Source organism: Panthera leo, chromosome D4 (genome assembly GCF_018350215.1).
Source record: "Panthera leo isolate Ple1 chromosome D4, P.leo_Ple1_pat1.1, whole genome shotgun sequence".
Taxonomy (NCBI): domain Eukaryota; kingdom Metazoa; phylum Chordata; class Mammalia; order Carnivora; family Felidae; genus Panthera; species Panthera leo.
The window spans coordinates 13,413,664-13,557,842 of NC_056691.1; the positions used below are offsets into that span (position 1 = coordinate 13,413,664).

Below are 144,179 nucleotides of genomic sequence, written 5' to 3' on the forward strand. Positions count from 1 at the left end.
CTAGGTACAGGTGAGATTGGCTGCAGCAGGGTTATCGTTATCTGATCATTTCTCTTTTCCACTGGGTAGGAAACCACTCCAAGCAAATTCCTGGTGAATCCCCCTTAACAAGCTGCCTCAGGGACTGAAATGACCAGCACAATGGTTCTCAAACCTGTGTATCATAATCACCTGAAGGGCTTATTAAAACACAAGCTGCTGGACCCCACACCAGTGGGTCTGGAGTAAGCCTGAGAATTTGTATTTTTCATAGTTTTCCACATGACTCTCATGATACTGGTCCAGAGACTACACTTGAGAACCACTAACAACAATAAGTAGCCCAAGTGTCAATTCAAAAACAAAACAGAGGCTCCAGCGTGACTCGATTGGTTAAGCGTCCGACTTCGGCTCAGGTCATGATCTCACAGTTTGTGAGTTTAAGCCCCGTGTTGGGTTCTCTGCTGACAGCTCAGAGCCTGGAGCCGGCTTCAGATTCTGTGTCTCCCTCTCTCTCTGTCCCTCCCTCTGCTCACACTCTGTCTCTCTAAAAAATAAATAAACATTAAAAAAAACCCCACACACAACTATATTTGTAGTCTAGAAAATATTTTTGGTAAGAACTTCCAAATTCCAAAATTTCCAAATCAAATTAGTCATCATGGAAACAGAACTTTCTTACACCTCTTATGGTTTTGGGTTAGGGTAATCACACATCCCCTTGCTCAGAACATTCCTGATCCACACCTACTGCCCCAGCGTTTGTGTGTCAACAGCCCCTCCTTTCACTCTGGTCAGTGTCCAGGTCTGAATAAGTTATATGATTGTTCTGGGTAGGCCTGTTTACATTTTTTTTATTTTACAATTTTTTTAAGTTTCTTAAAAAATTTTTTTAAATGTTTATTTATTTTTGAGAGTGAGACAGAGCATGAGCAGGGGAGGGGCAGAGGAGGCAAGGTGTGGGGGAGGGGGCACAGAATCCAAGCTCTAGGCTCTGAGTTGTCAGCACAGACTGTGAGATTATGACCTGAGCCGAAGTCAGACACTTAACTGAGCCACCCAGGTTCCCCTAAGTTTATTTATTCATTTTGAGAGAAAAGAGCATGAGCAGGGTGGGGCCAAGAGAGAGGGGAGAGAGAGAATCCCAAGCAGGCTCTGTGCTGTCAGTGCAGGGCCCCTTGTGGGGCTCAAACTCACAAATTGTGAGATCACGATCTGAGCAGAAATCAAGAGTGGAACGCTTAAACGATGGAACCACTCAGGTTGCTTCTAGGTCTTTTTACATTTTTGACTTTGACTTATGATGGTTTAAGGGCCTCAAAGATCTTAATCCCACCAAGGTTGCAGTGCTGTTGGGAGAAAGACCTGTGTTCTTGCTAGCCTCAGGACCCCTGTTGGTTTTCATGGGGGATAGGGAGTAGGGATGGAGGAGGGGGGCATGTTGAACATGGGCTCCTCCCCGTAACTGGCCAGCACCCTGCAAGAGCTAGGAATCAGCCTTGCTCACTGATACATGCAATACGAAGTCAAGCACAAAAAAAAGCTTCTGGGGTGCTGATGTATAATGCAGAAAAACAAAGACTGTCAGAAAAATGAAGATCTCAATATGCACCCTGTCCCCAACAATGGGAATAGAACCAGAATTAATCTTCCAGCTGAATGGCCACTGCCATTTTATTCTCCCAGCCGGCTCTCAAGTCTTATATGAGGCAAACGCATGCTTTTTGCCAATCTTACTAATGTTCTTTCCTGAGGTCCATGTTGTTGAATTGGAGGCTCTGATGACAAAAGAGGGTAAGTCTGCAGGGGCATGTTATCTCCACCTGAGGAGAAGCCCCACAGGGGCCACCCTCTTTCCAAATGAGAGGGAAGGATTCCTTGATATAAATTACGGTGTGGGTGTCCTGGCCCAGGGATGAGAATAAAGCTTTGCCTTTCCACCCCCTTTTAATAGCATCTAATTACTTCCAGGCTTCTAGACAGTTTCACAACACAATGATTAAGGTAGTGGGAAAAGCACTTTTCAGCTAGGCTGTCATCTACCTATTTTTTTTTCTTTAAAAAAAAATTATGATTGAAGCTTAGTTGACATGCGTTATATTAGTTTCAGGTGCATGACAGTGATTTGACAATTCTGTACATTACTTGATGCTCAGCACGAATAGCTACTTCTTGATAACTGCGGGAATCCTTACTTGAAGCCATTTATCTGAGTTGAAGGCTGCCCCTAAAGATACATACAGCTGGCTACAGCTTTAGTGTAATGGCAATTCTCTAGAGTGAGAGAGATGTGCACCTAACTGGCAGAGCCTCTCAACATTCCAGATTGTTAGCTAACTCCACTCCAAGCTTGTCCTGTATCATCCAGAACATGCAGTTTTGCTGTAACTGGTTTCAGGTCAATAGACGTTTAGGAAAGGCAGATGGGGACAGTATGGTGGGGAGACCAACTGGATGCATAAATGAAAATGGGCAAAAGACACGTGTCACCCCCACATTAAAAGAAACCGCAGAGTCTACTGGTATTTACTAGGTAGTTGCTTTATATAAACACTGTGCTTACGGTAAATGCAGCTAAGTTGACAGTTTTTGCCTTGTGGGAGTTTTAATTTTATCATGGATGACCTAAATTCAACCAACACTCTTCACAACTGCCGACACCCTGTACCCACACACACACGCCCATAGACTGCTCAGGCTGCCATAGCCAGATACAATACCCTGGGTGTGGTCAACAAGAGTTTATTTTCTCCCAGTTCTGAAGGACCACTAGTCCAAGATCAAGGTTCAAGCAGGGTTCTGATTCTAGTGAGGGCTCTTTTCCTGACTTGCATATAGCCACTTTCTTGCAGGTCTTCATGTGGTGGCAGAGACCGAGGGTTGGGGGTTTGGAGCGTGGGTGGGAGCTCTCTCTTTCCTCTTCCCATAAGGCCACAGTACTTTCGAATTAGGGCCCCACCCTAATTTAACCTTCATGACCTCATTTAACCTTCATTGCATCCTGGAGACCTTATCTCCAAATACAGTCACACTGGGGGGTTTGGGCTTCAACATACAAAGTGGCGGGGGCACAATTTAGTCCACAGCATACACAGGGCACACTAAGGCAGGAGCTAATGCAGTGCTGAGACCACTGATGATTAAATATTTACAGTGAGGAGAACCTTCTTGAAGCAGGCCTGCCGTGTGCTCTGGGAGCATTCTGACAGTCTGCTGCAAGGAGAGGTCAGTGTGAGCTCTTTTCATTTAGCCAGGAAAGGCTTTCTAGACAAATGGGGATTTCTGGTGATATCTGGAGGGCAGAAAGATAGATTTAAGTGATAACAGAGAGGATAATAAGACCAGCGGGAGCGGGAGCATGAGAGAGATCCTACTTAGAAGAAAGAAAGATACACGGAGGGGTAGTTTGTGAGAGTTTTCCTATTTTCCCTTTGCTTTTTTAAAGTGGCTTTAAAGTGGTCTGCCTTTGTGTTCCTACCGTAGGAAGCTCATCATTGTGGGCTGTGTGTAGGTGTTCATTTTTCTTTTACTCCCTCTGCACACTTCTGTAGGCTGCTCCCTGGGGTTCTAAGGCATCTGCCTGGTTTTCTTACATTGTTCCCATCTCTATCCGAGCTGCCTGATTTACTCATCCCTCTTTACTCACTTATCTACCTCCATCTCCTTTGCTTCCCACCCCCAATTAATTTGTGTAGTATCCTGACCCCTGCCAACACATACCCTCCTCAACTGCCTTATCTTGACCTTCTCTCGAAAAAAGCAGGCACAGGTGACTAGAAATCAAGCCAAACCGTTTGAAATGTGGGAACCCCACCTTTGGGTGCTTTCTGCAGTCTCTGCCTGGATTATATCCCCCTTTCCCGTCACTGCTTAAGTTTGAGAACCTAGGAAGCACACAGGAGATTCATTTAAGAAATCTCACACACACAAAAAGATGAATACCTGAGGTGATGGATGTGCTAATGAACTAGATGTTGGGGGGGACACTTTCACAATATATACCTCTATCAAATCACCATGATGTGCAGTTTAAATAGCTTATAATTTTATTTGCCAATCATACTTCTATAAAGCTGAAATTATTTTAAAAAAGCACATACACACACAAAACCTAAAGGAATTTCAATGCACACACGTACACAAGAATGACTCTTTTCTTGGGTGATTGGGAAGTTCAAGGGTCATGTCAAAGCAGTTGCTTCCAAATTCACACGAGCTTTGGTGAGCTGAGACTCTCTGTTAGGTCTCTCCTTTCCCACCCCCACAGATCTGCTCACTACTGCTGAGAAAGATTACAGTGTGATTTGGTGCAGAGCTTCCAAAGTCTTGATTTTAGGGCCCTAGGGTATCAAAAGAGTACTGCTCCCTCCTCTGCAGCTTTACAGCACAGAATGGCTTGAAAATGGGAGAGTAAAAGCACCATTAGAGCTCTCTCTTTGATTTAGGCCACGGGCTTCAGAAAGTTTCCTAATAAATTATGAATATGACGTCTGGGAGTACACGATTAGCCCATCAGCAAGGTTGTTTTTGTTGCTTTGCTTGGAAAGAAGATAGAAGATGTGCCATGTTGGGGAGGTGGGGGTGTCTGGCAAGGTCTAAGAAGGCAAAGCTGAAAGGGAGACACGTGGCAGGACAACTGGGAAGTTCCGGAAGCTCACTGCTGCTGACATCACAATTTTGCCTGAGAAGGTCCTGCCTGGCTTCTGGTCCTGGCACCATCAGTTCCTAGCAGAGGGACTTCCAGCAAGTCACCGAGGCTCCATAAACCTTAGCTTCCCTGACCGTCATATGGAGATAATAATGGTATCTAAATTATATAGTGGTTGTGAGGGTGAAATGAGATACTGTAGGCAAACACTGGGCACAGTGTCTGTGGCTCGTTGTAAACACTCAATACTAATAATTATTATTATGTAAGAATGACATCTTTTCTCCCATTTCAGTTTGAAGCTCATGGGTGTAAGACACATGTAATAGAAATTTCAAAAAAGTAATAGAAAACCAGGGAAGCATCCTAAGCTAGAAATATTATCTTTGGGGCACATGGGTGGCTCAGTCGGTTGAGTACCAACTTCAGCTCAGGTTATGATCTCACAGTTTGTGAGTTCAAGCCTGCATCGGGCTCTGGGCTGACAGCTCAGAGCCTGGAGCCTACTTCGGATTCTGTGTCTCCCTCTCTCTCTGCCCCTCCCCTACTTGTGCTGTCTTTCTCTCTCAAAAATAAACAAACCTTAAAAAAAGAAAATAATTATCTTTGTATTATCCCCAAATTGGACTCCATTCAATAAAGCACTAAGAGTGTTCTTAGGAGATTTATAAAATGATCCAAAGAGGACATATGCTAAGGTGCCTTGATACACTGGTGTGACTCAGTCAAAACTTGCAAAGTTTCTCCTCCTTTCTGAAACCTTGGAGGACTGGGGCTATTTCACCATCTACTTCTCACCAAACTTCAGTTCTGCATCATATCTACTCTTAAAACTAATGTCACCTCATCCTTCATGAATATTCTCTTTTCTCTCAGCCCAGGTTGGCATCTCTCTATTGACTTCACTTCTCCAAGTCAGTTATGCTGTACAACCTCACATTCTTAGGTCAATTTACTGATGTAACAATACGTTCAAGATTTAAAACTCAAATGAGTGTTCAACTATGCCTGGAAGTCTTTCTGTCATTTGCCAGGTAAACTGCATATCCTACTTTCTACAGTGATTATTTGAAACATTTCCCATTTCACTTCATATTATGCAGAAGATCAAAGCTTTCCAAAGGAACCCTTGTGAAAACGACAAATCCACTGACCTAGACAACAATCCTCATCTTCTCTCTTATTAAATGAGTTGTTCCTTCTATCATTTAAGCTGCTGCTCTCTCTCCTCCAGTCTCCTCAGGACCATGGCATGGTTATTCATTTTCCTCTACCATTTAATCAACCAACCTCTTTCAAGTGGATCCTTCCTGTCAACATTCAAGTATGTGCAAACTTGGGGTGTCTGGGTGGCTCAGTCGGCTAAGCGTCTGACTTCAGCTCAGGTCATAATCTCATGGCTCGTGAGTTTGAGCCCCTCAATGGGCTCTGTGCTGACAGCTCAGAGTCTGGAGTCTGCTACAGATTCTGTGTCTCCCTCTCTCTCTCTCTCAAAAATAAACATTAAAAATGTTTAAATATGTGCAAACTTAAGATACCTTCAAGTAACCACTTCTGATCCTTACATTCTACTCCAGCTCCCAGTATATTTTTATGTTCTCTAAACTTTCTCAACTTTCAGTTCTCCCTTCTCTCTCTTCCTACTCCACCTCCATGAGTCTGGAATCCTGGCCATCACATGTCCACATTGCTGAATCACTCAGCTCTCAGCATTACATGGTGTCAATCACTTCCTTCTAAAACCTCTCTTCCCTTCATGCCCCCGGTCCCACTTACCCTAGTTTCTCTCTTAGCCCCACGATCTCTTCACAGTCTTTTCCAGGCTAATAGTGCTTTTTCCAGCCACTAGATGTAGGATTTCTGCCAGGATCAGTTCTAATATTTCATATCTTCTCACTTTGTACATTTTTGCAAAGCAACTTTACCCACTTTCCACAGTTTAGACCCTTTAGACCAGTATATCTAAGAACTGACTTGACACGTGGGCTTCAAGTCTTCTAAGACATCAACCACACCCTATCCAAGATCTACTTTCTGTCAATACAGAATTTTCCCTCTCATTGAAAGACATATCTGTGGAAATAAAAAAAAAAAAAAAAAAAAAAAAGATCACCCAAATAAGAGCAAGTAAAGACTATAGTTGACTCTTGAACAATGCAGGATTTAGGGGCACCAAACTACCAAGCAGATGAAAATCTGTATATAACTTTTGGCTCTCCCAAAACTTGACTACTAATAGTCCACCATTGACCGGAAGCCTTTACCAATAACATAAATGGTTGGCTAACACATATTTTGTATATACACTATATACTTTATTTTCATAATAAACTACGCTAGAAGAAAGAAAATGTTAAGAAGATCTTAAGAAAGAGAAAATGCATTTACAGGATTGTAGTTTATTTATTGAAAAAAATTCACATATAAGTTTATCTGTGCAGTTCAAGTCAGCATTGTTCAAGGGTCAACTGTTTTTATTCAGGGTACAGGAGTCAGCCGCTATCACTGGTATTTGGCAGAGGCTCAAAAGCAGGCTGACAAGTGGGAATGTTTCATAGTGCAGAAGTAAAAAAAAAAAAAAAAAAAAAAAAAAAAAGCTTCAGTTATGTCCTGATTAGAGGCTGTTGGCATGGGGAAATGTAGGCAAGTTAACTAGACATGGGCATCCCATGTGATTGGTTAGCCTTCTCCAGTTGGTGCTAAACTGGAAATGGGGCCAAAAACTTGGCAGGATGTCAGTTATTAATCAAGCCTGGACTCTTTGGGACCAATTGCTACAGGGATTATTGTTTGGTTTCCTAAACAGTTTCCAAGAGATAGTAGTTTGATTTCCTGGACAGGTAACTATATAAATACATTAGCCTCTTGGGCTGGTTGCTGCAGATTATGGGTCAGAATTCTACTGTATATATAGTCTTCCCATTGCCCATTTGTATATACAGTCTCTCAACTCCATCAGTCCATCTGTGTAAACCAGAAGATAAGGAGGCAAAACAGCATGATGATATGAAATGAGTTCTAGAATGACACTGTTTACTTCCTAGGTCCACCACACATTAGCTGTGTACACTGGATAAGTTACTTTATTTTAATTTTATTTACCCTAAAAATTAGGAGAATGAGAGACTTATCTGAGTCTGACACAGTTACTGCCCACCCAACAGCTACGGCCCACATGTTTCTAAAAGTGTTAACAGCATTATCTAGCAGCTATGTGCTTGGTCCAAGGATAACCAGGAATGGCACATTACAAGTAACAGAGCCTAAAATGAGAATTTGACTGAAGGAAGAAAAGAGATGGGGGCTGTGGAGAAGTCTACTATTCTTAGGTTCGAAGTTAATAAGCTTTCAGTGTCAAAATGTTTGGATTGGTTATTGTCTTATTACTTTGGAATGAAGACAATTTTATTCACAAAGCTGATATTAATATAAGGAAAATTCAGCCTATTCTTAGGTGTTAGCTACAGCCTTGCAGAATTCAGTAGAGTCATTTAAGAGTGAAGTTTGTGAGAGAAGCTCTTTCTGTCAATAGGTTGCAATTTAAATCAACTAAGACTTCTATAATTTGAAGCCTTGTAGTGCTGGAATAACTTAATTCTCACCTTGAATTAGTGTAAATCCACAGAGAGAGGCAGGAAATACACTGTTGAGAAAATAATGCCCCCCACACACCCTAGCTGCATCTTCCAAATATCTCCTTTTAATTATTCTCTGTTTGACAAAGAAGAAAAGAATGATGACTAAGACAAGCTCAAGATACTATTTCATATTATAACTGGAGCCATTAAAACAACAGCTACTGGGAGTAGCAGAGGACACAGGCCAGTGACTAGAAGACAGATATTCTCAAGGATTATGCACGAGGAGATTGTTGGCTTTTATTTTACAATATGGAGCAAGACTTGGGGTAAGGGGGAATGGAAGACTAGTGAGTTTTGTTTCTGAAGTACCAGACTGCTAAATTTATCTTGCTGAAAATAATCTGTAACAAACTCTATGGTGTTTGAAGGAGCTCTACAACTCAAAACTACAATAAATAGAGGACTAAAACTGCGTGGCTCAAAACGACATTCTTCCAGTACATGTACAAATGCCATTCTAAAAGACAACAGATAAGAAAGATCTTAGGGTAGAACCAGGAAGACCAGACTGACTGACTGACCTCTATCAAAGTGGAGAGTCCTCAATGTTCCTGTGAAACAAGATACGTTATATGCTATTTTTCACTGTGTGTGTCACTTCTCATTTTTCCCTTCTTCTGAAAACATAGTTTAAATTGTAGTCGTCTGTTTACTTCTTTGACACAGTGATCTGGTACAAATGGGGTTGAACAACTTGTCTTATATACTTAATGTTCCTGAACTTTACTGAGTAATCATTTCCAGAACTGATTCAGGGGAATACCTTCTCACCAGTGACCCAAGCAGGATAAATAACTAGTTAATATTTTAATTCTTCCTAGGAGAGGAGGCAAGTCTGATAGCAGATAATTCAACAATCATTCCCATTCTGTTTTACCCTCCTCCCCTTACTGTGTCTTCTTTGATTAACTATTATGTCCATATATAAACTGATCATGTGGTCACTGCAAGTTTGGTCTCATTTCAGCACCAAGGTAAATCTTGACTAGTCTGAGCCTATCTTGGTAATTCCATTTCCTTGGCAGTGATTGTTTTGGTAATGAGTATGTGCTATAATTCTGGCTAATAAGATAGAGTAATAAATATGCTGAGAGGTTTCTAGAAATATTTTTCTTGCCTTTAACAAAAAAGTAATAGAAGGGAACTTAGTCATCTTAAGAAATATTTGTGAAAAATCTACAGCTAACATCATACTTACTGGTGAGAAATTAAAACCCTTCCCACTAACAGCAAGAAAAAGGCAAAATTTCCCTTCTCACCACTCCTTTCCAACATTATACTTAACTAAGGCAAAAAAAAAAAAAAAAAAGAAAAAGGAAATAAGAGATATATAAATTGGGGAGGGGGAGCGGGAATAAAACTGCCTTTGTAGATAACATAATCATGTGATTATAGCAAGGTTACAGGATACAAGATTAATATACCAAAGTGAATTAATGCCCAATATACCAGCAATGAAAGAGTGAAATTAAAAATTTAAAAGGTCATTTATTTTAGCACCCAAAAAAGGAAATGCCTAGGTATAAATCAAAGAAAATATGTACAGTATCTACATCAAGAAAGCTATATGACACAAAAACAGACACTCAGATCACTGGAACAGAATAGAGAACCCAGAAATGGACCCACAGGTGTATGTCCAATGAATCTTTGACAAAACAGGAAAGAATATCCAATGGAATAAAGACAGTCTCTTCAGCAAGTGGTGCTGGGAAAACTGGACAGTGACACAGGGCGCCTGGGTGGCATAGTTGGTTAGCGTCCGACTTCAGCTCAGGTCATGATCTCGTGGTTTGTGAGTTTGAGCCCTGCATCGGGCTCTGTCCTGACAGCTCAGAGCCTGAAACCTGCTTTGGATTCTGTGTCTCTCCTTCTCTCTGCCCCTCCCATGCTCATGCTCTGTTTCTCTGTGTTTCAATAGTAAATAAACATTTTTTAAAAATTAAAAAAAACTGGACAGTGACATGCAGAAGAATGAACCTGGACCGCTTTCTTACACCATACACAAAAATAAACTCAAAATGGACGAAAGACCTAAATGTAAGACAGGGAGCCATCAAAATCCTCGAGGAGAAAGCAGGCAAAAACCTCTGATCTTGGCCACAGCAACTTCTTACTCAACATGTCTCCAGAGACAAGGGAAACAAAAGCAAAAATGCACTACTGGGACCTCATCAAAATAAAAAGCTTCTTTCTGCACAGCAAAGGAAACAATCAGAAAAACTAAAAGGCAACTGAAGGAATGGTAGAAGATACTTGCAAATGATATATCAGATAAAGGGTTAGTATCCAAAATCTATAAAGAACTTATCAAATGCAAAACCCAAAAAAACAAATAATCCAGTGAGGAAATGGCAAAAGACATGAATAGACACTTCTCCAAAGAAGACATCCAGATGGCCAACTGACACATGAAAAAATGCTCAACATCACTCATCATCAGAGAAATACAAATCAAAGCCGCAATAAGATACCACCTTACACCTGTCAGAATGGCTAACATTAACAACTCAGGCAACAACAGATGTTGGCGAGGATAAGGAGAAAGAGGATCTCTTTTGCACTGCTGGTGGGAATGCAAGCTGGTGCAGCCACTCTGGAAAACAGTATGGAGGTTTCTCAAAAAATTAAAAATAGAACTACGACCCAACAATTGCACTACTAGGTATTTTTCCAAGGGATACAGGTGTGCTGTTTCAAAGGGGCACATGCACCCCAATGTTTAAAGCAGCACTATCAACAATAGCTGAAGTATGGGAAGAGCCCAAATGCCCATCGAGGGATGAATGGATAAAGAAGATGTAGTATATATATACAATGGAGTATTACTTGGCAATCAAAAAGAATGAAATCTTGCCATTTGCAACTGTGTGGATGGAACTGGAGGGTATTATGCTAAGCAAAATTAGTCAGAGAAAGACAAATATCATATGACTTCACTCATATGAGGACTTTAAGACACAGAACAGATGAACATAAGGGAAGGGAAACAAAAAAAAATAAAAACAGGGAGGGGGACAAAACAGAAAAGGCTCACAAATATGGAGCACAAACAGAGTGTTACTGGAGGGGGTGTGGAGGGGGTGGGCTAAATGGGTAAGGGGCACTAAGGAATCTACTCCTGAAATCATTGTTGCACTATATGCTAACTAACTTGGATGTAAATTTAAAAAATAAAATTAAAAAAATTAAAAATAGAAATCTAAGTTTTTAAAGACAAAAATAAAATATATTTTATTTTATATAAAATATATATAAAATATATATAAAGACTAAATAAAATATATTGTTCTTGTTAACAACAACAACAAAAAGAACGCTATAAAACTCTAATGAAAGAAATCAACGACAAACTAAATACCCATTTTGCCTATTTCCCCATGCCTCCTCCCTCTGGCAACCATCAGTTTGTTCTCTGTATTAACAGGTCTGATATCTGCTGCTTGTTTGTTCAGTCATTTATTTGGTATTTTAGGTTCCACAAAAAGTGAAATCATGTAGTAATTGTCTTTCTTGGGCTGACTTATTTTACTTAGCATAATATATTCTAGTTCCATCCATGATGTTGCGTTTAATAAGATTTGACCTTTTTATGGTTGCATAATTATCCTATTGTATGGATATGTGTGTGTGTATCCACACTGCATCTTCTTTATCCATTTGTTTATAGACCCTTAGGTTGTTCTTATATCTTGATAATTGTAAATAATGCTGCAAGAAACATAAGAGTGCATTTTCTTTCATAATTAGTGAGAGAAGGGGACTGAAAGATACCAGTTTCTAATTATAGGATAAAGAAGTCACAGGAATAAAAAGCACTGCATAGAAAATATAGTCAATGATATTGTAATAGAGCTGTGTGGTGAAATATGGTCGCTACACTTGGGATGAGCATAGCATCACCTACAGACTCTTCAAATCACTATGTTGTACACCTGGAACTAATATAACATTGTGGGTCAACTATGCTCAAATAAAAATATTTAAGGGAAAAAGGACAAACTAAATAAATAGATACTCATGAGATCAAGAGTTAGTATTGTCAAGTGGTCAGTTTTTCTCAACTTGATTTATACATTCAGTGTAATCCCAATAAAAAATCCACACAAGTTTTTGTGGATATTGACAAACTGATATTAAAGTTTACATGGAGAGGCAAAAACCCAGAATAGCCAACACAGTGTTGAGGGAGAAGGACAAAGCAGACAGACTGACACTGCTGGACTCCAAGACTAACTATAAAGAGAAAGTAATCAAGACAGTGTGTCACTGGTGAAAGAACAGATAAATAGTTCAATAAACAGAATAGAGAACTCAGAATAGACCGACATAAACATAGTCAAGTGATCTTGGACAAAAGAGCAAAGATAATATAATGGGGCAAAGATAATGTCTTCAACAAATGGTGCTAGAACAACTGAATACCCAGTAAGAAATCTAGACACAGACCGTACACGAATCACAAAAATGAAAGTGGCTCAAAGATCTAAGTGGAAACTGCAAAACCATAAAAAGCCTAGAAGAGAACATAGGAGAAATCTTAGATGATCTTGGGTTTGGTGATGGCTTTGTACATACAACACCAAAAGCACAATCTGTGAAAGAAATAGTTGATAAAGTAGACTCAATTAAATGAAAGACAATGTCAAGAGAATGAGAAGACAAGTTATCGAATGGGAGAAAATATTTGCAGGAAACACATCTGATAAAGATCTGTTATCCAAGACTTCCGAGGAAGAAGGCAGAGTAGGAGGACCCTAAGCTCACCTCATCGCATGGATACAACCAGATAACACTCACATCAGTGTAAGTAACCCAGAGAATGACTCCGAGACTGGCAGAACAGACTCCCCACAGCTGACTGTAGAGAAGAGGACACATCGAAGAAGAATAGCAAAGGCGGAAACATAGTCGTGAGCTAAATGGATCTTCGGAACTGTCAGTGAGGCAGGATGCTGTGGGTGCTGAGGGCAAGGACAAACAGAGCTTCACACCAGGCACCCCAGGACCAGGGAACCCACACAGAGAAAATGAATCCCTATAACATTTCGCTTTGAAAACCAGAGGGGCCTAACTCTGAGTTCTTACAATCAGTGGGGCTTAATACCTGGAACTTTACAACCAGTGAACTGGGTTCTGGGACAGTTGGAGGGCAAAAGGAAACTAAGTCCTCACCCTTGAAGAGACAGCACAACAAAGAGGCTGCTGAGATACAGCATACAAGTCCAGTGTGAAAAATGCCTGGGGTGTATAGGAAGATGTATTCAACCAATCTCAGAGCACGTGCTGGAGGGGCAGAGATCTTTGTGAGACTTCTCCGGGAACAAAGGAGCTGATGTCCACCATTTCCCTCCCCAGTTCCCCAGCCTGGACACGCAGACAGGTGCAGGAATCAGTGCAGCACAAGGCTTGCCACCTATCTTGCTAATAACAGTGCACCCCGCCCCCGTGAGCTTCTGTGGATCCACCCCTCCAACTTGCCTGGTCTGGTGGGGATTTTCCCAGGGGGCTGCAGGTCCCTTCCCACAGGGGACCAGCAAAGACCTTGTTAGCACCATGTGCTCCACTCCCTCAATCTCCTGCAGACCTGGTCCATCCAATACACCTTTGGCTGGAGCCCATCTAAAGTGGTGCCACGAGCCTGGCCATGTGCAAAAAGCCCTGACAGGGACCAGCGCCACTCCAAAGTGATTCCTGCCCCAGAGTCCAACTGTAGCCCTGCCCACCAGTGAAAGCTTCTCAGGGGACAACACAGGAAAAGTACCCTGCAGTTCAGTGCTATTGCATCGTGGGCAAATGCCTGGATTGACTCAACTGGAGAGATCATCCAAACAGAAAATCAACAAGGAAACAGTGGCTTTGAGTGACACATTGGACCAGACGGATCTAACAGACATTCAGAACATTCCATCCTAAAACAGCAGAATACACGTTCTTTTCAAGTACACATGGAACATTCTCCAGAATAGATCACTTGTTAGGTGACAAAAGCAGTTTCAACAAATTCTAAAGGATCGAAGACATACCATGTATCTTTTCTGACTACAAAGCTATGAAATTAGAAATAGACCACAAGATAAAATCTGGAAACAACACAAATAAGTGGGGGTTAAATAACATGCTACCAAACAATGAATGGGTCAACCAAGAAATCCAAGAGGAAATCAAATCAAAGAGGAAATTTAAAAATGCATGGACACAAATGAAAATGAAAACACAGTGGTACAAAATCTTCAGGATGCAGCAAAAGCTGTTCTAAGATAGAAATTTATGGCAATACATTGCTATACCTACCTCAAGAAGCAAGCAATGTACTGCTTGCCTACCTAAGAAGAAAAATCTCAAACCACCTAACCTCACACCTAAAGGAGCTAGAAAAAGAACAAATCCAGTAGAAGGAAGGATAAAATAAAGATTAGAGCAGAAATTTTAAAAATAATAACAATAGAATAGACCAATGAAACTAGGAGCTGGTTCTTTGAAAAGATCAATAAAATTGATAAATATTTAGCCAGATTCGTTAAGAAAAGTAGGACTCAAAATCATAAATGAAAGAAGAGAAATAACAACACCACAGAAATACAGAGTATTGTAACAAATTATACGCCAAAAAACTGGACAACCTAGAAGAAATGGATAAATTCCTAGAAACATAAAGCTCCCAAAGCTGAATGAGGAAAAAACAGAAAATTTGAACAGACCCATTACCAGCAAAGAAATTACATCAATAATAAAAATCTCCCAAAAAAACAAAAGTCCAGGACCAGACAGCTTCACGGGTGAATTCCACCAAACATTTATTTTTTTTAGAGTTTTATTTATTTATTTTGAAAGAGACAGAGACGGTGTGAGTGGGAGAGGGAGAGAGAGAGAGGGAGACATAGAATCCCAAGCAGGCTCTGCAATGTTAGCACAGAGCCTGACATGGGACTCGAACTCGCAAAAATTGTGAGATCATGACCTGAGCTGAAACCAAGAGTCAGACTGCTTAACCCACTAAGCCACCCAGGTGCCCCTTGACCAAACATTTAAAGAAGAGTTAATACCTATTCTTCTCAAACTATACCAAAAAACAAAAGAGGAAGGAAACTTTCCAAATTGCTTCTATGAGGCCAGCATTATCTTGGTACCAAAACCAGATAATGACTCTACAAAAAAGAGAACTACAGGCCAATATCTCTGATGAACATAGATGCAAAAATCCTCAACAAAATAATAGCAAACCAAATCCAACAATACATTAAAAACAATATTTCACCACAACCAAGCGGGATTTATTCTTGGGATGCAAGAGTAGTTCAATATTTGCAAATCACTGTGATATGTCACATGGTTAAGAGAAAGGATTAAAAATAATATGGTTATTTCAATACATATAGAAAAGGTATTTGACAAAGTACAACAATAGTTCATTAAAAAAAGCTCTCAACAAAGTAGGTTTAGAGGGAACATACCTCAACATAACAATGGCCATACATGAAAACCCACAGTTAAAATCATATTCAATGGGGAAAAACTGAAAGTTTTCCCCTTAGGACAAGGAAAAAGACAAGGATACCCACCCTCACCACTTTTATTCAACAAAGTACGAGAAGTCCTAGCTGCAGCCATCAGACAAGAAGAAATAAAAGGCATCCAAATTGATAAGGAAGAAGTAAAACTTTCACTATCTGCAGATGACATGATACTGTATAGAGAAAACCCTAACGAGTCCACCAAAAAACCTACTTAAAACTGATAGAAGAATTCAGTCCAGTCGCAGGATAAAAATCAATATACAGAAATCTGTACCATTTCTCTACCAACCCAAGTGTCCGTCAATAGATGAATGGATAAAGAAGATGTGATATATGTACACAGAATATCACTCAGCCACAAAAAAAGAATGAAGTCTTTCCATCTGGAACAACATTAATGGATCCGGAGGACATAATGCTAAGTGAAGGAAGTCAGAGAAAGACCAATACCATATGGTTTCACCCATATGAAGAATTTAAGAAACAAAACAGATGAACAAAGGAAAAAATAGACAAGCCAAAAAATGGATTCTTAAGTATAGAGATGGTTACCAGAAGGCAGGTGGGGAGGCGTGGGTGAAATAAGTGAAAGGGGTTAAGAATATGTTTATCATGATGAGCACTGAGTAACGTATAGAATTGCTGAATCACTCTATCATAAGTCTGAACTAATATAACACTGTATGTTAACTCTACTAGAATTTAAAAAAAATTTAAAAAGTATCATCCAAAATATACAAAGAATTCTTAAAACTCAAGAAGAAAATAGCACAATTAAAAAATAGGTCAAAGACCTTAATAGACGCCTCACCGAAGATAATACACAGATTGCGCATAAGCATATGAAAAGATAGGTCATCAAGGAAATGCAAATCAAGTCAATAATGAAATACCGCAACACATCTCTAAGAATGGTCAAAAATCAGAAAAAGGAAAACAGCAAATGCTGGTAAGGATGTGAGACAACACTCACTCTCATTCATTACTGGTCAGAATGCAAAGTATTCTGCAAGACAATTTGGCAGGATTCTACAAAATTAACACACTCTACCATGCCATCCAGCAATCATGCTCCTTGGTACCTACCCAAAGGAGGTGAAAACTTATGTTCGTACACAAACCTGCACACAAATGTTCATAGCAACTTTATTCACCACCGTCAAAATTTGGATGCAACTAAACTGTCCCGTAGTAGGTGAATAAACTGTGGTATATTCACATAATGGAATGTTATTCGGGGCTAGAAAGAAATGAGCTATCAAGCCATGAAAGACATAGAGAATCCTAAATACATGTTGAAGCTAATCTGAAAAGACTACATATTGTATCATTCTAACCATATGACATTTTGGAAAAGGCAAAACTACAGAGACAATAAAAATATCAGCCGGTGTCAGGAACTGCGGGGTGCTGTTGAATAGGTGGAGCACAGAGGACTTTTAGGGCAGTAAAACTATTCTGTATGATAATACAGACCTCGTGTAATCATGATGTGTCCATGTAAGTTCATCAACTGCAGTGAGTGCATCTCTCTGGTAGAAGATGTTGACACTGGGGGAGGCTATGCACGAGTATGGGCAGCAGGGATATGGGAAATCTCTGTACCTTCTTCTCAATTCTGCTGCGAACCTGAAATTGTTCTAGAAATTATAAGGTTTAAAAAAAATACAGTTGAGCAAGTAGGAAGATATCCAACATTCTTTGAAAGAAAGACTCAATATCAAAGAGAGGCCAATGCTCCGAAGTTAGTTCACATACATGACACAATTCCAATGAAAACACCATTCAGTCTTTTTCTGGGGGCAGATAACTCAGCTACAAAGCTTATGTGGAAACATTAGCAAGCACAAATTTCCAGGAGAACTTAAAAAAATCAATGTTGGGGAAGGGGCGGGGACAGCTAACATATTAAAATATCACATAAACTTCTACAATTAAAATAGTATGTATTGATATATGAAGAGAGAGACAAACATAGAGAGCAGAAACAAAAATCCAGAAATAGATCCAGTACAGGTGAAAATTTAGAATAGGATAAACAACAACTCCAATCAGTGATTTGAGAGGGGAAATGATGAAGTTACCAAGTTGAGACAACAGAGTAACATAGGGAAACACAAGACTAATTCCACAGGAGGGCAGAGATCCGATAATAAAAAATGAACTCACACAGTGCTTTCATTAATTAATTATGAGAAAAAATTGATAAGTTTGGGTATATAAAAATAAAAACCTTTACTGGACAAAAAGCATCAGTGGTAAAATGAAATGCCAAGTGGCAAAAATGGAAAAGTATTTGTAAATTAAATCATAAAGAGCAGTAACCTGTAGTGTATAAAGGCCTTCTCCAAATTAAGAAAAGACTAACAAATCAATTGAAAAATGAGCAATGATATGACCAGACAGCTCACCGAATCAATGGCTGTCATCATATGAAAAGACATTCCATCATGCTTCTATAATAAGGTAAATGCGAAATTAAATATAACGTGATTCCACTTATCACCCCTCAGGTTGTCAAAAACCCAAAGTCTGACAATTACCATCACTGGCCAGGCTATCACCAAGGAAATATTTATATGTTGCTTGTGGGAAGGCAGAGCGAAATAACATATCACCATGGAGGAAATTTGGGTTATCCCTGATGAAACTACAATGCATTTACCCTTTAACAAAACAGTTCTTCTGGGAATCTATTTTGAAGATACATTGGAAAAAATATGAAATGACATACGAACAGCTTCCACGATATAACACTCTTCATAACACCAAAAGGCTGGATATATCCAAGCATCTATCAATACAGGATTCGTTGCATAAATTAATGTACAGCCACAAATGGAGTGCTATGCTTCTATAAAAAGAAGCGAGGATGACCTTTTGTAGGAGTGATCTTCAGGGTATATTATTAAATGATAAAAATAAATGGGTAGAACAAGGTGTACTTTATGCTCCCTTTATAAGGGGGGGATGCATTTACATATCTGCTTCTATTTTCATAAAGAAACAATGTAAGGATAACCCCCAAACTAAAACAGAGGCTTACTCAAGAGGAAGGAAGGTAATACTTGGGCACAGAGATGGCAAGTTTTTCCTTCTGGACTTAGCTGTCTGTGCAGTAATGATGGGGGGGCCGCTGTAGCCAGCCTGCAACCAGGATAGGAGCTACGCCAAGAATGGTCACAGTATGCACTGAAGATGACAGAGTGCACACAGAATGACCCTGGGTCCCCCATGATGTTAGAGCCGATGAATTAGTTCATTAAAATCAGCCTACTTGCTGACTTTTATTCTGCTACATAACATGTGAGGTTATCTTTTCTGTGACTTGAAGCCAAAGCATACTGATGTGTTAGTATACTAGTTGTTGTTTCAAACAAGATAATTCATGAAAAAGTTCTTTACCAGCACATCTCACATGGTGAATGTTTAATAAATATCAGCTAATATAGTCATCCACTTCCCTATTTTCCAACCCTATCACCGGATTCTTCTCATCAACGTCATCACTTTCTCAGTATCACTGACATCTTTTTTTCCTCCATCCTTGCTGCTATCAGTTCTGTAACATCTCTTCTGCAATCCTCGTTGCTTATCTGATCACACAGTGAACCTGTCGTTCTATGCCTACCCAGCTAAAAACTCTTAATGTCTTTATTCTTGGGATCAAGATAAAAGCTTTAGCAGGGCCTACAGCAGTCCTCCACAGCCTGTCCTCCGCTTAGCTCTTCAGCCACATTGTCTATTAGATTTTCCCTTGATCTCTGTATTCCAATTATACTTATTTCAGTTCCTGAAATGAACGTTGCTCCTTCCCACCACAAGGCTTTTGCATGTGCTGTCCCCACTATCTAGAATGCATCTCAATTATCTTTATTTTGCTGAATTTGTTCCTACTCAAACTTCAGGTAAAATATATCTTTAGGGAAGCCTTCCAAAATCCCCTGTCCAAATCAAGTACTTTCAAAGAAAGTTTCTTTCTTTTTATTTATTATACATTATTAGCATGATCTCAACAAGATAGAGATATCTATTCTTCCATATAAACACGGCAGATTATTCCTTCTTCCTCACTGAACATTCAAAAGGAATGGGGCTGGAAATTTAGCACATTATTTTCTCAAAGATTTCTTGACTACTCAAGAAATAAACATTTTAGGGGCACCTGAGTGGTTCATTGGTTGCACATTTGACTTGATTGTGGCTCAGGTCCTAATCCTAGGGTCGTGAGATCGAGCCCAGGGTTGGGTTCTGCACTGAGCATGGAACCTGCTTAAGATTCTCAATCTCTCTCCCTCTCTGTCCCCTCCCTAGCTTGTGCTCCCTAAAGTTAAAAAAAAAAAAAAAAAGAAAGAGACATATTTTAGCTCCTGGAGCATGTATCACAGAGCAGCATAGGGAATGTGGGCTTTAGAGTTAGACCTTCATCTGGAACTCTGCTGCTGCTTAGCTACGTGACCCTGGGGAGTTCTGAGCCTCAGCAGTTTTCTCTATTCGATGAGGACAATGCACGTTGTAAGGATTTGCCATTATTTGTGTAGCAGGCTACCAGAGTACCTATAGTAGGTGCTATTATGAGAATTCCTCCTCTCCTCTATATTATTACACCCTTCCTTTATTTTTAAAGCCTATTTCCAGGCCACTCCTCAGAAATTTTCCCAAAGTAGCTCCATCCATGGTTCCACCCAGGGCTTTAGGTCTGAACTCATGAGTCCCCCTCACAGGATTCCTGTAACTGCTCCTTCAAGGTACAGTAATGCTCTGAGGCCCTCAGGTGCCTAATAAAACGAGTTATGTTGTAATTTGATCTCTCAAAATCACCTTACGTTGTGCTCAAAATGTCCTTCATTTGGAAATTCTCTTTTGGAACTAGAAAGAAACTTCAGAAAGTCGCCTTTTAAAAACCGTTCTCGGGGTACCTGGGTGGCTCAGTCAGTTAAGTGGCCAACTTTGGCTCAGGTCATGATCTTGTGGTTCATGGGTTTGAGCCCCGTGTCAGGCTCTGTGCTGACAGCTCAGAGCCTGGAGCCTGCTTCAGATTCTGTGTCTCGCTCTCTCTCTGCCCCTCCCCCACTTGTGCTCTGTCTCTGTCTCTCTCAAAAATAAACAAACATTTAAAAAATTTAAAAAAAAACCGATTAACTCCCCCTTAAACACAAACTAAAGCTCCTGTGCATATCACACATAATCTGTTTTGGCAGGCATAACAGTATCAATATACCGCTGCATTTGATGGGTCAGTTTTCTTGCCTGCTCCTCCTTATAAGCTTGACTCAGACACCTGGTATTGGACCTGGATTCCAAAACGATGAATGAAGGTAAGTCATTTCTCCTCATTTGTAAAAGAAAGAATGCTGCTTAGAGATGCAAGATCCCGCGTGAACAGGGAATTTGCTCATTGCCTATCTCAGCTTTTAGAGGGGGCTGGCATTTCCTGCCTCCTGGAAAAGGCAAGAAGCTGATTCCCTGGAGCCTCTAGGAAGAAGCAGCACTGCTGACACCTTGATTTTAGCCACTAATGGCTCCTTTTAAACTTCCAACTCCCAGAACTGTAAGATGATACACTGCCTTGTTTTACACCACTTAATGTGTGTGCACCTGTCACAGTGACAATAGGAAACTAATATTATCCATGGTCTCATTCACCCCGCCAATTATGTGGTCATGTGGAGCTTCTGAATACACTTTAAGATGCGGATGTTAATAATACCCAGCAGATGGCATGGAGCGCCACAGGAAAGATGGGGAAAAAAGAAAAAGTACAGGGAAATGAGATCACAAAGAACGTCTAATTATGGCATTATTATCTATAGGAGTTAACGAGGGGGAGCGTTAGTGGGACCAACACCAGACATTGCCTAGATGGCAAATGTCAAGGGTAACCCAGACACCCAGGGCTAATTTAAAGAGACTTCTGCTGCAAGGTGTCTGGGAAAGAATTTTTTCTTAAAGAGAGATGGAAAGGCCCTTTCCTTCCTTCTATTCCTGTTTGGTGTGCTTGATGTGAGGACACGCCACATGAAACTGCTGCAGCCATTTTGGGACCATGAAGAAGAGGCCAAGAGAATTCAAGAGAGGGCAACCCAGTGTTCTTACAGCAGTAAGCCTCTGAATCAGTCCTGGGGATGCACATTTCCAAGCTTCATTTTATATAGGCAATGGAATATCTATATTAACTGTCAGTCAGAAATTCGTTCTATCACTTATAACTAAAACATGACTTTAAAAACATAAAATTTGGCTTCTTAATCCATCTAAAGTACTTGTTAGTCATCTGAGCTCAAAAGTCAAGTGTTTTCTGAGAACTGACTTTGCTCTGCTATTGGGGGGCAAAAAAATGATCCAGATATGATCCACGGACTCAAGAAATTATCATCTATCAAGGGAAGAGAAACATATTCTATTTGTAGAAATTCTACCAGCAGAATACATTAAATCTTTTTTTTTAAAAAAGAAGGAATTCAAAGAACCAAGAGTTTAGAGAGAGAATCAGCCACCAAACAGGTATACTGAATACCCAGGCATACCACAGAAAGGATGGAGGGAGAAATTTAAACCAACAATAAAGCAGCCAAAAAAAAAAATTCAGTCGGCTTTTTATCACACACCAACAATTCTAAATAATGTCAGTGATCAAACATCCCTCCTAGAATTGAGTCAACTTTCTACAAAATTCTTTAGTTGCCATTGGATTTTAGTAATATACACTCTTACTTGAAATTATTACATTTTTATTGTTTATACTCTAACAAACATGTAGACTTGATTATACATTCATCTCAAGACCAAGTTTTTTATGATTCAGAATCCTTTGCTTTGAGATTTCTTCCTCTTGAATTATCTAAGTCAAATCAGATAATGTTCACTTGAGGTCAACACTATTGTCCCATTTCAGAAACCTAGAATCCTAGGGTGACTGGCTTCTGGAAGTTAAATCTGTAAGTTAGTTAGCCAGCTTTGGAAACAGCAATATTTTTCTTCCAATATACCGTTCTGTCTGTTTAGCATTTATGATTTCCCCAAATCAAACAGAATATACAGGCAGGTATGCAAAAATAGATGTTTAATCTAGTGGTCTCTCTTCAGATAGCTGGTTCTAGAAAAAAAGACTAATACCTCAGAAGAGCACATGTCCCATTTACCCCCCAAGGAGAATCATTTAGCCAATGGTGGATCAGTATCTTCCAACAGAGCTTTCCGGATGGAAATTTTCTGTATCCCTGCTGTATCTTTCCAATATGGTAGTCTCCAGCTACATGTGGCTCTTGGGCATTTAAACTATAACCAGTGTGACTGAGAAACTAGATTTTCTATTTACTTTTAATTAATTTACATTTAAATTTGATTAAAGATTACAGAATAGATCATAGGTCTCATTTGTCTCAGAGGTGAGTGGGTAAAAACAGATGTAGTTTATATGTATACAACAGAGTATTATTCAGGATAAATGGATAAAAAAGATATTATACATATATACATGCATACACACACACACACATACACACACACACACATACACACGAGTATTATTCAACCATAAAAATAAGGAAATCCTACCATTTGTGACAACATGGATGAACCTAGAGGGCATTCTGCTAAGTGAAATAAGTCAGAGAAAGACAAATACTGTATGATCTCACTTGTATATGGAATCTAAAATACAGAACAAAATCAAATTCATGGGTACAGAGAACAGATTGGTCGTTGCCAGAAGTAAGGGATGAAGGAGTGGGGGGAGGCTGGAATGAGTGAAATCAGTGAAGGTGAAAAACATTTTTAATTACAAAAAATAGTAAAACGCAAGGGTTTGCAATCTTTGTTGATGCAAGCCTAGCAAAAATTCCCAGTTTCCTTATCAACAGAGCTGAAAATACTATTTTGGCTTCCATGAGAGCAGTTTCTGAGAGATGTTATTTAAAATAATGGTAGGAACACATGTGGACACTTGCTTTTTATTTTTAAATCTTCAGCTCATTTCTTCTTCCTTCGTATGCCTTTTTTCATACTTTTTCAAATTTAGTTGTATTCAGCTCAAACGTTACCATCTCTGTAATCCTCCCCCCCTCCCCAGTTAGGGATAGAAATACAGCTCAAAGAGCTTTTTTAAAAAGTGGGACTGTATTATACGTTCATTAAGTTAAGTGAAATCATATGGACTCACAAAATCAACACAACAACAAGGATGGTGCAAGAACAGCAACAAACAAGAACTGGTATGTATTATTTAAATACAAAATATCCCCTAAACTTAAGTCAAATACCTGAACTCGTGCTTAACTGTAGTATCATCTGTTCTAGCCCTTTATCTAGTTTTCAAAGATAATTTTCACTTCATGTAATTTTTGCTTTTTTTGCTGAATTTTGAGCACAGGCTCTGAGTAAGATGTGACTTTGATGTACTCTATTTGATGTAGACAGGAGTGGAAATACACTCCACATTTGGAAAATTCTGCTCATTCTTCCATTTCTTGTGTCCTTTTCTTTCTAAGGTCTCTAAATTCTCCAATATTTCATAAGTGTGATTTCTGGTGTGAAATTACTTTATTTCCATAGAGATTATGTCCTAATGGCTAATTCTGGTGTTTGTTGACACTTGAAAGCCAAAGAGAAGTACGTATGGTACATTAACTGTCACTAACAAGTCAGAATATGTATCACACATATATGGTTATGTGTGGGTAAAAACACACACATAAATTACCATTTGGCAACAATGAAAACTCTTTAAAAGTAGAAGTGATGAAAAGATCAAAGAGGTTCTTACTGCTATTATTATCATTCTGAGGATATAATCATACATACACAGTATGAGTTGTTATTAATCTAGTAATCTATCAGCTGGAACTTTCATTTAAGTGATCTCTGTGCACCAACAGAACAACAAAGATTATCCATTGGATTGTGAAAAGCCTTTGAAGTGCTAAAAAAATTTTAACACTATATTAAAATATTCATGTATTTTAAATTACACTAAATTTTTCTTTCATGATCAGTAATGTCCTGCATGTCATATAAATAAGTAAAAACTAAAAATACTCCAACTATGAGTGTTGGCTCCCAAATGCCAGACCGGGGATAAGAGCATTCACTGACAAATTTGTTATCATTCCATAGAGAAGTTAGAAAAATAAAGACATAAATGACTGTCCTTTATTCTGTAATAATGTCCTTTGAGATTTTTTTGATTTTAAAATATCTGTTCTTAATGTAGCCAAGTTTATATTAGCCATGAGATTCTTTCGAGTCTAGACTTAGAGAATCAGAATGTCTTGGAGGAGGGCCTAGAAATTACCATGTTTAACAAGTTCCATTGATCAGATACATCTAATGTTTGAGAACCACCAGTATGGAGTCAAGTGTGCAGAATTTGAATCCAGACACTCAAAAGTTTGAAATCTTGCCTTGTCATTTTCTGAGTGACCAAAGATGTTTTACTTAAAGTCTCTCGGCCTCCATCATCATAACTACTAATTGGCAGGGCCGTTAGGAGGGGAGAAAATGGTAATCAACATGAAGTTTCCAACAGCACCTGGCCTAGACTAGAAACTCAAGGACACTAGTTCTCTTCCATACCCTGTAGATGCTGGATAAGTATGTACCATGCTGTATCTTGCATATGTATATTCTGATAAACAGAACCATAACATGGTCCCCCCAAATTTCTGACTGCTGATTACTGAATTAAACACAAATCAGGTACTGCTGTGGAGGAATTTTGCTTATGTAATTAAAGTCCCAAATCTGTTGATGTTTAGATAAGATTATTCTGTGGGCCTGACCTAATCACATAAGCCCTTTGCTTTTTTATTTTAGTTTGTTATGTTTTTTTGTTTTTTGTTTGTTTTGTTTTTGAGAGAAAGGGCTTTATTCTGCTACAAGTTGTAGGCTTTTTATGACTGGAAAGTATCCTAAGTTTAGTTCTTGACTTTCATAGTGTAAGTTGATCAGAACTTATATTCTGTTATATAATCATGTTTTGGCTTCTACCTGGTGATTTGCATGCTTTCTACCAAGTAATTAAGGTGTAAACATTTCTTTTGGGTTAACTTATTTTGAAGGTTTTAATGCATTCCAGCTTCTTCCCCTAGGAGATGACACCTGGTGACATTTCCTGGACCTTCCTGTTTTTGAGTTTACTTTCTTCTTCCTTCTTCCTTCTTCCTTCTTCCTTCTTCCTTCTTCCTTCTTTCCTCCTCCTCCTCCTCCTCCTTCTTCTTCTTCAGCATAGTTGACACACAATGTTAATTTGAGATGTACGAGTTAGTGATTTCATAAGTTCATACATTATCCTATGTTCACTGCAAGAGTAGCTACCAGCTGTCCCGTTACATCACTATTACAATATCATTGACTGTATTCTTAATGCTCTTTTTAAAAAAAAAATTTTAATGTTTATTTTTGAGAGAGAGAGACACAGAGTGTGAGCAGGGGAGGGGCAGAGAGAGAGAGAGAGAGAGAGGGAGACACAGAATCTGAAGCAGGCTCTATGCTCTGAGCTGTCAGCACAGAGCCCAACCTGGGGCTCAAACCCATGAACTGTGAGATCATGACCTGAACTGAAGTCAGATGCTTAACTGAGCCACCCGGGTGCCCCTTAATGCTCTGCTTTTTATTCCCATGACCTACTCATTCCATAACTGGAGGCCTGTATTTCCCTCTCCCCTTTACTCATTTTACCCATCCCTATTACCTTCCCACTGGTGACCATTAGTTTGTTCTCTGTATTTATAGTTCTCACTCTGCTTTTTCATTCATTTTTTTTTTACATTTCTTGTATGAGTGGAGTCATATACTACTTGTCTTTCTCAGTCCAACTTAGCACAATCTCACCTGTTTTAATGACTGCATGATATCACATTGTGTGTGTGTGTGTGTGTGTGTGTGTGTGTGTACCACATCTTCATTATTTGTCTACTGATGGACACTTAAGTTGCATCTGTGTCTTGACTGGAATAATGTAAATAATGCTGCAATAAACAGGTGCATGTATCTTTTTGATTGTTTTTGTTTTCCCTGGGTAAATACCCAATAGTAGAGTTACTGGATCATATACTATTCTATTTTTTATTTTTTATTTTTTGAGGGATCTCCACTCTCTAAAAGTGGTCATGACAATCTACATTCCCATCAACAGGGTGCGAGGGTTCCTTTCTCTCCCCATCTTCACCAACCCTTGTTATCTCTCGTCTTTGATTCTAGCCATTCTAATAAGTGTGAGGTGATATCTAACAGTGGTTTTGATTTCTATTTTCCTGACGACTAGTGGTATTAAACATCTTGTTATGTGTCTATTGGCCATCTGTACATCTTCTTTGGAAAAATGTCTATTCAGGTCCTTTGCCCATTTTTTAATCAGATTGTGTGTCTTCTTGGTGTTGAGTTGTATAAGTTGCTAAAATGTCCATATTACCCAAAGCCATCTAGACTCAATACAACTCCTATCAAAATACTAATAGCATTTTCACAAAACAAGAATGAATAATACTAAGATTTGTATGGAATCACAGAAGACCCTGAATAGCCAAAGCAGTCTTAAGAAAGAAGGAATAAGCTGGAGAAATCAAAATACTAAATTTCAAGATATACTACACAAAGCTGCAATAATCAGAACAGTAGGGTACTGGCAGAGAAACAGAATTGAGACCCCAGAAATAAACCCATGATTACACGGTCAACTAATCTATGACAAAGTAGGCAAGGATATATAATGATAAGCAGTCTCTTCAATAAATGGTGCTGGGAACACTGGACAGCTACACGCAGAAGAATGCAACTGGGCCACTTGCTTACACCATACACAAAAACAAGCCCAAATGGATTAAAGACCTGAGTGTGAGATCTGAAACCATAAAAACCCTAGAAGAGAATACAGGTAGTAATTTCTCTGACTTTGGCCATAGCAACATTTTTCTAGCTATGTCTCCTGAGGCAAGGGAAACAAAAGCAAAAATAAACTACAGGGATTGCAGGAAAATCAAAAGCTTCTACACAACAAAGGAAACCATCAACAAAACAACAAGACAACCTACTGAATGGGGGAAGCTATTTGCCAATGATATATGTGATAAGGGGTTATTATCCAAAATATATAAAGAACGTATGCAGCTCACAAGAGCCCTTCAAAAGCAGAGAAGTCAGAGAGACACACTCAGGCAGGCCTGGAAGAAAGTCAACATCCATGTTATGAAATGCCACAGGGCCACGTGGCGAGGACCTGGGACTAGCCTTTAGTTGCTCACATCAGTCCCCAAACTGACAGCCCACAGGGGGACCTCAGTCCTACAACTACAAGGAAATGAATGTGCCACAACTGAAGGAGCTTAGAGGAGATCTTTCCCTAGTTGAGTGTCCAGACAAGGATGCAGCTGGCTGACATCTTGATTTCAACTTTGCCATACCCTAAGCGGAGAACTCAGTCATGCCGTGTCAGAATTCTGACCTCCACAACTGTGAGATGAGAAATGAGTGCTGTCCTGAGTCCCCAGCTTTGTGATAGTTTGTCACAGGACAATAGAAGAACATATATATACTGTAATTGTGCTGTATGATTACATTTTTAAAATGTAACATTATGTGAAAACAATTTCTTCCTCTTGCCTTTTCGGCCACACACCTGTGCTTGTGTCTATAATATAAATATGAAGTGACAGCTCTTATCTTCCGAGGGACAAACGGAAGGAAAAACAACCTATCTACTATTTTGACATATCACCGAGGACTACATAAATGCACATCTCTTTCACTCCATCTCCTTTAGTTTGTTGTAAATGCCCTACAGTGAAATAACCTTCCATCCTGCTCACAGGCTTAGCTAAGAGTCTAGAAACAACTAACACAGCTAAGAGTCTAGAAACAACAGCAACTGAACTTTTAACTCGGACAAACAGCAATCCCCAAAGGTATACAACTGTGAAGAGTTTTCTCCCTTATTACTGTTGTTGACTTTTTCTTTTCTTAGTCCTTCCATATGGTTCGGGGCGGGGGGGGGAAGAGGCTGACACTTTCTGCCCTTCTGACCTGGACCAAGATCAAGCCTTTCTTTGAAAGTCTGGAGTCTTCAATAAGAACAGTAAGCTTTATATGTTGTTCAAACTAAATCCCAATTGGTTTGAATTGTTTGAACGAGGAACTCAGACAAGTAGCTGCATCTTCTAATGTGTTTCAAATAAAAATAAATAGTCTCTAGTCTCCCTGAAGTCTGATCTCACAGAAGCATCATGATCTCTTTCCCCTTTGTACAACCTACAGCAACTATATGTAGGAATTTCCACTGGTGTAGGAGGCATATGTGCATTTCACACATAGATAACAGCACCTACCATTTACTGGGCAATTATATTCCAGATCCTGTTGTGGGCACTTTAGGTGTATTAACTCAACTGTGATAACATCTCTCTGAGAAAGGTGCCAAAGGTTCTAATCATGCTTCTTGTACAATGAGGAAACTACAGAGTATTTAGATAACTTCCCCCAAATCACATGGCTAATAAGTGGAGGAGTAGGGGATCCAGAAATTCTGGCTCTCCAGGTGTGTACTGAACACCTATTTCTGAGACGAGAGGTATTATTCTTCTCAGACAACAAATCTCCGGCATGCAAAATTCAGCATTCAGCAGAAGACACAGGACCTTCACGTCAAAGCAGGTTTTCTCTGCATGGAGAAGCAGAATGCATAGGCTTGAGACAGGGAAACACCTAAAACAACAGGGATTGAGTCCAAACCCCTCCCTCTCCTTCACCACTGCTACTGGCAATAAAAATAAAGAATAAGAAAGCCTACTTTAAGCCTTCTGCCTAGAGCCTAGAAAATTCAATAAGGCACCATAAAACAGACAGGACAATTTAAGAGTTTATAGCAAGATAGAAGCTTTCAGTTCAAGTTATGAGATAAATAGGTCTTGAAAGGTGACTCCCTGGATCCCTGTTCCTTTATAAGATGTTCTTGGGTCCAAAACACTCTGTGCTTGAAATGTGTGTGTTGCAACGAAGGAAGGCACAATACACTCCTTTCAGTCCTGAGCCATTTGTTACTGCCGATGATGTCAGGATGTTCGACTGTGTGTGTGTGTGTTTCATGTGTATGTACGTATTTAAAAACAAAACAAAGCGATGAGATGTACAAAAAGCATTTCTTTTCTGGGAAGAACAGATTTTGGAACTACTCAGTTTTCTTCCCACCATGTTCCACATGAGCTCGGAAAACAGAACTAGCCCAACTCTCCAGTGTCTCTCCAGCAGCACTGTGTCTCTGTAGCTTGTCTACCTCCAAGTTCTGTAAATTAAATTATACCTTAAATAAGGTAAGGGGGTGACTATTTGTAGGAGACCTGTGATGAATCATTTATTATATAAATAAATGCCCTTTAAATGTCCTAATTCAGAAAAAAAATAAATGTTCTAATTCGGAAGTATGTGCCACATTGGTTTTAAAGGCACGTGCTCAGCTCATGCTTCCTCATCTTTCATAGGAGCCCTGCAGATGTTCTAACTGCGTTCTCTGTGTCCAGCCACACAGCACCCACTCTTAGTCCTTCCTACCTCACGTTCATCTCCTATATCACCTCAAGCAGGGGCTCTTAATCTGGATAGAAATCAGTGGTTCATCAACTTGGATAAAAAAAAAATCTGCATTTTCAGTGACATCTACCTGAAATTTAACATTTCTTTCTGTCAGGATTGGAGACAACAGGGGTGCCTGGCTGGTTCAGTCGGTTAAGCCTCTGACTCTTGATTTTAGGTCAGATCATGATCTCACAGTCAGTGGGATGAGCCCTGTTGGGCTCTATGCTGACACTGAGGAGCCTACTTGGGATTCTCTGTCTCTGTCTCTCTGCCCCTCTCCTGCTCGCTCGCTCTCTCAGTAAATAAATAAACTTATAAAAAAAAAAAAAGAAGAAGAAGAGTGAAGACAACAAACCTTAGTATTATTTGTAGTAGCAGTGACTTGGGCACCAAACAAAATCAGAGACAGTTTCCTATCTCATTACGGCTTTGGTAAATATCCCCAAATATTGTGTATACTCACCACCACTCACAGCTATCATAGTTACTAGACTTGTTGTTAGATCTTGTTATTTAATGCATTCACTAAAGAAGCATATATGTTGCTGTATCACAAACTTAGTTTTTCTGTATTTGGATCACTGTATCTTAATGTATTGGTCCCCTTCGAAATTCTATTTTTTTGTTTGTTTGTTTGTTTGTTTTTTAAATCCTCAGACAGGATCTCTTGGTTTTCCTAGACTGCTAAATGGGAGTCCCTGGTACACACACACACAAAATTAAGAACCTCTGTTCTGGATCTTTCTTTTTTAATGTTTATTCATTTTTGAGAGAGAAAGTGGGAGGGAGGGAGGGAGGGAGGGAGGGAGGGACAGCACAAGTGCCCACACACCAGCAAGTGGGAGAGGGGCAGAGAAAGAGGGAGACAGAGGATCCCGAGCAGGTTCTGTGCTGTCAGTGCGGAGCCCAACACAGGGCTTGATCCCACAAATTGTGAGGTCATGACCTGAGCCAAAATCAAGAGTCAGACACTCAACCGAGTGAGCCACCCAGGTGCTCCCGGATCTTTCTAAGATAAAGTTTTCCTAAGTTGTACCCTTAACTTCCTTATTGGTACCAAGTCATCTTCCTAATAGTGTTCAAATCCTTCATGGTTCACATATGGCCTTTCACGATCTCTGTCTCCTTCCACTGCCTTGCCACCGGTGTGCTGATGCTTGTGCTCTGCATTTCATCTGTTCCAAATTGTTTCAGGCTTCCCCATGCAATGAACCATCACAACTCTCTCTTGTCTCTGGATACAGTTCACTCTGATAAAAATGTCTCTGACTACTAGTGAACTCCTACTCATCCTGTAAGACCCAGCTCAAGGTCACCTCCTTGAGATACTCTGTCTGACATAAGGACTCTTCATCCCTTCCAGACTCACTGTGGTCACTTGGTCCTTTGCTGCACCCCTGCACATGCTATCTGCATTATAGCACCTAACACAGGGCATCATGGTTGTGTATGTATAGGTCTCATTAAGGGGTTGTGAGTGTGGGAGCTCTGGAACCATCTGTTCTACAATGGTGCCCAGCACATTGTGCATGAGCTTGACTGCTGCCCACAAACGCTGCATGAAAAAGTCAATCTTGACTTGGCCCTAACAGTGGTTCTATGGTCAGCCTAGGACTCTCAGTGGAGGCAGAAGTGAGACTAGCTAATTGTCTTGCTGATAGCTTCTTTGTGATGGAGAGCTATTAAGTTCCAAACGTTAGTGCTGAATTATCCCAGCCCCTCTGGGTGGATTAATTTATATCTTCAGAATTCTCCTAAGGAAACTTCTCCTATAGTAAAAAGAGCCACGAGTCAACAGCCTAACTCTTTGTGATATCTCCAAGGGGTGTCTCCTCCTAAAAAAGTTAGATTCCTTTTTATACACATCATTTGTTCATCTGCTCATTCACTTCCTCAGCAAATATTTCCAAGAGTCTATGACCTGCCAGGCACTGTCTGGGGGATTCAGCAGAACTCTCTGTGAATGATGGAAACACATATTTGCATCATCCAATCGTCCAATATGGTAACCACTAGCTGCATGTGGAAAGAGCCATATGTTGACAGCGGGCACCATACTGTTGCTGTGTGTGGTAGAAATAAGTGAACAAAAGTGTGAATAGATGACTAACAACCAGATAAACAAGAAATCCCCCAGATATTGAGAAGTGCCACATGCAAAGAATTAAGTAGGCCAATGCAGAGTCACTGAGGTGTCAGAAAAAAGTTTCTTTGAGGAGGTGACATTTCAGCTTATAGTTGAATATCAAGAAAGATCCTATTATGGGAAGAAATGGACAAAGGAAATTCTAGGCAGAGGGAACAAACAGTTACAAACCTGGAGGAGATATGTGCTTAGATTGTTTGAAGGAAACAAAGGACAATGTACCTGAAGTAGGACGTGAAGTCAGAGGATGGCTGAAGACACTTTGCAAGGGTCTGTAAACCAGAATGAGGAGTTCAGATTTGTTCTCTGGGTGCAATCAGAAGTCATTGGAGGGGTTTAAATAAGGGGAGGGCATGATATTACCTATATTTCATAAAGCTCATGGTGATGGCTCTATGAAGAATGGATTACAGAATGGAAGTCCATTCAGAATGATCATTACAGTAGTCCAGGTGTAAGGTGGTAGCAATTTTCTCTTAGGGTCATGGTTTTGGAGGTAGCGAGGAGCGAATAGAATCGGTATATATTGTACAGGGAAAGTCAACAAAATTTTCTGGACTGAGAAAGAGAGGAGAGTCAAGAACAATTCTCAGATTTAGAGCTTCAGCAAGTGGATGGCTCATACCACTTACTGGGATATGATTGGAGAAGGAGCAAATTGGGGGTGAAAAATCAAGAGTTCAGCTTTGAATAGCCCCAGTGTAATACCTGTGAGACATCCAAGTGGACATGTGAGGACTGGGAATGTGGATTTGGGATTTAACAACCCTTGGAGATGGTTTTTGAAGCTGAGGGGCTAGATGAGATTGCCTTCGGGACAGACACAGGTGGAAAAGAGAAAGCACTCCAGGAGGGTTGAGCATGACCGGCACGGGCATGTGGTGGTTATTCCCTTCAGATTAGGGTCACTCTCTCCTTGGGGCAAAACGGGCCAGTTCCAAGGGCCCAGCCATCAGTGACCCAAAGTGTAAAACACAGAGATGTAGTCTGATTTTTGCTGAACAAATGGGTACAGCCAGGGAGAGAGGCAACCAACTGTTACTAGCTGCCACTATGTTCACTCAAAAGCTTTGGAAGATTAGGAACAGCATCTTTATTTCACAGAGAATGTAACTGGGATACAAATAAATAGTCATAGAGACCTGAGTTAAAATCCTGACTCTATTCTTTTCTGGCTGCATAACCTTAGACAAGATATTTAACGTCTCCCCAACTTAATAAAACAAAGCTGCAGAGAGAACTGAGTAAAATAATGCATAAGATCCCAATGCCTACCACCTAATAAATGAGTTAGCTATGGATATAAATACTTCGACCACGGGTAGTAATCCTGGTTAGCACGCAATAGACCTAAGAAATTTACCCAGGTGTATGCAACCCAAAAGCTTGCGATCTTCCTATGGCTCTATGACCATGCTAGAAAACTACTTGATTTTGGCTTTATGCTTTCTTTCTCTTGTTTATTTCTCTAATGCTCCCTAAAAAGAATTTTTTAATTTAACTCATTTATTTTTTTTAATTAAAGTGTTCTTTCCTGAAGCTGATTTTGCCCTTTGTTCTAAGCCAGGCAAGTATTCAACTTTACATGTCCCTCTCAAATAGAAGTCCAGGCCGGTTCTTTCCCCTCAGCCCTTTCCCCCTCCCAGCCCACCTTACTTCTCAGGGGAACATCACCAGCTTACTCAGCACCCAGGGCTTGCCAGCAAAGCAGAGAGACTGCTCTTTTCCCAGCCTGCAGTTAAACGCTTGGATTAGCTACATTCCTGCTGACTCTGCTTTCACTGTGCATTCTATTTAATAAACCTCCAGCCACACCGGATATAAGAAACAAAGGTATGACAGACTATTTATTTACCCCTGCTGATCAACTGGAAACATGTATCTGGTATGGTCATCTCCCCACCTCCCTTCCCTGTTTTCTGCAGAGTATGTTCTCCATTTCACTTAGTTCTTTCACATGTGATATCCTGGATCCACACAGACACTCCTAATGAACCACCACTGCCAAAGCACATGTAGGGGACCCTCAGCAGAACTTGGAGCACACATGTTTCGTCCATACCTGCTCCCTCTTCTGTGTGTCTCTGTGTGTGCAATCTCATTAGCATTTTCCTGCCTTACACTTGGCTGAAAAGTTGTCTATAAGTCTTTACAGTGTAACACATGGATGCTGGCCAGTTTTTCACCAGTCAGCATTTTCTAAGGTTAGAGATTCTAATTAACTCACTTTGAACTAACCTCATCAGGGTTGTGGATTAATTCAAAAATGCATTTAAATCAGTTCAAGCAAATTTTCTCTAGATCAAGGCGGATGAGAAGTAGAGATGGATCACTTAATTTTAACTCTTACCTTTTCTAATGTGTACATGTTAGATGATTACTTTTTTTTTTTAAATTCTCAAAAACTTAATCTCTAAATCCAACACACTGGATCTATTTTTCTTTTTATCTCCCTTTCACGTTGGCATTTACCATTCCTGCACATCAAGTCTTTGTATCCATTAGGAAAGACATCTGGTAGGGCTCTTTGACATTTTTCTGTCATTACATTATGGCAAAATTTGCCAAAGAGAGAGATGTGTTGCTTGCCTAGCCATTCATAATGCCCCAACAAGAGCCATTTGTTTTCATTAACTATGTCAGAGGTTCCTAGCATCTTTCCAGATGTGTGGGCAAGGTGACAATTCAACTCAGCATTCCAGGATCTTACAAATTAATTGCTCAAAATAAATCGCTGCAAAACCTAGCTGCTGTCAGCTCCCATACATACCAATTCACACACATGCTTAGATTTCTGGACTTATTTACTTACTGTCTTGTCTTGGTGTCTAAACTTTCTTTCTATTTGCCACTATTTCAGACAACTTCAGGAAGAAACTTTAATCTTGTCGCTCCTTCCTCTGTAATTCCCTGGATCCATTAGCTCGATGGGTCTCTTTACTGCAACTGAGAATGCTTTTTTTTTTTTTTTTTAAACTGGCTAGGTTTTGTTTACCTCGGTGCACTGAGAATGGCTTAAGGGCAATGGCTATCTCATTCACTTTTATAATCAAAGAATCTGTTGACACATACAGTGAAGGCACTATACTGTTGGAATAACAAAATGTCTTTCTTAATCATTTCAGATAAATAACCAATGATATTCTCTCCTCAAAAAACACTGATCACATATCCATAGAAACAAAATTCTGCCTATCATTTTAAGTAGTTAAGGACTTTGATCTACAGACATGAACTCACCTTGCTAAGTCTATCTATAGGGTGAAGTCTTAGGTGGTAAAATACATGGGTCCAAAATAGTTGGAGTTCATGGGGAATCTGATTTAAAAAAAAAAAAAAGGTTCTCTTCTTGTTTCCTGTTCTATAATGATACCAAAAGAACTCGGGCCACCGATGTCTATCACAAATTCTGAGTCAAGCCAAGGGAAAAAGATACCCAAGAAAATTTGTTATGCTGGCTTATCAAAGACTGAGCAAACCAGGACGGTAAACACAGGGTTCCACCATACATTCACATCCCATGGCCATGGCCCTCGGACTACACCCAGTGCAGACACTGAGTCACTGGCTGGGTCACAGTATCAAATCACACTAATTTCTCACTTTTAGTTCAGCTCACTGCGTCATTTCTAACATAATGGATGCTCCCCGGTTTAACATTAGCAGTGGCTACAAGCCGTCTTTGATTGGGTTTGGTACCTATCTGATTAAATTTCCTTCAGTTTTAACACTGATCACCTAGGATTTCAAAGTAGCTAAAACTGCTAATTAAATTTATTCTGATGCAGTTTGGCACATATGACCAGGTAGATATGGAAAATATTTTTGGGGGTCTCAGGGGTTTTTGGTAGGCCTTGCCATTCTTTTTCACAAATGAGAGCAAACTTCTAATCGGTCATGAATATCCCTTTACTAGGGGTTTATGAGTCCTGTTGTGTTTTGTGTTTCCTCCTCTGGGTAGTATTTGTGCTTCTTCTGCCCTAATTCTTTTTAATGCTCTATTGAGTATGGTTTGATGTTTTCATCTAATAAGGGCTAGATGGACCACAGAATTTCCAACAACAGATCTCAAAACTGTTTTATAGCTTCAGTAACGTATTTCTTCTTTTCTTCTGGCCCCTGTCTCTGTCACTTTTTTATATCCATCCATCTCAAAGGAAATCCTTGCCTTTGGTTTTCTTTGACCTTTTCAAAATCTGATTTTCCCACATTCTTTCCTGAACTATCATTTCCAGTATTTTGGCAATCTAGTAAATGAGGGTAGAGGAGTTCCCAAATCTTTTCACTTTACCCTTGAGAAGATCTCATCATGGGGTAACTGGGTGGCTCAGTCAGTTAAGCGTCCGACTCCTGATTTCTGCTCAAGTCATGATCTCACAGTTCGTGGGTTCAAGCCCCACACTAAGGTCAGCACTGACAGTGCAGAGTCAGCTGGGGATCCTCTCTCTCCCTCTCTCTCTCTCCCCTTCCCCTGCACTTCCTCTTTCTCAAATTAAATATTAAACAAAAATGATTCTATCACTGTTGTCTAGTTCCAGACTTCATAACTCTGTAGTACAGCACTCTGTAGTTAATTTGAAAGGCTTCCATGTTCAAGATTCCTGGGTATCAATGTTAATAAAAATCTTCTATAGATTTCTACCAGAAGGCTCACTTTTGTCTTGCATTTCTTGGATGAACTTATGGTGTCCTTCCTGACCTGCTTGTGTGTCGACTTTCTCTAAAGTGATAGTAATTTACAAAATCTCGACCCTTCTTTAATAACCACTAAATAGCACCCAGCAGGATCTCTCAAGCCTCGCAACAGAATATCCCACATCCCACTGCACGCAGCCCACACAGTAACAAGAAATACCTTGTCCATATGCCTTCAAGCCTGTTCCTATTGTTCTTGAGTTATGGCTGTTGCTGAAAAATTCCATTTTAAATTTTTTCTCTATTTATATATTCCATATATTATGTTTCAATTGTATTTCTTAGTTTTAAGTCTTATCCTGATGTAACCTCTGTTACTGAATTTTATTTGTATACAACTATCACAATTTTTTAGTTGTTTTCTAGTATAATATTCTTTCACTCTTTCCTTCTCTAACTCCTTCTCTCTCCCCTCTGTTGCCATTATTGCTATGAGAGGAATGCGTTATTTACTCTTAGAACTCAGAGGACAACCCTGTGAAACACACAGTTTCACTAGTGTGGTTTAGAAGACCCAGAACTGCATTCCCATCTGTTTTTAAAATAATGGTTTTGTGCTTCCTCTTAAAATTTTACTTTCTACCTTTTCCTCCCCTCTTCCCCTGTAATGCTACACAGTGCATTTACCATTTTCATACTTTTCACAATTTTTTTGTTGCATACTTGCCATTTTTAAGACACTGTGGTGGAGGGTAGACAAATTTGCAAAATTTTTTCTAGCAAAATCCCCTATTTCTGCCTTATTGACAGTCACTATCTCCTGTAAGCTCGTTGGTCCCTTCCAATGTCACCTCAAGTGGTTTTCCATTTTTCAATTCCAGTTGCCTTTCAGAGAAGGGAGCCTGCTGGAATGAAAGCACTTGGCAAAGATGAGACCCAATATCTGCCCATCTCCCACAGGGCCTCGCCAGAAAGAATTATGAAGGTGCTAACCTAGTAATATGCTACCTATCACACCTGAAAAAGATTGTATATGTGCTTTCAATTGAATTGATTTTCCCAGCTGTGTGAATGGGGGTCATCTTTGGACGTCCACACGCTCTTGTGGGGACTCATTCAGGCAGTAGCTCATGCCAGGATTCAGCATCACACTTAAAATTTACCAGAACAGGGCACAGTAGTTCCTTGATCTGACAGTGACCAGAAATAATAAGAACTGATGATACTACTTTGGATGAATCCAGAAGAAAGAAAATACAGAAACCTTGACTTCCTTTTCAAAGGTAGAAGGTAAAGAGTTCAGTAGGTAACACGAGGGGAAGTGAGCAACTGAAAACTCCAGGACAATTATTCCTCCATAAAGATGCTTCTTGAGAATGCTTGGCTACCACATGTAGTATCATGAATTCGGCATATTTTAATTGCCCGTTATTTTTGGCAAGGTGGCATTTTAAGTTTTTGTTCCTAATTGCAGAACGGACAAACAGCATTTAATTCCTGTTGATCCGGGATTATTTTTATTCTCCAGCATGTCCCAATGTCACACTAGAAAAAGGTACAATGCTTTCTGGGCACTCCTCCTACAGATTGTCTAAAATATCCACACGGGGTAACATTCCTATTGCTTTCAGGAGCATCTGAAACAAGCCATAGGGATATTCAGCAGGAGTCACTTGGGGGGAAATGTGTGCTTTTTCTCTGTCTTCAGCATTCAGGCCGTTTTTCAACTTAAAGCCCTATGCAAAGGGAGGGGCCATGCCCAGCCTTTAGTTTCATATATTGCGACAGCATGGTGTTTTTCTGATCTCACTTATCCTGAGAGAGCTGTCAGGGATGGCCCCTGCAGAGACAGCTGACCTAAATTATGACTTCTTTCAGGGAAGGGAAACCCCTTTAGGACAAACAGGAAGCGATCTTTCAGCATAATGTATTCCCATTGGGAGCAAGTAAACAGTTTACTGTTCAGTTCAAAGCAGTGAATTCAAGACACATAAGTTAGTTTTGGCTCAATGTGACCCTAAAATCAAGTCAAATGGAATGAGTTTACAATTCAGAGCCTTAAATTCTGTTTGGCTGAACACTGGGGTTGAAATGTTGAATCCCATCTCAACTTAGTTATTATTTTTTTCTTTAGCCATTTCCAAAATACTGCTAAATTCTGGAAATAAAATAAAGAAAAGTGCTGAATTGGTTTTCAGATCCATGAGCAGACTTTCTTGGTATATAAAAAAAAATTGTCCCCTGAGGTGTAAAGTGGAAAATAAATTTTAAGCATATACATACAACTGAAAGACATTTTTCTCAATCTAACTGTAATCCTGAGAAATTCAGATTTGGCTTTATAATTTATTTGACTTTTCTCTGCCAGTTATTAGTGAGACTTATCTAGTTTTATTAACTTTAGAGTTAATTAAACACAGTTTGCTGATTAAGTGGCACAATCATCTGCCTTCATAAAGGAAAAGGATCTTGCCCTTTAATTCATTAACCAAGACTCCTCATGTAGTTACGAAGAGGTTGACAATAAAAATGTGCATCTGTTATTTAGTCTATAGGGGTAACACATCCTGAAAAGTCAACTGGGCTGTTTTTCCCATTTTTTCCCCTAGTATGCATACAATGAAAATCTTCACAGATTCAGAATAAATTACAGTTACTCTCATCTTCCAATCTGTCAGTCCTGTTACTCCTGTAGAAGAAAGTGATTTTGGTCCTCTAAGTTTTGTCTCTACAAACATAATGCCAGCGAGATAACTAAACATCTTATTAGAAGCATCTAAACAAATTACATGCAGGATACAAAATGATAGCTAGGTCTACTAAATGTCCTCAATTCTACCTAATGGCTTTCCATTCTGATCAAAAATTGGGTAGAATATATTTAAGCAGTGGCCAGTGGTTGGGTTGTTCAGTAAAATCTGATTAGGGCTTTGGAACGCAAAAGTCTGTTCCAAGTCACTTGAGTCCTAGGAACCAGGAGTCCAGGTTGTGGTCTGAGAATGTCTGGGTGCCCCCCAGAGTAAGCCTAATGTAGGGGTTCTGTCTATAACCAACGAAAGAGTCACTATGCCATCTGCTTCAGTTTACAAATCCTAGGATAAGAAATACAGAGATTGAGAAAAAGGCATCATTCACCCCCAGGTTTTTCTATTTTTGTTCTTTCTATTAAGGTCATTTTAAGCTTCACTATATCTCACCAAACTTAAGACTTCTGTTATCTTATACATCTACACACAGATGTTACAATATACCTACTGATCCAAATTCATTCTCAACAAGCATGTTGAGTTACTTCTATATGTCTTGGTACCATACAATGTCCATTAAGGAAAAGGAGGGGAAAAAAAAAAAGGCAGGCACAATAGAGGCATTGTAAAAAAATATACAAAACAGTCTTTTTTCTCTTATAAAAACATCAAGTCCCTAACCCTGAAAGATTAGTCTTTTTGATGTCGAATCCAAAGGGAAAAAAAAATCATTCTAATTGAAGGGGGAAGGCACTCTTGATCCACATGTGTCCAGGCAGCTATTTTGATTTCTAACCCAAGAGGGAGTATGAGACACATGACATCTCTTGTGCAGTGATAGCAACTGGAAACCTAATCACTTCTGTTTTGCTTTTGCTGCTCAGTTGGCAGTGGGATACGTGAAAGACATGGGGGCTGCCCAGGATGGTTTTGCATAACCATCAGGAACAAAGGAAATACCTTTGGGATGGCACAGGGGCCACAGATCAGGTATCAGGTCTTGGGTACCCCTTGTGGTTGCGAGGGCGATACAGATGGCAGAACTGAGCCAAGGTTGGTGGGGACGGGGTGAGGGATGAAAAAAAATTGCAACCTTAATGAGTTACAAAATAAATAAAAGGCATGGCTTTAATTTAAATCTTTTATTCTGGACATTCCCTTTATCCCTCACATTTTTATCTGAATAATTTCAAATCTGCTTTTGAGTTGAAATAGTACAATGAGCACTCATATGGCTTTATCTAGCTCTATCTACATACATCCTTTAGAACTCTTTAAATGTACATTGCAGATATCATGACAACTCATCCCTAAATACTTCAGCACGTACCTTGTTCAGCATAAACAAGAACATTCTCCTATACAACCACAATACCAATAACATAACTTAACACTGAAAAGTATGACTTGTATACAGTCTGTACTTGAGTTTTCCAAAAATGTCTTTAATAAGTGTTGTTATTGGATCCAGGAATCAATAAAAAATTACTTACTGAATTTGGTTGCAAGTCTTTCTGGTATCTTTTAATCTAGAACAGGTCCACTGCCCTGTATATTTCTCTTTTTCTGGTCATTCATTACACTTTTTTTTTATAACAGTCTTTTTTTAAAGTTTATTTATTTATTTTTGTGAATAGAGAGAGATAGAGAGAGTGCAAGCACAAACTGGGGAGGGGCAGAGACAGAAGGAGACACAGAATCTGAAGCAGGCTCCAGGCTCTGAGCTGTCAGCACAGAGCTGGATATGGGGCTTGAACTAAAGGACAGCAAGATCATGATCTGAGCCATAGTCGGATGTTTAACGAGCCACCCAGGCAACTCTACACTGACATTTTTTAAGAGTCCTGAGGTGAGATATCTCGTGCAATTTTGCACCATCTGTTTTGTGTGATGTAGCTTCAAGACTAGATTCAATGTAAACATGATGAATCCTTTATATCTTGCTTTGTTGTTGTTGTTATTATTGTTTTCCACTTGATGATATACCCTGGAAATCACTCTGTCACAGTTCAAGGACATTTTCCTCATTCTGTGCATCTTTATGTTTATAGAACTTTGCTGTGCAAAGGTTACTCAAACATTCACCTATGGATGGACATTTGTGTTCCAGTATTTCAATATCACAAGAAAGTGGTATTGAACAAACAAATTTGTGTATAGGTGGGTTTGTTTTTGGGTTTTTTTGGGGGGGTGTTTTTTTTTTTTTTTATTAAGGTGTAATTCCAGGGTAAATTACTAGAAATTAAATTGCCGGGTCAAAGAGTAAATGAATACTTATGTCTTGTAGATACTAATAAACTTCCCTCCACAGGTGTGGCACTATCTTGCATCACCACCAGCAATGCAGTATCTTTTTTTCTATATACTCAATAGAGTGTGTTGTCCATCTTTTGAATTTTTAGCAATCTCATAGATGAGAACTAGATCTCACTATAGTTTGATTTACATTATTCTTTGGATAAAGTTGGGTATTGTTTTATTTTAAAGACTATTTACAATATATTTTCTGTCACCTGTGTCTTTTTCCCATTTATCATCAGGTTTTTGGTATTTCTTTTCCTATCATTTTTAAGAAGTTCTTTATACATTAGGAAGATTAGGCTTTTATCCTTGTTATATTTGCAGGTATCTTCTCCAAATTTAATTGATTTCAAATTTTGTGGTTTTTTTATGCAAGAGATTTATTTTTACTTTTATACAATAATTTACAAACTTCTTTATCTAATTGCATCTTGATTTTTGAGTCATTACAAAAAGGCTTATCAATATAGGGATTACACAAGAATTCTCCTAGATTTTCTTCTAGTAGTTGTATTGTTTCATTTTTTACACACTTGACCTCTGACCCATTTGAAGTTCATTCTACTATATGGTGTGAGGTAGGATTCAAGTTTTTGTTTTCCAAACAGATCTCATGTTTTCCCAACAGTGTTTATTAAAAAGACTATCTTTACCCTCAGTGATTAGAGATGCCCCTTTTACATATACTACATTTCCATATGTGTGAGTTTGATTCTTGATATTCTATTGTTTGGTTTGCATAGCTATTCATACACCTAGTCCCACACTGCTTTAAATACTGAAGTTTTAGACTTTACCTTAGTATCTGGTAGGGATGGTCGTTCCATTACTGCTGGTCTTTTTCAGCATTTTCTTAACTATTATACGTGTTAATTTTTCCATAAGAACTTAGCATTAACTTGTCTATTATCAGGAAGAACAAAACGTATTGTGTTTATTAGGAAGTATTGCTTTTCAATATTAACTTGTTTGCCTCTACTTCTGTGTGTTTTATGAGTGCTTTGAAGTTTTCCTCATCATTTTGGCACATTTCTTGAAATGCAGTTTTCTCTTCCATTATTCCTTCTAACAGCTTTTGTTTGTATGCATGAGAGCTAATAATATTTATATTTGTTTTATATTCTGGTATGTTACTAGATTATTTTATGATTTATGTTGGCCTCATTACTGAGACTCTAAGACTTTTTAGATATCATAATAATAAATACAGATAATTTTTACCTCTTTCCCAATTCTTATAACTCTGTATTTACTCTTGCTTGATTTCTTTGGCTAATATATCCAGTGCCATGTTGACAATAGTAGGGTATTGGTCATCTTCCTCTTGTTCCTGATCCTAATGTGGATACCTTATGTTTCCTTACTGATGCTGAGTTTTACATACACACATACATGTATATACATGTAATGTAATATATACATACGTGTAATATACATGTAATATATACATACATATATATATATATATATACACACATACATACACATGAATACATACATCGGTCTACATATGAGAGAAGGGGGACAGAGAGAAGAGAAAAATAAGAGTCATTAAGGAAGGATCCATTAATTCCTATTTTGCTGATATCTCTTATAACTCAGGAATGGGTGGTAATTTTTAATAAATGCTTTTTTCATGGAGGTAATTATATGATTTTCTCCTTAGATCTATTACTATGGTAAATTTTATTAGTGGATTTCCTATTATTGAACCATCTTTGAATTTCCAGATTAAAACTTATAAAAAAATTTTCAATGTGCCATTAGGTTTTATTTATGACACCGACATTTATATTCATATGTGAGACCAAGCTGCTGCTTCCTTTTTGTACTGTCTTAATAATATTTAGAAATTTATGTCTACACTTGTTTCATAAGAATACTTTGGGAGCCTTTGTTTTTTTGTTTGTTTGGTTTTTGTTTGTATTTCTGTGCTGAGAAACAGTGTAGGCACATTTGGGATGATCAAGCCTTTGAAGGTTTAGCAGAATTTTCTTGTGACAATATCTAAAGGAGCAATTTTTTGTGGAGTAAAACTTTGATAACTATTTCTATTCTGTGGAAATTTATGTTTTTTTTAATCTCTCAAGGCCAATTTTAGCAAATTGCATTATTTTAGGAAATTATCCATTTCAGTGAGATTTCAAACTTATTTGCATAGAGTGGTGCAAAATATCTTGAACAATTTTTAATTTTCTGGATTTCGCAGTGTTTACCCATTGCCATTATTAAACAGTGTCCCCGTTATCACTATAGTTTGAATTTTGTCATTTGGGCCTCTCACATTTGTTCTGTGTTCTCAGTCGATAAAACCAAAGCCTTCCTTGTGAAAACAGGCTAAGCAAAAAAGAAAGCCAATGAACCAGAGTTGTGTTGTTTAATTCACTAAAGATTTTTTGTTTTTGTTCGTTTTGGATGAAATATTCATCTGTCACACTGAGGAGCAGGATTTGGGTAGTTCCCTAGATAGTTTCCTTTGGCCTAACAACAATAAATCAAAGGAGGTAAGGAAATTTTGAAGACATTACCAACCATGCATATACTGCAGATCTTACCAGTAAGCCTTCATTTTATTTTCTTATTAAATTTTTTTTTTTATTTTTTAAGAGCGAGAGAGAGAGAGAGTGTGTGTACATGAACACAGGAGGGGTAGAGAGAGAGAGAGAGAGAGAGGCTCCAGCCACACCCAGAAGAGAGCCCAAAGTGGGGCTCGAACTCCCGAACCATTAGATCATGACCTGAGCTGAAATCAAGAGTTGGATGCTTAATTGACTGGGCCACCCAGGTGCCCCACTAGCGACTCTTTTTTCTAACTGTGGTAAAATATACACACCATAAAATTACCTTTCTAACCATTTTGAAGTATACAGTTCAATGGCATTAAGTACGTTCACACTGTTCTACAGCCTTCACCAATATCGATCTCTGGAACTTTCTTCATCTTTCCAAACTAAAACTTTGTACTCATTAAATACTAAGTCCCTATACCCCTCTCTCCACCCCCAGTCCCTGGTAATCACTATTCTACCCTGTTTCTCTATGAATTTGACAACTCTAAGTACCTTATATAAATAAAATCATATAGTATTTGAGCTTTTGTGCTGGCTTATTTCACTTAGTACAGTATCCTCAAGGTTCATCCATGTTGTAGCATGTGTCAGAATTTCATTCATTTTAAAGACTGAATAATATTCCTTTGTATGTATTTACCACATTGTGTTTACCTGTTTATCTGTCCATGGATACTTGAGTTGCTTCACCTTTTGCTATTATAAATAATGCTACTATTAACATGGCTGGACAAATATCTAAGTTTTCAATTATTTTGAATATATACCCAGAGTGGAATAGGTGAATCATACAGCAAGTTATTCTTAATGTTTTGAAACATTATAGTTCTGTTTTCCATAGCAGCTATATCATTTCATATTCCCACCATCAGTGGAAAGGGTATCAATTTCTCTACATTCTCACTAACACTTGGTTATTTTCTGTTTTGTTTTTAAATAATATCCATCCTAATGGGTATGAAAGGAAACCTCATCATAGAGCATGCCTTTTGTGCTTATGTTGTTATATTTCAATATTATTGTTTTATTCCAATATTGTGTAATAAGCACAAGACTCAGATTCAATCAACAGCAGATACTGGGCCACTATGTGACAGTTATTGTGTTATATGTTCTTACAAACAGTTTTCACATTTACTGCATATAGAAAACCCAGCTAGTTTACTTCTTATGTAAATAAATCAAAGAAACTTTCCAAACTGTGTCCAAGGATACCTGAATAATGCAGCCATGACAGAACTCTGCTCTGCTAGGTTTTCTGATCTCCTTAAACAAATTGGTTAACTTTCTAAGTATGAAAGGAGAGGAAAGGAACATAAAAAATATGGGACAAAGAGAAAATAAAAAGTATGATAGCATATTTAAACCATAATATATAAATCAGTACATAAAATATAAACAGACAAAAATGGGAGGCACCTGAGTGGCTCAGTTAAACGTTTGACTGTTGATTTTGATTTCATCATTGGGAGTTCAAGCCCAGCTTTGGGCTTTGTACTGGGCTCGAAGCCTGCTTAACATTCTCAATCTCCTTCTCCCTCTATCCCGTGCCCCAACTTATGCACTCCCTCTCAAAAAAAAAAAAAAAAAAAGCTAACAAACAAAAATGTAAGGGCTAACTTAGAGGGCATGCTGGATCATATACAACAAACAAGAAAACAGCAATCAACCAAAAGATTCCCCCAAGGTAGCAAGAAACAGCTATATGCTGATTATAACAAACACCTCATAAATATAAGAATACAAAAGGTCTCAAATAGAAAGGTGGAAAATATATACTGTATAAACATGAAACAGAGAAAGATGTGCTAATATCAGGATAGGCTCTAAGGCAAGAAATAATATTAGAAATAAGAAGGCTATTTAATAATAACCTTTCTATTAAAAGTTATTTTTGAATGTGAACATAAAATTAATGACATATATTTAATTACACAACCTTAATTTATAAAGAAAAACTAATAGACTCAATAAAAGAAATTCCATAACAACTGTTAAAAATTATAACACACTTTTCTTTTGGTAGAATAAATGGGGAAAACCTCACCAAAGATATAAACAACAACTAACAGGCTTGACCTAATGGACATATATAGAACACTATATCCAACAACTGTTGAACATATATTCTTTATAAACGCAAACAAAGAATGTTTGAGAAAACTACATATTCTGGGCCATAAAGCAAGTCTTAAAACTTTAAAAAAAATGAAATCAAATAAAAAGCTTTTGCACAGTGAAGAAACCATCAACAAAACAAAAAGGCAGCATACTGGAAAGTATATTTGCAAATGACATATCTGATAAGGAGTTACTATCCAAAATATATAAATAACTTACACAACTCAACACAAAAAAATATGATTAAAATATCAATGGAAGACCTTCTTTTCCAAAGAAGACATACAGATGGCCAATGGACACATGAAAAGATGCTCAACGTCACTTATCATCAGGCAAATGCAAATCAAAACAACAATGAGCCATCACCTCACACCTGTCAGAATGGCTGGCACCAAAAAGCCAAGAAATGGCAAGCAGTCATGATGATATGGAGAAAAACAAACTCTTATGCACTGGTGATGGGAATGAAATTGGTGCAGCCACTGTGGAAAGAGTATGGAGTTTCCTCAAGAATTTTAAAAAAGAAATACCATATGAGTCAGTAATTCTACTACTAGGTATTTACCCAAAGAAAACAAAAACACTAATTCAAAGGGATACATGCACCCCTATGTTTACCGAAATATTATTTACAGTAGCCAAGATACAAAAGCAACCCGAGTGTCCATCAACAGATGAATGAATAGAGATGTGGTACACACACACACACGCACACACACAATAGATTATTACTGAGCCAAAGAATGAGATCTTGCTACTTGCAACAGTATGGATGGACTTAGTGGGTATTACACTAAGTGACATAAGTCAGTGACATAAGTTAGTCAGAGAAAGACAAATACCACAGGATTTCACTTATACACAAAATCTAAAAAACCAATGAATAAATAAACAAAAAGAAGAAATAGACCCATAAATACAGAGAGCAAACTGACGGTTACCAGTGGAGGGGTGGGGGATAAGCAAAATGGGTAATAAGGCAGAGGGGGAGATACAGGCTTCCAGTTATGGAATGATTAAGTCACAGGGATAAAAGGTATCACATAGGGAATACAGTCAATAGTATTGTAATACTATTGTGTGGTGACAGATGGTAGCCACGACACTTATGATAAGCATAAAGTAATATAAACTTGTCCAATCAGTATGTTGTACTTCTGAAACTAATGTAACATTGTGCATCAGTTGATGCACTTTAAGTTAAAAAAAATCAAAAATAAAGGGGGGTAATGAAGTTATGCATATTTTTTTCTGATCAAATGGAATTACAATGGACTTCCATAATAAACAGATAAGTGGATAATCTTCCATGTTTGAAAGTTGAACAATACATTTCTAAAGAAGTTCTGAATCAAATATAAAATCAGAATGAAATTATAACATATTTTAGGATCAGTTATAATGAGAGCATAATATATTATAATCTGAAGGACACATTTAAAGCTTACAGAGAAAATTTATAGCCTTGGTTGAATATTTTAGAAAAGAAAAAAGCCTGAAAGTCAATGATCCAAACTTCTAGCTCAAGAAGCTGAAAAAATAACAAATTAAATCAAATATAAAGGAAATAATAAAGATGAGAATAGGGATTAATGAAATAAGAAACAAACATAAAATAGAATTAAAAAGCCAAAAGGTGGTTTTTCAGAAAGTAATAAATTAAGGTGTGAGAGAGGAGAGTACATTCACATGCCCCTAAAACCAATATTGTAAATGTAAAAGTGGTCATTATCCTACAACCAATGAACACTGAAAACATAAAAAGAGTATACTGTGATTTTTTTTGTGTCAATAAACTTGAAAGTTCAGATGCAAAGGGCAAGTTTTTAGAAAAATAAAACACCAAAGACTACACAAGAAAAGCAGTAAAATAGGAAAAGCCTACATCTTTTTAAGAAATGAAAGCCATAATTTAAAACTGTCTGACAAAGCAAACTCCTGTTCTACATGAAAATTCTTGCAAATATTTAAGGAAAACTTGATACCAATCTTACCCAAGTACTTCTGGAGGACAGAAACAGGGAGTATATCTTCCAATTATGATGCCAACCAAACCTTAACATTGAATACTGACAAGAACCTTATGAGAAAGACAAATTACAAGCCAATGGCTTTCAAAATCTTAGATTACAACATGCTAAACAAAAATTAAGTCAATCTAAGCCAGGTGATATATAAAAAGGATGCTACATTACAACCAAGTGATATTTATGTTAGGACTTAACATTCAAAATTTGATTATTCCACTACATTAAAAAAGGTGAGTCATAAAATTCATATGATTTTCCTAAAAATGCATATAAAGAACTAGGAATAAGATACTTTAATATGATAAAGCACACCTACAAAGAAACCTACAGGAAACATTATTCTTAATGATCAACACTGGGAGCTTCCTTCTAGAGTCCCAGCACAAGAAGGAAATGCCTGTTATTACCCCTTCTGATCAATATTTTTTTTTTTAATTTTTTTTTTCAACGTTTTTAATTTATTTTTGGGACAGAGAGAGACAGAGCATGAACCGGGGAGGGGCGGAGAGAGAGGGAGACACAGAATCGGAAGCAGGCTCCAGGCTCCGAGCCATCAGCCCAGAGCCTGACTCGGGGCTCAAACTCACGGACCGTGAGATCTTGACCTGGCTGAAGTCGGACGCTTAACCCACTGCGCCACCCAGGCACCCCATTTCTGATCACTATTTTACTGAAGGTCCTGGACAATGTAAAAAGGCAAGAAAATAAAAAGAATAAATATTGGAAAGTAACAAAAGTGTCTTTTATGACTAAAAATGCAAAAATAAATTATAGCAAATACAAAAGAATCTACATATGCTTTTAGAACTAAAAGTGAAATTATTACAGTCATTGACTAAAATGTCAATATACAAAAAAAGTCAATATACAAAAAAAAATTTCTATACAACCCTGACAGTTACAAAATGAAAGCTTTAGAAGTTCCTATTTAAATAAAAAATCTTCAAATACTTAGTAATAATTTTAACGAAAGAAGTGAAAGTGCCCAGAAAACTACAAAAACTACTTAAAGGTCTTTAAACAATTAAATAATTGGGGAGGGGTATTTATACCAGAGCCATATTGGAATATTAATATTGTAAAGGTGTTTTATGTTTACAAATTGAGCAAATGATTAAAATGAAATGGTAATTTGATTGTAGAATTATTTGGATGTTCAAAGAGTCAAGAAGAGCCAAAACAATCATAACCTGGACTATTTAGCCACATTTCAAGAATTAGTACAGAGCTAGAGTGGGTACTAGGGCAAAGACAGACAAATAGAACAATGCAACACTACAGGAGGTGCAGAAACAGACCCACACATATGTGGACACTTGATTTATTACTAAGGTTTCACTGCAGAACTTTGGGAAAGGGACAGCCTTTTCAAAAAATGGAACCAAATTATTTGCATACTCATATGGGAAAAAATAAGACTCCTACCTCACACCATACACAATAATCAATTTCATATGAATTGTTGATCTAAATATGAAAGGTAAAACAATAAAGCTTCTAAATGAAACTATTAAGCAATATTTCTATAATCTTGAGATAGGCAAATATCTTTTAAATGGGGTAAAAAGAACACTAATCAAAACAGAAAAACATGATAAATTGCACAATGTTAAGAGTTGTGCTAATCCAGACAGTTTTTAAAAAATGAAAAGGGGGGCGCCTGGGTGGCTCAGTTGGTTAAGCAGCCGACTTCGGCTCAGGTCATGATCTCACGGTGTGTGAGTTTGAGCCCCGTGTCGGGCTCTGTGCTGACAGCTCAGAGCTTGGAGCCTGTTTGAGATTCTGTGTCTCCCTCTCTCTGACCCTCCCCTGTTCATGCTCTGTCTCTCCCTGTCTCAAAAATAAAAACGATAAAAAAAATGAAAAGGAAGTCACAGGATAGGACAATTTATTTGTAATACATAGTAACAACAATGAATTCACATTTAGAATAAAGAACAAGCCAAAAAACATATGAAAAACTATTCATCCTCATTAGTCATTAGGAAAATATAAATTAAAACCACAATGAGATAAAAACATCTACTCGTCAATCTGGGTAAAAGTAAAATAACTGTCAAGACCAAGTGTTGGTGGAGAAATTGATCAAGCAGAATTCTTGCCCATGTTGGTGACACTATAAAATAGTTAAATTTAGGAATACTTTTTATCAGTATCTATTAAACTGAAAATACTCATATTCTACAAGACAGTAATTGTACTCCTAACATATGCCCAACAGAAAGTTTATATGTATTTACCCAAAGACAGGTTTATGTTTACAGCAACATATTCACAATAGCCAAAAAAAACCCAAATGTCTCTAAGAGATGGAATAAAGACATTTTGGTATTTTAATGAAAAAGAAAACACTTTATGACAAAAATAAAAGAATTGCTGCTGCATACAATTGCATGGTAGGTCTCACAAATCTAGAATTAAAAGAAGCTAGACCAAAAAATTAACATTGTATTCCTCAATTTATATAAAATTCAAAGTCAGGTAAAAGAAGTACACAGTTGTTTGAGGTCAGGATAATGATTATCTTTGGTGAAGGACCAGTGACTGGGGTGGTACATACAAGGTTTTGAGGGGTGCTGGTAATGTTCTATTTATTGTGAAAACATATTGGGCTATACAATTATAATCTGTGCTTTTAAGTTATGCATATACTTCAATAAAAATTTATGCCAGGGGCACCTGGGTGGCTCAGTCAGTTTAGTATCCAACTTCGGCTCAGGTCATGATCTCAAGATTTGTGAGTTCGAGCCCCGCGTCGGGGTCTGTGCTGACAGCTTGGAGTCTGGAGCCTGCTTGGGTTTGTGTGTCTCCCTCTCTCTCTGCCCCTCCCCTGCTTGTGTGCTGTCTGTCTCTCTCTCAAAAATAACCATTAAAAAATTTAAACAAATTTATTCCAAAATTATTCACAGTATGCAACTTAAGGCAGCAACAAATGCATCATTCAAGTATGAAGTAATCTGAATTTGACATAATTTTGAGCAATTGGTGGGGATGGTCTATTTCAACTTGGTATTAGGAACCTTTGCATTGGAATGGCCCATCAGTTGGGTTGTTATTTGGCACGTTAGAAATTTGTAATTAAATATTCAGTTTTAAAAAGCTGAAAATGTTGGGGCGCCTGGGTGGCTCAGTCGGTTGGGTGTCCGACTTCGGCTCAGGTCATGATCTCACGGTCCGTGAGTTCGAGCCCCGCGTCGGGCTCTGTGCTGACCGCTCAGAGCCTGGAGCCCGTTTCAGATTCTGTGTCTCCCTCTCTCTCTGATCCTCCCCTGTTCATGCTCTGTCTCTCTCTGTCTCAAAAATAAATAAACGTTAAAAAAAAATTAAAAAAAAAAAAAGCTGAAAATGTTGAATGATTTTCAATTTTTCAAATGCGACTGCAGAAAAGTAGTAAAATTATCGCAAATGTTGAAAAGACAATGAATTTGAAGTGAAATAGATGGGGGAGCAGTAGTATCATTACACAAAGCGAGGAGTCAAGAGATAAAGGTTCAAGTATATCGTTTGAAGGTGCACAGGTGACTAGTGAATTAAAAACAGTGATTTAACCACAGGGGAAGGAAAGGGAAAGAGGGAGTGGGGGTTGATTTCAGTGAGCCAAGATCCTATATATCACTGCAGAAAAATGCATAATATCAGAAGTTGATAAACCAAGAGATAGCAATATAAGAATATTATTTAGAGATAAAGAGTCAATAGCCAAAAGAAACCTAAAAACAAGTAGTCTATAGTTCTTGCCTTCAGGAGGTTGGAACAGGATGTGAGTGGAGCAGGGGCTATAGTTTTTCATTACAAAATAACAGTACAAGTTAAATATAAAACAGTTAAAGCAAACTTGAAAAAGAAAAAAGTGGAAGGAATCACTCCACCCCAAATCAACTCTTACCAGATAGCTACATTAATCGAGACAGTGTGGTGTTTGTAGAAGACTGTGCACATAGATTAGTGAAACTAAATAGAGAACGCAGAAACAGTCCATACAAAGATGTCCAACTGACTTTTGGAAAGGGTACAAAAGTAATTCATCAGAAGAATAGTTTTCTCAAGAGGTAATACTAGAACAATTGGAATCCACGGGCAAAATGAAAAAATAGATGAACTTTGAGCTAAACCTTATGCAAAAACGTGCTCAGAATAGATCATAGGCTTAAATGTAAACCATAAACTACAAAAGTTTTAGAAAAGTAAACCGCGAAAAATCTTTAAAGTTTAAGGACAGGCACAGAATTCTTAGTCCTGATACCAAAAGCATGATCCATAAAAGAAAAAAAAAATCATTTGAGGACCTTATCAAGAATTTATTTAAAAAAATATTTTTTAACATTTATTCATTTTTGAGAGTGAGAGGGACAGAGAGAGAGGGAGACACAGAATCCGAAGCAGGCTCCAGGCTCCGAGCTATCAGCACAGAGCCCAACGCGGGGCCTGAACCCACAAACCATGAGATCATGGCCTGAGCCAAAGTCAGACACTTAACCGACTGAACCACCCAGGTGCCTCTAACCTTATCAAAAATTTTTAAAAAACGTTCTGCAAAAGAACCTGTTAATAGGTTAAAAAGACAAATTACAAAATTGGAGAAATTATTTGTAAACCACATATCCAGCAAAAGACAATTACCTAGACTATGGAAAGAAATCTCCAAACTCAATGGTAAAAAAGAAAAAAACAACAATGCTCCAATTAGAAAAGTGGCAAAAGACATGGACATTTTACAGAACAAAAATAAAGATGGCACGAAAGTGCATGAAAAGATGTTCAACATCATCAGACGTCAAGAAAATGCAGATGAAAATCCTAATAAGCTATCATGATACGCCTGTCAGAAAGGCTAAAATACAAAATTGTGACAGCACTAAATGCTGGCAAAGATGGAGAGAAACCTCAATTGCTCATATATTGCTGGTGGGAACATAAAATTGTAGCCACTCTGGGAATAATTTTAGGAGTTTCTTACAGAACTAAACATCAACTACCATATAACCTAACAATTGCACTCTTGGGCATTTATCTTAGAGAAATGAAATCTTATGTTCACACAAAAATCTGTGCATGCATGTTTATAGCAAGCTTACTCACAACAGCCCCAAAGTGACACAACCCAGATGTCCTTCAATAAGTGAATTGTCAAACTGTGGAAAATAATCCAACCATAAAAAGAAACAAATTTTTTTCTATTTTTTTAAATTTATTTTTAATGTTTATTTGTTTTAGAGAGAGAGCATGAGCGTGCACAAGCAGGGGATAGGCAGAGAGAGGGAGACAGAGGATCTGAAGCAGGCTCCATGCTGCCAGCAGAGAGACCCATATGGGGCTCCAACCCATGAACCGTGAGATGATGACCTGAACTGAAGTTGGACACTTAACTGAGCCACCCAGGTGCCCCAAAAAGAAATATATTGTTGATACATGCAACAACTTGGAAGGGTCTCCAGGGGATTATGCTGTGTAAAAGAAAGCCAGTCCCCCAAAGTTACATACTGGATGACTTCATTTATATTTAACATTTAGAAAGACAACATGGGAAACAAATTAGTTATTGACAGGGGTTAAGGACAGGGAAAGAAAGGTGTGGGAGGGAGATGGTGTGGCCACAAAAAAGGCAATACAAAGGATCCTTGTGGTGGAACTGTTCTGTATCTTGACTGTGACACGAACATACTCGTGTTAAAACTGTATGAAACGAAATACACATACACACACACGCACGCAAATGAGTACAAGTAAAACTTAGGAAATCAGGAAATCTGAATGAGATTAGTGAATTGCCTAATGTCAACATGCTAGTTGTGACATTATTCTGTAGTTTCATCAGATGTTACTGCTGTGGGAAACTGGTTAAAGGATACACAGGACCTCTCCCTTTTTCTCAAAAGTGTATTCAAGTTTATATTTACCTCAAAATAAAAAGGCTCTCTCTCTATATATATGGATGGGTCCACAGCCAGCCAACATGGAACTTGAACTCACAACCTTGAGATCAGAGGTCACACGCTCTACAAACTGAGCCAGCCATTATGTCCCCAAGTTTAAAATAAGTTTTAATTCAATAAATACAAAAAAACCTTCTCAATAACCTCACAGAAAACATATGCATACACATGTATATGTTCATATGTACATAGAATGACAGACATACATACCACATGCACACACACTAGGACACAGAGGCAGAATATGAAGAACTGAGCCATTATAGGTTCTGGAAAAGAACAAATAAATTGGATACAATAGTATCAGAGAGGTAGAAGTTCCAGCTAGGACTGAACCTGAGGTTTTAAACAAGTAAGAGACAAGAATCTTCTTAACCAGGGATGAAAATCCAGGGACCGTATACCATGGTGCCTTATTGCACAGAATACATTACCACCCAAAATATGCAGCAGAGTATAATTGTTTGAGTGTGAGCTCTAACATTTACTTCCTGAAGTCTGACATCAAGTCCATCAATTATTAGCAGTAAGGACTCTGGGCATGTTTTTGAAACATCTGTATGCCTCAGTTTCCTCATAATATATGGAGCCCATAAGGTTATCATGAGGGCTAGAGAATGTAATGTACATAAAAATCTTAGCTAGTTGTAGGATTACCTGACAGCAGAGCATTTGTCATGCACGAGAAAATAAGCTATCATTTTTCTATTTTTTCTGATCATTTATTGTGTTTTGAAGCTTCCACTATCTGAGCTCATCCCACAGTGTCTGGGGTAATTGATACCTCTCCCTCCCTGATTTCTAAAGCCATTTATTTGAAAGCAGGTCAAAGAAGCACAGTCCTGTGTAGGCAGCCTGCTCACCCATCCAGGTACACACAGTACTACTTGGAGAGAGAAACTGTTTCATCGATACATCTCACTGGAACCTGTCTCCCTTTTCCTGGTTCTGGTATCCAACCTATCTCTGCTTTAGTCCAGCACAAATTAGAGGTAATTCTGCAGTTTTCTTTGCTCTCTCAGAACCAAGCAATCTATTTATTCTTTGCCAGAGCATAAATGCAACACTCATTCCCAAAAGAGAAGCTTTAATCATCATTTCCTAGTCCTGCTGACACATTTTCCCCTTATTTTGTAACCCTCTTAACTGATGAAGATTGACAGATAGTAATGATCTAGATGGAAGGTGTTGGTTCTAAATCCCCTACAGATAGACTTGCTCTGTGTGTCACAGTGGTGCAGTAGTAGGTGTTGAAGCAGCCCTGGAGCCTACAGAATGACAGCCATGAGAATTCCACTCTATGAGAGCATGAGCTTTACTGGCAAGAATACATGATTCATGGTAGAAATAATAAATACAGTTAATTTAAATTTATGGGCATAAGCTATAGGAAACTAGTTATTTTCTAATGAACCATAATACAATCACTCCTAGGGAGAATACTATATTGGTGGTACAGGCACATTTCTTCTTTAATAAGAACAAGCACTGACTTGGCAGTCATCGCTGTTGGCTTGTCATACATAACATGCAGCCATGGAAACACCAAAAAAACCACAGTGGGAACATCCGAAGCCAGTCCATTGTATGGCTCCTATTCACGTCACTAAAAGATGCTTTGTCATAGGCAATGGTTGCCCTGTCAGTAACTTCAGAAGTTCAGGTGTGTGGGTTTATCATTTCTACTTTCCTTTAATGAAATCCCCTTCAAACCCTACCATTCACACACTTATCTGTTTTAGGTCCCCTTTATTGTTAATATTGACAAATATAATCTTTGGAGATGAACTGTTCCACATGCTTATCACTTGCTGGGTATGGTGATTCCATCACTTTTTAAATTTAACTTCTTAAATCAACTCCCCCTTTAAGAGTTCTGTGTTCCAGAATTTGGCTCCAAGAATCATCTCCAACTTATTTCTACTCTTCAGAATGTATAGGCCTTGCGTTTGCTCGGTCCTTACCTTTTCAAGTCAAGCATACATCGATCCCCTGATCCTTTTACTTCACACCTACTGACCTTCCTCCATATTCTCCTTTTTTTGTGTCTAAGTATAGAAATCAGAAACATGTATCGGACAAGAGTATATAATGACTAGACACATAATCCAAACCAGATTTTCTATTTTTCTTTCTGGTACTCTTCCTGAAGTTTACTGGCTTTGCAGAGATGTGGATGAGTGGGAAAGGGGAGGCAGGTCTGCCTACAGAACACTAAACTTGCGGGACAGTCAGCAGTTGTCTCCAGATCCAATAATCCTCTTCCTGGAATGGTTTTCTACACATTTGTTCCCTTTCCTCATGGAAGCAATTCTGCCATTGCTCACTAGGTCTTTTTGAAATGATCCTTATTATCATGGTAACTCATTCCCTAGATGAGATTAGCATCATCTCTAAATAGAAAGATTGAAAATTTCCTCTTTTAGATCATTTGTAGAGTACTCCTATTTACTTTTGTTTTGAAGTTAGTTTTCTATCCAAATATTTCTATCCAATTTCCTACCCAAGTTCTACAGTCATCTTTTTAAGCGTGAAAACTCACAAGAAGTTATTTTTGTAGTCCAAGTCTCAAGAAAGATTGTCTCTATATGGTACATCTATACAATTCCTTTGTAGTACATAGCCACTAAGATAATGTATAAAGAAATTAATAATAAAGATCTTTCTGCTTTATTGTTAACAAAAAAAGCAGGTTATAAAACTCTAAGCATGGTATCATCCCATTTTAAAAAGTAAAGCATGTGCCTAAGAAAATGCTAGAAGAGTATCCATTAAATCAGAGATGTTATTTCTGAGTGGAAAATATGGCCTCTATCCATCCATAAATGACATAAAAAAGGGTAAAATCTGTACTATTTTAAATATGTATTTAAAAAATATGCATCTTAAATAAAAACATATTTAATCAGATTTTAAAGGTCATCGAGGCTTATTCTTACAAAGTTCTTAATGTTTTGATCTATGAGATCATTGTTATGTGTTGGTATATTATCCTAATCTCTGGGGGACTAAAATAAATAGGTGAACTCAAGTCTTATTTGCCAAATAGTTTTTTATACATAAACTGTATTTACCAAGAAAACCTATCCTTTTGAAATACTAAATATTGCTGTTAAAATATTAAATAAGAAATTGCTATTAGAATAAAATATGCAAGTCATTATTAAGACGAATATCAACATCAGACCTATTAACTACTATAATTTCAAACTTGTGGTAAATGTAATGCTATGTTAAGATAGCTATAATAACTGTGAAGTGGTATGAAAATATCTGAATTTTATTGGTGACAAATTCACAGATTTTGCTAACACTAATGTGGTTTGTGGTCTACATTTATAATTGAAGAAACTGATAAGTTTCCTATCCAAGTTCAAAAGACCTTATGAATTCAATTCTTGAATGCTTTGGGAGTCTACAGATTCCAGGTAAAGAACTGAACTATATATAGAGAGAGACCAAGGCATTCTCATAATGTAAAAAAATAAAATACTAATAAAATGCACCTTAAAATTAATAAGAAAGATTGTTTAATATGTTCTATGTATTTAAATTTCGAATGCCAAAGATATACAAAATTCAGTATTGAATGAAAGCTACATATTTAAAGATGACCAAAATATAAAATCACGCAAAATTAAGATGTATATCAATAAAAAGTTCAAGATTCACCCATTCCAAATTCAACTACTAAACAAAGATATGATAAAAGAAAAAAGTGCCATAATAAAATTACACCAATTAAGCTTATGGAAATTAAAGAAAATCAATAGATTTTTCAATACATTTATTCCTGAGAACAGTACTTCAGACATTAGAAAGTCCATGAATCAAGGTATATAATGGTGTATTATGAGGAACCTTTGGCAAGAAACCTCATTGAGTCACTGCAGAGCCTTACAAAGATAAGAATTGAAATGCCCACAGTACAGATATTGATCATAAATAATAGACAATTGAATTCAAAAAAAAGAATTCAATTAGGAAGGAAAATCAAGTAGAATTAGGGCTATGGCATTGCTTTAGTGGGCCGTCCCTTAGGATTTGAGTCATGGACCAGGATGTACACTGCTCTCTTACCTACCAGGAGCCACTCCAGGGGTCCCCATACATGAAATGACATTTTGAAGCTTTCTACAAAGATAAGAATGTCTGATTCTCATTCCTTTTCTACTGACTCACATATCTATAAAGTGTAAAGTCTCTTAGTACACAGAAACAAATGTTAATCATTGTTCATTGTGGTTATCTTAGGCTTAAGATACATATCTTATTTTTGACTATATTTTCTAGACTGTGTTCAATGAACATATCTATCTTTTATAGGAAGTTGTTAAAGTTATTTAAAAATAATTTGCCATCAATTTGTTTTTGGACAGAGACACCTTATTTGGTAATAGTTCTATTTTCCTTACAACAAAATCCTAAATTTTACCATGGCTTAAAGGTTGCTAAAATAACATGCAGGTTTTTCTTGGCTAATCAGGTTAAATGGCATTTTAAGAACACCGAACATGATTTTAGTATAGACAAGATCATTCATTTTGGAACCCAGCATGACAACACTATGTTGGATGTGAAGAATAAATGTATTAAGCTATAACAGCAAATTCATGAATTCAACCCACAGGAAATAGTCACTGCTACTTGGTAGTTTTACATCAAGCCATTTCTCCCAAAGATTTTAATTCTTTCATTTATAATGCTGACATTGACATGAAACATTTGGAAAGAAATTACATAAGCACAGAGTATTTACTGGTCACCAATGAAATTATTTAAGTTAAATGGTGAGTTGTTAAACTCATAGGACTTTTGGATCTTTTTCAGCATATTGGTAGTCTTTCCTAGATTGTATCTGGGGCTCCCACTCCTCCCCCACTGCTACATGCTGTGGAACTAAAATCCTACAGCCACATCAAGTCATATGGTCTCATTAAATGTCTGGGAGTTTAAAAAAAATCAACATTATAATTCTCACTTTACAGATGAAAAAAAAAGACAGCTAACAAGAACTTGGAGAAATGCTCATTTATTCTTTCAACTCACGCTATATACACTGAATGCCAAGCAAATTATCAATAGGAAGCTTTGCATGACCAACATAGTCTTTGCCCTTTCAAAGCTTAAAACCAGATGGCCATAGCAGTAAGAGAGAATTCTGTCAGCTTGATTTGAATTTATTGGTTCTACCTCATTTCTAAATTTTTCTAAGCTTCAAATTCTTCATTTATTAAAAAAAAAAAAAAAAAAAAAAAAAAAAAAGGATGGTGGTAACTCCCATGCCAGGTTGCTAAAAAACAAACAAACAAACAAACAAACAAAAAATCGATGCAACATATATGAAGTATCTAGAGTACTATTCAACACAATATTGGTACTCAATAAAGTCACATATGTGGCACAAAGTAGATATTTAAAAAAGCATACTCACTGTTGTTATTTTTGTGGCTGATATTTTTAATAAGATTAAAAATTAATCATGCTAAGTTTTTAAACGAGGGACTTGGCATTTCCAGCGTTTGAGACTGCTGGAGATTTACACACTTTCTTTTCACATGTAAAAACCTGAAATTGAGGGTCAAGGCTGTACACATTGTGTTAATCCCACCTTAAACATGTTTAGCCAGGTTCTTTCATAAAATATGTTTCATGAACCATAATTTGAAAACCACTGGAATTTGACACTTGCTACTCACTGACTAGATGGAAGATATTGGGACCCATCTTTGATGTATTTACTATTAACAGGGTTTAAAAAATAGACATGAGGTTACAAATCCACCATTAACTTTAACATATTACTGAAATACAGTCTAAAAATATTGTATATAAGAGGACAAAAGAAAGAAGAGGAAGAGTTTAAAAAGTGAGAGGGAGATAAGAAGATATTTATTCTGGCTACATAAATGTAAAGAATATTGTATTAACAAGGCATGATATAAAAGTAGGCATGATATAAAAGTGGGCATGATGAAAAGATCTGGACTCACAGGTTGAAAAAGCAATCTCCTGTGTCCAATTAACCTCAAGTCTGAAAACGTAGGCATATACTTTTTCCTACTACATCAGTGTGTCTGTGTATACATACTCATGTGCTTTAAACCTGTTTTACAACAGTTTTTCCAGAATAGTTTCTACTATTAGCTTAAGCATTTTCCCAGCGATTTTGAAGGAAGTATTTTATTTTCTTCTGAGAAAAAGCAAGCTAAATCACTTAGTCATCAATTTTGTATTATAAAATTCCATCAAGGATGAATCTACCTCTAAGTTTTTAATGGACTCTATGAAGGACTTAATTGTGTAGGCTTGGCAAAATATTTGTTGATTAGAGGAGGGCAATTTCTTGAGTGTTAAAACCATGCCCTTTGATATGCTGTATTATAAGGTACATGGCTATTTACACCACAAGGTTCTCAGTATATATCCATGAACTCTATTTCCAGAATCTGTAAGCAAGTAATTTTTATTCCTCTCAGAAGCATTTTACATATTTGGATTAAAGGTAATGTTTCTTTTTTAGTTTTAAAAAATGTTTATTTATTAATTTTGAGAGAGAGACAGTGTGTGTGTGTGTGTGTGCACAAGTGGGGAAGGGGCAAAGTGAGGGGGAGAGAGAGAATCCCAAGCAGGCTCCACCATGCTGTCAGCGCAAAGCCTGACATAGGGCTCGATCTCACCAGAACTGTGAAATCAGGACCTGAGCCCAAATCGGGAGTCAGTTGCTTAACCAACTGAGACACCAGGCACCACTGCAACCTTTCTTTTTGAATTAGACTCTATTACTTCCTGGACTCCGTCTAGATATCTATTCATCATAGTCTCATTTACCTTGATTAAAACCCCCTGCTTCACTTAGTGCCAATTATTGATTACAAGCCGAGTTAAACAATCAGATCTATCTATACCTGATGCTTTAGGCACCCATCTAATATTCCATTGATGAGTCATCTCCCCTTCTCAAGCAGGTTGGGGCTTCCAGTTTCTGAAGCATAAGGGATAAAGAAAAGGGGTCCTAGATTGTTGTAAAGACAAATAGCCAGACTGAGCTGCTCTAAGAAGCAGGTTGTACTGAGAGTAAGGTCCATGGGACACAGATGATTCAGTACCTTCAGAGCAGTACTCTAGAGTTGACCTTTCTCTTTCTCATGGTGGCCATGCCCCAACTCTGCTTGGAATAGTAGCGATCCAATCAGCAGTCAGTTGGTAAGTCTGAGTCATTGGCAAAATAAGAGATTTGGTGAGGGCTTCATGCTTATAGAGTTCATTTATCAACTCAATCTAGTTCACTAAAATGAGCTTATTCACAAGGAGGAGGCAGGCCTCACTGTACTACTCCATTGACCGAAACATAGGGAAACAAAAGAAAATATATCATTCAACCTATTTAGATTATTTTATCCTGGGTTTTGGGTCACCTCTATGTATGATTCATGGGATTGGATCTCAGAGATAGAAGAGGTTCAACAGCATATGAGGGGAGGGTGTGCAGTGGTTTGAGTGGGTTTGCTTCAGAGTAAGAGCTGACTGTGCCTCTCTTCCCAACTCTGTACTCAGTGATGTTAACCTTGAGAGTTTGAAATTGGGCCACTGTGGAGTCTTTATACCATGGAAATTGACAATGCTACAAATCAGGGCATCGGTATATTTCCGCTTTCAGAGAGCTGTTGTGTTGTTAATTATCTATCAGTACACCACTGTGTGTATGTGTGTGCACGCACACATTCTAGAAATTTAATTTCTTGAAAATTAATTAACTTTAAAGATTGCTCTAGCTCACCCACTTATTGAAAAAATGATCAGATACAGGTTTTAGTAGCTATAAACCTCAACACTATTTCCTTTTGCTTCTTCATTTTTTATAGAGGGAAGTTAACAGTGAACTAATCATAACCTGTTGATAATTCCAGCCCAAATCTTTCCCTTAGTAGGACAAACCTTTTGCAGTAGTTAAATAGAGTTATTCTAAAGCTTTTCCTTTTAAGCTTGTTTTTCTTGATTAGTAGAAATTTGGCTAACAATCAGTCAGCCAACTGCACCCATCAAGTACTCAGCAATTCATATAGATTGACCAGGAAGATAAAGGTGAAAGGCTTTGTTTGCAAACGTTGCCATCTAAAAACCACAACAAAAGCCAGAAACTATGGGCTGTGAAGAGACTTAGTATACTTCAAGAGGCACTAAGAGACACAAATTTGCCAATTTCCTATATCGCATAAAAATATAATATAAAAATTTACTCTCTCATCAAATTTTACGGAGATCCATTTGAGTTAGGATCTCTTCAAGAAAAACCTCATAGCTTCAACGCTTGAAGAACTCAGCATCTACTGGGAATCAGATCACAAATTGTATTGTAATATCTATTATACAGAGATAAGGGGGTGTTTTATAAAGAAATCTAATTAAATTTATTCTATCTCATGTTAAAACTCAACTTAGTGATGCAAATACGAGCTTTTTAGCAATTTGGGGATTTTTCTTTTTTTTCAGTTTTAGTAAGAGATAAAACAAAAATTATCACCAACCCGAACTTTGCGATCTGGAAAAGGAAGGTTTCAGACTCGATTTTTAGTCCCTACCTTCTAAGTAGTTAAGAGATCCCCCCTTTGTCACATTCCATCTTCACAAATATGGACACTAATTAATTAATTATTATTAATTGATTGGAGGAGTCAGCTAAATACAATACCTTATTCCTTAACCAAACCAGCAACCTGAAGTGTAACTATAATTGCTTCTTATCCAGATGACAGAAAGCAATTTCAGTTGCTGCTTTACTTAATTAGGATGCATGAAGCATGGACCTCCCGGTCACATCTCTGTAAATTATGCCTCTTCCATTTTCTTGAAAAAGCACTTATGTCTCAGGCACCTTGACATAGTTTTTAGTAAGACCATATAAACTCAGTGCAACCACATTTCACTTACTTGTGGATACATTATCTGCGCTGCCTTCTGGTTTTTCCATAGACCCCTGTACATTTAATTATTTAGTTCTACTTTCTGGGCATGAAACTGAAAAGTTAACAATGAAAGGACTTCATTACACATGTGTTGGCACAATATTTTTGAAGGAATAGGTGAATCCATGAGGGAACTACCTCAATTTACTTTGCCTGAGGAGAGCTCTTTGAAACTGTAGAAGCTTTTGGCCCCTTGCCCAGATTAAGAGAAGTTTTGAAAGAAGGCTAAGGGTGCATTAGTCTGAAGCCTAGTAGCTGCCTACCATGATGGAAAGCTCAACCCTCTGTACCAAGGGGACGTCACTAGGTGGTTCAATGGAAGTTCAAGACCAGTAGATACTTACATATGAATCAAAGATATTTCAAAGACAAACACAAAGTGGCCATTTTTAAATTATGCAAAATTTAGGATGAATGACCCACTACAATATGATTACAAGCATTTATTAAGCATCTGTGAAGACAAGAAGCTATGATGGAGACATCAAGGAATTGGACGCATAGTTGCTACACTCAAATAGCTCATGACCAGTAAGTAGCAACAGAAGAAGAATCAGCAATAACACAAAACTTTAAAAAGCTTCCCATATGAAAAGGTACCATATTATGTGTAACTACATTTCCTTTTCTCTTAAGGGTTTGAGAGTTAATTGTACCTTGACCACCCAGCCTTGATCAATTCCTATGATAACTATTTCCAATTTATGATAGAAGAGTTTCAACACTTGGATACTTAGGTATACAAGACTAGCCTAACTTAACCAAATAGTAGCTACCGCCTAAAACTCAAAGTCTGGTATCCTGGGACATACCATGTTTAAAGTTTGAATATATAACACAAATCTGATGTTTTGATTGGATTTTTTAATTTTGCTGGGTGGAATCCAAGTGTTTCCTAAAACTCAGTGGGACTTTGTGTGTTTGTGAACTTTTGTATGTAAACACATAATATGTGTTCAGCTTCAAATGGGACAAACTTATGCATAAGTGTGCACATGCATACATGCACATCTACTGAGCACAACTCTCCCATTATGGAGTTATTAAGACTATACTTCTTGCTTATTCAAATATTCCCATGATAGCTGTGTGCTGTGTGGTTCACTTCATTTCCCAGCCAACAGCCCGCTGAACTTTGGTATGATGTGGATGTGGCTGGCACATGCAGAAGCCTCTCAGGAAAAACGTATCACATCGGATCTAATCAGTAATGTACAAGAGCCCGCTAGTTATATAATACAAGCCAATCTGCTGTTTTTCCCTCCCTCCCACTCACTGTTTCACCAAGCATGGATGCCACAGGAGAATCCTAATCAAGAAGCACCTAGTAACAACATCAGTCCTTCTAGAAAATGGCATTTATGCATTCAAATAAATGGTGCAGCCTATCATTCTTGCAGCTAAGGCTCTTACATGTTTGTTTGTTTATTTGTTTGTTTGTTTGTTCTGGTCTTCTGTCAAAATGTAGTAGTAATTACTAATTACAAGGGAATAGAGGTCTAAGAATTGATTTTAATGACCCCACTGAATTTTCAACAGTCTTAGCTTAGAAAAATAAGAGCTGGAGTGACAGATTTGAATCTGTTTTCAAACAGACTTGCATTGTGATTTGGTCCACAAAGGCCACGGGTCATTTTATTCTTTAGGGAGTTGGAACAGAAGTACATCTTAGCGTATATTGGGATTTGAGAACATTTCACCTGCTAAAATTGTAGTTCTGGAGAAGGACAGTGTTCGACGAAATCGGAGATGTTTCTTATCTTCAAGTTCAAATTGTAATTTTACTGATAAAAAATTAGACATTCAGAGAGGGGGAAAATTTATTCAATGTTATAAAACAAGTAAATAAAGGGGCTCCTGAACTCATTTCTACTGGCTTTAAGTCCAGTAATTTTTTTTAAAGTTTATTTATTTTTGAAAGAGAGACAGCGAGCAAAGGAGGAGGGAGGAGAGAGAGAAAGAGAAAGAGAAAGAGAGAATGGATGAATGAATTACAAGCAGGCTTTGCACTGCCAGCCCAGAGTCAGACATGGTGCTCGAATTCACAACCAGTGAGATCATGACCTGAGCTGAAATCAAGAGTCGGACACTTAACTGATTGAGCCACCCAAACAACCTAGTCCAGTAATTTTTTGTACTACAATATGTTTATTGTAAACCTCACTCAAAAATTTTGCCTTCACCTCTCCCCTTCCTTTCTCCCTCTCTCCTTTCCTCCCTTTTCGTCTCTGATATTCCCTCCTTCTTTCCATTTCTCTCCTTCCTCTTTCTTCTTTTTGATCCACCCAACAATCCATCTATTTAAAAAGTATTTTCTGTGTATCTACTATGTGCCAGGTACAGAGTTAGAGACTTGGAATTCAGATGGGTCCCTGTGAAGAAGCCCTACTTACAGTGAGACCTGAAGAAAGCCTGTCATGGAATGGGGGAATATAACATTCCAGGCAGAGGCAATCATTTCTGCTAAGGGCCCATGGCAGAAAGCTGCTAAAAAAGGCCACTAAGGGGACCTCAGCAGAACTGGCCCACTAGGCAATGGCAAAAGAATATTGTTTTTTGACTCTGTCCTCAAGGTTATAGCCCCAATCCTCAGCCCTAAATTTCCTCTAACACTTTTTCATTCCTGTATTGTCTTTAAACCTTGCAATAATATATCAGGAATAAATATTTTGAACTAAAAAAAAAAAAGCAATAGAGGGAAATGTGTCTCATATTCATGTTAAGACACTGTCACCATAACCATGTATGTTGTTCATTTTCTTACCCGCACATTCCTGCACGCTTGTGCAAGCCGGTACGGTCAGTGTAGTATATGGATTATGGACTCTGAAATCAGAGAAATCATAGCATCTAATCCTGACTCTGAACTTCCTGGTACTTTGGTCTTGAGCAAATCTTTCTGTGGCTAAGCTTCAGCTTTCTCACTTGCGGAGTTAAAATTTATAACTATCATTCAGATGGTATGAAACCATCATGTTACACATGCAAAGAGCCCTCATGGTGCCAGGCATATTAAAGACTCAAAAAACACTCAAAATATTCAATAAGTGGGTCAAAAGGTATATAATATTTTAAAAGTAAATGTTTTAAGTCATACTATCAGATATTCTTTAATGATACCAATGGATATGCAGAAATGGAAATCTTTATTTGTTAACTAGAATATTGCCAGGGATGATAGAATGTTCTATTTCATGAGAAGATATTGGGACTGGAAATACCAGATATAGGAATACAAGTAGAAAACATGAATGAGCCTCTTGGGCCACAGGCATGGTCAACTCTGCTCAAGACTGTTCTAACACAAATAAACAAAAAACAGGTCCCAGCTCTTAGCATTGATGAGTAAGACTCATCAACATGGGAAATGAAATATAGATCACTTAACTCTGCCTCAGTTTTGTCTTCTGTAAATGGGGATAATACCTCACAGTGTATTTTTGGATTAAACGACAATATCTAGAACATGTTATTAGTATATCCATTACCTGGAACATAATATGTGATAAATAGATGCTTTTTTGTTCAGAGTATATGAAGATCATATTTCAAAAAGCAATGTTTGAAATGCTAATACTTGACAAACTTGATTTTAACAGTAATAACAAAAAAGGGGCCAAATGTTTTTCTTTTGTCTGATCCATCTCATAGGGGTTACAAGAACTAATTTTTTGTCTTCATTTTCAAGTAAGGGGAAAAGAGAGCAGGAGCCACTGTATAGGGAAGAGAAAACCTGTGGTTGTTTCAAAAATGCTCTTAAGGCTTCTCCCTCTGCTTCCAGTGATATACAAACAAGTTTATTGCTTGAGTAAAAGCAAAAAAAACATTCTTCATGTCTTTAAACAGAAGCACATCCTGGCAGCCAGAGCTGGAGTTCTTCATAAAAATCGTTTATACCAAACCACACATGCTATTTCTCAGTATGTTTTAAAGATGAACGTTAGCGAACAAAGCTTTCTCCATAACAGAAGCTTTGAAATGCATAGCTGTTCATCAGCCTGGTATTGCTTCCCATACCTTCTCACCAAGGTTAGCCCATGAAATTAACAGTCACAGCTTGGTGTTAGAGTAGTTTTCCCATGCTGTCTATAAAACATTTCAATTTCAGGGTGGCATTTTGTAAACTGGAGTCATTCACAAAGAGTAGCATCTCTCTGGATACAGTTTTTAAAAACTGCTTTCAATGTGGAATTTTAAAAGTCACCATTTGAAAGCCATCAGGGTAATAAATGATTCAGAAAGAATCATCAGTGGGTACTAAAGCTCCTGTAAATTTGTCTAATAACAAGGTATTTACATAGTTGCAAAGTGAAGCAGAGGAAAGGAGGAGAAACCTAACAGGTACCACTTTAACCTAGCCATGAAAATTATCACCAGCAATGAGAAAGAGATACCAGGTGCCTCTAGATACGATGCACTGGGAAGAACACAATGATCCTTCTGTAGCAAAAATACATAACCTGAATGTCATCATGAGGAGATAGCAGACAAACTCATATATTGAGAGAGGCACCAAAAAAACTGTCCTGTACTCTTCAAAACTGTCAAGGTCATGAAAGACAAGGGAAGGATGAGGCAATTTCCCAGGTAGATGGAACAATCAGGCAAAATTTGAGTAAGATGTGTAGATTAGATAATACTGTGTTTATTCTAATTTCCTGAAGTAGATCATTGTGTTGCTGTTATGAAAGAGAACATCCTCATTTGGGGGAAATATACTGAAGTATTTATGGATAAAGACAGATCTGTAATTCTGTGTGCATGTGTGTGCATGTGTGTGTGCACCCACATAGAGACTGTAATCCCTATACTTTCTGTGGGATAGCCATTGTTATTCCAGTTTTAAAGCTTAGGAAGCAGGATCAAAGTTAAGACAATTTTTAGTTGTCTAGCTTTATCCTTTCCCTACTTATTTCCTAAAGTAGGCACCTTAGGATACTGAGGTTGTTATTTGAAAAAAAAAAAAAAAAAGAAGAAGAAAAAGGGAGAGTATGATGGTCAAATACATTTAGGACAGGATACGTTGAATGAAATTAAGTTAGCTTTTACTGTACTAATCTATGTTGCTATTCTTCAACATATATGCACTGTGCAACATTCCCTAATAATGTGTACCATGCCATTGAACACCCACTTTCAAAAAATTTTTGCTGCTTTTTTATAATGTTGTCTTATTACTCAAAGAGATAATGTTTTCTTCAAGAATAGGATGTGCCTTATACTTCAGTGTCCTTCACATGTTAAGTACATAGTAGGTATTCAATAAATATCCCATGATTACTGGTAGAGACTCACTCGGGCTCCTATATGGTCTTTTTTCTTCTTACAGTGTTCCTTAGTAGTTCTCCTTGAATTTTCATTCCTCCAATTTCCTGTATTGAAACTAATATGTACATGTAAACTAAGTGACCTTTCAATGTCCTGAAGCTGACTTAATATCATTAATAGCAACTCCAGCCTTCTGACAGCCTTTGATTACATTTGCGTAACTCTTCATTTTCTTACTCAGGTAAGAGTCAATTTTGCAAACAGCAGAGTCCTTAAAGAGTTTTAAAAAGAGAGGAAAAACTCAATTCAAATAAGCATTACATACCTGGCAGTTGGGAAAAATGAAAAGTCCATAAGCAGTACATCAGGAAGCACCGTGGTATGTTAAATTATAGGTAATAAAATCAGAGTGTCATAAAGAAAACCACTACACAGACTTTGAAATGACTTTTTTAAACTGCAAGAGTTGCATTAATTTGTATTGCCTAGGATTACACATGAGCATGACTGCATTTGGTGGAGAGCACACACTGCCAAGTTCTTACAGTTTTCTGAGAAACAGAAATTTTGGTATCTTTGCAAAACAGATCTTGAGCTTGAGCACATCAATGTAAGAATGCATGCATTGCTGCATTTTTAAGACTACAGTGATGTCTAACATATTCCCCTGATCCTTTAATAGCTAAACTCTTTGCAGAGAACCTCAAACCTTGTTACGGCTCGACTTTGATACTTAGGGGGGTGACTGTCACACAGTTGATGTATTACGGATATAAGATGGAATTTGGGGGCAGTTTCTGGGGAGAAGAGATGGAAGCATTCAGAACAATGTGTTCAGAAGAGGTGGGTACTACATTTAAAGCTACCTGTAAGAAGTCTTAGCTACCAGAGCAAGGAGAAAGAAATGGCTATTTGGCTGTCTTCCAAGTAGAGATAGTCCCTCAGTACCTAATGCCTGTAAGCTACACTGCTGGGTGCTATGGGAGGTTAGATGAGTCCCCAGAACTGCAGCCTTTTCCCATCTTCTTTTCATAAGCACATATTTTGATCTTGCCTCCATCTGCTGCATAAACATCTGGATTATCATTTACTCCCTTATTCTCTTGCACCTGTTAAAATTTTCCACCACACTATTACAGTGGTTCTCAAAGTATGGTCCCGGGACTAGCAATGTCAGCATTAGCTAGAAATCTGTTAGTGGCAATTTTCTGGTCCCACTGCAGATCTACCAAATCAGTATCTTTAGTGGCAGGTGGTTAGGGAGGAGAACTGACCAACAATCTCTATTTTAATGAGCCCTCCAACGGATTCCAAAGCATATTACAGTTAGAACTGTTGCCATCTCGTAAGCCACTCTCTCAGAGTTCAGTAATGACTTCTGATTCACCAGACCTAGTATTCTTTCCTCAGATCTGATCCTTCTTTACCTCTGTAAGCATCACACTCTGTACACATTTCACATCTCACATTGAGACATTCTCCTTTGTTTCCCATGGTTTTGTGGCACCATCTCTCTTCACCTCACACCATTCCTTCATCTCTTTCATTGACTCTTTCTTCCTCGTTATTTGGCCTTCTCCCCAGTTAAATCTCCCTTCCTTTCACTTTCTACATTCTCTCGTGAGGATCTGAACCATCTATCTCTATGATCTCAAGTATTTCTTTTAGTTAACAGCAGTTTTAGAATTGTGTTTTTTACCCAAGCCTCTGTATTAGTCTTCAAGTTTGTGTTTCAAATGAGTCATGGGGAAAGGCCATCCCTAGGTTCCATGGCCTCTTAAAAAGAATACATTGAAACCCAAAAACCCCATCCTCACCATCCCCAAAGCAGCTGCTCTTCTCTCAACTAGTTCTCTCTCAACTCTCAGACAAGAAAACTCAAAGACTTGGACTCATCCTTGGCTTTTGTTTCATTCCACGACTGATTATCCAGCAAGTCTTGTTGAGCCTGTCTACATTCTTTCTGCACATTGGCATTTCCACCACCTTCCCGAGAGACCAAGCTTCTCGTCTTCTTTCACTTGAGGTTTTTTCCTAGTAATTGCCACTAAGTTAATTTTCTTAATTCTTTGATTGTATAGTTATAAAGTCATCCAATCATTCTGTGATCCCTGCTACTGTCTTCCACCTCATTCCAATCCTCATTCATTACCTTGACACATGGCGTTGTTATAGGACTACGAACTTTCTTTCCAGCCTTAGTTCCCATTGCTCCTTGTTATATTCCAGCTAACCTGGGAGACTCTCCATTGAAGAGTCTCTATGCTTACTCTTTTTAAGTTTCTGTAACTATCTTTTAATGATTTTACCCAACATGTAATATCATCTCCATTCTCTTCCATGTGTCCTTCTTCGGTGTCCCTTACCTGAACATCATCTTCCCCCTATTTCCCCTCCTTCATACCTCTTCTATGGCAGGTGACACATCTGCAGGTTATAATAATAATGCATACAACACTCTCTCTGCCTGGCTAGACTGTAAAATCCTTGAAGACAGATCCCGAGCTGGTCTTCAAGGTTTTCTTTCTCACCTGAGTAACTAGAACACAATTTGTCATGTGAAAGATGCTTAATGAAATTTGCGTATTGAATAAATACATTCTCTCTTAAGTCTGCTTGTGGGAGGACTGGTGGGTCTCAAGAGGCGCAGTCAATGAGGAGGAGGAGGAGGAGGAGGAGGAGGAGGAGGAAAAGGACAGAGGAGACCTTAAGTAAGCAGGCAAGAAATTCTGTGACTCAGAGAAACAAAGGCTAGAATTTTCCTGGAGGAAAGATATAAGAAAGTAATGTGGGTTTGTTTCCAATTGTGATAAGTTCTAAGTGTGGGTTAAGAGAGGTTTAGAGAAGAATACTTGATAGGGGTACTTCCCACAGAGTTTAGTGTCACTTGTAATGCTAATTCTGAGGAAAATGAATAGCTAACAGCCCATAAAATTGGGAGTTTGGTAATCAAATAATTGGGGGAAACCTGACAAACAAAAATCAACAGGGTTCTTTCCTGTACAACTTATGTCCTTCTATTTACTATGGTGTATTATTATATTGTGTATATTGTGTATTATATTATCCCAGTTCTGGAATGGTTTTCAACCTGTGGTGTTCCCTACACTTACATGAGCACAACACTGTTTTATCACAGGACATCCTCTAGGAATAGCATTGCTGAAGAACCCATGCTGGGGCACACCGCACGGCTGACGCTCTGTGAGCTTTTAAATATAAAAATAAAGGCAATTTTAATACTCAGGACCTTAAAATGGAAAAAATAAATTAGCTACTCCATCCAATGACAAGAAAGGGGGCACTTTTGTTTCAAGCATCCAAATATTATGTTTCACAATCCCCTCTCCCAAGAGGATTTCCCCAACTATCAGTTATTTGTTGCCTATTTCCAGCTCTATCCACCCTTACCAACCACCACCCCCCCCCCTTCTTTTCTATTCTCAGTTTATGAGACACTTTTTTTTTCTGGAGGGATCTTCTTAACAATCCCAGAAAGGTAGAAAAGAGAAAATTAACTGAACACACACACAATTCTCAGGCCCTTATAATTTAAAACGGATTTACCACAACTTGAAAGTGCTGCTAAAGTGACATATATATTAAATAGATATTTGCCTGCAGGCACAGAATAAGAAACTGATCAGAAGGGAATGAATATTCCATCTGGACTCTGATATTTCATAGTTGTGATCCATTTTTTTTGCCATGACATTTACTTAAGAAATGTTCAAAATAATAATTTAAATAAGCATCAAATACCGCATGAGTTCCACACATATGCCAAAATAATCTTACTCTTGTAATCCCGAAGAATTGCCCTTGACAGTATCTTGAAGGCAAAACACAAACTGCATTTGCTATGTTTTTGAGGATAAACTCCTCAGGACTATTCCTTTAGGGAACATAAAAGAGTTGTGTGAATGTGTGTAAAATCAACTCAATAAAATGTTTTTCCAATAGAGGAAGAGGGTCTTAAAGTAATCCAAGAAAGGAGTTTGTTCGCATATGGATATGTCCCTGGAAACTTGGAATCAAGATAATTGGATTAGTAGGAATTACTATATAAGGATTATGTAAATGTATAAATATGTTATACTCTTCAATCATCCATGGGCCTTTATGTTTACATTATCCCAGTTTTTGTTGGTTTCCTTCTACATATTCAACAGCTCTAGTGTAACTGATCATCAGGTAAGAAAATGTTAATAATTTTTTCTCCTGAAATACTTAGGAAATATCTTACTTGAATGCCCCAGAATCAAGATCCATCATTAAGAGTCTAGACATGGCACAAATAATGTTTAAAAATTTTTTTTTAAATGTTTTATTTATCTTTTGAAGGAGAGAGAGAGAGAGACAGAGCATGAGTGGGGGAGGAGCAGAGAGAGAGACACAGAATTCAAAGCAGGCTCCAGGCTCCATGCTTTGAGCACAGAGCCCAACGCGGGGCTCGAACCCACGAACTGTAAGATCATGACCTGAGCCAAAGTTGGATGCTCAACCGACTAAGCCACCCAGGCACCCCATTATAGTGTTTAAAAGAATTCAACTGAGGAATCGATATTGTGCAGGGATTGAAATGTTCTGGTAGAGAGGAAGCTGTCTCAAACTGCTGCAACTTTGTTTATCATGTAGATAAAACAAACATTGCTCATTTGATTACTTCACTTGAAAAATCTCTGGAGAAGACAAGACTGGTCTGATGGTTCATCACATCAAGAACTCATTCCTTCATCATCAGTAAAGGCTCGCAATGGTTATATCTGCCTCATAGTCAGAACTATACAACTGCAAGTTTATACCTATGCAATCACCAGAGAAAATCACTGCCTTCAAATTACAAGCCTATTGGTTGCATCCTTCTAGAACAAAATTATGTTAAGGGCAGAGAATGTGACTCTCATTCACAAATGTTTCACTGATGTTTTATAGAGTGCCTGACATGTAAAGTATTTGTGGAACAAATAAATGATTCCATAATTTCTATTCTGGTCATATCATTATTCAACTCTAATAGATATTTAATCTAAGGTGTTATTGGCACTTTTTTTTAAAGGTGGAGTATTTTCATCACCCCATCCCACACACATCTTAAATTGATATTCTACTCAGAATACATGCTTAATATATTTTTTTAAATGAAAGGATAGCTGAAATTATCTTTTAACTTATTAGAGCATTTAGTTATTGAACTACCTATGTCACTTTAAGCCAAAGAATTAAGTAGCTAAACTAAACTGCTCAAGAGGTTGGCCTTCACTTAGGGGCAGGCCAACTGGCCTCAAATCCTTATTTCTTTGGGAGTGTTCATTCACAGCCACTCACAAAGCCCCCAACTTTTCTCCAGCAGGCATGCTGGGCAGCACAGGATTTCAGCAACAATTCTGCGATTCTCATCTATCATATAAATCAGGAAAATACCCATTTGTTTGTTTCCTCTCTGGGCACTTTATCACTCCAGCCAAGGGGGACAGCCTGGTCTTAGTCACCTCATTTGATTCTGTGATCTGAATCCTGTGTTTTACATGTGGTTAGAATCTGAGCCTTGCACTGAAAAGGGTGTAAACAGTTGCAGACAATCAAACTCACGCATGGAAACTGCAGGTGACTGTCCAATTTTTGAGACTGCCTCAGAGAGCAGAACTCTCACTTTGATGCTGATGGGAGAGGAATGTCAAGATGGATTTCCGCAGGGTATTAAATAACTGAAGGGACTGGAAATCACTCATCACTAATGTAAAAAAGGACATATGATTTTTCATCAGGAGCCTGAGCTATGGCTCCATTCTTGCCTGCATTAGCCATTATGAGATGAAAGCAGATGGAAATTATTCATTCTCTCCAAACTCGCATTCTTAAAATGCGATCTTATGAAAAAGCTTCACCACAATCTTTCACTTCCAGGGAAATAGGACAAATGAGGCTTCCTCCAGAGCAGACAGAATCCTCACTTTCTTTACTGTATCTCAGCTGCACTAACATCTTTGGCACCAGTCTTGCTCACGTATCACGGGCTTTATAAGTGACTCCATCTCAGTCATCTGTTTTTATCCCAAGGCACACCCTGACTCCTCCAACCCCAAGGCTGTTTTGACCTGCCTTAGTGGCTCGATCCTCCTGCAGACACACAGGACCTGTCTTGCACCTGATGACAGCCATGTCAGTCAAAATGCGCAAAGTCATGGCCATAGAGTTAAGAAGAACTCATCTTTCAGGGCATGAAAAACACTGTCTAATAATTCTCTGGTGTTATAAGTAAGTTTTAGTTCCTAAAACATCATTTTATAATTAAACCAGAAACCAAATTAACCAACTCTTGTTTGGTTTGTGAGAGGAAGGGGTAAAGGGTGGCTACAAGGAGCCCATGCCAGTAAGGAAGGGTCTATGTGTTGCTGGGGTTTGGGAGAGGAAGGGAGGAAATGGCTAAACAAGAAGGTTCTTGAAAAGACCGACACCTTACGCGGTCATTATGGGTATATAGCATTGGCTCTGCTGGACTACTCTTTGAAGGCAGAGAGGGCACTGATGTGTAATAGAAAAGAATAGAAGTTCTAGCGTTCCAGTGGTATAGATTGAAATCCCATTTCCTTCACTTTCTAGTTATAAGAGTCTGGACAAGTTACCTCACTCTCTGAGACTCAGTTCCCTCATTTGTGACCTTGGAGTTAATAATAACCTTTCTCCAGCAAGATCTTCTATTCCACATTGTGCCTATAATCAACATTACAAGGTATTGTATGCTTAAAATTTTGTTAATGGTGGATCTCACGTTAAGTGCTCTTATTACAATAAAAACAAAACAAAACAACACAAAAAGCAGCCATACAAAAAACCTTGAAGGTAATTGTGAGATTTAAATGGAATAATGCAAAGTAGAATAACAACTGGGGTTGTAACACAAAAGGTTCTCAAAAGCCTTATTAATTGTATTATAGAAAGTACCCCTCCCACAAATGTCACACACACAATAGGAAACAACACATACAGGAACTTGTTATAAGGGGATTGAGACTTTTCTATCATTGTTTTGCTGGTGTAGAGCATGGGGCTTGGGACATAAGAAGCTCTCAACTAAAATTTATGCATATAAATGAGATTTATCGATTATTTTTTTGAGACTCCTATAGGTCACAGGCACACCTTCGTAACAGAGGTTTTTTAAAATAAATAGAAAAAAGTATAATTTGTACTTTTAAGAAGGGCAGCGATAAGGTACAATGTTGCTTTCAGAAAAGGAAGTGTTTCTCTGATGAGTCCTGTAGTCCCTGCCATGTCAGAAAGGAAAAAGGAGAAGGCCACAGTAATGGAGAATAAAGGACACATAAAAAACAAAATACATCTCTTGGATTATTAAAATATAGTTATTGTATAATTAAGAAAAATTACGTCTTACTTGACATCATGTGTATTTTACCACAGCAAGTATCTTACCTTAACCTACTACTTGTTGACCAAAAGTGTCACTTTCTTAAAACACACTGTGGTTTACAGGTGATACCTAAGTGTATCTGCAACTCTGATGTACACTGGTTACTCAGAATTTTTCTTCTATTCATCTACATTTGCAAATGGGCCCATACCAACAGAACACAGGTTGACCACCACACTGAATTAATATCAACTCAAAGTTCGTCTCTCTTCCAATGTCTCTGGATATCACTTCACAGAAGAGGGGGTGGGGGGGCTTCAGGTAAATTTATAATTCAGTAAGGGCACCTGATCAAATGGGATAGGGAGAGTTCTGGCGTGTTGACTGAACAGCCATCACCAATGAAGAAATAGACCTCATTTCATGAGAAATAAGTCTCTCACACATACATTAGCTTTACTATGCTTATCTATAAAATGATAGACTTAGATCCGGTCAGTGCCTTGAAAACTCTCTGCTGGTCCCTAGGGAGTTTCAGTATGGTGGACTAGGACTGGGCTGAACTTTGGGTCTTCTCCTCTTCAACCTGGGCAGCTTCTCCTTTTTTTTAAAAGCCTGTTTTAATTATTAACTTGCTTAATTAAATTTTCTTTGAACAAAGTATTACACTATAAAAAAAATCTACTAGATTGGTGGACTAAGCAAATGGTTTGTATTCAGTCAGCATGTCTTTTAAAATGTTTAAGTATATTGCAGTTTACTAAACATACTAAATCATATGCATGATCTTGCTTCAACATTGCTATGAGGTCAATGTTACCATTCTCTTCCATTTTGAAGATTAGAAAGCAGAGAGGCTTGTTGAGGTAAACCATGTACCTGAAGATACACAGGCGGTCAGTCATGGAGTTGACACAGGAGCATAAGTATTCTGGTCCAAAGTGCAGTATCCCTCCCCACAGCACACTGCCTCATCCACACAGGGGACTCTCCCCCTCAGACAGTACTATACAAAAGAGGACAGAAAGGAAAATGGCGGGGTGCTTATCTTATTCTGCATTGCAAATGTGCTCTGAGTATTGAAGCCAATGTTATTTGGCTGTTCCTTTTTTCTGTCACCATGGATTATCGCAGAACACAGTTTTGATGTTCATTTCAGTTATCATTACCTGGGGAATAGGAGGAAAAAATTAATTATCATTTAATTTCATCCCCATTAGTGTTTAAGTCTAGCATATCCTACCTGCTTCTATACTACATCTCTTAATCAAATGTATGCCTGACATTGGAATAACCAGGTCAGAAGAAGAAGAAAGCCAGGTAAAATGAAGGAGAAAGCGTTAAGGCAGCACAATGTTTTCACTGGCAGTTGGTTCTGTATCATGGGAAGAGTGAAACTTTAGGGAGCATGTAGCTTCATGTTAAGGAACCACATTAATATGGTTCCTTTTACTTATTATTCCCATGTCATAGCAGAGAAATGAGTTTGCAAAAATAAAACTAAACAAAAAAAACTTGGCCAAAGTCATACAGCTAGTAAATGGCAGATAAAGGATCCATACCTTAGTCTCTACAAACTAGATGATTAAGATGAAGCTAAAATTAAGCTACAGTAAAGAGGTATGAGCTCATTAATCCAAATCAAGCAAAATTCAATATATTGTACTTAGAACCCATATCTATTTCTTGAATGCCCATAGGGATGGATCTTGGAATAGCAACTAGGTTTGGGGTACTAATTCTCATGAGTAGCTTCTTGAACTTCTGCTGTGTTGATCAGGATTCTGAGGTCTTGACCCACGCCAATAGGAAAAAGTGCCATGTTCAATTAGTTATGTCTAATGTGTCCACTTTGGGTAGGTGGGGATGAAGAGAGTGGGGTGTGCAAGAGAGAGTAGGGACATGAGTGCTCCATATTTCATGACATCTGCTCTATTGAAATCAGAAAATAACTAATGCTTATTGCAAATACTTTAGAGTAATTCTTAACCATGACAGTCATAATAAGAGATGTATTTCACTTCTATTCACTAGTTGAGCCAAAAACGATGTAACTATCTAGACAACCATACAATTCCAAGTGTCTAGGAATTTTCTGCCAATGGCCAATGTACCATCATTTTCTTTCTTCAGTGCGCAAGCAAAATACAACTCACTTTCACCAGACAAAATGAACTTCCCATAAGTCCATGTGAAATGATTTATTTTTGAGACAGAGACAAAGAGTGGAGGAGGCACAGAGAGACAGGAGACACAGAATCTGAAGCAGGCTCCAGGCTCTGAGCTGTCAGCACAGAGCCTGACATAGGGCTCGAAACCACAAACTGCAAGATCATGACCTGAGCTGAAGTCGGATGCTCAACCGACTGAGCCACCCAGGCACCGCAATTATTTCTCTTTTTGATTGACATGACCATCAGAAGCTCTATTGTCATGGCAAAAAAAAATTAATACTGTTACAAAAAAGTAAAACAACAAAACATCCCCACCTACCCAAAGTGGACTTCAGTAACTCTCTTGGCACCAATGATGCATATAAAATTTTATAATCTGCTAACTAATATACCGCTTTCTTAGAAGCATGCTGTAGAAAAAAAAAAAAATCAGAGAGAGAGGGAAGGAAGAAGTTGTCAGCCTAGCAGTCCATGGTTAGAATCTTGCAGTTAACAACCTGGAAGGGACTTCAGGATCATTTATTTCAACTCCCTGCTGAAGAAGCGTGTGCTCAAAGCCTGAGCCACATTGACCTCTGCAGATGTCTATGCAATGCTACGTCTTCCGAGCTAACTCGTTCTGCCTAATTATCCTCACGTATAAAGAGCTGCCCACCTCATTTTCCATCATGGAAGTGCTTATGTCACTCCCATCTCACAGAAATTTTGAAACAAAAGTGTCCCAGAAGTAAAAGATTTATTGTTAAATACACACACAGAGTTTGCAGCCTTGAGAATTTACGGTCTTCTCTTGAGGTTATAGTGCCAGAGGAGTGTCAACTTGCTCACTGTATATGAAACACAAAATTATAAAAGAGATAGATGCCACCTATAATTCTACAGCCCAAATTTGACAAATGTGTGTTATTTTTCAGCTCTGTTGGAGGTTAGCAAGGTCTTCTGACAATTTCAAATTATTTTAAAATTTCTATTTAAGTATCGAATTGCTTCTCAGTGACATGGGCTTGCAACAGAAGTTTCTAATGACTGCTCTGCCTCCTTACACTCTCCAGTCAGAATGCCCTCAGCAGACGGGAGCCAAACCAAGCTACATAATGAATGAGATCTGTCCAGCAGGTCCCACCATGGGCTAGAAGGACAAAAATCATTAATACAGAATACTGGCCAAACCTCACACAACAGGGTGAAGGATCTTCAGGCTCTGGAGTGTAAGAGCCTCCAGCCAACTTAAGAGCTTCAGAGTCAGAGAGAACTTGGGGAAGAATCATTGAATTTTAGAGCTGGAAGAGGCCCTAAAATGGTGGCATTAAACCTTTAAATTCAGTTAATGGGCTTAAATCCTAGCCCTGGCCCATACTGGCAGTACAATCCACAGTCAACATATGTATGCCTTTTTTTAAGTGTTTATTTATTTTGACAGAGAGAGCAAGAGAGAGAGAGAGAGCAAGCACAAGTAGGGGAGGGGCAAAGAGAGAGGGAGAGAGAGAATCCCAAGCAGGCTCCATCCTTTCAGTGCAGAGCCTGATGTGGGGCTCAATCTCACACACCATGAGATCATGACCTGAGCCAAAATCAAGAGTTTGATGCTTAACTGACTGAGCCACCCAGGATCCCCAACATATGTATGTCTTTAACATGGTGTCTGACATGTGAACACCTGTTAGCTGTTACTATCTCTACCAACCTCTTTAGGTTAGAGATGAGGAAGTTGATCAAAAAAGGTGAAGCGGCTTGACCAAGACAACCCAGTAAGTCGTACAGATGCTAAGCGAACATAATGGTCTCAGGAGGGCGGCAGCCTGCGTTGTTGACTGCCTTGAGATGTTTCCCACATTCAGGACTCTGTATCTTTGGTTATTCAGGAAGCCCACTATGCAACTTGATTTCCTCTTATAGGAGGCCACACACCAGCAATGTTCTTTCATAGGTACAAACTCCTCAAGTTCACACAAGTAGTTTATTCTGCCCTTGAGGCTGACTGAGGTAGTTGTGAGATAAAATGGAATTTAATTCAGCTCAGTTTTGTTTGTGTAACTCCACATAATAGCACCAGCTACCACTTTGCTTTTTACTTTCCTTTTATGCTTTATCTGAAACCATCTATTCTACCCATTCATTCATCAAACATTTATTAAGTGCCTACTGTGAGGCTAACACTATGCTAGATCTTATGAGTAATAAATATATTCAAGGCGCGCCTGGGTGGCTCAGTTGGCCGAGCGTCCAGCTTCGGCTCAGGTCATGATCTTGCGGTTTGTCAGTTCGAGCCCCACGTCGGCCTCTGTGCTGACAGCTCAGAGCCTAGAGCCTGGAGCCTGTTTCAGATTCTGTGTCTCCCTCTCTCTCTGCTCCTCCCCTGCTCGTGCTTGCGCTCTCTCACTCTCTCTCAAAAATAAACAAACATTAAAAAAAATAATAAAAAAGAAACATATTCAGCTGGGGGACACCTAAGTGGCTCAGTCGGTTAAACGTTTGACTTCAGCTCAGGTCAAGATCTCACGGTTTGTGGGTTTGAGCCCCATGTCAGGCTCTGTGCTTATGGCTCAGAGCCTGGAATCTGCTTCAGATTCTGTGTCTCCTTCTCTCTCTGCCCCTCCCCTGCTTGTCCTCTTTCTCTGTCTTTCAAAAATAAATAAAAATTGAAAAAATGTTAGAAAAGAAACATATTCAGTTGGTATCGTCATACCTCCATAGTCCCGGTAATAAAGTACCTCACAATCTTTCTGGTGGAGATGCTCAGTAGTCTCACCAGATTTTTAGAAGCAGGTATTGGGACAAGAGGATGACTTTGGAGTCAAGTAAGTCCAGCTCCAATCACTGCTGGTTGTGTGATTTTGGAAAAGTCCCTAAACCTCCTCAGCCCCCACTTCCATACTATAAAATGAGAATAGTACCAGTATCTTCTAATGATTTCTCATAGAGTTATTGAGATGATTTAAAAAGATGATGCATAGGGGCACCTGGGTGGCTCAGTCAGTTAAGCAGCCGACTTCGGCTCAGGTCATGATCTCGCGGTTTGTCACTTCGAGCCCCATGTCGGGCTCTGTGCTGACAGCTCAGAGCCTGGAGCCTGTTTCAGATTCTGTTTCTCCTTCTCTCTGACCCTCCCCCATTCATGCTGTGTCTCAAAAATAAATAAACATTAAAAAAAATTTTTTTTTAAAAAGATGATGCATATATAGCATGACACACAATGCTTGGCAGCTAGGAAGCACTCAGTAAACACTAGCTACGTTTGTAGTTTAAGCAGTGTCTTCAGAATACATTTGGAGATTCCAATTCATTTAAAACATAAGTGAGGAGGTAAGGGGTTGTTTACTTATGCTGAACTCAGGGACTCAGTTGTGCTTCAACCATTTGGGTGGCAGTCAGCTGATGAAAATTCACTATTTCAGGTGATGGGTTGATCAGAATTATATTTTAAGAAACTTAATCAGGCAAGTGGATGGAATGGAGAGGACAGAATAAAGTAAAGGAGAGTAGTTATAAAAATAATAATCTTGGCAAGAGTCAGTGGGCCTTTATGGTAAAGTCAGTACAAAAGACATATAAAATAACAAAGAGGTGGTCTAAGGATAATTAGACACTGTTGGTGACAGAGAATAAAGGAGAGAAAATTAGAGGTGTCTTCAAGATTTCGAATATGGCACCTAGAAAAGGATGTTCAGAATGAACAAGGGAATCATGAAGGGAAAGACAAGTATTCAGTTTCCTATTTTTCAGCATGCTTATATATCCAGGACTTGTGAGTGGCTGGGTAACGTTCAATACGCATCCTTTCTTATACCCAAATGAAACATTTTTCCAAAAGGGCAGCTCCAGCTGGATCAGAATTCAAATGTAGGCATGTCCTGACAGTAGCACTTACTGCTTCGAGCTGTTTGTCTGATACAAGATTATGGAACCTCCAGCCTCAATGCTTGCTCTCTTAAAGAAAGTGACGATGTAGATAGAAGCCATAAGAGTTCAGATCTTCACATCAGTTCCTCAAAGATGGAATCACATATAGCGGGGCTGCTATAGTTCAATGTCCTTTTGAGTTTATAAATGAGTGTTGATTGGAATGGATGACTTAGAATTATTCCAGAATAGTTTCTGCTCCTGACAGAGGACAAAAGTTGAAGGAGCATATACCTCTTTCTTGACCTCTGCCCAACCCAACATCTAAGAATCCACTCCCTTTCCCATATACCGTATATAGAAATAACCCTTATAGTTTTTAAAGTATAACTTATTGTCAAACGGGCTCACATACAGTGTGTAAAATGTGCTCTTGGTTTGGGGGGTAGATTCCTGTGGTTCATTGCTTACATACAACACCCAGTGCTCATCCCAACAAGTGCCCTCCTCAATACCCACCCCCCCACCAACACTGAGTTTGTTCTCTGTATTTAAGAGTCTCTTATACCCTTATCAGCTTTATCATTTGAGTGCCTAACGGTATACCAGGCATTGTACAAAGCACTTTAGTGTCACTATCTCCTTTACTTCCTTAGATTCCCTATCAGGAAATTACCCCCATTTTAGAGAGGAATGGACTGAGACCTAGATGAGCAAACTCATCCAGGGCCACTCAAGTGGCTAGTGGTAGAGCCATGATTCATATCAAGTTCAAAGGATTATTAAAAGAACCTATGTTGGGGGTGAAATTGCTTTGGGACTAGAAAACTGGGACTACAACTGAGGAAGGGTATATTATGTTCTAGTGCTTAAAGCACTCATTAGCTGTGAATGAAAATTAAGACCAATCACAATGTGCTGCCTCTTGTAATCTTTTCATATGTTCAAAGGAAATCTAATTTTATTGGTCTCAAAACTTCCAACCAGACTCTAATCCTTAGGATGCACTACAAAGACAGAGATAATTGCGCAGTCTTCACTGAGATGAAGTTTGTACTCTAGTCAGGGGGACACACTGTGAATTCCTCCTGTCCAGAAGCTTAATGAGCATGTGTAAGAACAGGGTCGTATCTCCCAAAATTGACATGTTGAAGTCCTAACAGTTACTACCACAGAATATGACTCTACTTGGAGATAGGGTCTTGTAGAGATAATTAAGGTAAAATGAGGTCATAAAGGAAAGCCCTGATTTAATATGGCTACTGCCCGAAGAAGTTCGGACAGAGACAGGCACAGAAGGAAGACCGTGTGAAGACACCGGGAAAAGACGGCCATCTACAAGAAAGGAAAGAAACCTCAGAAGGAAACAACTCTGCCAACATGTTGACCTCAGACTTCTCTCCTCCAGAAGAGGAGAAAGTAAATTTCTGTCATTTGAGCCAATCTGCGGTACTTGTCATGGCAGCCCCAGCAAACTAACATACCATATTTGGAGGCATCCACCCTCCAGAATCTGGTCTCCCTTGTGAGAATCATGTCAGCATGTTGACACAGATGGACAAAATGGTGAGAAGAAATGCCTTGGGGCCCCAGAATGTGCTCTTTTAGGTTTCAACAAAGCAGAGGAAGGGCGCAAAAGATCCGGTCTGCAGCATTACTGTCATTTTAAACCTCCAGACGCCTATGCAATGAGCTCGTGAGACCCTTTACCCGGAACTGTATTTCCATGCCCCTCTCGGGGCTTCTGCACTTGAATAAGAAGTCCATGCCGCTTCCTCCCTTCCTCTCTGCACCTTTCACTGAAAATGTCTCATGACGCTTTTCATTCCATTGAGTCTACTCTTGCACAGAGTATAGTCTCCTCTCAGCCTGATGGTTGTCTTCCCCTTCTGCTTTTGTACACGAAGCTTGTCAGAGAATCAAGCGCTCTAAACAGGGTCATCTAAACTGCTTCTATTGTCACAGCACCGTAGATTTAAAGACTTTCCGCCTCTGCATCTTGCCGCTAGATCTCTGCCTTTGTTCTCGTCATTTTGATAGGTGTACCATTTTCCCTAAAAGACCTAAAATACTAAAAGTAATCATTTTTCTCCATGGAGTGGGTATGATGTGGCCAGCACTTCACACTATTAGTTTTAATTCTCAAACCTGTCCTAAAGGTTAAGTATGATCAATTCTGTTTTATGGATGAGAAATGTTAAGACCTTTAAAGAGGCCATAAAGGAGCTGAAATGTGAACAAAGTCCTGACCATAAAACCCAACTTTTTTTCCCCGGACATGTGTTTTCTAACTGTAGCCATTCCCACGTCAGTGCCCTAACATTTATCCTATCTACCTCCTGTCTGCGCTATCATTTAACATTTTCTTCAGAATTTTACATTAATGTTGTCTTAAGCAATATGCGATAACTATATTTTTATATAGCTTAATGCAACAGCTATACTCTTTAAATATTCGTTGCAATGAATACAACATTACATTTTACAAGAATATGTACTGAAACAGATAAGCACAGGAAGTCTAGAATAAAATATGACCATCCATGTAGCACCTAAAATATCTTGTGTCACCCGTGGTATAGATAGCATACTGTTATATAACACTACACTACAAATTGACACCACTTATGAACAGAAGGAGCATAGGGCAGAGTCCAGTGCAAGGCTCGATGTTTTCCCACAAACTACTAGCCACATGTTTTAAGAAGTTGTAGAGCTACCTAGCAGTATCTTAAAAATCGAGAGCTTTGCCTGATGGGCATTGCAGACTTACACTATCTTGGAAGTAATCTGCTCCACTCTCGTTTTCTCCTGTTGATTCGTCAGCTGCACAGTCCCTCAATTTGGGAATTAATAAAGGAAGCCAGGGACAGACATAGCATAGCTGCCTAGTTGTAGAACGACTGGGCTTACAGGCTAATCGAGTGTGTGCAGGTCTCAGGGAGGTCAGCCTCTTGTCAGAGTGAAAAGACTTCAGGAACAGGAAATAAGATGCAGAGGGTCCATATGATTAACCCTGTGCCTGTTTCCAAAAATCTCTCTCTCTCTATCTCTCTCTGCCTGTCTTTGGAATCTGAAGTTTGGCTGTAATAAATACATTGCTAGGACATATTTTTGAAATTTCAAGAGTCCATTTAGTAGGTTATAAGTAACTTGTGAGAAAAATAACACTACAAGTCATTTTTTTTCTAAATGTTTTTAATTTTTATTTTGAGAGAGAGAGAGCACGAACAGTGGAGGGGCAGAGAGAGAGGCAAACACATAATCTAAAGTAGGTTCCGGGCTCTGAGCCATTAGCACAGAGCCCAACATGGGGCTTGAACCCACAAACAGTGAGATCCATGACCTGAGCCTAAGTCAGACACTTCTGACTGAGCCATCGGGGTGCCCCTAGAAGTCATTATTAACTAGACTATGCTAGTAGTTTTGGGAGGCAGTAAGGGACATGTGAACAGGAGGGCTAGACTAGCATTGGGGTTTGGGCATGTTAAAGGCTACTGAAAACCAAGTAGGAACATGTCAAAGGAAATGGTCTCCCTTTCCCTCCCTCCAGGCTCCTTGTCAGAGCCCTTCCTTCTGATCTGGGGTTTTCCTGTGTTGTCAGGCAACTCCTCCTCCCCTTACCGGGACCAGGAACTTCTCCAGCAAGGTCCAAGCCCCTTGCTTACAAGAGTAGTATATAAAAGTCAGTGCCAACAAGGGAGTGTGGTATATTTTTAACCGGTTAATAAAATCTTAGACCAAATTAACACAAAAGCAGTTTCCAGATCCAGGGCGTTAACATTCTCTGTGTGTTGGACCCTAGTCAGAGCAAATGTCTTATGTTTGGTTCTGCCATCACAGTTTAAGTATGAAAGTTAACTTTGTGGCAGCTTGGCTAGACAACAGCACCCAGTTATTTCATCAAACAGTAATTCCAGTGTTGCTGTGAAGGTATTTTGTAGATGTGTTTAACACTACCATCAGTTGACCTTCAGCAGTTCACCACATATAATGTGGGAGGTGGTGTTATCCAATCAAATGAAGGCCTTAAGAGCAAAAGGAAGAAGAAATTCTGTCTCAAGAAGACACCATCAACTCCTCCCTGAGTTTCCAGCCTGCCAGGAATCTGCTCTACAGAATCTGGATGTGGAAGCCCATATAATACCACGGGCCAATTCCTTAAAATTAATAATAAAAAAAACACAACAAAACACACCTTATATCCTATTGGATCTGCTTCTCTGGAAGATCCTGACTGATCCACCACCCATTTGGAGCATATGTGGAGAAAGACAGCCAAGACCACAAGGGGTCTGGAAACCAGAAGGGCCTAGAAACTACGGTATGTGAAGAGCAGCTGTCAGCACTACAGTTACTTAGTCTGCAAGAAGGAGGTCTGTGTGTGATCAGACAGCTGTCTTCATTCATTTAAAAGGCTGAAAAGTGGAAGAGAGTTCAGACTTGTCCTGTGTTGCCCCAGAAAAGAGAACTTGGCACTGAGGTTAGCGATTATAGCAGGCAGATTTGGGATCAGCAGAAACAAGAGTCCTCTAACCTTTTGAGCTCCATCAGCTCCCAAGGGTGGGGATTTCCAACAGAACTTTGATACGTGGAGGAGAACTGGAAAAAGGACTCCTTGATTAGGTGAGAGGAAAGAGTGTGCCCTCAAAGGTCCGATTCAGTTGGGCAGGCTACCATTTACCAAGTGCTTCCTAAGCGTCAGGCACGGTACTCAGCACTTTAAACATTTGATTTCATCCCATCATCCTTCCAACCCCTAAGGTGGGCTTAGTGCTTCCTCATTTTAAAGACAGGAAATAGAAGGCTCTTGGAAATCCAGGAAATGGTCCAAAGTCCTCCACTAAGTAGAGCAGCATCAGGTTTCAAACCGAAACCCACCTGAACCTTAAGGCTCCCCTATGATGAAACACTGTTTCCCTGGGACAGGAGGATACAAAATCACAAGCATGAGCCACAGGTCACGGCCTTTTCAACCCTTAGCACCTGCATGCTGATGATGCTTTTATACACCTTCAGGCCAATGTGGTGGGGTGAATTTATCTGCACTATAGCCACGCCTTATTTGCCAAAGCACTGAAAGCAAAAGAAATGTATCCTTTCATTCAACAAGTACTAGTTGGCCACAGGTACTAGTCATCTAGAAGTACAGCTACTAACAGGACACACAAGGCCTCAATCCCATCGAGAAACTTACATCTAGCAGGAAAGGCAAACATTCAATTAAAATGCATTGAGTATTTAGTTCCAAGTGTCATGAGTGCCGAGAAGGAGAAAAAAACGTGTAGTCTGAGAATGAGTAGCAAGTGAGTCCGCTTCTTATCTGGAGGGTCAGGGAAGCCCCTTGGTAAGGGAGGGTCAAGGTGGGACCTGAAATATACACATGCTCGGCCAGAGGCAGCGCACAGCACGGCCCTGAAACACAAAACCACTAAGAGCACTAGAAGACTAAAAAAAAAAAAAAAAAAAAAGATTAGCATGGCTGACTTCTTACTAACAAAAAGGCAGTGGCTGCAGAGGTGACAGAGACCATTTCATGCACTGGCTATGGAGAGTATGTCATCGTTTTCAATGAACAGGGATAGAGATAACTTGGTGGCTTGGGGCATCCCAATCATAGCCCTCAAATGCAGCTCCACGTGAGGCTTGGGTGGTGTGTAGAAAAAGTCTACATAGCAGATCAGAGACTGCCATCCCTAGAAAGTTCTTTTTGCAAGGTTGGCCCTGGGCTGGTATCGAGAAACTTGGGTACTAAGAAGGTGCTCACCATTCCCACCACCAATAAGAGCGGCTCGCTGTGCAACTGTTTGAGCTTATGCTGAACACCTGCTTTCTTTCTGGGTGTCTGGAATTTGTATGTGCTAGGCAGAGGATGCTTATGTGACCAACCTCCGGTAAAAAACCCTGAGCACTGAGGGCCTAATGAGCCTTCCTGGTAGACACCAGTTCATACATAGTGTCACATCTCTCACAGAGGCATCAGCACACCCTGTGTGACTCTACTGGAAGGGCTCTTGGGAGCTTGTACTTGGTGTCTTGTGAACTTTATCCCATGTATCTTGTCTTATGGCTGATTTTGCTTTATGCCCTCTCTTTGTAACAAATCTTAGCCATGAGTACAACTGTATGAGTATTCCTAGTGAATCACTAGCACGGGGGAGGGTTGGTATTGGGAACCCTTGACATAAGGTGTGACCTTGCTGACTTCCCACAGTGGCCATGGAATTAAAAGTTCCCCTCTGGCTACATAAGAGGTTTTCAAGGTAGATTGAAATGGTCTCCTTTCTTCAGGGGAACTCCAACTTCTGCAGCAGCTTCACTGCTCGAAGGTCTAGAAATGTCCGCAGTGAGGCACAGCTGGGTAATGAATTTTTTTTTTTAACATTTATTTATTTTTGAGAGACAGAGAGAATCAGAGCATGAGCAGGGGAGGGGGAGAGAGAGACAGAGATACACAACCGGAAGCAGGCTCCAGGCTCTGAGCTGTTTGTCAGCACAGAGCCCGATCCAGGGCTCGAACTCACAAACCATGAGACCACGACCTGAGCTGAAGTCGGATGTTCAACCGACTGAGCCACCCAGGCTCCCCATCTGGGTAATGAATTTTTAAAGACATACACCAAATTTCAGGGAAGATTCGTAATTAATGTTAAACAACCACCTGAAATCCCCAGGGCCACTGCCCTCCATTTGCCAGAAACGTGCCATCTTACTCTTGGGAGTTCAGAAAGCTAATTTTGTAATACTGTATAGCTTTAATCTATCTGCCCTTTATTAAAATGCAGGATGTACCAATGAGTCTAATAAGGCGGTCTTAAGGGTTTTTCTGTTTTTTACCTTTATATTTAGCTAGCCACCGTTAATGTCTTTATAGCTTCTTTTTTTCTTTAATGCTTTCAACTCATTATTCAAGACCAAGGAAAATTAGTCATTTCTTAGCACTTTATATTCTGCTAATTGCAAGATCTTAGCAATACAAACACACCAGAAAACCATATCAAAGCAAATTTTATAAAATATATGCCAACTTCACCATATCCAGTGGAACAATGTTTAAGGCTGTTGATTTTGCTTACCCAATACTTTTGTTTGAGTAAATGAAAATTCAATATACTTACTCTTACATTCCCAGAAAAAAAAAACACAGCAATAAAATATTGATGAGACAAGGACTCGCATGAAAGACGAATCTTGCTTTCGAAAGTCAACAAACAACACTACTGCTCCTTCCATCTCTGGAATCCAGCCATTCCGGCCACATTATCAAAGAAGTTTAAATTCCTATCATAGCACTTACCCTCCTCCCACAAACTGCCACTTGGGAGAGTCATAAAGCTCTTAAACCTCACATCTCTGGGGAGCCTGGTTCCTATGGACATTCTCATTGATGTTGATCAATAAAATTCTTCCCCTTTGCTGAGTACAGTCAGAATTCTTTCCTGAAGTCAATGAATATTTACCTGGCACCTACTTCATGAAAGGCATGTGCCATGTCCTGAAGGTGACAGTCCTGGCTATCTAGAAATGTCAGCCCTAGGTGTATACACACAAGCTGCAATACAGTAAAGTAGAGAAGATTGTGTTGTTAAGTACAAAATGCAGACTAACAGTATGAACTGAGAAAAGAAAGAACTCTCTGTGGGTATAAAAGTCTTTCCAGGAAGAATCAACACTGAAATATGAGAGTTGGTGGGATTCAATGCTTTGAGTAGCAGAGCATTTGTGATGGCATTGATTATGTACATAAACGTACATTCTGGAGACAATGAGTACACTAAGGTGGCTGAGGGGACAGTTTGCTTAAAGAAATAATGCAACATAAGGCTGGACAGGTAGGCTGGAGCCAGGCTGAGAGCAGCCTAGAATGCAGTCTAGGAAGGTTGGCTTTCCATGTGCTAATGATAGGAGACTACCTAAGGTGTCTGTGGAGCAGACGACTTTGGCTTTCAAGCGACATTTGTGGATGCTTAATAGGGAGGTGTGGCATTAAAAAAAAAGACAAAATGAAAGACAGGTGTAGACGTGGTCATGAGCCACTAAAATGGAGACGTGAAAAAGAGCTGGATCGGGAAAGCACTCCCAGCATGTCTACGGAAATGAGAAGAGTTTGACTTAGGTTGAAAACATGAAAAAAGGAAAAAAGACACAGATATGGGCCAAACGAGGGACTGGCCTATAAGCATATGAAATGGAGCGCCTATAAAGGCAGTTTTAGACAGATGGTTTTAATACTATCCTCCTATAATGTGCTGCACTTCTAATTAATAATCTTTACCGTAATTGCAACAATTGTTAGTATAATTATTGATTTACTGTTATTCTTTTCTAGCCCATAAACTTTTATAGTCTGGGACTGTGTCTCAAGTGCCTGGCAGTAGGGCATGACATATTATAATTGTTCAAAAACTAGAATTCATATGCAGGCATATTAGAAAGAGAAGATAATTTGAGGAAAAATTCTGGAAAATCAAGTTTTAAACAACGAGAATTAGAGGTGAATGCCCAGTACAAATTGCTTCTTTGTAACATACTTTATTGTAAATACTTTACTGTATTTAGGTGATAGGGTTTGTAAGCAATGGGTATCATCATATTTTGTTGATGTCGTTTGTCCAAATCCCTGTAATGATGAACCATACTATGAAATAGAATTGTACTGGAAAAGGTAATTGTCACCGAAGATTCTCAAAGCTAATGGAGGGGAAAAACATGTTCAAGGAGGATTGTCAAGTAAAGGTGATTTTTCATGCTAAATTATTGAAAATGCCTCTAACTGGTTTAAAGTTCTTATAGCGTTATATCTCTTTGAAGCCCCATTCCCTCTTAAGCCTCTGTAGCCTTGAAATCATTTGCATACAAGTACAAAATTAATCCTTCTTATCTTTTTTTTTTTTAATTTTTTTTTCAACGTTTTTTATTTATTTTTGGGACAGAGAGAGACAGAGCATGAACGGGGGAGGGGCAGAGAGAGAGGGAGACACAGAATCGGAAACAGGCTCCAGGCTCCGAGCCATCAGCCCAGAGCCTGACGCGGGGCTCGAACTCACGGACCGCGAGATTGTGACCTGACTGAAGTCGGACGCTTAACCGACTGCGCCACCCAGGCGCCCCAATTAATCCTTCTTAAATACCACTTTGATGAGGGAATGAATGAATGAATGAATGAATGGAGAGCTCTGCACTCTGGGAAATTTTAGAAACCATCTGTGCTGCTTCTAACTGGCTGAGTAATATGGTCAAGTCATGATCACAGAAGTCTGTGAATCAGTTTTTCATCCTGTTTCTCAACAATGGGGCCACTAACATGTTCTAAATACTTTGAGGGCCTATCATTAAGTAAATTCCCATAAAAACATTAAAAATATCTATTGATGCTCACAGGAAAAAAATCACTTACCTAAAAAGCATTCAGTGTATCATCTCAATTACCTAAAGTAATCCTGGAACCCAGGAGATTAAGCAAAGTAGCCAAAATTCATATACCATGTCAGTGACTGGCACACTGGCAAGAGTAAGAAGTGGTACCTAGAAGTGGTATAGTAAGGGAAGAGATCACAAAGTCAAGTGCAGACACACAAACTGACCCTGGGTGGGAGGTTGGAACTTACGTGCAGGAAAACTACTGCCTACACATCAATCCTACGAAGAGTCAGTTTTGTGTACAATGGTGACCCCCACGCAGCCACTCCAAGGTGCAGTGCTTTGTTTCAAAAGGGACAGAAACGTATCACATATTTGAGAATTGTTCCTACCCATGTGTTTAAAGTCAGTGGGAGGAAGTTTGACACCTTCGAGTTGTAAGACTCAGTCTTCTGGAAAAAAAAAATTCATTGAAGCGAAATACTTTATAACCTGATGACAATAATGTCTAAACATGACTTGACTTTGTAACCTTTCTTATTAAAACATTGGAAAACTTACCTATGGTATGGCTTGATGCTTGAGAAACGTTAGGCTTCCTGAGAAGCGAACGTATGGTCTGATTTTCATACCAAGAGATACAATCCTGAGAAATAAATTCCATGCAGACTTTCTAAGAAATTGTCCATTAACGTGAGACTCGAAATTGTAAAAGACTCCGCGATGCAGGCCTTCCCAGCCATAAATAATAGATTCTAAAACAGTTTTGTAAGTGGGGCCTTGGCAGATGGGGTGCAGTCTTTAAGTTGTGCTAATACTGTTCTGTGATAGCGAGGGACAGAGAGGGCCCCCCGACGGCCTGATACGCAGAGCAGGGTCACATTTCTGGCTGTTGTTTAATTAACAGCTCTTGAATTTTGGCATTGCAGACACACACTGATGAATCATTGCTGACTAGCACTGAAAGCTGTTGCGTATGAAATTACTTTTTTTCTGGAAGGTGGGGAAATCGTGGCTGAACATAATTTATTCTTCAGACCAGTCTTCCTTATGTGGTTCATCTGAAAGGTATCCCCCCTGCCAATCCCTCCTGGCCCCTGTTCCCCCTTTTCATCTAACCTCACCATGGTATCCAGTCTTTGTTTACCACACTGTACTAAGAAGTGAACTCCTGCAACCTGCCCATTTTTAGTGTTCTACCAATAAAGTTTAGAGAAGGTCTGTCTCCTTCAGGTGATTTTAGGGATTGGTGCCATGGTGCCTTATTTAACCCATGAAAGCATTAAAGCAGTTCTGTCAGCCCTTGAAATTCCCACAGTACAAAACACTCTGCAGACAGACAACAATATACCCCCTGAGACCCGAAACCTGACAGTAAATGTCTGTAGAAGTCAAGGAAGCCTTTCAATGGTTTGAGACAAAAAGGAGGCAATGAATCTTTAGGTTTCTTACACTGTGTATAGTATTTTTAAAGTAATATTGATTTTCATTTTGACTATCAAAGTAGCAGAAGTACTTAGTGGAAAATGTGGAATAAAGGGTAAGTGCCAAGCAAAAATAAAATTGTACATATTGGAGGATCAAGAGATAATCACTGTTGACCTTTTAGTACACAACCACGTAGTCTTTCATCATTGAAAACATCTCATTTTAGGGCTTCTGTTCAAGTGCAGAAGTTAGCGGGAACAGAGCCAAGATTATATCCTGTCTTATGTTTCATAAAAACGTGGATAGGTAAAAGCTTTGGTTGTCACTTGCCCGGTTGACATTCATCATCGTTTCATAAAAAGAAATGGCATATGGTAATAATGGAACAGAAATAATGAAGAGCATGGGCTTGTGGGGCCAAGCTGCTTGACTCTGAATACCAGCAAGTGAATTCATTTGTTTCTACTTCATTTTCCTCATAAATAAAACGGAGATGACGACAACAGTAAAAAATAATAATAATACCACTTACTTTATGGAATGATTACGAGAATCAGCTGCGTTAGTACATAAAACACTTAGAACAGTCATTAGCAGCAAGTAAGTGGTCAACTAACACCATCTATCATGAGGACAGCAGGACCTGGCAATGGCACATCCATTCACTGCCAAGGACTCTTACTGGGCCACCTTTGCACATTATTTTCAAACTCTTAGAGATATTGATCACCACATATTAAGATTTCCATAGTCCAGTCTCATCCCTGCTGCAAACAATGATATGCCCTTGATGGGTCACCGCAATCCTTTGGATCACCTGTCATTACTGGGAAAATGAAAGCGCTAAGCTATGCTAGTGGACCTGAATCATTTTGAGGAGATTCGAACCCCCTTTTGGCACAGCACTCTGTGATTTCAGAGCGTCCACTGACCCCTGGAAGTTCAAGGGTCTCTTTTGGGGGCCTCAGGCTAAAAATCCTTATGTTATATGATCTCTAATGGTTCCTGAAGCTCTGACATCCTGTGGTGGTCAGTTCCATAAAAATGGTCCCATTCTTTTGATTTCTGACCTGATTATCACAGACACAAGGAAAAAGGTGAAAGGTAAGTTCAGGAAGCAACTCTTCCACACTAAAGATTTTTCTGTTTTCTGCCTTATTGGAGATTGTAAGAGTTTCCTAATTAAATCCCTCTCACACACTTTCAATTCCTGGTGTTCAGGATCTGGGAATCCAACACCTTATTTATATGCTAATGTGCTACAGAAAACCCTGGTCTTTCTCAATCCCAAAGGCACAAGAGATATTCAGCCTTATGCTTTGCTGCACCCACTGGCATCTACAATGGACTGTGCACAGCCAGGGTGCAAGGTGCCCTGGAGAACAAGGCCTGGCCCAAAGCACTACATGGAGCCAGGCGGCAGTGACATCAGGGAAGGCCAACTATCAAGCATGGTGCCCGACACAAATAATGTGGGCCTCTAGAGACTATCTATAGTTACATGCCACAGGGTGGCCCAGGGGTCACTGCCCTCAAATCATCTGGGTGTAGGTTTAAAATGAAGATTGCTAAGCAGGACATCTAAGTGCCATTCTACATGAATAGCCACGATGGACTGGGGCTCCCTATCAGAGCTGAGTTCCAGCGACTCACCCCAGACGTGTTGATAAGAATTTATGAAAGCAGAACCTGGGAATCTGTATTCTCAAAGGCATCAGCTGATTCTCTTGTATCGAGAATCTCTGGTAAAGACAAACTTACTTGTGAGCATACAGAGGAAGGAGATTTCTTAAGAATACCTAGTATTGGGGTGCCTGGGTGGCTCAGTTGGTTAACTATCTGTCTGTCTCTGGATTTTGGCTCAGGTTATGATCTCTGTGCTGGGTACGGAGCCCGCTTAGGATTCTCTCTCTCTCTCTCTCTCTCTCTCCCTTCCCCTCTGTCCTCCCTTGCTCATGCTTGCACATGTGTGCTCTTAAAAAAAAAAAAAAAAAAAAAAAAAAAAAAAAAAAAGGAATGCCCAGTATTTAAGAATTGATGCTACTGCTTTCACAGGGTATTTATAATATGAATCCATTCATCAGACCCTGAAAGACAGAGATTGCTATGGAAGCATACAGGAACTGCCAGAGCTCTGGTTTCCTCTGCAACTTCAGGATAACAGTGCCTACCTTAAGGGTAGCTGAGGATTTGACTACATAATTCCCCTTAGACTGGTTCAACACAGTAGAAAAGAATGCAGCTCTATAAAAGAAAAAGGAAGCAGTTTGTGTACTCTTATCAAATGCTAAGATAGCTTTTGTGAGAAAAAGCAAAGTACAGAGCAGGATATATAGAACTTACATACTCCCTCACATAAGGAAGGCAGGGAAATACGTATTTGCAATTATATGTAAGTGCATAAAGAAAGTAATAAAAATGGTTACCAAAGGGGGTCATAAGGTGGGAACAGACAGGTAGATAGGAACAGGAGGACCCAAAATTACTTTTTTTTTAAAGTATGCCCTTTTGTCTCTTCCCTTAACATAAATTTATTCTAATCAAGGAAAAGGAGATTTTTAAAAAATGTTTGAGAGAGAGCATGCATGCATGCTCGCGAGCAGGGGGAGGACCAGAGAGAGAGAGAGAGAAAGGGAGAGAGGGAATCATAAGCAGCTCCTTGCGGTCAGCGCAGAGCCCGATGCAGGGCTTGATCTCACGACTGTGTGATCATGACCTGAGCCCAAGTCAAGAGTCAGATGCTCCACCACCCTCGCTACCCAGGAGCCCCAAATAGTGGATTTAAAGCCACCAGTCTAGCATTTAGCATGCCAAGTTATCATTCTTGTGCTTCAACTAGATCTTAATGGGTACTGATCATGACATTATCATATTTCACTCTAACAGTTGCCAAAACTTTCATCACCCGAATCAACTTGCAAATTAAGGGGGGAGTACGCCTGGGCGGCTCAGTCAGTTAAGCATCTGACTCTTGGTTCCAGCTCAGGTCAGGATCTCACGGTTCCGGGAGTTCAAACCCCACGTCAGGCTCTGCACTGACAGTACGGAACCTGCTTGGGATTCTCTGTCTCCCTCTCTTTTTGCCCCTCCCCCACTCTTGCTGTCTCTGTCTCTCTCAAAATAAATTAAACTTAGTTTTTTTTTAAAATTGGGGGGGGGGGAATATGTGAATGAGGAGCTATTATTAAAATGTATTAGTTATTTGTTCCTTCACTGGGAGGGGAAAATGTCCTGGATCAGCAGAAAACAAAATAGGGGAAGTCTGTAACCTACTGGTGAACTTCTTTGTGCAGCAGGATTTCTACGTTGATTGTCATGCACTTTGTCTACTCCATCAGGTCATGAATGATGCATGGTGCTACAAGAGGTTCAGCTACAAACCTCTCCACTACCGACGGAAACAAAGAGGATTGTTAGAAAAGCAGAAACAGGTCTTCATTTTGCTTTTACCTCTGCACCAGCTTATGGAACAAACCCACTACAATCTCTGTAAGCTTTGTTCCCTAGATTCTCTTGGGACAGATTTCTTATCAGACGTATTTTCTTAAAAAAAAAAAAAACAAAAAACATCAAAACAACACAAAACCAGAGCAAGACATTTTAGAAGAACAACATTTGCAGAACTCTGAGTTGTCGAATAGTCACAGCCAACAACAACATATTCACTTTAAAAATGATGACGTTTGCAAAACGAGAGAGGATAAGAAGAGATATGCAAATCCAGAATTATCTTTGCAGTGTAGTTATTGCTTTTTTTGTAGCACAAATATAAGTCTTTGTCTCTATACTTAGAATGAACAGAAATCTCATTTTCCCAATCCTGAAGAAGAGCTGGAGATTTTTCTAACTCAGCTGATTGGCTGTAAAATACAGACTTTTATATGTGCCAAGACTGTAACTGTTGCTTTAAAATATTTCTTTTCAGCTCTAAAATTGATATGGTAACTCTCTGATGGTAAGTGTCAGGAAAAAAATTAAATGGCAAGTTAGGACCTCACAGAGGGTAGTGGAATCTTGGTCAGAATTAATATGAGAGTCAGTGGGACTCATGAGGGTTCTTTACTTTGGAAGGAGTCAGAGACCACTGATGGTGCCCCAGTATGTTTTCCTTTCAGCAAGACAGCCTATAACCCTGCAACTACCTGGTTAGAAGGTTCACTCGTTTTGTGGCGAGTTTTGCTATATACATTAGTTTATACTGCAAAGATCAGAACAGCCATAACATGTGTCATTTCTGGGCCCTCTTCTCGCCTTGGACCACCTCTTTCTCCCTTCCTTGGGAAGAGCCAACATTCAAAGCCATGTTTTGAGGATAGCAAAGGTGTTTGCTTGTCTTCAACTATGCCCTGAAAAAGAAATATACCTTATATCTTAACTGATAAAGATGGCTTGACACAAGAGAGTGTTTCTGAAAATTGGCTTAGCTATGGGTAACCAACAACAAATCAGTAAAAGAGGAGAGATCATTAGAAGGTTGTAGCCAAGGGAACACAATCATGAAAATGACATGTATGATATAAAACTACCCAGGAAAACCTCTCTTCAAAAATGTCCTAAAGGGAATTGTAACCCAGACTACATCTATCGCTTATAGATTCCTAATTAAGCAAGACCAAATTAAAGCATTAGAGCTATAGCTTTATTGGTAGATTCTGTGGTACAGTGAGGACAGATGCAAACTAGGGCTTGTGTATAAGAGTGTGGGCTTTAACACCACCTTGAGCAGGGTTTGAATCCAACTCTGCCACTTACTAAATATAAGATGTTCATTGAACGCCTCTGAACCTATAATGTAAGTGGAGATACAGACACCTGCTTGTGGCAAAGGATGTGGCTTAGAACTTCCAGCAGAGGACCTCATTTCTACAGAGGAAATCAATAAACATCAGGTGTATTTATCTCTCTTCCACTCCACTGAGGGTTATCACAGACATCTTAGCGCCAGGAAAGAGAAAAAGGAGGTAAGGGAAAAAGAGTATGAACTAGAATTTGAATGTTTCTAAGTACTGGATCTCTTGATCAGTTAATGCTCATCTCTTAACCAGGTAGTACTCCTAGGATTACTAGGTTCAGAACTCTAAGACATAACTTCAGAGAAAATCTAAGTGAAACTAGTATCATGGAATACATGCCTATCTGATTTCTTCATATGGGGAAAGCCAAACATTTCCAATGTAGTTTCCGGCAGTTTATGGAATGCCTTCATTTACGACAACTCTTGCATCATTCAAGATTTGTCCATTTGCTTATAGTTGCTGAGTATCAAGATCATGTTTTGCTCTCAGATCATCAGTTATTTTTCTTTAAACGAAGGTAGTTAAATCCACCATTACGTCCACAAAGCATTTTATCAGGTATTTGCTCATTTCTCCTCCCCCTAGACCTTGTTTGTCCATCCAGCTCTTCAATAGTTAATACTCACTGAGAACCTACCACGTACCAGACTCCCTTCTAAAGCACTTAACGTGAATTAACTCACTTAATCTTCACATCAATCCTCAGAAGCAGGTAACCATTATTACCCCATTTTGCAGATGAGGAAAATAAGTGATAAATGGATTCACTTGTTGCCTGAAATTACAAAGCTCTTCAGTGGCACAGTCAAGACCAAGACCCAGGCAGTCTTACTCCGGAGCCAGTGTAGTTATACTATGTCTTTAAGGTCTCACGAGAAGTTGCAACAACCACAACTATCCAGGTACAGAACTACAACTATTAGGTACAGAAACAAGATCAGGAAGAAGGGGTGGCAAGGAGTTGAGACCGAACAGCCCAAAATGTGAGCTTAATGCAAGATCCTGAATGTGAGCCAAAACCCTCCCTCTGAACTTTGTGGAGGTTGAAGCAAAAAGGAAAATAGGATCTGGGATATGGTTTTCACTACTATACAGCAAAGGGAAGACTACAGTTTCGAAGGAAAAACATACTCTACCACACTGTATTTCCAGCCCTTCATTTAGTTTTGCCGAGCTTGAGGACGGACAGAGGGATCCTCAGTGAGCCCTCAGTCGCTGACGCTACCTAACTGCTTCAATTGTGCTGGCCAGAGATGGAGCTTCAACTAACGCCCATATTCCAATAAGCCCATTTATGTTTTCTTGATAGCAAGTTGTAATGTCCTTCCCTATTCCCACTCCACAGATGACCAATGAACAATAAACCAATTTGTTTAGAAAAATCTTATTTCTTGTGTCACATAATATGAAAGCATACAGTTTTGCTTTTCAAGCTAGCAGCTTATATATGGCAGAAGCTCTAGGACATGCATGAATTCACTATCATTCCATTTTTTAAAACCCAGAAAAAATATTTGAGATAATGCTGAAAAAGTACTGCTGAATTTCCTAGTGGTACAAAGGCTTTTATGATTATCTTGATTTTATTTCCCTAAGTAGCTATTAAAAAGCTGCAAAACCACTAACCAAAGGAAAAGACTATGCATCTATCATATAAAATTGTTCTAATTTAAACCGTCTTTGCTGGACCCATTTTTCTTCTCTGTAAAGAATATATCTTTTAAAAAATTTTTTTTAACATTTATTCATTTTTATGAGACAGAAAGAGACAGGGTGTGAGCAGGGAAGGGACAGAGAGAGAGGGAGACACAGAATCCAAAGCAGGCTCCAGGCTCTGAGCTGTCAGCACAGAGCCTCTGTGTCCCGCCTGATGCGGGACTCGAACCCACAGACAGCGAGATCATGACCTGAACTGAAGCTGGATGCTTAACCGACTGAGCCATTCAGGTGCCCCAAGAATATATCTTTTGATTCTATTAAATCAGGGCTTTTACATAAGTAACTTTAAGATCTACAAAAATGCTATTTTCCCCATTGAACAGAGGCCAGCAGCACCATCATTACTGTTAACGATCTAATTCAATAGCCTGCAATTAATCTTATTTTAGTGGCTACCAGAACAGGTAAGGTGTATACACTTAGCTCTTAAATCATTGTCTAAATATTGCACAATATTTTTCTCTGCATGAGCTAAGCAATCTGGACAGCTGTTTCTTGAAGCTTTTACTCTAATTGGTAGATGAGTAAGCCATTTATAAGAAGAGAACTTCCTGGATATTCATTTACTCCTGTTCACATAACATTTTTTCTGTTTTCAAGTAGTAAAGTATATGGCTTGTGGTCACCTCACCATTGGATTTTGAGTAGTTGAGAGTTATGGTGTTTCTCAGCCCTGTTACCTCACTGGTAAACACTGGCATCAGGCTCCAACATCAGACTACCGGTATCTAAATCCTGCTTCCCCCTCCTCAGCAAGTTACTTACCAACCTCCTGCTTCCGTGACTTCATATCCAAAATGGTAGCAATAAACACTTCTCCCTTACCGGGTTGTTACAAGAATTAGAAGAGATGATACTTGTTCTAAGACACACTATGTTCTAAGACACTTGTTCTAAGAAACATTAAGAGAAATGGCACTTGTTCTAAAATATGTTGTGTGTCTTAGAACAGTACATAGATTCTCAGTAGTTATTACTGTTGTCATTATTAAAAAAACAGAAACTTGGCAAGTTCTGGATAGATTTCAGATGTACATTATTGTGGTTATTTAAGGCTAACCATTGCCGGGGAAAAGCTAACTGAAAATGACCCTATTTAATGTAAGAAAAAACATTTCATTATAAACAGTGAGGATAAAAAGTTTGAATGGGACTTTATCCAGGAAAAATAGAATTTTGTGTCAAAAAAATTGGATTCTAATTCTATCAATGTGCTGATTTTTAGAATTAGCCTACTGCTTCTAAGAGTATATGACTCTACTATTTTTCTTTTCATTTTTGGTGGGTAGGAATGCAGCTAAATTTCCTAACAAATTTGCATGATACATTATAGTCCCATTATTAGGAGAGCCGTTTTGACCAAAAAATATCCCCATCTTTGCAAAAGTTTCTCTTAACATTTTGATATGTAAATAATTCAACTTCTGAAGAGCCTATCCTGTATTCATTCATCCTCAGATTTCAATTCTTGATTCAGTTAACACAATCAGATTATCATTTGTCTTGTGGCTCTGCACAAGATTCAAGCCATTTTCCAGCACTGCTATTAGTGAAATTCCACATTTTCAAGGGTTTTCAATTTAACTTTATCATCAGTTTTCATGACATTTTGCTCAGTGTTTAAATGGACAAGATAACAAGTGGGAGGGCTGTTTGAATGGAGGCTAATTTCTTAAGTGGTCAGTTCATTTGTGGATATCTGCATGAAACGGTCATCTTTGCTTTCCCTGGGCAAGCTTATTCCCATAGAGATGTGGAGAAGAAATGCTTGGAAAACCACCACTTCCTCTCTTAAACCACTTGATAGATTTAAATATTAAATATACACCTGTTTTATCTTTGACAATATCTAAGAGAGAGACTAATAAGTGACTTCTTTAAGAAAAGCTAGAATTCTTTTGGCTTAAGTTTTATAACAGGATCTCTCAGAACAGAAATATATGCTCTTTTTAATTGGGATGTTTATGTCAGTAATGGAGACTCCTAAGAGTACATACTGACTAGCAACAAGGTAAGTTGTCTCCATAAATGAAAACTAAGCAGGACAGAGATGATAGTCACCAGCCATGGTAAAAGGAATGAAACCTGTAGCCTCAATCCTCCATTTTGATTTTTATTTTATTGTTTAGTTGAGGTACTGAGATAGGGAGACTAAAGAATTGTATAAAAATCTGCTTTTTGCTCCTTTTCCTGCTAGGACTGCACCCCACTTTCCACATGCCTCAGAATGCAAATAGTGTCTGTCCTTCTTGTAAGGGACAAGGAGCTAATGATTTCTTTAGGGGAGAGAACATCTAAGGCAGGCACAGCTGACAATGACCAGACTATGCTATCATAGGAGTATTCCAGACCACCTGTGCCAGACAGCTCCACGCCAAGGCCCCTCAGCTCCAGGGAATAGCACCTGGGCCGTCATCTTTGTTCTAACCCATTCCTTGATGTCTGAGAGAAATGTGCACCAGACCAGCATCCTCAATAAAGACCTCCCAATTCGGAACAAAGATAAGACTCCCTCCTTTCCTAGCAGTCTCAGGACATTCTACCTGTACCTGCAGTCCCGCTATACCTTCAGTAAACTCTGCTTTCACCTCCTGCTGGCTCATGCCTGATTTCAATCCTCCTTGGGCAGCCAGGGACACTCTTGGCTGGTCCTGCAGGACACCCTCTGGATCCTAGGGCCTGGCCTGCCAGCGTTATCACCTATATACAATGAAATGCTATGTATTTATGTACAGACACTACCAAACTTTTACCAATGATTGGAAGGTGGGAGGTCACAGAGATATCCATGTAGTGGTGTGCTGGAGTTGGTCTGCACTGACTCAGGACAGCTGCCTCTCCAGGTTTCAGCAAACTTGTGAGTCAGCTGTTCAACCACCGTCAGCTTGAACTCAGCCATGGGAGAATACTTACTTACCCTACAAAAATTAGCAAAGGCTATCAAGAAGGGACTCGGTTCCCCACCCCACCCCCCACCCCAGAGCTGGTTATTAAGCATTCGCTAGCACATCACAGAATCTCATAATATAAACAGCGGGTAATTTGCCACTGGATCAAGCAGCCAACCTTGGGAAGAAGAGAAAAGCTTTTATCTGCTCTCAGATGCCTGGACAGGGTGGAGGGTTCTCTGCAGCAACCATCATCTGGGAAAGGGAGGGCTGCTAACACACGAGGAAGAGCCTTTCAGAGTCACTGAATGTCTCTGCTGTGCTGCTTTTAGCATCCTTCACTGTTTAGTACAATGAACAACCTACTCAGGCTCTCCATCGCAAATATGTTTGATGATACCAGCATCTTGCCTTACACCAGAAATCAAGGAGGGAAAGGGAGTGGAGTTGGGAAAGAAGAACTGGAGAGAGATTACTATTGCTTTTTCAAACTCCTGTCAATCCAGACAAGGTTCCCAATACTTCTGCCTGGAAAGCCTTAAAAATAGGTCCATGTCTGAGCCCCATCTGAAACCAGTGATTCACATCCGAGGATGGCATTCACATCCCAGGCATGAGGTGCTATGCAACTGAAAATCAGTTATCAGGATCACTGAATGGAGCAAAAGCGAGAATAGAAACTCAGACAGCAGGGATCTACCTTGTGTACTATCCTCTCTCCAGGAACAGAGGATCCACACCCAGTACTTTTCTGAAAAGGGGAGAACGCAGTTTCCCAAGATACAAACAAGCATTCCATACAGCATGAACACTCAGCCTAAACAAAGGTTTCTTACACCATCAACACTGTGTACATGCTCTTCTCTCCCTCTCACCCAAGGCTATGAAGACCAACTCTGTGGTGGTTCTCAGTTCTGTGTGTCACCATCACCTGAACACCTTACACACCTGGCCAGGAAAATACTATTTCCTGGGCTCCACCTCAACCTCCTGGATCAAATCTCCATTATTGGTGCCAGGAATCCGCATTTCCAAAATTTCCAGGTGATGTCGAAGCACCTATCACTGGTTTGAGAACCACTGGTATAAGCCAAGCACTACTAAAGCCCACCCTCCTTCCTAAGGCCAACCGAATCATTTGGGACAAACATCAGGATCACTGGACATTCTGCACAACTGTCTGATTCTCTGTTTTGTCGCTTGACTCTTCCTCATACGGGCCTTCCTTCCACCTCAGAACACCTCTCTCACATGTGGATATACGCACCCTGTGTGAGTTCATTCTCCTTTCTACTTCTTCATTCCAACTCCTTTCACCTCATGAAAACCTCGTGATCCGTTTCCATGGATCACAAAAGAAAGACAGTCAAAGGACAAAAAAGTAGAAATCAGGATAGATTGGTTAACTCCAGAAGTCCCTTAAATTTTACAGAAAAACAGCTAGCCCCCTTCAGAACCCCAACAGAATTTTTTTTTTTCTTAACTACACCTGGTGGTCTTCAAGTCATGGTAAGCTACATGTTTTATTTTTTTTTAATGTTTATTTATTTTTGAGACAGAGGGAGAGTGCAAGTGAGAGAGGGGCATAGATAGAGGGAGACACAGAATCTGAAACAGGCTCCAGGCTCTGAGCCATCAGCACAGAACCCGATGTGGGGCTCAAACCCACGAATTGTGGGATCCTGAACTGAGCCGAAGCCGGATGCTTAACCGACTGAGCCACTCAGGCACCCCGGTAAGCCACATGTTTTAAATTGATTGTTCTCATCTTTTGCAGAGTTACTTGTTTTTACCTCAATGTTGTTGCCTTCTTTAATCACAGACGTACAATTTTTCTGCTGCATTGTGGGTCAGATATACTGGTATATGACAGTTTAGGGATTGAAACCATTCAGGGTAAGGTTTCTCTGAGGAAAGGTACTCTGAGCTTTAATGGACTTAAAAACCAACTTTTGCAATTCAACCCATGGTTAAACCAGGAGTACCCTGTGTATCAGTTTGTCCTCAATTGTTGATAAATCCTATAAGCTGAACCAGAAATGTATTTGAGATACAAAAGCATCCTGTGAATTTGAGTGCCCTCCCCACTAGGGCCATACTTATTTGAAAATCTCTCGGGGTGTCTGGCTGGCTCAGTCGGTACAGCATGTGATTGTTGTCCTTAGGGTTGGGGGTTCATGCCCCACATTGGGTGTAGAGATTACTGAAAAATGAATTCTTAAAAAAATTTCTCACCTGCATTCTTGTAACAACTGTGTTTTCACCCACAACTGCCTACACTAGTGGACTAGGGACCTCTGAAAGCTCAGACAAGCTTGAAGCCATACTTCCCTGTGTACACCTTCCTCACCATATGCCCTCTGGCTCTTTCTCATCCACCTAGCACTGCGCAGCACAGTTTGACCAACTAACGTGCCCATTGTTTTTAGATTTCACTTAAATTACCATTTCCTTTACGCTTTGAGTATACTGGAACATTTTAATTCAATTCGTAGTCATCTGTTTTGGTATCATATTTTTTTTTCCTATTCCATCAGTTTTTTCAATGCTAGCCAGTCACACAAGCTGCTTGGAGTATAGTTTGGAAATCCTTGTCAAAAGTTTTAAATGCATGTATGTTTTAAAATTTTTTTTCAACGTTTTTTATTTATTTTTGGGACAGAGAGAGACAGAGCATGAACGGGGGAGGGGCAGAGAGAGAGGGAGACACAGAATCGGAAACAGGCTCCAGGCTCCGAGCCATCAGCCCAGAGCCTGACGCGGGGCTCGAACTCACGGACCGCGAGATCGTGACCTGGCTGAAGTCGGACGCTTAACCGACTGCGCCACCCAGGCGCCCCAAATGCATGTATGTTTTGAGCCAATAACTCCATCTCCAGAAAATCATCTTATACATTTATGTGAACATGCGGGCAAAAACATACTAATGAGATTCCTTTTTATACTGTTGTAATTGCAAAAATCTAGAAATTATCCTCTTTAGATGACTTCTTACATAAATTAAGAAACATCTTTGAAATGGAAATATATGTAGATGCTAAAAAATGAGACAGATCTTTTTGTGCTGATATGTAACGGCCTCTTAGATACAATTTTAGGTGAAGAAAAAAAGATGCAGGATACTACGTAAAGTTCCTTCCCATGTGTATCAACACACACTTTTGTTTGTACATAGAAAATTTCTAGAAAGATACTGAAGGAACAGTAACTACATGTTGAGAGGGAGAATTTGGAATTAATTACTGGTGATGAGACGTCATCATATTTTTCATTAAATGTTGTCTTGTACTCTTTAAAAGTTTTACCAGAGTCTGTATTACTTCATCGATAATTTTTAAAAACAGAAACCACCTTAATTAAAATGAGTTTTAAAGTATTTAGACTTACGTGTGTATATGTAGGTATAACATTTTGTTAATTAAGAGTTTCCAATGTTAACAGAATTATCAAAACTATCTTCCCCTAATCATCTCACTTATTTTTTAAATTTTTTATTTAATTAAATTTTGAGAGAGAGAGAAAGAGTACACAAGCAGGGGAGAAGGGCGGAGGGAGAATGAGAGAGAACCTTAATCATGCTCCTTGCTGAGTACAGAAGCCAACATGAGGCTCAATCCCAGAATTCTGGGATCATGACCTGAGCTGAAATCAAGATTTGGACACCCAACTGAGCCACCCAGGTGCCCCATCTTGCTTCTTTAAATATACAAAAGGATTTCTACTGGTGAGGTCTAATGGGAGCTTGTTATAAAATTCAGTCTAGAAACCTAGAATTTCAACTGAAATGTTTTTCAGAAGTATCTCAATTTAGAGAATGAATCTAGGGAGAAATTCAGAGTAAGCACCTAAAGCTTGTATAAAGCAGACAGGTGGCTGAACTACCACCCTTTCTGTCCTGGCAAGCCACTGCCAAGGGTCCAGGCTCACTTTCCTAGAGTTGGATGCAACTTCACAATCCTCAAGGAGCTCACTGCCAATTGAGTAGAAGGAGAACCAGTTTTTCCACATAAACCAAGTACCCTCACACCTACTTGTATTCCTGGGGAAGCAGAGAGGAGAAGCCTTTGTGCTGGCTTGGCTAGGGTTCTGTTTGCACCATCCAAACATCTCAAAGGAGCAGAAATGTGTGTGCCCATCAGAGTTGGTGGCTGGCACTTGGGTAAACCACCTGAATAAGCACACACTAAAAAAACATTGTGCTCATTGGGAAAGGCAAAAGTACATCCCTATCATCTGTGGACCCTGACAAGTTGGGGTTTGGAGTAAAAGGAAGGATTGAGGGTAGTGCTCTGTACTGTTCCCTCGGGTTGGCTTCTGTCCCAAGGAACGTGTGCCAAGTTCCAGGGAGAGATGTGCTGTCTGTAATAAAGGCCAGGCTAGATGAAAACTGTACCACAGGGGGAGTGTGACCTTAGGTAAGCCACTTCTCCCAGCCTTCTTTTTTCTCTTGTAAAGTACCTAAGGGGGAAGAAATACTTTTGAAAGTTCCTTTCGGTATGCACATTCAGAACTCTACCACTTGGAGATGACCTGGGAAGTAAATCGTACTTTATTAAAAATGTAAGTGAGTCTTGCCAATGGAATGTGGTGCGTGGTTATGCAAATTGCACCCAGCGGCTCCCTCTCCAGCTTATTTTCTCAATGGGTCCACTGGACGTGAAGATTCTGCCATCACAGAGCGCTGCACGTGGCCTTCCGACTGGATTAGGAAGGCTGATCCACCCTGAATTGGACTTTCCACCCTGCCCACCTTGCTCCCAGTGGTCCTCTGCTTCCCTTGGGAGAGTTTCTAAGGACACAGTAGAGATTCTGCCCTCTAGGATTTGCAAGCTAGTCAGTGGAATGAGACAGCCACCACCACACCTGGCAAGACTGCTATCACCCCAACAGTGGCAGAAGAAAGAAATAGCTCAGAGGGACATCAGCCACGCTCTTTGTTAAGTCTAAGTCAAACCAAATAAATACTTATTAAGAGCCAGCTTCATGAACCTGCAACCACTGTAGTTGCACAGGCTCCCTACTCAGAAAGGGCACCTGCCCTTGGGATTTAAACCTCTGCAATTGCTCTCTTGAAATTCTTCCTGATTTTATTTTGAACTTGTATTCTGTATTCAGGTCTGATGGGACAATGGGGGATTCTTGGGGGCTTTGGAGTCTAAGGTAAGCTGCAATCCCACCTCTCATTGTTCCTTGGGATAGATTCTTGGTCACCCTCAACTTGCAACCCCACCTAGGAAGTGCCCCTTTCCCTCTGTGCTGCATGGTTCCTAGGTACATTCACCCAGTAAGTATCCCCATGCCTGAGGGAGCATCACATTAAATAGCAAATAAAAATCACCATGACAGGGTGAAAGAGAGACCAGGAGACCACAGAAGAAAGGAATAATTCTTTTGCCTGTATTTTGAATAAGGGACCCACATTTTTCTTCTCTACTAGGCCTAGCAAATTATGTAGCTGGCATGAAAGTCCCTAAAGGTCCTCCTTCCACAGGAGTGGCTAATCCTAAACCCCTTCCCACATACACACTGCAGAGTCAATCATGTACCAGAAAAGCAAAGGCCAAAGAGAACAAAGTGAGGAAAGAGGATGGAAATGCCAAGTTTGTTGGAGGCGGGACCAGTCCTTCCAGCTCTGACCTCAGCAGATCCAGGACATGGCCTCTAATGGACACTTTCTCAATGTGAAGCTGGACTTATTTTCTATCAAACCAAAATGTACTGTGTCTTCAAGGGTGTAAAGGGGAAAAATGCCTATAATGTATGAACAAACTACCTGGAAAGCCAGTCACAGAGAATGGTGACTCTGGAATACATTCCTGTGTGACTGAGAATGGTCATTAATCATGAACAGGTAAGGCTATCTATGGAAGGAATAGGAAGGTGGGCCATCCAGGAAGACTATGCCAAGGTTACATTCCCGTTTCATCTCGCACTAGCTGTGTGCCTTTGGACAAGCTGTCTTTTGTATTTTAGTGTTCTTACCTTTTAGGAGTCTAATAAGAGCAGCTTTCCTTAGTGACTATTGAAAGCATTAAATGCTTAAAACAGTGCCCAGCAGACAAAAGTGTTTTAATCAATGTTAAATATAATGGTTCAAAGAAGGGAAGTTTTTGAGGGATTCAGGGTAATCAGGGAAAGATTTGTAAGGTGTGAAACAAAGGTTGTTTATTGAGAATTTGTATGGTATTTCTAAGAAAGCAACTGTGGGCTTAATATAAAAGCTTTCATTAAGAAAAATCTTTGGTAGCCCATCTAGATGAAAATGCTTTATGTTGTTATTTGAAAACACACACACATGCGCGCGCGCGCGCACACACACACACACACACACACGGGACCACTTAGAAATAAGAGACTTAGTTTAACTACATGCTTTGTAAGGTATTTCTTAAATGATTACTGTTGGTTTTTCCAATCTCACGGAGTCCTGATTTGGTATTAAGCAGTTCTAATGAAAGTGTGCAAACATCTGTCTTATATTCTGGCTCTTTCCTTAGCTACACTGCCACACTGATTTACAATTTAGGAGGACTCTGAATAAGATAAAAGCCACATCTGCCTATCCATCAATCGTTTAGTTTTCTACTTGAGGAGCCTTATGTCCTTGCAGAGATATAACATCAACTGATGTTTTAAAATAAGTCTTGGTGGAAAGAATGCATAAAAAAAAAGTGCATCTATCTGTCTATGAATGTTTACATACAATAGGGTTCCTAAAATACCAACTCAGTTAACTGTGTGTTCAATAGTAGTATACTCTATACTCTATGGAGCGCCTGGGTGGCTCAGTTGGTTAAGCATTCAACTCTTGGTTTCGGCTCAGGTCATGATTTCACAGTTTGTGGGAATGAGCCCCACGTCGGTCTCTGCACTGACAGCACGGAGCCTGCTTGGGATTCACCCTCTCTCTCTGTCCTTCCCCTGCTCATGCCTGATCTCTCCCTGTCTCTCTCAAAATAGGTGAATAAACTTAAATATAATAATTACATATTCTCAACTAACCCCAGCCCTCATTTCAAGGATCATGGAAGTATATCAATTATGCTAAGGGCAATTCCCTTGGTAAGTACTGATAATCATTTGGTTGCTTTGGATTTAATTATGAGCACTCATTTCTAAAAGAGGGCCAAGTAGCTGATGTTGAAAATAAAAGGTAGGAAACCATTCAAATGTTGCCAATTTTCCTGACATTGATGGAATGTCATCTTAACAAGTCTGTGTAAGTTTACTGTTCTCTAGTGTCTTCTCATGTAAAACCTACTAACGTATGGAGCAAAGAGAGGAGGGACATAAGGTAAGTTAGAGAGAGTTGTGTTCTCATTTTATTCAAGGTAAATGAACAACATTTATGTCTGGTTTCAAGACATAAGTGAGACACTACTGAATGATAGTTCACAAGGTGCCTTCACTTCTCACAACTTCCCTTTTATCCTGTGTATAAAGACAAAGTGAGCTGGAAATACTCTGTAAAATGCCTTCCAGCTCTAATGGTATATGATTCTATCATTAGTGGATTATGCGATTTTACAGGCCTGATCCCCTGTCAAATCAAGAGACAGGGAGCAGTCTGTTACTGAAATTAAAATGACCCATGTCAAGAAAAAAAAAAGCCAAAAGGTTAATAATGTAACCACCAATAGTGGTTTTACCAGGAATAGTATCTCTGTTGTGGTAGAGACAAGAAAAGTCATAAAAACACAAGGTGCTAAATTTTACTTCTATTTTAAGAGACTGTGGGATAGCAAGAAGGAATTATGAAGGCAGGAATAGGGCAAATAACATTGAGGAAGACAACCTGGAAAGGTCTTTATAGGAAATTTCATACAGCAATTTCCTGAATAGGGAAAATTTTCTCTATGTGTGTGTTCTGAGGAATAGCCTTCATTTAGAGGATACAATATGACAGGTAATGCATTTCACAGAATCTAATGAACACTTAAAGGACATATGAGTCTGAATTCCAAGCAAATCCCTTGGAATATACAGGGACTGGAGTGGCTGAGTGACTGTGAGCTGGAAATAATTTCATAAAATTGTCATCAACGTCAGTCTGATAATAATAGTTACCATTTATTGAGTACTATGGATCAGAAACTACGTTGGATGATTTATGTGCATCATCTCATCTAATACTTACAGCATCATAGAGAAACAATTTAATGTCTGAAACAAATGTTCAGAAAAGCAAGCAACCTTATCAAGGTCACAGGGCTGGGAGATGGGCAATTGAAACCTAAGCCATACTGAATCAAAGCTCATGTTCTTTTCTGTCCTCCATCTTGCCTCTGCATTTTAGTTGGCAAGCTAATCTTGAGAGTCATACTCTGAAACTGTAAACACCACAGTTCTCTGACCGTACACTACAGTTTTTGATTGATGGGAAAGTATAAGGGAATAAATGTAGCCCTTATTTGTAATGGCTATTACTGTGCCCTTTTTTGCTGTTTTTGAAATTACCAGACCTGTACACTGAAGGATGTGTGTGTGTGTGTGTGTGTGTGTATGCATTTACACACACACACACACACACACACACACCCAATAGATCAATATTGTATATACTACCAGTGGAGGGTATATACATCAACTAGCATATACAACATATGTTTTTATATTTTATACATAAAACTCAAAGCACAGAGTCTATGTGGAAGAGAGCAATTCTACAGAAGAAAAAGATTTTTGAAAGAAGAAAGCAAACCAGAACTTGACTGAGGACCTACAATGTGCCTGTGTTGTGCTAGGTACTTCCTGAATATCTCCTTTATTTCTCATGGGTGACAAATAGGCTGGCTGACTATGGTTGAGTAGATAATCTTGATTATCTGGATAGGCATGGCATATGCAAATTTTAACAATGGACAACATAGTATATTTATAAAATAAAGACTGCTCTAAGAATCTGTGATTGTACAAGGCTTCATATAAGCACGCAGTCGTGAATTAGTATTAACATGAAGGGATCCCGGCAATCAATGAGCAAATGTTCCGTGACATCTATTTCTTGCTTCTAAAAAGAAGAGATTCTATTTTTTTTTGTCCTCTTCTCAGCAACCTTAGATTTGAGTGCTAAGTCTGGATCATCATAACGGATCACTGACACAAATTCATTCTGAGTTAGGTGCTCATCACCAATCAACTAGCAGTGTCCTTTCTCTACCGCAGACGACAAACCTAACTTCGCTCAAAGTGACAAAGACTTGAGAGTTACTATGCATATCCTGTCAGGATAAGAGAGAGCTTCAACATCAGGGAGAGTAAGGTCTTCTTCTTCTAATTGGCTTGGTTGACTCCACTCTCTCACTGTCCTACTATGTTCCTATGCTCCCCTTAGAGAAATTGAAAACAGTGGCCCAAGCAAAGAATTCCGTTGACCATTTTGAGAGTACTCGGGAAAACAGAGAGGAAATGTTACAAATATCTATTACAGTGATACTAACGGAATTCTAGGCAGGGCCTGAACTAGGTTAAGGTGAATGAGACACCATTTCGTGCATTTGCAGGACCCTCAGAATGATTGCTGCCTTTACATTTACACCCGAATGCATTGTACATTCTTTTCCCTAGCCCCAGCCCTTATTGAAGGAGAGTTATACCCGGGCATTTCATTTCCTTCTGATACCAAATTGCCTACTTATAAATTCACTGGCCATTAACTCTAATGTCTGATTCTTAAAAAAAAAAAACTTTTGAACACCATGGCTTTTTGCTTCTTGTCCTCACCTCCAAACTTTCATGATCTGCCTGGGAAATTAAACCAAGATCCTACCTCTCACCAAGAACTTTGAATCTAAATCTGATTTGTAGCCTTATCTCATATCCAATCTCCTCTCCTACATCCCATCCAGGCCCCCCCCCCCAAAAATAGCTTTTAACCTTGCTGTTTTCAGCCTCGTGACCATGACACGTCTTCCTCTTGAAAGTTCCCTTCTCTATACTGCTTATACTGCACAGTGCTGACACCATATGCTTCAAAGCTTAATTCAAATGCCCCTTTCCTCTAAGAAGGCTTTTTAGATCCCATCCATAGGAATTAATTTTTTCCTTCCTTGTTCTACCACTCCCTTTGTTCACAACAATAACTGAGCACGTATGTCTGTGGTCCTTTTATAAAAACATTTTTTTTTTTGCAATTGTATCTGTTCTATGATCGCCCTTTGGCCTCCTGAAGGGAAGAGTCTATGTTACTTGTCTCTGTACTCCCACAGGATCAAGCAATGAATTGCACATGGTGGGGCCTCAATACATTTGCACCTCACAGCATGACGGAGTACAGTCTTTAGTAAAGTAAGTGTATATGGATTAAAAAGCTTTTGGGGAGAGCAAGCAAGTGAGTACAAGTTCATTTCCTTCCATTTTTTTTTAATCAGTAAAAGAGATTTTAAACATAGGCTGGTGAATGTTCAAGCCAATTCTACTGTGTATAAAGACTAGGAAAACACTTATAACTAATAAATGACTTCAGGGTGAGTACATGGTGTAATTGTATTTTGAAAATTACAATCTGCATGCATATGAAGCAAATAAGTGCTAGAAGCCCAAATATTTTAAGAGCTCAAAAAATGTGAACATGGTGTTCTTTGGGTTCATATGTTGACATGAAGAAATTGCATCTACAGCAGTCCATCTGCTTTAACTCTTATACTGTTACTCATTTTTTAAATTAAGTGTTTACTCTGTGTCTCCATTGTGCTTCATAATGGACTAGGTGCTAGAAATGTAAAGATAACAAAAAACTGTCAGTGACGTCTTGTCAACAATGAAATACAGTTACACCTGTCAGGTTATGGGGACTCCATAGCCAGTCCTGGAAGAAAAGACCAGCACTGGTAGAGGGAAGCATTTAGGAACCCAAATTACATACAGGACAGAACCCTTAGTTACACCTAAAAAGAGAAAAAGGATTTCAGGATGAAAGCTGTTCAAACAGATTTTGGAGTTTGAGCGGGACTTCTCCAGACAGCAAGAGAGGAACTGTATTCTATATTAAGTGGGAAGAGAGATACATGGAATTCTGAATGGGTTTGATGTATCCTAAGATGTACTAAATCATACTTTAGAGATTGACATAAAATATATTTGGAAGCCAAGATTATATATATAATCTAACAATAGTTTGTTATACAAACACACTATAGTTACTTAGTTACCCAGTGTTTCCAAATATATCAACGATGTCTCTCTCTGGTTCTAGATTCAAGCCAACTACTACTTATTAATTTTAGAAAGCCCAAAATCGTCTGTGCTAACTAAAAAGCCAACCGACATTTCTGGATATAAGCAGGATTTCAAAGCCATAACAAGGTTTCCTCATTCTTAACCAGTTTAAGGTAACATAATTAGTACATGGATTTTGATTTCATTTACAGTCCTAAAATCCTGTAACCACATCACCCAGTTTTCTTCTTTGAAAGATGCTTCATGCTCTTTTGATTTTGGAAATCACTCTATCCAAACTTGTTACTTGCACTTGTGCATTTAGACCAAATGATAAGATCTATCAGTACAGAGGTGGAAAAAGAGTGGGAAGAAAGTGTAATGGAGACTTGAGGGGGAAGGAGACAGCTTCTGATACACTGTTCTCCTCTTTCTCTAGTACATCTTCTCTGAAAAATGATCCAGGCACTATCTCAGCCACGTACTAGAGTAAAAGACAACTTCAATTATTAAGCCATGCTTGTAAATGTGTGCATGCACACACATATATAATGTACATATGTGTGTGTGTGTGTGTGGTTACTTATATTGAGTTATGCATATTAACATTAGCTCATATGTATGTATAGTTCCTACATAACTACAAAGTTAGTTTTGGAGAAGTGTTTTATAACTCTAAACATGCTATATAAGAGCATACATGAAAGAAGACATATATACATACAATACTCTTTTTCTTTACATAGCATTTCTATCTCCATATACCTTGTATAGATCATCTGCTTAGCAATAGATTAGAGATAGTAACATACTTGGTCTGTATCATCTGCATATTCCTTTATATCACCTGAAGCTATTTCTAAGTAGAGACATCTACATACTCCATGGCCAGAAATACATTTAGGATTTTTTTTTTTTTGCTCAGATGCATAAAGTGATATATGAACAATAATATGAAAAAAATACAAAATAGGCATAAAATTATGTATGACATAAATATCATACAGTAAAATGGGGTCATGGAAGTCATATAATGTACCTTCTGCTTAATGCAGTAATTTGCCACCATAACCATGGTCCTCATTTTTCTGTTGAAGGTGATCAGGGACAGGAGCCCAGTGTCCCAACAGCCAGCTCATTTTCAGTAGATGCCCTCAGCATCTGTTGTATGCAAGGCTAATAGAAGACCCTGGAAAGGTCATGAATGAAGCTAGCAAAACACTTGTCCTCAAAGAGCTTATAGGCTGAAGTCACAGATAAGATGTCTACATTAGTAAAGGATAGCACAGGCAAGAGTGGTGAGAATTTTAGGAACAGCAAAGTCTTGGGGCTCTCAGTTACTGGAAGAAGATAACTGATGGCAGCAGTGAAGGAAACTGAGCAAGGCCTCAGAAAATAAATGGCGTTTTGAGCTTTCAAGGACAGGTTGTATTTAGATACGTAAAGGACACAGAAGCATTCTAGACAGAAATAATAGCGTATGTCAAAGGATAATTGCTAAAGTCTTTGTTTACCTGCCAATGGTCTCCATGAAACATCTAGCAACCATTCTATGCAGGCAAAGTATAATTCTATAAGCTGTTTGTCCCAAGTAGGATGCTATAGACTGAGTGTCTGTGCACCGCCCCCCGCCGAATTCCTATGTCAAAATCCTAATTCCAATGTGATGGTATTTGGAGATGGGGCCTTTGGGAGATAATGAGGTCACGAAGGGATTAGGGCCCTTATATGAAGACACACGCACAGCTTGCTTCCCCTCTTTCCGCCATGTGAGCACACGGTCAGAAGCAGACTTCCCACATGGGAACCAGTAAGAGGGCCCTTGCCAGAAACCTGCTGGTGCCCTGACCTCAGACTTCAAGCCTCCAGGACTGTGAGAAATAAATGTTTGGTGTGTGAGCCACCCAGGCTCTGGTAATTTGTTACAACAGCCTGAGACCTAGGAGGGGTCATCATGTCCCTTTCTCTTGATATAAGACTTCCCATCAGCCAATTTTCAGACGCACCACCATCCTGGCAATTCTCCACACTACGCCCTCATGTTTCCCAAGGTCTCCCCCATGATACGCTTCCTAGGCTGTTACGCTGCCCTTCCACGTGCCCTGACCAGTACAAAGGCAGTAGGAGGATGGCTTCTCCTGCTGCAGGTTGCTTCAGTTATGGAGGAAGTTGAGGGCATAGGTGAGGTCACTGTCTCTCGAACTGTACCAAAGGTTAAGGCAAGCTATACTACTCACTTGTTCCGTGAACTTAGAAAAGGGATTTAACTTTGCCAATCCTCAATGTTGTCATTGCAAAATGAGCATAACAAGTATGTATCTCAGGGGGTTACAGTGAGGATTATGTGAGCATTAAAAGTAGTCAATAGAGGGGCGTCTGGGTGGCTCAGTCGGTTGAGAGTCTGACTTCAGCTCAGGTCATGCTCTCATGGTCTGTGAGTTCGAGTCCTGCATCGGGCTCTGTGCTGACAGCTCAGAGCTTGGAGCCTGCTTTAGATTCTGTGCCTCCTTCTGTGTGCCCCTCTCCAGCTCTCTCTCTCTCAAAAATAAGCATTCTTAAATTTTTTTAAAGTAGTCAATATAATCCTGACATGCAGAAAGTACCTAATAAATTAGTATTAGTAGCACAATCATATGTAATGATTTTGAAAGCTCTAATAAAACTTTCAGATTCTTGATTCATGTCTGTATCAGGAAATTTTCAAACACCCCCCACCCCATCCTTTTTTTTTTCTCGTAAGAAGTCATAAAAATTTACTGTCATTTTCTACACTCTCAATTAATTTTTGCTTAATGGCTACTGACCCTATCTTTTGATCCCAGCTCAGTAAGGAACACCTTGAACCATCAAAACTCGAAAAAGCTTTGCTTGCCATTGCCTGGCAGACAGAACATCTCCTTCTTTGGCACAGAGATGGCTTTTATTACAAACATCGAGTTGACTGTGGTAAGGGGTAAAGAAGGTCAAATTTCTCTTTATGGTTTCTGTAATTAACATCTGTTGTGCCCGCTCCAAGAATTCATCTCACCCCACTTCTGGTAATTGAAACTTTAACTTCTGAGGTACAGCCCTTTTGGGCTCAGTTTTGGCCTGCATTCTTGAGCTGGCAAACTTACTCCAGTTCAGGGTTCGAACGTGTAGGGTAAGGCCCAGGCTGCTCAGAGCAGGACACTCCCTTTACAATGACAGTTGGTTTGAGTTTGCCATAGGATGTGAGTAGAGCCTGTGAAACACAATGATCTACGTCCAGACGTGCTGCAAGTCATTGTCTCAAGAGGAGACTGTGCCTGAGAATGGAAACAACCCAGAAATAATATAATAAAAAGATGGAACAGGAGAAACCAAATACTAGCAACGTTGTCTACTTGAAGCCAAACAAGTCCTGGAGCCTGCAGTTATAGGACCCGATAAGGTGCTTCAGATGAAGTGAGATGGGATTTTTGTTGTTTTCTGCTCACCAAGAGGAGTACCTGGTATGAATGAAATCACTAGTTACAGGTATTAGTAAAGAAGATCAAGGATAAAGAAGACATCCAGATGGCCAACCGACACATGAGAAAATGCTCAGCATCAGGGAAATACAAATCCAAACCACAATGAGATACCACCTCACACCTGTCAGAATGGCAAACATTAACAACTCAGGCAACAACAGATGTTGGCAAGGATGCGGAGAAAGAGGATCGCTTTTGCATTGTTGGTGGGAATGCAAGCTGGTACAGCCACTCTGGAAAACAGTATGGAGGTTCCTCAAAAAAAGTAAAAAATAGAACTACCCTACGTCCCAGCAACTGCACTATTAGGCATTTACCCACAGGATACAGGTGTGCTGTTTCAAAGGGACACATGCACCCCCATGTATATAGCAGCACTATCGACTATAGCCAAAGTCTGGAAAGAGCCCAAATGTCCATTGCTGGATGAATGGATAAAGAAAATGTGATATATATATATATATATATATATATATATATATATATATATATATATACACACACACACACACACACACACACATATATACACACACACACACAATGGAGTATTACTCGGCAATCAAAAAGAGTGAAATCTTGCCATTTGCAACTATGTGGATGGAACTGGAGGGTATTATGCTAAGTGAAAGTAGTCAGAGTAAGACAAAAATCATATGACTTCACTCATATGAAGACTTTAAGAGACAAAAACATGAACATAAGGGAAGGGAAACAAAAATAATATAAAAACAGGGAGGGGGACAAAGCACAAGAGACTCTTAAATATGGAGAACAAACAGAGGGTTAGTGGAGAGGGTCTGGGAGGGGGGATGGGCTAAATGGGGAAGGGGCACTAAGGAATCTACTCCTGAAATCACTGTTGCACTATACGCTAACTAATTTGGATGTAAATTTAAAAAAATTAAATTAAAAAAAAAAATCAAGGATATAAAAACCCTACAAAAGACCAGTTTCCAAGCATCTTCTGGTATTAGAAAGCCTGTGGAAATAAAGAGTTTTAGCTACAGTGATTGCTCAGAGTGAATACGACAGGTGAAGAATTGTGTGCGCATGTCCCAAATTATCATAATAACCGTGGTTTCTAGCTATCTGAGCACAACCACGCATTATTTATATCTCTATATATCTAAGCCTCTATGTATCTATCTGTGCCACTAGGTCAATCAATGTTTGTAGATACTGTCATATCAGTTTAGTATTTTTCATTCTGACAGATGGTAAATCTCTTTTAGAGAATGTCTTACTCATCTGCAAGTCTCTAGCACACCATTTGACATAGGTGCTTAATAAATGCTAATATAAAATGAATCATCATGGTAATATGGACAAACATTCCCCGGATACATTTTTCTTTTTGAAAATAGGAATCATTGCTTTGGCCTAAATAGTCGAGCTGAAAGAGTAGGAAAGGCAGGGCTACTAACGTTTATGCAACTCCAACAGTCCTAAATCCCAGGCTTCTATTCACAGAGACTCACTACAAGGGGAGCGATGCCCCCTGGAGTTGTGCAGTGGAGTGGCCTGAACAAAGTTTCTAAACCATAGAAAATACAACACTCATTATCTATCTTCATGATAAACATGAGGAGACGTGGATTTATTCAAATTTAAATGTGATTTCTCACAAATATGTTTCCCTAATGGCAAGAAGACTAACTTCTTCCCTTACCAACTATAGACTTTTTGCCTTCCCTTAATATTTTAGAAGTTATAAAACACACTCCCTTTGCAATTTCAGGGTCACATTCTCTAACTGTAATACTGTATAGACTATAATACTGACTTAAGAATAACAAAGACAAAATAAATATTTCATTTCTTTCTGCCCTGATCCTAAATTTCTGAATCTTTAACATCAATATGGTGGCATTTATTTGTATTGACAAAATCAATGTCCTCTGCTCTTTGGTTTTTATTATAATGTATCTTTCATATTAAGCACTGTGATACATTTATGGATGATACAACAAATATTTTTTTTTAAATATTTGGTGGCCTCCATTTGCCAAGCACTGTGCCAGGGGCCAGCAATCCAAGAATGAAAAGACAAGGTCTTTCTTCTTGTTCGAAACTCTGACAGACATTTAGGACTGAAGGATTCAATCTTTTCTTTCCAGCCTGCATATGCTCACTGTATTAGCCTGACTGCTTCTCTGTTTCTCTTCCATTTCTACGTGCTGTGCTTTGTTTTAGAGAATCCCTCTTATTCCATGGTAAAGACAGAAGAGCATAGTGAGATGAACACAGGAGGAGGGAATCAATTAGTATTTAAGGACACTGAGCAGGAGCAAATGTTGGCTACCATTTACCACCGTCTACCAGCAGTCTAACATATAATGCTCTAAGTTGTATGTACAAAGGGTGATCACATGTCAGTCTCAGGGCTGTTCGGAAGATCAAAGAGATGAACATATAAAAGGTAGTAAGCACAGTGCCTATCACACAGTAATTTTTCTGTGGTACATTAGATAATAAAAAGGCACACTCTAAAAATAAAATTGGCCTCTGGTTTAGTCACTTCTATCACTGAAGAATAAAAAAATCCATCCTCTGAATATAAACATTCAACTTAGCAAAGGGACACTCGTCTCTCTGGACACAGTATAGGGCCAGGAAATGCATGGCCACAAAGCTCTCCAGTTTCCAAAGTACACACAGCTCTAGGAAGGTCTCAAGTTCCTCTTAGCACACACCATCCAAAACAACTACTCTGTATTCATAAGAGGGACCATATCATCCCCACAGATGACTATCTGCAATATGGACGGTAACCTAAGCCCTGGGAAATGCCTTGGCTTTTATCTGGAGTAGGGCTCAAAGAACATGTTACTATTTCCCTTTTGTGCTTCTTGGACTGAGTTTCTGATTACATTTGGCTGTTAAAATTTATGTGAACAAAAACTCTCCTGTTTTCACTAACAAAAGATCTGCTTATTAAATGAATAGAGAGAGGGTCAAACAGACCCCACCATCACTTAGAGAAGCTAGAACCATTTTCCAGATTCCCCTCTTTTTCTTCCCTCATGAAAGAACATGAATTTGGGGGAGGATGCCATGGGGCACGAAGGGAGAGCTCTGTATTTACACTCTTTGATGGTTTCTTATGAGCCCCTAACCACGAGCTAAAACAGAAGACAAAACTAACTCTGCCAATCCAGGAGAACTTGAGAATTTTCTATTGAAGTTTATTTTCTACTAATAGTTATGAGGTTATGTCCACTGCTCACCTCATACCTACCAGAGATATGGAGTGGACACTTGAGACCTTCATCAGAATAACTTCTCAAGGAATTACAATTGTTCTCTCTTATTATCAGATCAGTCATAACAATCAAAGCAGGCCTGTGGTTTTCTTTTCTGGGAACTACCATGGCATGATCTAGTTAAGAGTTAAACAAAGGTATTAATTCCAGCAGGCTAACTTTCCAATGTTAGTTTTCTTGCCTCTGGAGGACCAAATTTGATTTTAAGTGAAGTTATTGTTTCTCAACAGAAGGTCAGTAGCTCCCATCTACAAACAGATCAGTGGTCAGAAAAAAAACGCAAATTCAAAATATTATTGTAAGTATTATGCTTCTATCCAGAATCCAAACAATATAAAGGGTGGTAGCTTTTAACAGCAGCTGATTTTCATATCTAGTTGCATTTCTCTTTAACTACTCTGCTAGGATATGAAGGAAAAAGAGAATCAGGTCTGTGGTTGAATTTCTAATTGAAAATCATTAGAATAACCTAGGTCAGGAAACCTGAGAAAAAAGCAAAGCTCATACTGCATACGGCATTGCCGCTCGGTGATGTGGAATGCTTCCAGAGGTTGAGGGTGAGAACGGGACCCCGCAGGTAGGAAATCTACAGGAAACCCCCCCACCCCGGACTGTTGCAACCCCCATGTTCCGTGGGCACACGCACCCAATGTAATAAAATGGTGAAGAAAGTCCAAGCAGCTAACAGGGTACTGGCAGGTTTTATTCACCTGGAGTGCTGCCATCACGGTCCGTAAACAAATAATCCTTCGTGATTAGATGTTAACTTTCAGATCAGCTGGTGGTCTGAATTTAGGTTTCTGCAATTTTTGTGAACAAATGGAAGACACTATCTGGGACTACTTGAAAGAAAATACAGATTTAGAATTCAAACATAATCAGACTTTGTCTCCACAACAGTTCCCAAAGTAATCTGTTTGACGATACTATAGCACTCACTTCCTTGGTCACATATATAATGTCGGCTCCAAGTAGCTAGTGCTCCAGAGAAGGAGGTGGCAGGGAGAAAGCCATTCCTGTGACCTATTTGGCCAGAGCCCAGGTAACATTACCAATTTCTGTGTCCTTCCTGACTCTGGCAGCTTTTATAGTTTGTTGTCAAAAAGGACTCAAGCATAGATTTGCTTTATAATGTTTGTTCCTTTTTATAAAAAGCCTCCATGCTCATTGAAAAAAAAAATAGAAAAACCCAAAATACATAAAAAATGAAAATTGTCTGTAATTTTGTTCTGTAGTCATGTAGTAATATTAACACTTTCAGATACATATGCATTTATATATATAACTGGCCAACATTTTGTGTACGTGCACACACCCACATACATACACATATACGTGGTGTAAGTTAGGATATGTTTAACTTCCACATCTCTATGGTATTTATTTACACTTAATATTATGCACACCAAAGACATTTATATGTAAATATATGTGTTTTTAGTTTCTGGGTTCTTCTAAACTCTTGTGAGCTTAAAACTCCTCATGGAGTACTTTCTGACACTTTCAACCCTGCATTCTCCTTATTTCTTATTGTCGAATTTCTCCTGAAACCAAATAGGAAAGACACATTTCCCGTTATTCAAGCTTACATGCCTCTGCATTTTAGGGCCTAAAAATAGCTGTACACCGAAGTCCAAGTGCCCAACAGTGCCATGTGGAAGGGAAAGGATTATCCCAATATCGAGGGTGACAAAATAAGCAGTTATGATTTTGAAAGGCATTGCCAACAGATGAAAAAATTTCTCATAGATGTTGGGGCTGAGGGGAACCTTGGCTATAACTAGCAGCTGCCAAATAGCACAGATGGTATGCAGTTAGAGAAGTAGGCAAAGGAAGGAATGGGTGATTAAATCAGTCCGGTAAGGGAAAGACGCCGATAGGAAAGCTTCCAAAACCATCCGGGACTCTCCTGGGTATCCTGCTATAAAGAGGAGGGAAAGAGGATGCAAAAATTCGGCGAATACCAGCATGGCTCTCAGATGCACGCTCACGCCAGGAGTTTTGCTGTGTAACGAAGGCTCGGTTAACACGGGAACATGTGTAAGATGCTTATCTCCTATCGGCCCCTGTATTAGGGTCATGGATCGTGTCAGATGTCCTCACTCGACAATCCCCGACCGAAGGTAATGAAGCCACACCTTAAAATAAAGGCCAGAAACCAATGCTTCTCAATGTGAACCTAGTGGCACCTACCATGAATTGCTTTAGCGCATAGGAGTTAAGGAAGTGGGTTTTCACATCATCAGTTAACTAGCGACCCTTAGAGACCAAGGAGCAGATATGTGTAGGGAAACCAACCAAGGTGGGCTGCATGGCTGTTCATACCAGTGTTTTCCGGTTTAATGCAACTACTTTCACGAACTGTTCAGCCCAGTCACACTTGTCATGATGCTAGTTGCTAATGAGCATAGGCAGTGGCAGATTCTCCCCTATCCCCCAAACTTTGTTGGATGGATTCTTGTTGCAGGTGATCTTAGGAACACCAGGCAGACTTTCTGGACCACAGGTTAAGGGATACAGTTGGACCAGATGAGCCGTTCCAATCTTCTCAGCTCTAGAATCCCATGTAATTCCTTGTTTCCTTGATCACACTGGTCTGGAAGTTGTAAACGTATGAACAGAACTGTAGCATAGTTCTCTACCTCTAACCTCAACCCGAGGATTGCTAATTCTTCTCGGGTCTTTTCCAAAGATATCCTGGAGTTCCCTGGAGATTTCAGTGGGCCAGTGAAACCTATGATGGCAACTCACAAGTGACACTACTGTCACTCAGGAAGTGATACCCAGGACCCCTAGACATCCCTACACTTCCTTCTCTCCCAGAGCTGTGGGCATGATGCTATCGCAGGAGCCAAACTGGGCTGCTCAGGGGCAGGGGAAGTGCTTGTTTCCCACTCCCCCGGCTTCACACCGTGATGCCGATTCCCAAGCAACATTAGCTGGTGCTTCCAATATCGCAAGCACTCTGGAGCCAAAGAGCAGCCTGTGTCCCAACCACCATCAGTTTATAATCCCTGTCTCCTGAAATGCACAGTGTGGATGCAATGCTACAGTCCACCACCCTCCTTGCCAGTGTAGGGCCTTTGTAAGCATCCAAGCTTGTGTGTGACTATACCTTCAGATGCAGTCTTTCCCCAAAAGCCAGTGGCAAGCTGCCCATGCCAGCTATACACATGCCAGGAAAGAAGAGGCAACGTGGTCTCCACCTAGATCCAGGCTACATTTATGTTATGACTCCAAGCTCCCGTTCATCCATTCAACATCAAATAGCAGCTAATATTTACTGAGCATTTACTGTATATAAAGCCTTAAATAAGTACTCTAAGTATGCTGTCTTTTTCAATTTTTGTAGCAACCCAGGGAGGTATCATTATTTCCTTTACAGATGAGGAAAGTGAGGATTACAGAAATTAATTTGCCCACAGTTTCCAGTGACTTGACATGAGATTTGGACAGACATAACACCTAGGTATTCTGTACCTTTGTTGATGTATATTGACCATATTATGTGCTGGACAGTACGCTGTAGTCCCTCCCATTATTTTTAACACTGGAAGAAGTTAAATATGCCTTTATTTTAGAGGTCTTACTTGACATAGTAGGACCTCAGATCTTAACTGGCCATCCTTCGAGGCACTGCTATATTTCTCTTTCATGTTTGATTAATTTCTGACTTTCAGTTCTTCATTTTGATATCCCCAGCTTGAATTCCCTTGTTTAAAAAATCACTTGAATATTTGACTGACAACGAGCCAGGCATTTTGTTAGCCACAGAGGGAGATTCAGAGACACCATGTCAAGGTCTTTACCTTTAGTAAATCCACCCAGCAATGAACACATTAACATGAGACAATAATAAACCATTAGAAAATTGGAAGTGAAGGATGTTCGAGCCTCCAGCCTTGTTCCCTTCCTATCAGGGACACACTTTGGAGGCACAGTCTCCAAAGTTCAAATCCTAGCTCAGCTATGGCTGTTCTCTGAGCCTTGTTCCCTTAACTTTAAATGACCAGATTACTTACCCCCACTCAGCTTGTAGGTGTACGGTAAGGATCCCGTGAGACAACATACGTCAAGTACACAATATGCTATCTGGCACATAGCAACCATTTCCTAAATCTTTACTACAATTACCTTGGAGGGCTAGAGCAGTCAAAGTCTCCAACTTACTCTCCTCCATCAAAACCATTGTACTTTTAGCCAATCTTCCTTCTGTCTTAGAAGATGAAGTGTCATTCTTCACACATTTGCTTATTCAGCAAGTACTTATGTGCCCACTTCTAGACGTCTCCTAAGGAAAACTCTCTGACTTGGACTCATCTTTTCTTCTCTAATGATGCATCAAGTTTAAATCTTTTCACTGTTTGCTTTCCCTTATGTGTATAAAAGCTATATATACCTTTTCCTGGGCCATGTAACCACCTGAAGCCCACCTAATATATTTCCTCTCCTACATTGCTTAGAGTATACCCACTGCCTCTACTTTTTCTTACTCATTTACTCACCCAGGCAGGAAACATATGAGCATCTGTGACATCAGTGTATGTGTTATGATCTCTGCTCTTGAGATGCTTGTGGGTGTTTTGTTCCTTGAGCATGCTACCGTAACACCTCATTCAGTCACCCTTGATCCTCCAAATCATTCAAACCAGAGGTCTTTCCTTAGACCTCACCGACTTCCCCCTTCCAAGGCACCTAATGCAAGAACATCTGCAGAAGTAGTCTCAACCAATTGCTGACTATTTCTAATGACTGAAGGGAGAGCTGATTTGTAGGTGTTCGTGCAACTGAAGACAGAGAAGACAAAAGTGGGGATGCAGGTAAGGTGGAATGAGTCATTTCCAGGGATCTCATTCAAAGTTAGTTAAGGAAATCTAAAAATTGGCATAGGGCTATGTTGGCCAAGATGAATACTGCAAAAACACATCTTCTACCAGAAGCAATTTGCACAGGAAATACAATGAATTTCTTCAAGGTAATGAACACCCAGGACATCACTTCCTTGGAGAGGGAGAGGAGAGCTCTGTAAAAGCACTCTTTGTAGGCCTTCTGACCCAGTTTAGTGACTAGTTTAATATTCAAAGGGCAGATGCGTTCTCTTCACTTTAGAATGTGATGTTGAAAGACAATTTAGGTCATTGCTCTTGTGACAGTATTTCCCTTGTGAGGAAGCTACATTTAAGCATCCATCTTTTGTATTATTGATAACAAAATTGGTAAGGGCCCACAAAATCCTACAGCTTTCTGGGCTGTTGGCAAGAAGCAATTAGATCAAGACTGTTCCAGTTTTCCTGTTTAGAGGGATATGTGTGTGCTTTGAACACCAAATCTGTGAAAACAGAGTTCTAGCATGAATTGTTCTTTTCAAATACATTTCAATCATCTCTTCCACACCAAATCAAGATCAGAAATGACATTACACACACACTAAGTTTTGGGTTGAAAACATTTTTATCTTAGTCGTGAGTGAAATGTGTTCCTTTACAGGTAAAGCAAAACAAAGCGCCTTCCCTTACTCTCCCATCTCCCTCCCCATTAAGTAACAAGAGCTACCCATCCTTGAATCAACTGTCATTGCTTCTCTGTTGGTCTATCTCCACTTAAGATTTCTGAGAGAGGGGAACGAATTTTTATTCATCGTGTTTGTAGTGCCTTGCTCAGATTCTGCCACACAGATTTCTCTAATCATTTGTCAAATACATTCTCCTCTAAGAACAAGCTTTCATGTCCAAACGACTTCAATATAAAATCCAAATTACTGAGCATTGCACGAGGCCCCTCTTGCTTCCTGTCCTAGCCACTACCTTCTTGCCTACTTTCCCCTCAAGCCTACTTTACTCAGTGACACTGATAAACTTCCAATCACCCAACATGCCATGCCCATTAACACCATGATGCTTAACACACTCATTTTTCCATCTGGAATGTTCTTTCCCTCCTTCTCTAATCATCTTTTAAGATTCATACAACCCAAATAGAACTCATTTTATGATGTTTATTTCCTCAGGTAAAATTATTTTGTACACTGTTCTTTTATAGCTGGGGTATTTTTATGGTACATTTTATTAGAAAGCATTATGATTAATGGCTTACGTCAATTTTTCTCATTAGTTGGTCAGATCCTAGAATGCTTAAGTTATATCATTTTCACCTCGGTATTGCTAATGGTTAGTGTAAAGCTCAGAAGACAGAAATGCTCAAAAGTATTCATCAAATTAAATTGATTTCTAGTGCTAAGTCCCGAACATATACTTCGCCTGTTTCTGATAAACTAGTACATATTTCCCCCTTACCAATATTTGTGCTTAAAATTCTAGGGGTATAGTAAAAAAAATTTTTTTAATTGGAGAAGTCATGTTTTAGTTCAAATCTTCTTTAAAATAAGAAGGATATAAAAAAAGATGACAGCTTTGGTCATTTTAAAATACTCATCCCTAATAAGTCACATGCTGAATTGCACTGTTTCAAGTTTTCTCAAACATGTGTACTTTTTCCCAATGAATCCTGATTATAAATTTTATTAAGTTTTATTATAAACAGTAAGAAGAAAAAGTGAAATAAGAACCTTAGAACAAAGTGAGAAGTGTCTTCTCTCTTATTACCTGAGTATCCTACAAAAACTTGTCTGTCTACCCGCTGAGATCAAAACAGGACTATGTATTTGAGAAGCCTGCCAAATAAGGTCTGAAATTTCAGAAGCCAGAGACAGGAAAAAAAAATTATGAAATATTGGCACAGTCATTTGTGTCACTGTGATCTTTGAAATTTACTTACAAGGGACATCAGAAAAACAAGCACAAACAAAAGAACACAAGCCTGTGTCCCAAACATAAAGATCTTGATAACTACAGAGACCTGGAAGCCGGCAAGTCTTGAAAAGCACCCTAGGTGGTCTAAGTGTAATTGAATAAGAAACTACATGTGATGGGTTGGGGAGATAGGATATACTCAGAAAGACAGCCTTTTCTTCTCTCCAGCTCTCTGAAGACTAACCATACTCACCGTACAAGTGTGCATCTCGGGCACTCAGTAGGACAACTTATGCATAGGATGCATCTGAGGAAGTTTGGCAGGGGCAGTGAATTCATCACTCAATTAACAGACTATGTCATCTTTTTGAAATGTGGACACTCTCTGTCCAAACCCAGCTCCATGGAGTAACTATAGCTGAGAACAAGCAGACCCATTCAGTGACTCTTCAAGGATGACCATTACCATTAATACGGACACACCCCTAGTGGTACAGCCAGTTGTATAAAATTTCCTCATGTTAACTTCAGCTGGATTAAATCCATAGCCTATCACAACATCCTGATCTTCCCAAGCCATAAGGCTAATTTGTTTTTATTTAAAATTTATAGTATCATATTTCCAAACAGTGAAAACACACTGAGTACTTATGGGCCAGGTACTATAGTCAGTACTTTATGTAAAAAAACAGCGTGTATAAATATATGTAAGTCATTTCATTCTCCCAACTCCATTGCAAGATACTATTTCTCTCCCTATTTTATGTAATGTCTCTCAATCACAAATTCATCTGAAAACTGGAAATAATATATCATTATTAAAGATTAAATGACAACATATAAATTACATATCTTGGTTTCTAGCCATGAAAGCTTGACAGAAATTCATTTTCTTCCCCTTTCTTCAACTTTACCCATTTCTTTTGGATATTGTTTTGCTTCAAAAATATTGTTGCATGTGAAATTTAGTATCACATTACTCATCAGGAAAATGAGAATTGTAATACCATAAGATACAACTCTACGCCCACCAGAAAGACTAAAACTTATAAAGAAGAAAAATGCAATGCTAATTTTGGTGAGAATATGCAGTTGATATTCTCATACATTACATTAAAAGGAGTATAAAATAGTAGGACTATTCTGGAAAACTCTGATAGTTTCTACTAAAAGCAAGCATATGCCTACCCTGTAACCTAGCAGTTCCATTCCTGATACATAGACACGACACATGAGTGCATATGTTCACAAGAATGTTCACAGCACCTGGATTTGTAGGAGCTCAGTATGGGAAACAACTCAAATGTCCATTAACAGGCAAGAGGACAAACCAGTGACAGTGTATTCACACTATCTGATACTCCACAAGACAATAGATGAAACAAAATGGATGAATCTCACAAAGATTTTGTTGAATAGAAGAATCCAGACCCAAGAATACACTTCGTGTGAGTCCACTGACTCAAAAGTTCTAATTTAGGCCAAACTAACATAGAATGATAAAAGCCCAAGTGGGTACCTTGAGTGGTGGTCACCTCAAGTGGTGGTTGCTATGATATTAACTGGGAAGGGCACCAGGGAACTTCTTAGGGTGATATAAATTGACATGTCTTGATATGGATGGTGGTCAAATAAGTGGTTACATTTTTTAAAAATTGAGGTTATAGTTAAAACTCTTTAATTTTACTATATGTAAGTTTACCTCAATTTAAGTTTTCTTGATAATGTTTTACTGTTTGAGGAGTTCACCTGCTAGAAACTTTTACAGGATGGCAAAACAAGACCATCCTGGAGAAGTCAGTTTAAACTTAACAATCTTAAGGGCTCCTGGGTAGCTCAGGTGGTTAAGCCTCAGACTCTTCATTTCAGCGCAGATCATCATCTCATGGTTCGTGAGACAGAGCCCAGTGCAGGGCTCTGCATTGACACCACAGAGCCTACTTGGGATTCTCACTCACCCTCTCTTAAAGAAGATAAACAGTCTTGATGTCTAAAGTTCACTTGTTGCTCGTGTGGGGACACAGGTGAATACATATTCACGCCTTCTCCTCGGTGATACGGCAGTATTAACAACTGCATAGTAAGCTCATTGTTTCCAGTGCCTACCATTTCATAGCTGTCCAGAACAAAGGAAAGATGTTCTGTGCCATAGCTTCTATTTACTATAATTTTCATAAGGCCATCATAGCACTCTAGATGAAGACATTTTTAAGATGTGTGAAACAGGAGACACCTGGCTGGCTCCGTCAGAAGAGCCAGTTGTGAATTCGAGTCCCAGGTCGCTAAAACAGAACAAAACATTTGTCCATGATGGGGCAGTCTGCAAAGCCGTTTGCATATGAAAAATGGGTTTACCAGGGCACCAAAACAAACAAACACACACACAAAAAAAAAAAAAAAAAAAAAGAGGAAAAGGAAAGCAAAGGTCCCTCCTACAGTGTAACTCTCTTAATAAAGCATCCTGCGGCCACTGAACCATTCCTACATTTAATGACTGAAGAATCTGGGCTCACCTCTGCATTTGCACAGCTGGGGGGCCAGGGTGTGACCTACAGAGTCCTTTGAGGCAGAGGGTGAGGAAGTGGCAGCACTGCACTGGAACTTGAGCAGCCTCAACTGTGCAGGCTGTTGAGTGAGTACGAGCTGTGCACGGATCAATATCATTATACCCCACCCCCACCGCCCCGAATCAGGCCCACTTCTTGCCCTGGCATTCCTGTCACACTTCGTGTTTCAGCTTCGCTTGTGGGAGGTCCCTCCACGCACTATGCTCTCTGGGATGCCTCCTTGCCTTTGTACGTGCCACACTACTCACGTGGAACATTCTTTCTACCCCAACTTCCCGCAAGGGTCTCCTTCAATGCTCCGTTCTAGTAACTCTCAGACTGTATTTGGTGTCTCTGATTCACCAAAATGGAAACATCTATCAAGCCATAATGTCATTTCCAATTTGCTTGTCTGTCTCCCTCACTCCATTATTACCTCGTTTTGATTGGGGCCTAGTATTTTTCATTCTTGAATTCCTAATCCATTTGTATAGTTTCTCACACAGAGCAATAGAGGATTGTAGAAAAAAATGTGTTAAGAAGGAATAAATGGGGGAGAAAACCTAATTTTTATATTCCTGTTTTGTGAATTGCTGTACACCTAAAAACAAAACACTCATTTTGACAGCATTAAATGTGTATGAACTTTCCCCCCTCAAAAGAATGTCGACACAAACAGGAATATTCTGATTAACACGTTAATCTCTCTTCTACCCAATTCCTTTAAACATGGTTAATTTTAAAAAATCCTAAAACTGCTCTCATATTCCATTTACTATCACATTGCTACTTTTTTTTTTTTTTAATTTCTTTATGTTTATTCATTTTTGAGAGAGACAGAGCAGAGCACAAATAAGGGAGGGGCAGAGAGAGAGGGAGACACAGAATCTGAAGTAGACTCCAGGCTCTGAGCTGTCAGCACAGAGCCAGACACGGGGCTTGAACTCCCCAACTGTGAGATCATGACCTGAGGTGAAGTCAGACGCTCAACCAACTGAGCCACCCAGGCACCCCTCACATTGCTACTTCTAAACAACATGTTATTCTGGTTTCTTTTTCTCAGGGCTATAGATTTGGGGAGGGTTCAATTTCATTCAGCTGGAAGAGAGGACAAACCCCATTAGAAGATCCATACAAGCTTTCAGCAGTCGTGAAACCAATAACATTGGAGAACTCAAGGAGGCATTCAGGGGGTACATGGGAGTCCATCATGCCATGTTGCATTGGGACTCTCAAAGTAATTTCTTCTGGATTTCAATGTGTTCCTCCAATAGAGGAGAGCTTACTATTTCTCCAGGTTCATTAGGCCTCTTCCTCAGAAATACTGTGTTTACAGTACCCTAAAATTGGGTTCTGTAGTTAGAGTCCATCTCCTCCTATGATATAATAGCAAAAGGTACAGACTAATTGGTTATCCTCATTTGCAGAGTGAAATCTTAGTTTTAGACTAATTGCAATACCTTTCAGGCCTGGGTGGCTTCCAGAATCATTAAGCTATTATGTATCTAGGGGATCCACGCTAATTGAATTCATGAAGCATCGGGCCTACATCCTTGCTAAAGAAAATCTGTTCCCGCCCACATCACCTACAAGAAGAATAGGTCTAGGCGGCCATATTTTTATCTTGTGATTCAATTTCCCTACCATATCCATGTAGGCCAGTGTGGATATGTGACCAAAGCTGAGTCAATGAGATTCCTTAGGAAAGTGAGAGAAACGTATGGGTGAAATGTAAAGAAAACAATTATAAGATTGTATAGTACTGGACACTGTGGCAAGTCTTAGCAAAATATGGAGTAATAAAGAAGGCTGGTTGACAAAGAAAAACACAAGTACAGAGTAGACGGGCCAAAAGTAGCCAAAAGGAGACTCTAGGGTCCCATAAGAGAGAAGCCTGAGTCCCCATGGTATCTGGCTGTATTTCCATTCCAGGTGCTGGATATCCTAGAGAGTAGCCTTAGAGAAAAATTTTTATTTAAGTTAATTTAAATGGATTATCAATTACTTGCAAGCAAACTACATCAAAAACAGCAATTTTAATATAACTGTAACAATGACCTCTATGATCGTTAATTTTATGTCAACTTGTCTGGGCCACAGGGTCTCGATACATGATTAAACATCATTCTGGTTATTTTTGTGAAAGTATTTTGGATCCTATTTAACTTAAATCAGGGATCTTAGGGAAAAGCATATTGACCTCCATAATGTAAGTAGGCTTCATCTAACCAGCTGAAGGCCTGAATACAGCAAAGACTGACCTCCCAAGCAAAAAGGAATGCTCCAGAAGACTGCCTTTGGACTTTGTCTGTAACTTGTACTTATTCCTGGTTTTAAAGCAGACAGCCTTTGGACTCAAACTCCAAGTCTCTCCTCGGTCTTCAGTTTGCCAGCCTCCACCATCAGAGCTTGGATTTGCCAAGACTCCAGAGTCACATGAGCCACTTCCGTAAAATCTGGTCAATGTTCCTCCCTCCGCCTCATATATAGATATGAACACACATACATACTTACGCACACGCATACACATCCCGTTGGCTCTATTTCTCTGGAGAACCCTTATTAATACAATGTGTGATAACTACAAAGTGTAATTACTTGCCCATACATAATATGTATTCCCTAAGTCCAAGTTATTACAAAAGACGTGTTGAATTCTGTTCATCTGCAGTGCACAGTCTCTGTTTTATTAGATTGGAAAGGTCTCATATTTACAAAACAGCAACTGTAACGTATGCCCAAACCAAACATGTTAATTTCTAAACAATAGAAAGCAGTATTTTTGTTTAATTTATAATGAAGAAAACTAAGGTTCAGAGAAGTTTTTTATCTGGTCAATGATCATTCTGACACTGTGCTATGTGTCAATTCTTTTTGTTGTCAAGTACTTAAATGATGTATTTGCTTGTAGAACCTGAACTCTATTGTCTAGTTGGGCCTCAGATGAAAAAAAAAAAAAGGGGGTGGGGAGCAGGCAGATGTAAGATTCACGGGAGTGCAAAGGAGGGAATTCTGCATTTGGAATCAGAAAAGCCCACTAATATGTGGCTTAACCTAACCAGGAGCTTTTCCCCCCTCCCCCTCAGCTGAAAAAGAGAGTAACGGTTTACTACACTTGCTTCAGAGGATCGCTATCAAGTTCAGTTCATTTGATGTGAAGCAAAGTACTCTGCAAATTGCAAAGCACTCTACAAATGTTACATTTTAGCACCACTTCACTTTCTGTCTCTGTGCATTTCAGCGGAGTTTGTGAAAAACAACACCTTTTGTAGAACTGGAGCATTCCTTTTTCTCAGAGAGACAGAAAACAAACACCCCCTATAAACATTTGCTAAATGTGAGCTACATTGTGTGACAGCAAGCCCACCACACATTGCTCCTCAGTAAGATTCCATTATTATAATTAATACAAGATTTACTCTCAGCTCTTTCAGGTATTAAAGTAGTTTTCAGATCAATAGGGACATAAAGTGACTTTCTAGCATTGCTACCTCATCCAAGAATGTTAGAGCTGCAAGGGACCTTAACAATTATCTCATGGTTGGCCAACTGCAGCCTACAAGCCAAGTACCACCCGCCCTCTGTATACAGCTGGTGAGCTGGGCATAGTTTACATTTAAAAACATTTCAGGGGCACCTGGGTGGCTCAGTCAGTTAAGCGTCCAACTTTGGCTCAGGTCACGATCTCATGGTTCATGGGTTTGAGCCTCATGTCAGTCTGTGTGCTGACAGCTCAGAGCCTGGAGCCTGCTTCAGATTCTGTGTCTCTCCCTATCTCTCTGCCCCTCCCTTGCTCATGCTCTCTCGCTCTCCCTCTCAAAAGTAAACATTAAAAAAAATAAAAACATTTCAAACAGTTGTTGAAAACAATGAAAATAATATTTAATGACCTGTGACAATTACGCCAAATCCCAATTTCAGCCTGTCTTCGTCTATTCAGGCTGCTGTAGCAAAATACCACAGACCAGGTGACTTGTAAGCAGAAATGTGTTGCTCATAGTTCCAGAGGCAAAAATTCAAGATCAGGGTGCCAACACGGTTGGGTGAAGGCCCTCTTTTAGGTCACAGACTTCTTGTGTCATCACATGATCGAAGGCGCTACGGAGACTCTTTTCCAAGTCACTAATCCCTTTCATAAGGTTCTACCTTCAAGACGTAAGTATTTCCCAAAGTCCTCACCTAATATCACCTTTGGGGATTAGGGTTTCAACATATGAATTTTCAATATATGAACATCCAGACCATTATTACACAATGTCCCTAGTAAGTTGTATCGGAACACAGCTACATTTATTTGTTAGGTATTGTGTATGGCTACTTTCCCAAGCTTCAACGGCAGAGTTGAGTAGTTGCGACAGAGACTATGGGGCCAACAAAGCCGTTTACAATGTGGCCTTTTATAGAAAAAGTTTGACATGTGTGAGCTAACCCGATCTTATTTTATAGATGAGGAAACTAAATCATTGCAAGATAAAACTACTTACTCAAGGTAGCTCAGCTAGCCTATCATTTAATGCAGAATTAAGGCCAAAACCTAGTTTTTCTGTCCATTTTTGATCATGCTGAATTTAATGATTGAAAATTAGCTTCAATTATAAGTTTTTATGCTATTAATTTTTTGAGTAGAGTTGACACAGCATATTACACCAGTTTCAAATGTACCACATAGTAATTCAACATCTCTATGTTACGCTACTCATCTTTAAATCATATAGCTTCCTTGTGCTAATTATTCAATTTATCTTAAAATCTATGCTCACATCAGCTAACTTCATACAAAAAATTCATCTTGAAGATATTTTATGTGTTCATTGAAATGGATTTTATATTGTATTATTCTTAAATAGTTCTAAGTAGAAGTTATTGGAGAACAAAATGATGAAAATTAAATATTTCACTTGACATATCAATCAAATGAAAATATGCTCTGCTTTCATTCCACAAAGCGATAATATACAGAACACTCAAACACTTTCAGACAAATTGGACACATTGAATTTTCTTCCAAGAGATGATTGACAATAAGATGAGAAAATAATTCCTTAGTCTATGTTTAGTGAATAGAACTAGACCAGTTAATTTCCCAAATGTAAGCTGAATTTCAGTCTTTCGTAAAATAAAAAAGAAAGTGCGTCTGAAGTCGAAGCATCCCCTTCACATCACCAGAAAGTCTCTACTGGGTTCCCGGTGAAATCAATTACCTACGTACCTCTTAAAATACCCATCTTCGGGAGGTAACGTTGAAAGCGGTCGTTCTCAACTAGGGGTGATTTTGTTCCCCAAAGGATATTTGACAGTGTATGGAGACACGTTTGGTTGTCAAAATGGGAATGGGAGGAAGGTACTCCTGGAATCCAGTGGCTAAATCCAAAGGTGATGTTAAATGTCCTAGAATGCATAGGACAGCCAGCCTTCACAAAAAAGATTTATCCAGGCCAAAACGTCAGTAGTGCAGAAGTTGGGATTTCCTATTTTAAAGGGAAATCATTGGGCTAGCCCAAAGCATTCACCAAATTAAACCTCCAGAGCTTAAATGTCAAGCCATCATTTGGTCCTCAACTAGCACGATACAGCAAGTATTTTTATGGATGCCTGTTTAACAGTTCATTCTTTAAACCATTTTTATTCACTGCTTTCTTCTAGCAAAGAAATAGATAAGCATGGAGATTATGCCCCCCACCATAATTATTTACTTTCTTTCCAGTCACTTTGATTATTGATCTTAACCTACAAGTTCTAGGATAATTTTTCTCATGATTCAGGTATCTTCCTTAAGAAATTTATTTGGACTCTGATCTATTTTTTTCTCAATAGGAACCTGATAAACTAAGGACTTCTATTTGACTTCTATCCACGATGGCTGATACAGTAAAATAACCTAATGATAACAGAAAAATGCTAAGTCACATGTACCTTTGAAGGGACATGCTGGGGCACCTGGGTGGGTCAGTGGTTAAGCATCCAACTCTTGATTTCAACTCAGGTCACGATCTCACAGTACATGGGTTCAGGCCTGCGTGGGGCTCTGTGCTGACAGTGTAAAGCTTGCTTGGGTTTCACTCTGTCTCCCTCTCTCTATCTCTCTGCCCCTCCCCTGCGCTCTACGTCTCAAAATAAATAAATACACTTTAAAAAATTAAAGATAAAGGGAAATACCCAAATACAATAGGATCGTATCTACACAGCTCTAGACACTTGCAACAGGCATATTTAAAGAAGAAAGTGAGAATGGCCCAGCAACTATGTAGTTTTTCTTCTCATAGTACTTTCTCTAATTCACAGTGTAACCTGCCCAACGACACTATTACAGGCACTATGTTAAAGTCTCTCAGATCACTAACTTAAGGACTGCCCTTTCCCCAACATAATCAATAGATGAGGTAATTACGATCTTGCACTTTCTCTTTCAGCAAATACTTTCAAAGCACGCATCTAGTGCTACCTACTCACAGTCTCTTCCTTGAGTACGTAATTTTATTCTGCATCACTTTTACTGAGTATTAATTATTGGTTCAGTTCCTTAACTAATCATCCAATTTGGGGAACAGGAAGTCTATCAACTCAAGCTGAAAATTTTCTTTAATAAGACAAAAATACCAAGACTCTGTAATAGCATTTGGTTCTTTTGAGTAACCATTTCAGAGCACTACATCTAGAGCACAGTTATCTATCCCAGCATTACCTATTAAAGGGTAATATATCTAGCACCCAAAATACTCTCAACTCTTTGCCAAAGGCTACATGAACCAAATTGTCTACAAACAGGGTTCCCATGAGGTAAGGGAGCTAATGTTACCACACGCTAAATGCAAAGATAAAAATACCTACTGATTTTTATGGACGTGTATAAAAGGAGAGCCTAATCTGGCTTTGGGGATTCAGGGAAATTCTCCCTACATTCATCCAATTCACCTGAGTCCAGTATTAAACTATGGGCAGGAGTTGGGCAGGAGGTGTGATTCACATTTTCCAGGCAGTCGGAAACACCTTGTGCAACAAAGTCCAGCTATGAGGAATCTCAAGATTTGAGGAAGGGAAAAACAAAATATAACAGTAGAGAAGTAGGCAAAGGACTGATCACTGAAGCTGTTATATACCATACCTAGGAGGTTAGATTTTATTATACAGTAGAAAGGGAAACTGAAGAACGTCAAACACTACAGCAACCTTGTCTTACTTGCATTTTAAGTGGACCATTTTGGTGGCCGTGGGAAGGATCAATTTGAAGTAGACAACTGTAGTATTTTGGATCTGAGAAAAAAGGAGACTGATCTTGGAAAGTATGAATAGACAGAAGGAGTGGATCAGAGACATATTTATGAGGAAACCTGGCAGAACTAATTGGCTGATTATGTAAGGGATGAGAGCCAACAAAGCAAAAGGCGTAAGCCCAGGTTTTCCAGTTCAGACAACTTGGTGAATGTGTGATACTAGTAATTGGAACAAAGTATGGAGAAGCAGCAGATGTGAAGGAACTTGATTAATTCAGCAATGGCCGAATGATCCAGGCAGAAGTTAGACTTAGTGCTTTCTCTGCTGTTTTTCTTCCTCCTAACCATATACGGGCATCATTTCCTTACGTAAACAATGTGCCATGTTTGCTTTTAACACAGGATACCACTTATGGATGATACATTTCTGGCACCTAAACTAGCTCTCCTGTGTGATCCCTTAAGAAACAATTAGGAGACTCATTCGATGCTCTGTGAGCATGGGAACTTTTAAGATATGGAAACTTTACCGGCCTATATAAATTCGTAGAGGGATAGTGTATGTTCAGTTTAATAAAAATTTGATACTGAGGTGGGGTCATGCCAGAGGCCTCATTTTGATGAACCAAGGTCTCTCTGCTTAAGTGGCTCACTTCAGAAGAGACAGTCTCCAAATATTACAGGATAGAACAATCACCCTGTGTTGCTTGCTAAAATGCAGATTCTCAGTCATCCTAGGGCCTTATCTTAGGAAGTTTGGGTAGAATCCCAAGAAACCGATTTGTAACAGGCAGCCCTGGACCACTTTGAAAAACACCTCAAAAGCTCATTTGGTGGATAAATCTCCCTCCAAGCCAATTTAGTATATTAAATGTTGCTGTGAATAGATTTACAAATAAGAGAATCAATCCTTCCTTCCTTCCCCACCTACCGATCTATCCATCCATTGTTGAAAAGCTTTACTTACTTGGGGGAGAAGAAGTAAAACTTATCCATGCCATCCCTAAAGGGCAGTTCCTACGCACATGCCTCTGCAAATGTAAGTAGAGAAGGAGAGCCACTGGTTGAAGAATACCCAAATGCTTTTAAAGTAAATTATGTGCAATAAGCATGAAAATTGAACACCCTTCTCCTCAAGTTTTTGTTGTGCCAGCCCCCCACCACAGCCATTCCGGTACTGTATCTTTTTCAAATACTCAAGAGCCTACAAAATTTTGTTCAGCACTGTTTTCCTTATTTGATCATTAATACTGGGCATCATTTTTAAAAAAGTCTAGTTTAAATTACTTTTAGCTTTGAATGTGTTCTTCCAAACAAAAGCCCTTAATGTTCTCTTCCCTCCCTCCCATCCCTATCCAGAATCTCTTCCTTCGTTAGTTTGTCAAGGCCTTAGGGTAGAGAGGGCAGGCGTAGAGGGGACCAATTCTACCACTATGGGCATGAGTTATGGGTGCTTTGGATTTGGCCCCCAAGTAAACAGGCCATTGCTCACTTGGTACTATCACGTTCCATTGGTATCAAAGGAGCATGTGCTTGAGTGACTATCACAATTCCAAGAGGCATAGATGAAGGATAAAGGGCGTGTATAGAAGATATTGCAAAATTCTGACCATAAACATGGTCTTTGGGAGCTCTGGTTCAGATACCCATGTAAATTGAATAGAATAGAAACTTCTGAAGTTGTAGGTCACATGAGTGGAAAAAATTCATGAAAATAACAGAGAAATCCATAAACAAAAAAATAGGAATAGGGACAACCATTCTTCCAGACTGGTCATCTACAAATCAAAACAGGGCAGCTGAACTCAATTTATTTCTGTATCTGTAAATGATCACTCATGATTAAATTTTGAAAACCTGTGAAGGGTTTGCTTAAAACCTTTTGCTCTGTTTGCTATCAGAAAATCTGTTCTGCCCAGATGCCAGCATAAGAAAGGGCACTTAATCCAGTTTCTCTCCAGCTCTGCTGAATCTGTGTCAGCTTTCCTCCATGTGTGGTTCTTCTAAGAGCTATTCCCGTGGGAATCACCAAGGAGCTTGTTGACATGCCAATTCCCGGGCCCACCACCTACCTACTGAATCAGCATCCTTAGGGGATGGGCTCGGATATTTGGATATTTGCTTTGCTCACCAGCTGTCCAAGTTATTCCTCAGCATTCTCAGAATTGCATGTGTCTTTATTGTTTGTTCTTTTTTTTTTTTTTTAATTCTTCAGTAAGCATTTACTGGCTAGTTATTTTTTATTTTCGTCAGCCAGAGCTTTTAAAACTGCTTTTCATGGAAGATAAGAGAAGGACAGCAAGGATATGATTAGTTTTCTGTAGATGAGCTTGGAGCCAATTGAGTTATACCAACAGACAGAGGGGGGCGGGGCAGGGGGGTTGAAAATCCACTGCTGGGGAGGTAGTGCTCTCTTTCCCTGAGGAAGTCCTCCACAAGGAAGGCAGAACCCTTTCCCCTGGAGACAGACCTTGGCCTGAATTCCTGGGACTCCGTAAGTCATCTGAGAAGCAGGTGGCCCTGGACTTAGACTCCCAGCCACATCCTCCCTCTTTCCCCAGCGACCGCACACTTTTCAGTCTTTTCTCCATAACAGAGGCCACCAGAAGACAGAGCTCTCCGGAGAGACAGGAGAGTTTCTTGTTGCCTCAGGAATTTCCGTCAGGCTGCCCGAAGAACATTTCACAAAAAGGCAAGTCACATGGTGACCACTCAGCAGCCTGGATCAAGCCACCATTTGAAACACACCAGACAGATTTTTTTTCTCTCCCGGGTTTTAGTGCCGAGCACATGTTTTCTTTTCTTTCTTTTCTTTCTCTCACTTTCTTAAAGGGAATCTGAGGTTGGCATGCTGAGATGAAAAGACAAAAGTTTCTTTATTAGTAGCCCTTAAAATTTTTTTCCTGACAATACACTGTGTTGACCTAAAAGCAGTTTATTCTTTGAGTATCTCATCTTTTAGGTAGTTAGTGGAATCTGCCCATGAGATGTTCCCTGACACGTTCTCTAACAGGTGTGTCCTTCCTCTCCTGCTGGGAACACTTAACTGCTACTACTAACATGTGGTTCAGGAGTGTCTTGTCCTACCCAGCAAAAACTTGGGCTTATTGATATTCCTCTATGTGTCCTGTCAAGATCCAGGATTTCAGACGTGAAAAGGAAACCTTGGAAGTCTTAAACTGAAAACACACATTGAAATAAATCTCAACCTGATTGTTTCCTACAAGCTTGAGACCATCGAAGGCAAGTCGGTTTCTGGAATGTCTGGCATCAACTGTAGAAGACACACTCAATAGAATGGACACTGGTTACCAATACAAGAAATTATAGAAGTAGAAAACATTAGTAATTAAGCAGGTTTTATCCTCATCTTGTAGCCTACCTCGATCACTACTCTCAAGGATTTCCCTTGTGGGGCGCCTGGGTGGCTCAGTCGGTTAAGCATCCGACTTCAGCTCAGGTCACGATCACGCGGTCCATGAGTTAGAGCCCCACATCGGGCTCTGGGCTGATGGCTCAGAGCCTGGAGCCTGCTTCCGATTCTGTGTCTCCCTCTCTCTCTGCCCCTCCCCCGTTCATGCTCTGTCTCTCTCTGTCCCAAAAAAATAAATAAACGTTAAAAAAAAATTTTTTTAAAAAAAGGATTTCCCTTGTGTTACCCACTTCGCTTTCATTAATTCTTTGTATAATATAAAAGAGGACTAAGAGGAGAAAAAATGAGAGAAAACTGAGCTTTTTGACTGGATTCCAAAAAACTGAGAGCTTACTACACCTACAGTACAAAAAAAAAAAAAAATTAGGAGGGATATTCCTGATCGTATATTATTTCCTTCAAAGAGTTCTGTTATCAGGCATTCAATGGGGCTCATACTCAATGACATGGAATTATATTCTTTTTTATTTTTATTTTTTTTATTTTGAGAGACCAAGAGAGTACATGTGTTTGCATGAGTGCAGAGAGAGAGAGAGAGAGAGAGAGAATCCCGAGCAAGCTTGGCACTATCAGGGCACAGCCTGATGCAGGCCTTGAACTCACAAACTGTGAGATCATGACCTGACACAAAATCAAGACCTGGACGCTTAACTGGCTGAGCCACCCAGGTGCCCAAAAATGGAATTGTATCGTTAGCACTATTTTTTTCTCAGTCCCACTAGAATAACTGACATACCCTCTCTAACTCAACAAAGATGAACCACAAAGTGAGAAGTTCTGTCCTTCATTATCAAGACCTCTATCCTCAAAAATGGGGACCAGCGCCAGACTAGCCACAAAGACCAAAACTCAGAAGTTATCCTAAATTCTTCCCTTCACCACAATGCATCAACTTCACAAAGCCCTATGCATTTTACCTCCACTCCTGTTGCCGTAACTCACGTCCTCATCAATTCTCTGGACCTCCAATTTCATCTCTGAGCTTCCAATCCTACCATCTCCTCCCCATTCTAGACAGTACAGCCAGAGTCATCTATCTATCCCATGCCTGAATGCGGCAGTCACCTCCCTGCTAAAATCCATTTGATGATACTCATGGTTTTCAGGATAATCGTCAAATGTCATAATTTAGCAGCTAAGGCCCTCTGTGATTTCCAACACTGCTGAATATTCTAGTCCTCTGCTATTTGAACATCCAATCCACTTAAACCATTTTTAGCCTATGTTCTTTCATCCCCACAGGGCATGGTAGCCTTTACCACAGGGAATCATAGCACTGGATCCAAGTCAAGACTTCAACTCTTCACTTTAAAGAGGAGGACACCAAGTTATAGAAACGTCAAGTAACACACCCATGATCATACAGGTGGTTAGGAACACAACAGAGTTAGGCTTCAGTGTTTAGGTCTAACTCCAGAATATAATTTCTTGAACCTATTTTGACATTGCTCAACATGCAAAATCAGATTCCTTCTCAGGATAAAACTTTGAAGATCCTAACATGATACTGACCATTTGGGCTTCACGGACAGACTGACTTAAATGTTTGCACCACAATCTATTAGAACTACAGAGTTTCCCTTTCCCCTAGTGCAACCCATCTTTCAGAAGCCTTCTTTTTTAGTAAGTCCACTGTGATTTCAATACAAACAAAGCTCTCCACCCTAAAAATTCTCAAATTCAACATAAGTTACCAAAATAAAATCTCCCAAATAAAACAATGGCAGAGACAGACCTAATAATGACTATGAAATATGCTAAGAACATTCTGTCACTGAAATAAACATGACTTTTTGTCATTAATAAGATGAAATCTTGAAACACTTAAGAACGTAGCAAATGACAACTGAAGAGAAATAGTTTCAACAGGGTCCCATTTGAAATGCATCCGTTTGAAAACAGCCTCTGTCTTTTGGCTATCATCATGATATGCCTGTCCAAAAATTCACTTTCAAATGTTATTTCCAAATGCAATCCCACATTCAAAATAGGAGTTGGTTGGCATGTTCAATATTTGCTGAGATGGACAAAGCAACAAATGAGATGTTTTCAGAGGAATAATAAGTATATTCCAACATTCATTCACTGAGTTTAATTCATGCTTCAAACGCCAGCCTCCCCCTTCTAGTTCTTTAGTATCCTGTTTCTATTAGGAAATGGGAAATACAGAAAATAGGATTATAAAGCCATTTCTAATTATTGGTGTGATGCTGAAGTAAGGTACCAAAGAAACACATTTTCAAGGAGAGGATATGGGGGAAATTGGCATGAGCCAAGTCTGTGAGAAATGGTGAGTGATCAGAGTCTAGTTAAATCTAACCTTGCCATCACGACCTCTACTGTGTTACTGACAAGTCAGAGCACTGGAATAAACATATTACCTCAGAAAAATGCCTGGAAGGGGACCAAAAATTACCTGTTGAATAGAGGAATTGGGTTTGTTAGCTTATGATTTCAATGGGTTCCAGGACGCCCAGAGAATCCATCCATTAAATTAACATGGTGGTGGTAGGGTGGGGGAGGTGGAGTAAGAGACTGGGAAAGGGGGCACGGTTTTTAAGTATTTAATTTATGGACTAAAGCAGTAAGAACAGTGATCAAAAGATGTAAATGTTTGCTCAGGAACTTTCAATTTATTTGAAATATTAAAAGCAAGGCAAGAAGACGTAGGGACTAGCAAAGCAGACAAGACAGCAGCAATCCAAACGGGGAAAAAATTCCATGGCATTCCTATCCAGCACGTTGAGGCTATCAAACTCACATACAGAAGCAGCTCTCATTTCAAGTATCGCTGAAAGAATTTGGTTATCACTTTTTTTTAATGAGTTTGAAATATGCTCACTATCTGAAGTTTCCTAGGATAGATCAATACCTTTCGAAATTACAGATGTCATTTGGAAAGGAACTTCTCTAGGACAACACATCATTTTTAGCATATTGAGAAATTTGGAAAGCTACCCATCAGTTTGGTTAATTAGATGAATTGTTTTTTTGTTTTTTTGGTTTTTTTAAATGTTTATTTATTTCTGGGACAGAGAGAGACAAAGCATGAGCGGGGGAGGGGCAGAGAGAGAGGGAGACACAGAATCTGAAGCAAGCTTCAGGCTCCGAGCCATCAGCACAGAGCCCAATGCAGGGCTTGAACCCACAGACCGTGAGATCATGGCCTGAGTCGAAGTCAGATGCTTAACCGGCTGAGCCACCCAAGTGCCCCAGATGAGTTGTTATAAAGCACCATGTTAATAAAGCACGGCGGGATTGAACCCTATACGGACCACAGTATTGGCACACAGGGCTGACAATACCTGGTGGTATAAAGCGTCAACAGCACTTTCTGTTAAGAAACAGGACAGCTATTCTCAAAATCAGTACTCTACTTCTAATAGATACTTCTCTGCTGGTTTTGTGACTAGGAAGTGATGAATAGCATTTCCCATAAAAGAAAAAAAAAATAAAGCACTAATGAATAATATATTGAGAGTCTTAAAAGTACACCTGTTAAGAAGGTCATTATGTAAGTTAAAAAGCATGATTTTGGGGTCGGGCCAAAGAATGCCTTTAAGTGAAAAATGTCTCTTGCTGCCCATGGAATTGCCGGAGTCAATTTTCTCAGTCCTAGTTGGATTTGTCAAGATAGTCTTTGCCCCAGACTCTTGATTCATTTGTGATTCTGGAGGAA

At 39.2% G+C, this 144,179-nt stretch overlaps 1 long non-coding RNA gene across 1 annotated transcript; it reads left to right on the plus strand.

Moving 5' to 3' along the window:
- The first annotated feature begins 4,697 nt into the window (after nucleotides 1-4,697).
- On the plus strand, nucleotides 4,698-74,025 carry LOC122204461. The gene is made up of 3 exons (XR_006195679.1): nucleotides 4,698-4,782; nucleotides 5,862-5,951; nucleotides 73,706-74,025. It is a non-coding gene; the product is annotated as an uncharacterized LOC122204461 (long non-coding RNA).
- The last annotated feature ends 70,154 nt before the right edge of the window (nucleotides 74,026-144,179 follow it).